The sequence below is a fragment of the Halichoerus grypus genome, chromosome 9, assembly GCF_964656455.1.
Source record: "Halichoerus grypus chromosome 9, mHalGry1.hap1.1, whole genome shotgun sequence".
NCBI lineage: Eukaryota > Metazoa > Chordata > Mammalia > Carnivora > Phocidae > Halichoerus > Halichoerus grypus.
Genome location: NC_135720.1, coordinates 96,718,407 through 96,862,585, shown reverse-complemented (window position 1 = coordinate 96,862,585; position 144,179 = coordinate 96,718,407). Strand labels below are relative to the sequence as shown.

At 43.6% G+C, this 144,179-nt stretch overlaps 1 protein-coding gene across 3 annotated transcripts; it reads right to left on the bottom strand.

Moving 5' to 3' along the window:
* Positions 1–42,362: 42,362 nt before the first annotated feature.
* ELOVL5 (ELOVL fatty acid elongase 5) lies at positions 42,363–126,648 on the bottom strand. Of its 3 annotated transcripts, XM_078055233.1 has the most exons (9): positions 126,495–126,648; positions 113,243–113,350; positions 76,065–76,130; positions 73,118–73,305; positions 51,302–51,379; positions 50,126–50,297; positions 48,292–48,416; positions 45,519–45,653; positions 42,363–44,223 (listed from the first exon to the last, which is right to left on the bottom strand). In XM_078055233.1, the coding sequence occupies exons 3-9, from the start codon at positions 76,120–76,122 to the stop codon at positions 44,080–44,082; spliced, it is 900 nt and encodes a 299-aa protein (XP_077911359.1). In that variant the 5' UTR covers positions 76,123–76,130; positions 113,243–113,350; positions 126,495–126,648; the 3' UTR covers positions 42,363–44,079. The 3 variants fall into 3 exon arrangements, with proteins under 3 accessions (XP_077911359.1, XP_077911358.1, XP_077911360.1); XM_078055232.1 differs by lacking the exon at positions 113,243–113,350 and having other exon boundaries at positions 126,495–126,647; XM_078055234.1 differs by lacking the exons at positions 76,065–76,130; positions 113,243–113,350 and having other exon boundaries at positions 126,495–126,633.
* Between the last annotated feature and the right edge of the window lie 17,531 nt (positions 126,649–144,179).

The window sequence follows — 144,179 nt, the reverse complement described above, 5'->3', positions numbered from 1 at the left end:
TATGATCTTTATATTACCGTAATTAAGCCCCCATAATGGGAGACCTGCCTTCAGCCCAGCTTCTCAGGCCTCATAAATATTCCAACATCACCCTCTGAGCTCCAAGACTCTGTCACAGTAGTGTGCCCTCTTTCTCTTTTATTGCAGTAAGAATAACTCAGCTTTGTCTTAGTAAGAGGTTGTTTCTCTGGTATTTTCTGGAAGCCACTGTTGGACAGCAGTAAATTGCAGTTTTTAAACTTTTATTTATTTATTTATTTTTAAATATTTTATTTATTTATTTGACAGAGAGAGAGAGACAGCGAGAGAAGGAACACAAGCAGGGGGAGTGGGAGAGGGAGAAACAGGCTTCCCGCCGAACAGGGAGCCCGATGCGGGGCTTGATTCCAGGACCCTGAGATCATGACCTGAGCCGAAGGCAGACGCTTAACCGATTGAGCCACCCAGGCGCCCCTAAATTGCAGTTTTTTTTTAAAAATTTTTTTATTTTTAAGTAATCTCTACACCAAACATGGGGTTTGAACTTACAACCCCAAGATCAAGAGTCACATTCTCTACTGACTGAGCCATCGAGGTGCCCCTTATAGGTGAAGTTCTTTTTTCTTTTAAAGATTTTTTTTTTTTTAAGTAATCTCTACACCTAACATGGGGCTTGAACTCACAACCCCGAGATCAAGAGTTGCACGCTCTATAGACTGAGCCACAATTTTAAATACAAATCACTACTTAGGCCTCATTAGAAACATGATATTTGAACAAAGATTCAAAAAAGGGGGTTCACCTTAGGGAATTGTGAGAGGAGAGTGTTTCAGGCAGTGAGGATAGCCAGAACAAAGGTTCCAATGGGGTTCAGGCCTGTTTTCACTATAGCAGAGTGAGCAAGGAAAGAGTAGTGAGAGATAAGGTCAGAGGTTATGTGTGACCATGAGTGAGGTGTGTGTGTATGTTTGTGCATGCACGTGTGTCTAAGGGGTAATAATATAATAAAGAGTCAGCTAGTTAGTCTACAAATATTTATTGAAGTCCTACTATGTGCTGTTCTAGGTACTAGGGACACTGTGATGAGATAAATCAATTTAATGAACATACATTCCAGTAAACAAACAAAAAGAAAATTTCAGATATTATGGGCTCTGAAGACAAAAACAGAATAGAAAGTGACTTCAAGGAAGAGGCTACTCTACTTGTGTGTTAGGCAAGTTTTCCTGAGAAATTGATGCTCAGCTGTGGTCCCCACAAAGAGGAGGCAGCTGCCTGATGAGTGTGAAAAGAGCATTCCAAGAAGTTACAACAATTCACAAAGCCCCTAGGGAGTGTGAGGGCTAGCGGGAGGTCAGTGTGGCTGGAGCATGGTGGATGAGCAGAAAAGAAGGGCTCCTACTACCCTGATGGTTGGGCAAGGAAGTCAGAGTCAAACCATAGATAATGCTAAGGGTTTGGATATCACCCAACACGTCATTGGAGGCCATCAGATGGATAGTGATGTGATTAAGCAAATGTTTATGAAACATCACTTGGATTGCCATCTGAGGAGGGGACTTTCAGGAGAGGGAAAAGGGAACCAGGGAGAGAGGACTCCAAGAGAGGAGTTTCACTGAAGCCTCAAGAAGAAAGAGTTTCCAGAAGGAGGGAGTGGTCTGTCTGGCCAAAGGCTGCTAGCCAGCCCTGTAAGATTAGGACAGAGAACCGGCCACTGACTCTGGCAAGACCTAGGTCATTGGTGGCCTCAGTTAAGAGCCATTGAGTAGAGGGGTGGGTGTGGGAAGCCTGACTGGAGTGGACTGAGAGAAAGTGGGAGTGAAGATGTGGACAAAGCAACCACAGTCAACTCTTCAGAGATAAGCGGAGCCCAGTTTGGTGCCTAGACTAGAATTCAAGTTCATGACATTTGATTCGTAACTAAGAGTTCTCTTCTATGGAGCACTGATGGAAATTAAACACTCCTCAAATTTAAAAAGATAGTTGCGTTACAATATCACCTGATTCTGAGATTGCCAGTAACTTGATTCAAAACAGTAATAGTTAGCACTTGGACTAGAAGATCAGAGCTACTGAGAGAATTGCCCCCAGACTCTGTCTGCTTCTGGGAGGTACCAGGGCCAGAGAAGAAAAGACCAAGTTCTGAGGGTGAGTTTGGGGAAGATATAAGAGGAAGAGGCTGCCCTACCCTTAGACCTCTTACCAGAGCTCCAGGGCAGGCTTGGAGAGTGACATGGCTGGGCCCTGAAGCTGGTGGCAAGGGGGCAATCTTAATCATACTGGGTGAGAGCCTCCCATGTGGAGAGAAAAGAGGGTAAAGCTATGCCTTTTTGACCAGAATTGCCTGAGAGAGCTAGAAAGGGACACTGAGAAATGAGAATATTTTTGTTCAGATTGTGGGCTTATGTGTACTTTGGAAAGTTTGAATTAATGAGTGGCGTGGTGGTTAAAAAACAATCAGGGTTTCAGACATAGGCAGAAGTGATAAGGCAGTGTTTTTCGGGGGCAGCCCTGCAGTATAGGCTGAGCCAGCTTCGTGGGCCTTCGCTCTTTGCAGCTGTCCAGGGCTACACACTTGTTTTAATGCATCGCTATCACTATCTTAAAGTTCTTTTTTTATTATTTTTATTTATTTTTATTTTTATTTTTTTTAAAGATTTTATTTATTTATTTGAGAGAGAGAGAGTGAGAGAGAACATGAGAGGAGAGAGGGTCAGAGGGAGAAGCAGACTCCCCACTGAGCAGGGAGCCCGATGCGGGACTCGATCCCAGGACTCCAGGACCATGACCTGAGCCGAAGGCAGTTGCTTAACCAACTGAGCCACCCAGGCGCCCCACTATCTTAAGATTCTTAATAATTTTTTGGCAGGGTCCCCTGTATTTTCATTTTGTGCTGAGCTCCACAAATTATTGCCTAGAGTGTAGGTTAGGGTTCATCTCTAAGGCAGGCATTTTTCTATCAAATATGGATCAATTCTTAATAGATTAAAGAAGGCTATATCAGTATGTTGTTGGCTGTGAGCAAGAATAAGACTTCCCAGCATGGATGCATAGATAAGTTTAGCATTTCTAGGCATTACTGTTCTCTTAGGTCTTCTTAGGACAGATGTCCTTAATTTTACAAATAAAAGGAAAAAATGTGTTAAAAATTATAGATATTTCTGAATATTATTCAGCCTTAATAAGAAAGGGAATTCTCACAAATGCTACAAAATGGATGAAGCTTGAGGACCTTGTGCTAACTGAAATAAGCCAGTCACAAAAAAACAGGTACTGTGTGATTCCACTTATATGAAGTATCTAGAGTAGTCAAATTCAGAGAGACTGACAATGAAATGGTGCTTTGCAGAGGCTGGGTGGATGGGGAAATGGGGAGTTGTTTAATGGGTATAGAGTTTCAGTTTTGCAAGATGAAAGAGTTCTGGAGATTTGTTGCCCAGCAATGTGAACATATTAAACACTACACTTAGAAATGGTTAAGATGGTAATTTTATGCTTGTGTATTTTACCACAGTTAATATATACATCTATATACATATATATGAGAGCCAGAGAGAGCATGTGCACAAGCAGGGGGAGAGGGAGAGAGAATCTTTTTTTTTTATTCAAGAGAGGGGGGAGAGAGCACGTGTGCTGGTGGAGGAAGGAGCAGAGGGAGAGGGACAAGTAGACTCCTTGCTGAGTGAAGAGCCCAATGTGGGGCTCTATGTGGGGCTGGACTCCGGGGCGATCCCAGGTCCCTGAGATCATGACTTGAGTTGAAGTCAGATGCTTAACTGACTGATCCACCCAGGCAGTCCAAGTGAGAGAGAATCTTCAGCAGACTCCACACTCAGCTCGGAGCCCCACGCAGGGCTCCATCTCACGACCCTGAGATCATGACAGGAGCCAAAATCAAGAGTTGGTTGCTTAATTGACTGAGCTACCTAGGTGCCCCCCAATTTTTTTAATTAAAAAATTTTATAGATAGTCCTGAAAACTCCCACAGAGAGGTGCTTGGGTTGAACATATCAGATGTTTTCTTCCATGGGGGAAGAGATAGGAAATATGAGATTTCTAGGTGGTTTTGATATCAAAACAGACAGATTTCAAAGGCTTGGTGCACTATTTCATCCTTTTGTCTCCAAAGAACTGTGTCATATGAACTATATTATGCTGTCTTGACTTTCCCTGTGTTTTTTTTCTATTATCCTGATAATGTTTTATCCAATTCTCTACAAAGAATTTTTTTAAGAGCCTACAATGTGTGAGGCACTGCCCGAGGCAATGGGTGTACAGTGGTGAACCTGAGAGATTCATCTCATTCTCTGTTCATAAGGCTTCTGTGAAGTAGACAGTTCATCCCACAACTAACTTGTGGTAAGTGTCATGAAAAGAAATTCAAGAGGCAGGGAGAGACTGTGACAGGGTCTGAGGCTGGAGGTCTAGAAGGCTACCCTGATTATAGCAGATTCAAGATGGCTGCCAATTCTTTGCCCTTCTCCCCATGGAGAGACCCTTCCTCTGAATCTAGACGGGTCCTGTGACTTGTGTTAACCAGTCGGGTGCAGTGGAAGGGAGGCTGTGTATCCCCTGAGGCTGGGCCCTAAGGGGCCCTTAGTTCCTGCCTTTGTTGCTTGAAATGTTTTCCCCTGGAAGCCAGCCATCATATAAGAAGTCTGACTACCCTAAGACCACCATGTTGTGAGGAAGTTCAAATTAGGCATGTGGACAGAGAGAGGCCACAAGGAGGAGCACCCAAGCACCAGCCTGGGAGTGAAGTCTTCTTGGACCTTCTAGTCCAGCCTTGCCAGCCACCAGATGAAGGCAAGCTGAGTAGATGACCCCAGCTGACCCCACATAAGCAGAAGGACCCAGCTGAACTCTGCCTGACACCTGTCTCATAGAATCACCAGCAAATAACATCATTGTTGTTTTGAGCCACTATGTTTTAGGTAGTTTGTTACACAGCTGTAGCTAACCAAAACATTGGGGGAAACAGTCTGTGACTGAAACAAAGGGATGTTTGGACTTGAGCACCTAGCTTTAGCACAAGATTCCCGACAAGGCACCATGGCAGTGGGGCAGGGCCTGACAGCTCACCAGAAGACAGGGTTGAGAGGCAATAGAAGGAGTAGTATTTACTAATGAACAGAGTCTTGCTCTCTCTAGGACTCATGGGTGCTGTGGCAGTGGGATGAATTTGTAGCGTCTGAAAGCAGAAAGATGTGAGAATTACTCATAGGGAATAAATAAACCTACCCAATGTGCCCTCTGATTTTGTGTCACCAGCCTATCTATACACTTGTCAACTTTTCATCCCTTTGGGTACCTTTCCTGACCTCTGGCATCATCCCTTCAACCCAAATTTCCTGGTGCTGCTTTGTGCCTATTACCCCCAGAAGCCTGGCGGCACATCGTTGTACACAAATGGAGGGATTTCGGGACACCTGGGTGGCTCAGATTGTTAAACATCTGCCTTCGGCTCAGGTCATGATCCCGGGATCCTGGGATCGAGCCCTGCATTGGGCTCCTGGCTCAGCAGGGAGCCAGCTTCTGCCTCTCCCTCTGCTCATGCTCTCTTTCTCTGTATCTCTCTGTCTCAAATGAATAAATAAAATCTTAAAAAAAAAATGGAGGAATTTCTTGGCGATGTTTCTGCACCACCAACCACAATACCTGCAGGGCCCCAGAAAACAGCACTCGCCCGCCAGGCCTTCTCTCCCTGTCTTCCTCAGGAAGGGGGCTTACAATAAGAGGAGAGGCCAGTGACAAGGATGTCCCCTTCCTGCACACTCCTGGTGTGCCAGTACGCCATGCTAAATATCACAACGACCCGTGAAGAGGGAGCAATGATCCCTCCGATGTAGATGTGGGACCTGAGGCTCAGACGATGGGAGAGCGGGTCCGCATTTGCACTGCTGGTGGGACAGGGCTGGGAGTGTGCCCTTTGAAGAGGGAGGGACCTCCCCACACGTGCTCCAAACTGTTCAGTACTCAAGGCCTGAGTTCTTTGGGCAGCTTCTCTGTTGATGGGACACTCATGTTCTTTCAGAGAAGGTCTTTGTTTACAGAGTGGGAGGAAGAAAAGTTAGTACTTGAAATTCTGCTCTCTTGACACAAATGGCCTTTTCTGGAATGATTTATCTATTTATTAATGGGATTCATCAATTTATAAATAGCACATGTTTTTTTTTTTTCTACTTAGTTTTTTTTCTTTTTAAAAAATTTTTTAAATTATGTTATGTTAATCACCATACATTACATCAGTAGTTTTTTTTTTTTTTTTAAAGATTTTATTTATTTATTTGACAGAGAGAGACACACACAGAGCAGGAACACAAGCATGGGGAGTGGGAGAGGGAGAAGCAGGCTTCCCGCGGAGCAGGGAGCCCGATGCGGGGCTCGATCCCAGGACCCTGGGATCATGACCTGAGCCGAAGGCAGACGCTTAACGACTGAGCCACCCAGGTGCCCCACATCAGTAGTTTTTGATGTAGTGTTCCATGATTCATTGTTTTCGTATAACACCCAGTGCTCCATGCAGTACGTGCCCTCTTTAATACCCATCACCGGGCTAACCCATCCCCCCACCCCCATCCCTCTAGAACCCTCAGTCTGTTTCTCAGAGTCCATAGTCTCCCATAGCACATGTTTTGTATGTGGCATTGAGCACAGAGGTCTTCATTGTAAGTCACAAGATACAAGTTCTACTTCCCATATGAGATGGAACTCTGTGACAAATTGTTTTACTATTCAGATTTTTCAGATCTCAGTTTCTTTTTTTAGGTTTATTATTTATTTATTTTGAGGGGGGAGGGGAAGAAGGAGAGGATCTCAAGCAGACTCTGCACTGAGCACAGAGCCTGACTCAGGGCTCCATCTCACGACCCTGAGATCATGACCTGAGCCAAAATCGAGTCAGTCACTTAACTAACTCCCAGGCACCCTTCAGATCTCAGTTTCTGTCTCCTCCACTGGACTGAGAATAATTTGAGGGCAGGGAATGTTCTGGTCTTCTTCTTATCTCTAACATCTAGTACAGGGCCCCCAGATGTTTGAGGGTAGAAAGAAATAGGAAGTGGTGCCTGGGTGGCTCAGTCATTAAGCGTCTGCCTTCAGCTCAGGTCATGATCCCAGGGTCCTGGGATCGAGCCCCGCATCGGGCTCTCTGCTCCACGGGAAGCCTGCTTCTCCCTCCCCCACTCCCCCTGCTTGTGTTCCCTCTCTCGCTGTGTCTCTCTCTGTCAAATCAATAAAATCTTTAAAAAAAAAAAAAAGAAAGAAAGAAATAGGAAGAGGGAGAAGAAAGAAGGAAGGGATTTATCATGTAATACTGGTCATTGGATCAGCTATATGATAAAAAGAAATGTGCAGTGTTTGTTGAAAGACAGGTGGACCTGGGTGGCAAGCTTTTTAGGAGGAGGGGAGATGTAGCAAGGGCCTCTTCTGCAGAAAGGGCACAGAAGATGGAGTTGACACGTACATACAGGCAAATGCCTTGGCAACCTTCCCTTTCCTGGTTCCTCCCAACACAACTGATACTGCAAGATGACAAGTGGCCCAACAAGAGGACGGAGGGCAGTCAGCGACAGCTCTGTCTGGCCACTTTCCTTTCCAGTTACGTCTCTAGGTGGCAACAAGAATGCAGAGGTCCAAGGAGCCCTTAACACACATGTGGAATGGCAATTGATTTTTTTGTGCCACCAAACTTTAGCTGATACGTGTTGTTTGGTGACCTCAATTCTTCTGACCTTTCCAGAGCAAACTCCCACTTTAGGATCGTGCCAGGATTTAAACAGGGAGCCTCAGCTGCAGAGGGCAAAGGAGTCATGCTAATAAGCTCTCCAATTCTGCTTCTTGCAGACAGCTTTGGTTTGGAAGGAGAAGGCATTATTTTTGGAATTCCTTCTTGCTTTCATCCTGTGCCTTGAATGATGAATTCCCTAGTGTTTCCTCTCCAGTTGCTCCTGGGGAAGCAAGTGCGCTTTCAACCCAGAGACTGGGTGCCTTTTTTTTTTTTTTTTTAAATCATTTTCAATCTGCCCACTCCAACCCTCCAACTCTCCATCTTCTGCCTCCATCCCCCCACCCCCCATTAAAATCACCTCCATCTGGTCTCCAGAACAGTGGCTTGTTTGAGAGGTGCTAATATGGTGAGCGAAACCGTTCACAATATTTATTTATTTATTTATTTGACAGAGAGAGACAGCGAGAGAGGGAACACAAGCAGGGGGAGTGGGAGAGGGAGAAGCAGGCTCCCCGCTGAGCAGGGAGCCCAATGTAGAGCTCAATCCCAGGACCCTGGGATCATGACCTGAGCCAAATGCAGACACTCAACGACTGAGCCACCCAGGCGCCCCCCGTTCACAATGTTTAAAGTCCAGTTTAACTCTTCTGGTGTCTAGAAAAAGTGACTTCATGGATCTTCAAACAGATGATAGCGTCACTTGACTTAGGGCATTAAAATACAGAGGTCGGGGTGAAGGGATAAGGGAAGGACACAGCTCTGCCTTTGTCGGAGGGGGTGATATTTAAAACTCCTATGGTCTTTCATGGAGTAGACAGATGCAGCCACTGTTTACTTACAAATCCACAAAATACTTTCAAAATGTAACTTCACTCTGTGGTTTGTTTTTGCTAAATTATCCTTTACTAATTTTATTTATTTATTTATTTATAAAGATTTTATTTATTTCTTTGACAGAGAGAGAGAGCGCACAAGAGAGCACAAGCTGGGAGAGGCAGAGGGAGAGTGAGAAGCAGACTCCCCAACTGAGCAAGAAGCCTGACATGGGGCTTGATCCGGAGACTTCCAGGATCATGACCTGAGCCGAAGGCAGAATGATGCTTAACCAACTGAGCCACCCAGGCGCCCCGATCCTTTACCAATTTTAAAAAAGAAGTCTCAGAGGGAAAACTACACTTTTCAAAGTTAGATGCAAATCAAAATCTATGAGCATCTTTCAGATAAATTTTCTAAAGAGGAAAATAGACGCAAATAGTAATTTGGGGGAATATTTGTGCCTAAAATAAAAGAACATGCCCTATGTGAGTAGGGAGTAGTTCCTAATACTGACTTATCTGACTAAATGTATTATTTCTTTTTTAAAACATGGGACTGTGGTGACCAGAAAAGGAGGCTTTTTGACTGTTACTTTTTAAAATATTTCTATTTTTTTAAAAGTAGGCTCCACACCTACTATGATCCCGAGATCAAGAGTCACATACTTTACTGACTGAGCCAGCCAGATGCCCCAAAGATGTTTGACTTTTTTTTTTAAGTAGGCTCTACACCCAGGGTGGAGCCCAAAGTGGGGCTTGAACTCATGACCCTGAGATCAACACCTGAGCCAAGATCAAGAGTTGGATACTTAGCTGACTGAGCCACCCAGGAGCCCCGATGTTTGACTTCAAATGCAAAAACTTGAAGTGAATTTGAACTTGCAGTGAAAAATGGATGGACTTGGTGACCCTGTCAAAAGCATGGGTGTGTGTTTCTCTGTGTGTGGGTGTAATGTGTTTAAAGTTGTATCGAGGGATGCCTGGGTGGCTTAGTCGGTTAAGCGTCAGCCTTCAACTCAGGTCATGATCTTGGGGTCCTGGGATCGAGTCCTGCATCAGACTCCCTGCTCAGTGGGGAATCTGCTTCTCCCTCTCCCTCTGCCTGCCCCTCCCCCTGCTTGTGCTCGCTCTAATAAATAAATAAAAATCTTTGAAAAAAAATAAAGTTGTATCGAGTCTAATATGGTGGCTCCTGAGATGTAACAATTAAAATTTTATTTTATGTATTTTTATTATTATTTTTTTAAGATTTTATTCATTTATTTGACACAGAGAGACACAGCAAGAGAAGGAACACAAGCAGGGGGAGTGGGGGAGGGAGAAACAGGCTTCCTGCCGAGCAGGGAGCCCGACACGGGGCTCCATCCCAGGACAGTGGGATCATGACCTGAGCCGAAGGCAGACGCTTAACGACTGAGCCACCCAGGTGCCCCAATGATTAAGATTTTAAATAAACTTAACTTGTCCTTTAATTCTCTAAAGTTGGTTTTAATTAATTAATTAATTAATTTGTTTATAAATTTATTTATGTATTTATTTATTTAAGTAATCTCTACACCCAACGTGGGGCTTGAGCTTATGACCCCAAGATCAAGAGTCGCATGCTCCACTGACTGAGCCAGCCAGGCGCCCCTAGAGCAGGTTTTAAATAAGCCTGAATCTGACAAGAAATCTTACTATTCATTCTTTACAAAATTTCAAGTAGTCAAGTCATAAAAGGAATTTCTCAGTTTCTCCGATGGCTCCTAGAAATAAAACCTGCGATCTCAAGAATACAGTGTTAAACTCTGAAATACGAAGGACTCAGGCATAAGCACGGATGGGCCAGGGGAGGGGAGACAAAGGGAGAGATTTCTTTCCCCTGAATACATTGTCCCACAAAGGTGCCTTGTGTACAGTTTTCAAGATCACATGTAGACACGATGGTTGTTAACATTTTAATGAAAAAAAGTTTGAGGAAGCCAGTGTGAAATTCTCAGATGAAACATCAGTGGTGAGATCCTGGGACATAAAAAAAGATCATCAAAACTGGGCGTCTCTTTTATTTGCCCTGTCTCCCACCAAACATCTCTCTGCCTGCCTGTTAAAGAAGGAAATATTTGTGGAGAACACATTCATCCTAATGTGCTAAGTAAATGAAGAGGATGTTGCAATAGTGAATGACACAGTGTATTAGTTCTTTTGACCTCAAGTACCTGGTATTGTCCTTTACTGAGCTTAAAGTTTGTCCAAACAAGCTTAATCTCTCTCTCTCTCTCTCTCTCACACACACACACATGCATGTGCACGCGTGCACAAATATCAACCTCCCCACTCCTCCACTAAACCCAAATGAGTCTGTTTTGCTTCAAAATAATTCCTTCAGTAACTCCCACTTCTCTCAGGATTTAGCAGCCACTCGGGAGCTGGTCCCCAGGCCTCTGCATCTATCCATCTCTTCTCTCCCTCCCAACACCTCTGCCATATTGACTCTGAGGTTCTTGAAAGCGCCACACTCCCTCCTCACACCTCCAAGCCTTTGTTTTACCATTTCTCTTTACCTCCATGTCTGCCCGATTCTGATAGGTCTTTCCACATTTAGCTCACTAGCACTAGTTATCCTAGTGCTGAGTAGGAGTTATCCTCACTAATGATAGTCCTGAAAACCTTCCAGGACTATCTATTTGCTCAAATCAGGATGGTACTTCCCCAGTGAGTTTTCATGCATCTGTCTGGGCCTCTATAACAGTATTACACCAAATGGAACCCTTTGTCTTTTCCTATTTACTGTTTCTTTTATAGTAGCACAAAAGCTGTCTCATGGCAAGTGTCCTTTGTACATTTGATGGATGAATTGTTTAATCAGAGTTAACGTACTCACCTGTGTGCCTAAGTGGATGAGGACAACTAAATTTTATATAGTTTGCTTGACTAAGAATATTTTCCTGAGAGTGATTTGGCAACCCAAAAATTAGTGGGGGAAGTAAACAATAGTTACTGAACAGGCTGCCTTTGATTATCTTCTGTGCATCATCTATTTAACCGATGAAGACTTTAAATTATTTTTGTGGGGATAACAATACTAACTAAAAATAATGAAGACCACATTTATTATGGATATATGCTAAACATCTTTTTTTGTTGTTCCAAGTGCTATAATTGCAACTCCAAAATTTATCTTTCTCCTCCAGCCAGCCAACCCCTAACACACACACCCAAAGACACACAGACACACAGACACACAGTCCCCTAGAGCCACCTCATCAGATTGCATCTTTAGTAGTGTCCTTTAAGAAAAATGTTGCCACATTTCCAAAGTCGGAATGGATCTCATAAAGGAAAATAGAAAATGATAAGAAGACCCATTCAGTTGGCATATGTGGCTCCCCTTTGACCTCTTCAAACGAACCAAGAATTCAAGAGTGAAAATCGTATCGGGAAGCAAAACTTGAAATCTTCTCCCAAAGCCCTTTGCACCCAGTCATGTGGACCTGTGCTGAGTACAAAGTCAGTTCTGCAAGTCAGCTGGTAGACAGAAGAGTTATTTTAGAAAGATCATCTCAGGAAGCTTATTTATATTCTCTTTGAAGTAATGAGTCCAGTGAACTCTTGAACTGGAGATTTGAAGTCCTTAATTTTTGCTGTCACTTGGAAAATAATTACTCTTGATAATTTTTAATGTAATTTATTAGAGAGCAACAAAAGTGGCTGACATTATTATTAGCTGGACTTTTGGCCTGTTTGGTAAACACCAGATAAAATGTTTTGAGGGTGGAGTTTGAAAGTCTAATTAGACAGCATTCAAAATAAATATCTTAATTTCAAGCATAGTTTGTATTTTTCAATGGACATGAAAGACTGTTAGAATATTCTGCCTTGCAACTCTGTATTCCAGAGAAATGAGGTTAGAGATCTGGCCTGGAATTTGGCGTAGAATCTTTTTCCATAAGTTGTAGTGAGAGGCGAGAGACTTAAGACTGAGTTTTAGTTCCAGTTTTGCTTCTGTGACCCTGGCCAACTCACTTCAACGTGAACTTGGATTTCCACAGCTACTGAGTAAAGGAGTTGGACTTTTAGTCTCCTTACATCTCTGATGATCTGTGTTGGATTATTCCATATCCAGATAAAGGAGGCCACATGTTTTTGGCTCTACCAACTACCATTTACACAAATAACCCTCCCTTGTCTCAATGAAGGGGGAAGTTATACACATGCCCTGCTGCCTTCCACCCTGGGAAATGCACATGGATTCCAATCAGGGGGCCCCAGCTGACCGATATGTCTACAACTGTTCCCACTCCACTGGGTGGGGGGCTTCTGGAGGCAGTTGGGTCACGCTCTCTGACCCAAATTGGCAAAGCGAGAGAGCAGTCTGATGTGCCAGCAGTTACATGACCCATCCTCGGGAGGGAGAATGGGGTGGGCGAGCCATGGTTCTGGGGAAAGCCTCATTCAGGTTATTTGCTCTGCGTGAGGGCCCAATCCCTTCAACTGGCCTCAGTACACTTGCTTTGCCTCTTTCTTTTCCCACACCTTCTCTGGATCTTGATTTCCCTTCTCATTAGTGCAGCTGGATTCTCGTTGGCTCATAGAGAAGATAACATACCTAAGCCATTCACCACCACCCTAACTCTTCCTTGGTGCCAGGACCCTGATTGGGGTCAAGGGTGCCCCGAGCCCATGTAGCTAAGGGCAGGACTCCAAAGACTCAGCTCTAGGGGAAAACCCTGATTGTTGTGAGCAAGGCACTGTGCTCCCATTTGCCTGTTATCCTCACTAGTGATTGGTTTGGGTATAGGCATGTCTTATAGTTCTGGCCAATGTTGGGGAGATCAGTTGAGAGACTTCGGGGAAAATTCATATTGTGATGTCTGCATGCGATGCCTTGAATGTCATGGCCATCTTCTGAAAATGAGAAAGATAAGCTGACAGGTTGAATGAATTTGGTTGAGTAGAGAAATGGGAAGAATTGTCTGGGTCCTTGGTGATTTGGTGAGTTGCTTAATCAACCCTGGAACCCAACTACCTCTTGAATTCTTGCTATATGAGATAACTTTTTTCTCACTGCTTGAGTCAGAAGCCACAAACATTTTAATACAGTTCATGCCGGCACACTGGCGAGGCAATGAGGAGACCCCTGGGCTTTAGAATTATGTGGACCCGGTTTCAAGTCTCAGTTCCTCCACTTATAGGTTGTTGCTGAGGACCAAATTACTTTATAACTTAGTGACTGGGACACCCGCGTGGCTCAGTCGGTTGGGCAACTGCTTTTGGCTCGGGTCATGATCTCAGGGTCCTGGGATTGAGTCCTACATCAGGCTCCTCGCTCAGCGGGGAGGCTGCTTCTCCCTCAGCCTGCTGCTCCCCCTGCTTGTGCACATGCTGTCTTTCTTGCTGACAAATAAATAAAATCTTTAAAAAAATAAATAAAAATAAAAAATAAAACTTAGTGACTTAAAAAAACACTAAGCATGTATCATCTCTCAGATTCCGTGTGTTGCTACTCTGGGGCGGCTTAGATTTTTCTTCTCTCATGAGATTGTAAACAGGTATCGGCTGGGGCTACAGTCATCTGATGGCTTAACTGGGGCTGGTGGGTCTGCTTCTCAGGGGGCTTACTCAGATGGCTGCTGGGAGGCCTCTGTTCCTCCCTATCTGGGCTTCCCCATAGGGCGGTTTGAGCACCCTCTGTTTTCAATAAAGGTCTTACTAGGTCTATAAAGTCCTTATTAAAGGACTGGATGGTGCAGTCGGTTAAGTGTCTGACTTGATTTCAGCTCAGGTCTTGATCTCAGGGTCGTAAGTTTGGACCCTGCATTGGGCTCCATGCCCAGCATGGAGCCTGCTTAAAAATAAATAAATAAATAAATGAGTGAGTAAATAAATAAATAAATAAATAGATGTCTTATTGTTATTTTGATGTGGCAAGGCCAACAGATCAGGAATGACTGCCAATGAAAAGATAGTTGGTTATACTCCCAGATCACAAGAGGAGGGCACATCCACATCCCTAGGAAAGCCCTGGGAAAGGTCTGGAAGCAGAGGCAGTAGGGAGAAGATGAGGCAAGAGCCACAATAAGTGGTTTCCATGTGAAGGAATGGGTAAAATAGGCTAAGTAGGCTTAGGATGGGCTAGTTTGAATTATTTCAGCAGGCTCTGGGGCATAATGGCTATTCCCTAGTTGTCTAGTACCTGGCCATGGAGTGATTAGGGCAAGTGGACAGTGGCCCAGAATGCGGGAGCTCGATAAAGGAGGGGATGTGGGCCCTGGACTGGTTGGCTTGCATTTGGAAAGTGTGCTCACAGACAAGGCGTTTGTTACCTCTAGGAATTGGCTAGCCCTTGGAGGGGCAGTCCCTCCAGGCCATTAAGGCCCTAGATGTCAAAGCATGAAAATACAAAAATAAAAGACATGATTAATGCATCCTCACAGCATGGTGGCTGGCTTTGCCCTGAGTAAGTAGTCCAAGAGAGCAAGGCAGAAGCTGCAATGCTCTTTGTGATCTAGACTCCGAAGTCACAAACCATCACCTTTGCCAGACTTGAGACAGACTAGTCCTGATTAAACGTGGGGGGAAACGACACCAGCATGTAAACACCTAAGAGGTGACGATCACTGGAGCTCATCTTAATGGCTGGTTACCACACATTTGAGAAATTACTTAACCTCCACGTCTCAGTTTCTTCATCTGAAAAAGATGGTAATAATATTATGGTAGTCATACCTCTTGGTAGCAAGCAACAGAAAATGATCCTGGCTTACTGAGACAAAAGGGGAATTTATTGGATATATTTAGGGCAACTCACACAATAGAAGGAGGCCTGGGAGCAGGAAATGCCATACAAGGCCAATGGTTTGCTGGAGAAATCTCCCCTCGACACTGGATATTTCTGCCAGAGCTGAATTCCCAGCACCATGGCTGTTGCTGTGGGTCACTCTCAGCTGCTTCTGCGTCCTGAAGGTTCCACTGCACTAGCAGAGTGGGGACAGGAGGGTCTGGCCCCTTCTGCTTCCAAAAATTCAACAAATGTCCATTGCAAATCCACGCCTCTTGGGATGCTCATGAAGACGGAACAATAAATGAGTCTTTGGAAAACTGAGAGTCATCAGTAATTGGTTGTCTGATAAACCTCAGGGTGGCATTGACATCAAGTGGGTGCAGAGACCTCAGGTGGAGAGGGATCTTGTCTTAGCCTCTGAAGCATTCTCATAGTGTGTCCAGACACACTGATCACTTCTAATCACACCCTCACCCAGCCCCCGCTCCTATACACACGTACACATTCTGTGTGTTTCCAGCTTTATTGAGATATAATTGTGTATGTTTAAGGTGTACAAAGTGATGACTTGATATATGTCTATACTGCAAAATTATTAGCCATGGTAGGGTTAGTTAGCACCACCATCTCCTCACATAATTATCTTTTTTTTTTTTTTTTGTAGTGAGCACATGTACACATTCTTAATTTGCTGAGTTTTATACAAATCCTATCTCCACTCTGATTTGGTTGTCCTGTGAGCAGAGTTGGAGGCAAGGGAACAGTATGTGACTAATTAAGAAAAGCAGGGGCGCCTGGGTGGCTCAGTCGTTAAGCGTCTGCCTTCAGCTCAGGTCATGATCCCAGGGTCCTGGGATCGAGCCCCGCATCGTGCTCCCCGTTCCGTGGGAAGCCTGCTTCTCCCTCTCCCACTCCGCCTGCTTCTGTTCCCTCTCTCGCTGTGTCTCTCTCTATCAAATAAATAAATAAAATCTTAAAAAAAAAAAAAAGAAAAGAAAAGAAAAGCAAAAGCCTCCTGTGAAAATTTCAACCCTGGCCTCTTGGTACCCTGATATGAACCACCATTAATCGCACTAACTGGTGGCAGATCCTATTAGTGTCTTTATTACCTTTACTTTTCTCTCAGTTTGAATTGTCAAGGCATGGCAAGACACCTCTTCCCCGAGAGCCTGTGCTTTGTTAGCTGTTGGCATGGGTCTTACTATTCAGACTCAATTATTTCATTCAAAGTGTTTCACCCATGTTGGGTTTGAACTCACTGAGGTTGATGCGTTTAACTTGTCAGTGGTTCTCAGATTTCAGTGTATGTGAGGATCACCAGGAAGGCTTGCTAAAACACAGATGGCCCAGATCCTCTGTTTTAGTAAGGCTGGGGTGGGGCCTGAGGATGAGCATTTCTAGTAAGATCGGGTGGTGCTGATGCTGTTGGTCCGACACTACACTGACCTGGTGACCTGGGGCGGTGCCGGACTGCTTTGTAAACGTATACTCTTCCCAATAATTGCCTTTCATAAAGAAAGCCAAGACAATACTCATAGAGCCAGATTCCATGGTACTCAGAAATAAATACTGAAACACGATTTCAGTCAGAAAGATATTTACGTGCATGGAATAGTGTTGGCTACCAGAACTTGACCAGATAGCAGTTAATTATTTTTCTCACGTTCTCAGGAAGACCAGAAGCTGTCCAGGGCTAGTGAGATGACATCACATGATCAGCGGCTCAGGCTCTTCCTTTCTTCTCTGCCACCCTTGGTGAATGGCGATGGACCTCATGGTCACGAGATGGTTGCTGCACCTCCGGTATTGCCTCTGCCACTGTGGGCAGGAAGAAGAGGGAAGATAACGAGGAAATGCAGGGGTGGCTTTCTGGGTGGCTCAGTTGGTCGAGCAACCAGCTCTTGGTTTTGGTTTAGGTCATGATCTCAGGGTCATGGGATCAAGCCCTGCGTCTGGTTTCGTGCTTAGCAGGAGGTCTGCTTGTCCCTCTCCCTCTGCTCCTCCCCTGCGCTCTCTCTCTTCCTCAAATAAATAAATAGGAAATACATGTGGGAGCTTTCCTGAAAGTCCCTTTATAGACTTACGTTCCATCCTCATTGGCCAGAACTATGTCCCATGGCCACACTCAGCCTCAAAGGAGCCTAAGAAATCAAATAGTTTTAGTTCAACACTTGTTTACCCAAATAAAATGAGCTTCTGTTAATGAGGAAGAAAGGGAGAATGGGTGGAAACGAGCAGGCTCTGTCTCAGCATTCACCTGCTTGATTCTCAAAGGATCCCACACAGTGTCCTCAGGCCAAGTCCATATATGGTCTAAAGCAACCACACAACAGGTCAAGGGCCAAAGGACATGGAGAGATTATCTCTACTGGCCTTTCTTGTTTCATGCCCATGCATATTATATGAAAAGGGTAAGGTCTGGTTAGAACTTGATTCTTTCTGGGCGCATGGGTGGTTCAGTTGGTTAAGCGACTGCCTTTGGCTTGGGTCATGGTCCCGGGGTCCTGGGATCGAGCCCCACATAGGGCTTCCCTTGCTCTGCGGGGAGCCTGCTTCTCTCTCTCCCTCTGCCTGCCACTCTCCCTGCTTGTGCTCACTCTGTCAAATAAATAAAATCTTAAAAGAAAAAAAAGAACTTGATTCTTTCTAACAGGACTTTTGAGGAGTCTTCTATGTTTAGGTACATGTAATGACTTTCCAAGACGGGGATAAACATGCTGCATTTCCCAAGCTTATTTGACCACAGAAGCTTTTTAAACATTTCCCCAGAGTATCTCTCTGAATTAAGTTCCACCAGACTTTTGCCAGGAAACTTTGATCTATTCAGCATCAACTATCAGGTCCCCCCAAAATGGAAAAAGCAAATAGGCTCTTCTTGAATCAGTGGGATAGTCCTCTCTTTTTTTAAGAGGAAGGAAATGAATATAGGAACAGCTGGTGAGGGGCGCCTGGGTGGCTCAGTTGGTTAAGCAACTGCCTTCGGCTCAGGTCATGATCCTGGAGTCCCGGGATCGAGTCCCACATCGGGCTCCCTGCTCAGTGGGGGGTCTGCTTCTCCCTCTGACCCTCTTCCCTCTCGTGCTGTCTCTCATTCTCTCTCTCTCAAATAAATAAATAAAATCTTAAAAAAAAATTGGTTAAGGAACAGCTGGTGAGGGGCACCTGGGTGGCTCAGTGGTTAAGCGTCTGCCTTCCCCTCAGGTCATGGTCCCAGGGTCCCGGGATCGAGCCCCACATCGGACTCCCTGCTCTGCGGGGAGCCTGCTTCTCCCTCTCCCACTCCCCCTGCTTGTGTTCCCTCTCTCGCCGTGTCTCTCTCTGTCAAATAAATAAATAAAATCTTAAAAAAAAAAAAAAAGGAACAGCTGGTGAGTCAGGACATGGGGTGTGGTGCCTGTCTGTTGTCTGGTAACTCCGTGAACTTGCCAAGCCCCTCGCCCTCTCAGAGGTGTCCTGTTCTTATTTGCAAAGTAAGATCTGTAGGATATCAGACTGCATCCCAACAAACTAAAATGTTTGCTACTTCACAGCTCCTAGAAATGTCCGGAAGGGATGTCTGAATAATCTTTGTTAATAGGAGACATGGGAAGTAAGAAGAATAGTTTAAGATAAGAAAAATTCTTTTAGAAGTCAAGAATAGTTTTTTTTTTAAGATTTTATATTTAAGCAATCTCTATACCCAACATGGGGCTTGAACTTACAACCCCTACATCAGGAGTTGCATGCTCTGCTGATGGAGCCAGCCAGGGGTCCCTAGAAGCCAAGAGTAGTTTTATGAGGAGCGGGGGCACCTGGGTGGCTCAGTCGGTTAAGCGTCTGCCTTCGGCTCAGGTCATGATCCCAGGGTCCTGGGATGAAGCCCCACGTCGGGCTCCCTGCTCAGCCAGGAGCCTGTTTCTCCCTCTCCCCTGCTTCAACTCCCCCTGCTTGTGTCTCTCTGTCAAATAAATAAATGAAATCTTAAAAAAATAGAATAGTTTTATGGGGAAAAAAATACCTTAATGAATACGAGGGATGGAGAATGTAGGATTGCATTAATTTCCTATGATTTCTCTAACCAGTTACCACAAACTTGATGGCTTCAAAAGAACAAATTTTTATCAGTTTTGGAGGTCAGAGGTCTCATCGGACTCAACCAAGGTGTCAGCAAGATTGCATTCTTCTCTGGATGTCCTAGGAGAGAATCCACCTCCATGCATATTCTGGTTTCTTTTTTTTTTTTTTTTAAGATTTTTTATTTATTTGACGGAGAGAGACACAGCGAGAGCAGGAACACAAGCAGGGGGAGTGGGAGAGGGAGAAGCAGGCTTCCCGCGGAGTGGGGAGCCCGATGCGGGGCTCGATCCCAGGATCCTGGGATCGTGGCCTGAGCCGAAGGCAGACGCTTAACGACTGAGCCACCCAGGTGCCCCGCATATTCTGATTTCTGAAGGCTGAGCACATTCGTTGGCTCATGGCTCCCTCCCACCATCATGAAAACCAGCAACACTGCACTGACCGTTCTCCCTTGTCACATCTGCCTCTCTGACAACAGCTGGGAAAGGTTCACCCCTTTTAAGGAACCCTGTGATTAGGTTGAACTCACCCAGATAGTTCAGGATTACTCCCCTCTGAATTTAACATCTGTAGAGTCCCCTTTGCCACGTAAGGTGACGTATTTACAAGTTTTGGGGATTAGGATGCTCTTTGGGGGCTAGGGGGACATTATTCTGCCTTCTACATGGATGAAATGTTTTGTCTAATGAAGTGTAGGTATTTTTTTTTAAAAGAAGTGTTTTTTTTTTTTTTTAAGATTTTATTCATTTATTTGACAGAGAGAGACACAGCGAGAGAGGGAACACAAGCAGGGGGAGTGGGAGAGGGAGAAGCAGGCTTCCCGCAGAGCAGGGAGCCCGATGTGGGACTCGATCCCAGGACCCTGGGATCATGACCTGAGTCCAAGGCAGACGCTTAACGACTGAGCCACCCAGGCACCCCAGAAGTGTAGGTGTTGAGAAGACTCACTCTCCTTCCTTTCTGAGTCTCCCTGAAGTTCTGTCCGTATCTACACTTCTCTATATCTTTAATAAACTGTTCTTACTTCCAAAAAATAAAAAATAAAAAAAATAAAGAAGTGTAGGTGTTGAGAAACTAAAGCATGTTCCTGAAAAATTGAAATTAGGCTTCATAATTTATGGGGTAAAAAGGAGTAGACAGGATTGATACAGAAAAAAAAAAAAATCCAAGGAAGCTGATAAGTTACAACATGAACAAAAATAGTTAACTGTGTTAGATACACATTAATCCTTTGTGAAAAAGCCAGAGCAAAGAGTCGAGGCTTAGCATGAGATTGCTTTTCGCTGTTATATAGCATACCTTCACAAAACAGAACTAAAAACCTAGAACTTACACCATTTAAAAAGCAAAACTTCATTAACATTAACGAAGTTGGTCCTGCATGGCTTTGCTTGACTTTCAGGGGTGGAAGATGGTGGAATAGTCATCACAGAGCCCCAGATAGTGTTTGAAAGAATTGATAGGAACTGGTGAGGGGAGGACAGCCTTGTCTTTGTTTAGTGGCTGCAAGAAACATGGCGTTTACATTCAAGGTGACAGTGGGCTTGGGGCCAAGGGTGGCTAAAGCATCATGCAAGGGTCAATAAGATGGTAAGAACCAAATTCAAGTAAAAGTATCCAAGTGAAGGGTGTACACTATGGCTTTCTCAACCTCGGCACAACTGGCATTTTGGACCAGATCATTCTTTGATGTGGGTGACTATCCTGTGCATTGTAGGAAGGTTAGCAGCATCTCCAGATTCTACCCATCTGATGCCAGGAGAGCCCCTTCCTCAGGTTGCAACAGCCAAAAGTGTCCCTTAAGGCGGCAAAATGGCCCCACCTGAGAACTGCTGGTATAGACTGAGAACAGGTGAGGGGAAGCAGTGAGCCAGTGGGTGGAACCTAGGGCCTGGAGAGATTTTTCAGGACATGAACCAAGGGAACATTCTCCAGATCCTTTTGCCGGATCTTGGGGGACTGGCAGGGAGCCACCAGGAACATCCAGTTTGTTTGCACATTGGTCTCTAACTTGGCTGTGGCAGCCTCCAGGTCAGAAAAGCTCAAGCATAATTTATTTAGGTATTGCACTCTGGCTATTGTCTATTTGTTATGCAAGCACAGACTTTAAAAGGTAATTCACCTGGGCAGGTGATATGCTTGTTTGTAATATAAACAACCTGGGATCTATTATCTTGTTTCACTCATCTAGAGTAATTGCCAGTCCTCTAGGACCTCTGATTTGTAGAAGAGGGAGAAAAGAAGGACTGTGGACTCTGGATTGCAAGCTGGGCCACCTCAAACCTATACAAATGATCTTATGCAATTTAGAAAAGGTGGACCCCTGGTGGATGAATTAAAAAAAAAAAGGTGTCCCTCTGGGCGGGTTAGGAGCAGGGCTAGGAGAACAGGTGCACCTAATCTGCAGCCTTGGCCTCCCTCAGCATGGCACCCTGCACAGTGAGCACCTGCCGAGCTCCTGGGCTGCAAGGTCAAGCTCTGTGTCGCATGCTGCATTTTACGTATCATAGGAGACACACGTTAGCCTTGGAATCAGACAGGACATTGGGATCCCCTAGCTATGACAGGTCCTAAACTTTCTTACCATCAGAATTAGAATTTTCCTACAACTCATTGTCAGAAACAGAGGCAATAGATTATGAAGCAGTGAGCGGGAGGTGGTTTAGGAATGTTCTAAGGGAGAAAAAAACAGAATGGATAGCTAGAAGCTGTGCCTGTTGGCCTTTTTGTGTCTGGACTATTCATTTATAAATTTAGGTCCTAAGTGATGAGGTGGATACAGAGACAAATAAGGGAGATGTACTTTTTGAGTGAGGGCAGACCTCTGAAAGCGCTCCTAACTATTAAACACTGGTGGCCCAAGGCCTCTAGTTTAGGAGATGCCATCCCGCAAAGCAAATCGTGATCTACTACCTGCATTCTGGTGAACTTCCTTCAAGGACCTGGGAAGACCAGCAGTGTTAACCCTCTTCCTGGATGGGCTAGGTGTCATTCTGCCAAGGGACAGAGAAATTCTTTTTTTTTTTTTTATTTGAGAGAGGGCAGGTAGGGTGGGGTGGGGCAGAGGGAGGGGGAGGGAGAATCTCAAGCAGACTCCCCATTGAGCCGGACACAGGGTTCCATCTCATGACCCTGAGATCAGGACCTGAGCTGAAACCAAGAGTTGGATGCTTAATCGACTGTGCCACCCAGGTGCCCCAGGACAGAGAGATTCTAAATCAAGAAAACCTTCATTAAATGCAGATGTTCCCCTGTTGTAGACGAAGACCCTGAAACACAGAGTCAGGCCAGCTGTTACCATTTGCAGGGACGGGGCTGGAGCACACATGGAGGCGCAGAGCTCAGGTCTGATATTTAAATAAAATTTGTTCCATCCTTGCCCCTGGGCAAATATATCTTCATAGCAACAAAATTGGGGGAAAAAAGTGACATCTATGGGTTTTATATGACTGAAAGTTTGCAAAAATTTTAAAAATGACAATTTTGTGATTATTGCACACTTGTGGGCATTCTGTTATGACACGTTTAAATGAGCATTAAAGGGGCGCCTGGGTGGCTCAGTCGGTTAAGCGTCTGCCTTCGGCTCAGGTCATGATCCCAGGGTCCTGGGATGGAGCCCCGCATGGGCTCCCTGCTCAGTGGGGAGTCTGCTTCTCCCTCTCCCTCTGCCATCCTGGCCTCCACGCCCCGCTTGTGCTCTCTGGCTCTCTCTGTCAAATAAATAAATTAAATTAATGAGCATTAAAGGCATACACAATTCATGTATGATTACGTTTATCCATAAAATTAATATTTTTTGCTTTAATCTCAACAAAATCATTATATTCTTATAATCAATATTTTCACATAATTTGTGTGCTGTTGACAGTAAAACCCAACTAGATTTACTTTCTTGAATCTTAGGTTTTTTAAAAATTTCACTTTGGGTAAGTTTTACTCGGCAGAGGCAGCGGCAATTGAAATTGTCAATAAAATTCTTTTTTTATTTTAAAGATTTATTTATTTGAGAGAGAGAGAGAGCGCGTGGTGGGGAGGGGCAGAGGGAGAGGGAGAGAGAATCTTGAGCAGGCTCCACGCGGAGCACGTAGCCAACGCAGAGCTTGATCTTCCCGAGACTACCGCCCGGGCCAAAATCCAGAGTCGCTCGCTTAACCAACTGAGCCACCCAGGCGCCCCTGAAATTGTCAATAAAACTTACTTACTAATCACAGCGTTCCTTAAAAGGGGAGAACCTTTCCCAGCTTTCCAAGACGGGGATAAACATGCTGCATTTCCCAAGCTTATTTGACCACAGAAGCTTTTTAAACATTTCCCCGGAGTATCTCTCTGAATTAAGTTCCACCAGACTTTTGCCAGGAAACTTTGATCTATTCAGCATCAACTATCAGATTCCCCCAAAATGGAAAGATTTATTCCCATCTTACTTTTTTAAAAAATTTTTTTATTGTTATGTTAATCCCCATACATTACATCATTAGTTTTAGATATAGTGTTCCATGATTCATTGTTTGTGCATAACACCCAGTGCTCCATGCAGAACGTGCCCTCCTCAATACCCATCACCAGGCTAACCCATCCTCCCACCCCCCTCCCCTCTAGAACCCTCAGTTTGTTTTTCAGAGTCCATCGTCTCTCATGGTTCTTCTCCCATCTTACTTTTAAATATCAAGCATTGTAATGGGGTCACGCGATACATTGCCATTATCACAGACATGAATATCTAAATTTCATCCTATAAATTAATTTGTCATGATTTGAAAAATCCTTTAGAACAATATCTTTTAAAAAATCTAGATTCCTATAATATTGTAAAGGGTTGATGTCATGTCTCATGCACATTATGTGTGCACCTACGTGCACACACATTTGAGAGTAACATGAGCCGTTTGTGAATATTGTGCTAATTCACGAGAAACCGTAGAACCATACACTGGAACAAGAAGAACAAGAATCCATGGGCGACAAAGGTCTGGAGAGCTAAGTTATCTTTCCTCCCCCCCACCCGCCCCAGGAGCTTCTGCTGCCCCGATCCTCCTCCCTCTCCGAGGCGTCTCCCTCTACAGACGTCTGCAGCTTTGGGTGTGCTTACCTGTAGTTTGGAGAACACAGGGCAAACGATGGAGGTTTGCAGGGAGCGGAATGGTGTTAGCCAACTGCCGACGTTCAGGGTTACAGGTGGGACTGAGCCAGTGCTCAGAGCCACGTGACAGAGAGCCTTTTAAAGGGCCAGGCCCTGGAACCCCCAGCATGGGTCTGTGGCCAGCACTGTGTTACTTGCTAAGTCACCATATAGATATTACTGGAGTGGGTTGAATGGTTGCCCCCAACAGATATGCTCATATCCTCATCCCTAGAACCTGTGAATGTGGCTTTATTTGGAAAAAGGGTCTCAACAGATGTGTTAAATTAGGGATCTCAAGATAAATCATTCTGGATGATCCAGGTGGGCCCTTTGTACCATGCCAAGTGTCCTTGGAGGGGACAAATAGAGGAAAGTCAGAAGGAGAAGAGAAGGTCATGTGAACACGGAGGCGGAGAGGGGAGTGCTGTGGCCACAAGCCAAGGAGAGCTGACAGCCACCAGAAGCTGGGGGAGGCAGGGAAGATTTCTCCCCTAGAGCCTTCAGAGGGAGCACTGCCCTGCCGAAAACTTGATTTCAGACTTCTGGCCCCTAGAGTTCTGAGAGGATCATTTCTCTTGTTTTCAGCCACCAAATTTATGGTGATTAGTTATGGTAGCCTTAGGAATTTAGGCTAATTACAACAATTACTAATAATGTTGAACATTTATTAGGACTGATTACATGCCAGGCCCTTTACTAAACCCCTTTCACAAGCATTATCTCACTTAAACCTCACAACAGTCTCAAGAGATAGGTGCTATTATCATCCCCATTTTATAGATGAGCAAACTGAGGTTCAAAGGGGTCAAGTAGCTTGCACAAGGCCACACGGCTGGTAAGTTGGGATTTGAACCCAGGTCTCTCTGATTCCAAAGACCTCTTTTAAGCACACACAGAAACCTCCCTGCTGTGTCATGGACCCAGCTGTAAAGGAGACACACCCTACACTTGGTGGTTTTGTCTGTGCAATGTGGTCTTTGTCCCCCTTCTTAAAAAGGGACCTGATTGGGATGCCTGGGTGGCTCAGTCAGTTAAGCGTTTTCTTTCAGCTCAGGTCATGATCCCAGGGTCCTGGGATCGAGTCCCGCATCAGGCTCCTTGCTCAGAGGAGAGCCTCCTTCTCCCTCTGCCTGCCACTCCCCCTGCTTGTTCTCTCTCTCTGACAAATAAATAAACAAAATCTTAAAAAGAACCTTAAAAAGATTCTTTGAGCACCCTCTCCCCAACCCTGGGCTCTTTACCACCGCCTCAGAAATGAGATATAAATTACAATGGGCCACTCTTCTAACTCAGTGGATCATGGGAACACTGTTTCTGTGTCATAAAGAAACATTTTAGGCATACACAATCACTCATAGTTCTTTGCATCTATTTAGCCTCTGGGTCATTCGGGTTTATTTGTAGATGTTGCCAAGATGAATCAAAAATCTGGGGAAACTCTTTGTCCTTGGAGAAGGACAGCAGTAGGGATGGATTCTTGTTACTTTCTTTTTGCTGATTTTGAACTTGTGTTAAGACTATCTCACTGTCCCAGGAAAAACAGAAAGAAAAGTTTGTGTTCTTGAGACTTAAAATATATTCTCTGAGCTCATGTAAGCTAGCTATCAGAACTTCAACACTGGACTCTGGTGATGGTGTGATTTTGGAAACAAGCATTTCTTTCCTTCTCTACTTTTGTCCTGTCTTTTGGGGATTAGAAGGGACTGTTCTTTGTCTGCTGACAAACCCAAATACTGTGTGTGTGTGTGTGTGTGTGTGTGTGTGTGTGTGTGTGGTGATGGTGGTGGTTGGGGGAAGAAGGTCCGGTTGAGGTGGTTACTTTTATTTTGTTACCCTTTATTTCTTTTCTTTTAAACAAAATCTACCCCATTTTACAGGTGGAAACATTGAGTCTTGGTGCCTCGAAAGGATTTTCTCCAAGATAATTCAACCAGATAGACTTAATTACAAATGCTCTGCTTGTCTTCTCAAGAAGCCCTTCCATTTAGTGAACACCAGAGCTGTTATACAATGAGTTCTGAGGCTAATTTTAAAGCAAGTCATGTGTCTCTCCCGTTGCTCTGACCCAAATATGAGACAGAGATTCAAAGTTACGCACAAAGAAAACCAAAATCAATAAGGAGGCCCTACATGAGCACTTTGGTTGATTCAGGAAATGTGCGCCTCATCTTTCAGCCACTGCAATGCTTCTTCACTTGGGCATCACTCGCTGTTTCACTTAGGACCCTGCCCCCCGCCCCCCCGAGACTGTGCGGAGGGGGACCTGAGTCCAGAGCCAGGCCCGGGGACGACTTGGGGTCACTGTTCTCTCCAAACAGCAAGAGATGCTCATCTAACCTCGCTCCCAGAGATGGCTTTGCACTGGGCTAAGCCACAATAGCTAAGAGGTTAGAAACCCTTGTTCTCTCGAGGGGCTGGCGGTGGAAGGACAGGGGAGCCGGGCAGCTGACAGGCTGGTGCTAGGAGGCACTAGTGCGGACAGAAGGTGCTGGCCTCATCCAACGGAAGGTCACTCCCGGTCTCACTTTTCTGAGTCCCTGCCTTCTGTCCAGGTGTCCTGCACACAGTCTCCCCCGGAGCTTCTCTCCTTTCTCCTTTCTCTAAACCAAAACGTGCTCCCAGGGAAGGATCTGATCAATTCTTTCGCATCAGGAGAAGGGACAAACTCTTATCTTCCCAGGAGCATATGCATTTTGAGGACCTAAAGCAAAACTAATGAGTCTCTGTGCAATTTCTGAGGTCAGGGAAGTCAGGTAAGAGGGGCGCGGCCCGCTCTGGGGGGCAGGCAATGGGGCAGATGTGCAGGAAGGTCCGGGTGCGAGCAGGACAGGCATTTCCAGAGACGAAGTCTTTCATCCTACCGTAAGACAGGGCTCCGGGGGCAGGTGGAGGCGGCCATGCGAGCTAAGGAGGCAAAGAGCAGAAAACCTTGAGCTCAAAACTCTGTGCTGGAAGTTATCTGCTTTTTCCTACAGAAAATAGAGGTAAAACTCACTCATTTATTTATACTTTCATTCATTCATTCATTCATTCGTTCGTTCGTTCATTCAAATGAAATGGTATTTGCTATCAGAGAGGCAGTAGAGAGAGCCATGAATGAGATACAGAAGGCCTCTCTCTACCTGGAACAATGGAACTTTCTCTCCAACGAGCAAGGTGAGGCTAATATATAATTTCACGTGGTTCGAAGTGCTTTGAAAAGACAAAACAGGGTAAGGAGATAAGAGAGCAGCAAGGAGGGTGCATGGGGCGGGGGTGTTTAGATGAGGAGGCAGGTCAGGCTTCCTAGGGTTTCCAGATTTCGCAAATAAAAATACAGGACACCCAGGGCACCTGGGTGGCTCGGTTGAGCGACTGCCTTCGGCTCAGGTCATGCATGATCCTGGAATCCCAGGATCGAGTCCCACATAGGACTCCCTGCTCGGTGGGGAGCCTGCTTCTCCCTCTGACACTTCCCCCTCTCATGCTCTCTCTCTCTTTCCCACTCCCTCTCAAATAAAATAAAATCTTTTAAAAAAAATACAGGACACCCAATTGCATTTGAGTTTGAGAGAAGCAATGACAACTTTTTCAGCCTAAGTGTGTCCCATGCAATATCTGGGACATACAAGTACTAAAAAATTATGCATCATTTATCTGGAGTTCACATTTAACTGGGTGTCCTGCATTTTGTCTTGTAACTCTAGCCCATGAGACCCCCATGAATGAGGTGAGGGAGAGTTCCAGGAGAGAAAACAAGAAGGGCAAAGATTTCCAGGCAGAAATGAGCTTGCTTTGTTCAGGGAGGCCCATGTGGTTGGAATAGGGGGGACCCCAGGGAGGTGGGCAGGGGCCAGATCATGTGGAGCCACAGGCACATGTGAAAAGTTTGCATTTTATTCTCACCTGTGGGATTTTTAAAAAGATTTATTTATTTATTTGAGAGAGAGAGAGAGCATGCGCGCACGTGTGGGAGAGGGAGCGCAGACTCCCCGCTGAGCACCCGACCTGGGGCTCCATCCCAGGACCCTGAGATCAGGACCTGAGCCGAAACCAAGAGTTGGATGCTTAACCAACTGAGCCACCCAGGAGCTCCTCATCTGTGGAATTTCAAGGAAAGCCCTCAGCACCGCAATTACTCGTTTCCATGAATATTTCAGTTGAGTATTGTGTTTCCCAAAGCAGACACCACTGGCATTGCTTTAAGACCAGACTAGGAGAGTAGGAGAGTAGGTGAACAGGAGAGTCGGTGCTTCTGCCCTGGGGGAAAGTGAGCAATGTTTCCCCTAAATCTGCTTGACCTCACCCTTCTTCCTCATTCACTACTGCCTTCAGTTTTCCTAGCACAGGACAAAGTCTTTCATCCTCCCATAAGGAATGAGCTGACAACACTACCGAGGGAAGGGATTTAGGGACTCAAATTCTGACTAGTCTGTAAATGACTACCAGGAAGTGTTTGGAAAGTGACGAACGGGAGAGCGTGTAGCAGGAGTCAGGGGAGGACGGCAAGAATATGAACAGGGGGAATGTGAGGGTGCTCATGTCAAGCACCGGCAGGGTGACTAGCTTGCCTAGCTCTGACCCTGAGTGCCGGCCGAGTAGCATTGGAACCAAACTGTCACCCCTTCTCTGTATCTAGATGGCCAAGAATCTCTCATGGAAGAGATATTCAGAGCCAGGCTGGCGGCAAACCAATACTGCCAGATGGCAGAGCAGTCAAAATATTGTGCTGTGACGCCCACACTGTGTTTGGGTAAAGGCTGAACTTACATTCCTGCAGCAGACCTCGGTGGGCTCCGGTCTGAGAACGTTTCCTGCCGCCTCTGCCATTTTCCTCAGCGACTCACTGAGTGACTCATGGCTCATCTCCAGCAGTTTGTTCCTTGCAGAGATTTCTCTCTCCCAACCAGCCCCTTCTCTGGCCTTCTAGTAAAAGAGGCCCTATGCTGAAGAAGGAGGTTTGACTGTGTTTCTGTGAGAACAGAAGAGCCCTACCTAACTTTCCATGGAATGCGGGGTTTGGGGACCCAAAAATAATCTTGTGAGGTAAACAGAAAAGCAGCCTCAGGTCCAAGTGACAGAGTGTGGACTTCTGTCTTGTATCTTTTCTCATGTATGACGGACCGTCAATTCATTTGAAAATGATTTAATGACTTGTGCAAGATCTCATAGCTGCTTGCTGCCCTCTAAAACAAAAATGTTAGGGGTGCCTGGCTCAGTTGGAAGAGTGTGTGGCTCTTGATCTCGAAGTCATGAGTTCGAGCCCCATGTTGGGCGTCGAGATTACTTAAATAAATAAAACTTTAAAATAAACATGTTCTTTTTTCTAGAAAACCATGGTTTAGAAAACAAGACAGTATCGGGGCGCCTGGGTGGCTCAGTCGGTTAAGCGTCTGCCTTTGGCTCAGGTCATGATCTCAGGGTCCTGGGATCGAGCCCCGCATCGGGCTCCCTGCTCCGTGGGAAGCCTGCTTCTCCCTCTCCCACTCCCCCTGCTTGTGTTCCCTCTCTCGCTGTGTCTCTCTGTCAAATAAATAAATAAAATCTTTAAAAAAAAAAAAAAAAAGAAAACAAGACAGTATCTTCAAGAGGGAAGGGGGTTTCTCCCATTGTTGCAAAGGCATTTCTTTCAGACAGGTTGAATCACTTGCTGGTGGACTGGTCGATTCTTCCCCAAAAATGTAATGACTCCCCCATTATACAAATGATAAATGTTTACTGCAGAAACTTTGGAAAAGTTAGAAAAACACAAAGGGGACCATAAATATCACCTGTAATCCTCCCATTGAGATATAATTGCTGTTGACATTTTGATGTTTCCTTCCTGTCCTTTTCCGTATACAGATGACTGTATTTTAACAAATTGGAAGAAAATGTGGTATAAGCTGATTGATAACTTGTTTTTTTTAAACTTGTTTTTTTATTTAATACTATTTCCGTGATTATTTTCTCACATCATAAAATGTTTTCATCATCCTAGGGGTCCCTCAATCTACTCATTTGGACTTTTAGGTTGTCACCTTTTTTTAAAATTATAAACACCATCACAATGGGTATGCTTGGTCTTATCAAAATACAGTGATGTTTCCACCCTGTGGTCTGTCTGGGCCTTGGTTTGAGAAAAGATTGAAAACAGGGAAAGAAACAGAGGACGTTGATAGGCTTTAGCTTGATTTGCCTCCGTCTGCCGGAGAAGGGAAAGAAGTGAAGCCAGGATTTCCAGAGTCCCACCGTAAAGGCTGTTTCCCTTCCCTGCGCTCTTAATTCTGTTCCTCCAGCTTATCACCTCCCCGTCTCTGCAGCTCCTCGGCCTTCTCTCTGCCCTGCCCTGCCGCCCCTCATGGCCACCCCAGAACTGGACTCAAAAGACCCTCCCTGGTCCCTCTGGCTGCAGCTGAGTGTTTGCTGCGTCTTGACTCAGTGTCTGAAAAGTTCTTTCTAGGAGCAGCGAATGAAGGATCAGCGTTCGAATATCTGAAGTCGTGCCTATAAAACTCTTCGGTTTGCACCTGCCTTGCCTGTGGGTGCACCCCACCGCGCGGCTCTGCCTGACCGGGGAAGTGGTAAGAAGCTCAAAGAAAATTAACGATAGTGTGACCTCTGGATTTCTTTAATTTCTTTGCTGGACAAACCCACCATCCCTCCATTCCTTTCTCATCAGGCACTAAGTGTGCGTGAGTTCTAATAACTAGAAAAATCGGGATGATCATAATTCCCAAGCTAGAATTTGAGAAGCAGATGAGAAAGCTCATAAAATCAAATCATGCTCAACTGAGTGCTTTAAAAAAAAACCAAAACACCTTTGTTGCAGGATTCCAAAAATAGTTCCCAGTGCTGCCCTTCACCTTCACAATTATTTTAGTCTTCTGTTCTAAATCTGAATGGCACAGAGCAGCAGAATTTGTACATTAAGTTCATAAGGGAACAGTCAGCTCATTAATTCTTAACATTGGTGGTATTTGACTGTTCGCTGTCATATGCTCCGTTCCAAAATCTATCTGGCCCGCTTTTCTGAGATGATTAAGATGTTGTATTGATAACCTGAGGGCTATCAACAACACAGTGGCCTTCCTGTGTGAGACAAGGTTATAGCCCCCCCATGGGAGGGTGTGGGTGACAACGACACTAATCATCTCAGGTTCATTCGTTCACAAGTTCATTTATTCAAATATGTGAGACTTTCCTAGGTGCCCGGCAAGAGAAAAAGTGTTTGCCTTCCAGGAGGGAGACAAATAAATATTTAATATAAATGAAAATGTTACAAAGCAAAATAAACCCAAGTAAGAGAATGGAGTATGTGTGTCAGAGGGGAGGAGTGGGGGGCAGTGATATTTTAGACCTGGTAGTTAGAGAAGGCCTCTTTGGGGAGGTGGTATTTAAGTGCAGGAACCAGTCATGGAAAGAACTATGTGGGGATGAGCAGCAAGGACAAAGACCTCAAGATGGGAGAGGATCCATTAGAGAGCTAGCAAAGACTCGAGGGCGGCTGAATGCATTGTTGGAGGGTGGGGGCAGATCCGAGGAGGCTGGGGGCCAGCTCAGGGAGGGCCTATAGGTCATTGGGAAGACTTAGCATTTTATTCACTGTGAAGCTATTGTCCAGAGGTGGCCCGAAGGCAGGGGGAAGTTAGTGACCCTTAGTCTGCTCTTCTGTGCTCTTTCCCACGTGCTGATTCACTTCAGACTCTCCTGGTCCCTGAGCCCAGCAGACTACTTCAGGTCCCAGCAGGCTGGAAGCATTGAGGGATTCTGGGGAGAGTCTCTGTGTCCTGGTCACTACGGCTGTCAGGTCCACTGTCTTGGTGGTTTTATAATTCAGATGAGCTGCTCTGGCATCCTGGGTCTATGGGAAACAGATTCGGGACTCCTGGGTGGCTCAGTTGGTTAAACGTCTGCCTTGGGCTCAGGTCATGGTCCCAGGGTCCTGGGATCAAGCCCTACTGTGCTCCCCTTGCTTAGCGGGGAACCTGTTTCTTCCTCTCCCTCTGCCTGCCGCTCCCCCGGCTTGTGCTCTCTCTCTGACAAACAAATCAATAAAATCTTTAAAAAAAAAATAAATTCAATCAATTAACGTATAATGTATTATTAGTTTCAGAGGTAGGTCAGTGATTCACCAGTCTTATGTAACACCCAGTGCTCATTACATCATGTGACTTCCTTAATGTCCATCACCCAGTTCCCCATCCCCCCACTTACCTCCTCTCCAGCAACCCTCAGTTTGTTTCCTATGATTAAGAGTCTCGGGGCGCCTGGGTGGCTCAGTGGTTAAGCGTCTGCCTTCGGCTCAGGTCATGATTCCAGGGTCCTGGGATCGAGTCCCGCATGGGGGTCCCTGCTCGGTGGGAAGCCTGCTTCTCCCTCTCCCACTCCCCCTGCTTGTGTTCCTGCTCTCGCTATCTCTCTTTCTGTCAAATAAATAAATAAAATCTTTAAAAAAAAAAAGAGTCTCTTATGCAGGCGCCTGGGTGGCTCAGTCGTTAAGCGTCTGCCTTCATCTCAGGTCATGATCCCAGGGTCCTGGGATCGAGTCCCACATTGGGGTCCCTGCTCGGTGGGAAGCCTGCTTCTCCCTCCCCCACTTCCCCTGCTTGCGTTCCCTCTCTCACTGTCTCTCTCTCTGTGTCGAAAAAAAAAAAGAGTCTCTTATGGTTTGTCTCCCTCCCTGATTTCATCTTGTTTTATTTTTTCCTCTCTTCCCCTATGATCCTCTGTTTTGTTTCTTAAATTCCACGTATGAGTGAGATCATATGATAATTGTCTTTCTCTGATTGACTTATTTCGCTTAGCATTATACCCTCTAGTTCCATCCACGTTGTTGTAAATGGCAAGATTTCATTTTTTTGATGGCTGAGTAATATTCCATTGTGTATATATGTATATATATATATATATGTTTATATATACCACATCTTCTTTATCCATTCATCTGACGATAGACATCTGGGCTCTTTCCATAGTTTGGCTATTGTGGACATAGCTGCTATGAACATCGGGGTGCAGGTGCCCCTTTGGATCACTACATTTGCATCTTTGGGGTAAATACCCAGTAGTGCAATTGCTGAGTCATAGGGTAGCTCTATTTTCAACTTTTTGAGGAAGCTCCATACTGTTTTCCAGAGTGGCTGCACCAGCTTGCATTCCCACCAACAGTGTAGGAGGGTTCCCCTTTCTCCGCATCCCCGCCAACATCTGTTGTTTCCTGACTTGTTAATTTTAGCCATTCTGACTGGTGTGAGGTGGTATCTCATTGAGGTTTTGATTTGGATTTCCCTGATGCCGAGTGACGTGGAACATCTTTTCATGTGTCTGTTGGCCATTTGGATGTCTTCTTTGGAGAAATGTTTGTTCATGTCTTCTGCCCATTTCTTGATTGGATAATTTGGGTGTTGACTTTGAAAAGTTCTTTATAGATTTTGGGTACTAGCTCTTTATCTGAGAAGACATTTGCAAATATCTTCTCCCATTCCGTCGGTTGCCTTTTGGCTTTGTAGACTGTGGAAACAGATGAGATTTTTAAGGAAACCAGACTTTATTTCTGCTACAATGCCACTCACATAACCATCAACTATTATGTGGGGATAATTCCTTCTGAGTCCCCCCTATAGACCATGTGAACAATATGTATTTTCTCCAACCCCAGAGAACCATGCTGAGTTTTAGAGGAGGTTAGATAATTTGACAAGGTCACATTGTGTCTTAATTCAGGCTGTTGTACCAAGGTACCATACACTAGGTGGCTTACAGACAGCCATTTCTTTCTTATAGTTCTGGAGGCTGGAAGTCTGGGACCAGAGTGCCAGCATGGTCAGCTTCTCGTTGCGGACCCTCTTCTGGGTTGCACAACTTCTTGGTGTATCCTCATGTGGCAGACAGCAGAGAGACATGACTCTTCTAAGGACACTAATCCCATTCATGAGGGCTCCACCCGTGACCTCCTCTACTCCTAATTACCTCCCAAAGCCCATCTCTTAATACCATCATATTGGGGGGCAGGGTTTCAACATGACTTTGGGGGGCCCCAAACATTCAATCCATGACACATGATTATTGAGTGGTGGTGGGATTAAATTCAGATCCAGCTGGCTGGAAAGCCTGTTTTTACTATCTATCACACTGGCTAATCCTTCCTGAGTACTTTCATTCATCACAACATTTATCAAACATCTCCTGTGTTTGGAGCCGTCCTGGGGATGTAGACACAGATAAGAGGCAGTCCTGCCCTCAAGTGTCTTAGAAACGAGTGGGCTGTCTGGAATCTATACTGCGTCTCCCAGAATGGAGATCACACAGGCACCCCCACTGCAAATACACACACCGTTCTGGACTTTCTGACATGGAGATTTGTCTTATTCTTCTCATTAAAGAAACCTGCCAGTGGCCAAGCAGGTTGTGCCGTGCACGAATAGCACCTGTTGACCCATTTATCATTGGCTCACATTGGCACTACCTGTTCACATTGGATTTCACTTTAATTTGGATCCTAAACTGTCACTTTATTATTATTATCATTTTAAAGATTTTATTTATTTATTTGACAGAGAGAGACACAGTGAGAGAAGGAACACAAGCAGGGGGAGTGGGAGAGGGAGAAGCAGGCTTCCCGCAGAGCAGAGAGCCCAATGCGGGGCTCAATCCCAGGACCCTGGGATCACGACCTGAGCCGAAGGCAGACGCTTAATGACTGAGCCACCCAGGCGCCCACCTAAATTGTCACTTTAAAAAGTCTTCAGGGGGAGGGCGACTGGGTGGCTCAGTCGGATAAGCATCTGGCTCTTGGTTTCAGCTCAGGTCATGATCTCAGAGTTGTGCGATCAAGCCCCGCATTGGGCTCTGCACTTAGCCAGCAGTCTGCTTGAGATTCTCTCTCCCTCTCCCTCTGCTTCTCCCCGCCACTGAAATAAAGAAATAAATCTTAAAAAAAAAACATCTTCAGAGAGATCAGCCTGTGATGCAGGGCTAAAATGACACGTTGTCAATGTAGAAGCCCACCTGTCACTCAGCGGCAACGCAACTGAGGGCAGCAGGAATTGGCCAGTCTTGGAGTGAGTGCTTACAGAATCATCAGAGCCCGGCATCAGACTCACGCATGTGCGGGGAAGGACTACCGCTCAGGGGAACACATAGTGCTATCAGAAGCTTCCAGATGACTTTCTAGAGAAGGCGTGAAACTTCCAGTGATAGCTTATTCAGCTCAGGAAAATACGAGTCACCGATTTAAACACATAGGTAAATATGCCAATATTCTTCCATATGCCTCAAAATGATCTCAGTTATAACAGAGATTATTCTCAACGACAGTACCTTGGTTGTTTCCTTCAGAAGAGTCACCACAATTTGTAATTATTTTCTCTTTGTCTTTCTTCCAGAATGAGGCGATCTTTTCATTGTTGTTTCCCCAGCAACGGGCAAAATGCCTAGAGCAGAGTGGGCACGTGCAGAGGAAGAATCTGGAGGGGTTGGAGGAAGCAGGAGTCCATGGCCAAGATGCTGTACACCTACCTGTGGCCAGAATGATTTGGAGATGTCTTTCTTCAGTGTCCGGGAGAAGCTTAGACTCAAAAGTTTTACTGTGATGCTGAAAAAGATAAATGCTATGTAGTTGCCTAAGGAAATATATGTTACTGTTAGTTTTTTAAAAGAGGTTTTATGAACAGGGCACGCCTAGGTGCTGCAGTCGGTTAAGCAGCTGACTCTTGATTTCAGCTCAGGTCATGATCTCAGGGTTGTGGGATCGAGCCCCACATCGGGCTCCACGCTCAGGGAGGAGTCAACTTGTCCCTCTCCCTCCCCTTTCCCCTCCCCCCTGCTCTCTCTCTCTCTCAAATAAATAAATAAAATCTTAAAAAAGGTTTTATGAACATATTTTTTTTGGAAAAAAATTTATTAAATTTACAGATGTTACTTGGTGTTAACTTTTATGACTTGGTGGTTTCTTTTATTCAATGGCATCCCAGAATGAAGGAAATGGTATAAATAAGTAAAAGCCCTTTAACTATTCCAAAGCTTTAAATGAGACATTTTAATATTTGGGGATCTTTCTGAGTGACTCTCCCAACGTTCTAATCCATTAACTAAAAACCCTCACTAGACAATGGGTATTTTCCAAATAATATAAACCACATGGGTATAACTTGTGGGCAAATTCTCACCTGGTTGGAAAGGAAGTAGCCAGCACGATTTGAATACATGCAGCCGTTAATCGCGGCTGAGAAGAGCTGGTCCGAGGGGCTGCTGTCGGGCAGGGGCCTCTCCCTGCATAGTGAGCTCTAAGGGCCAGCATCCGCTTGGGAACGGGAGAGCCCATTCCTACGGAGGGAAGTCGGGCCTATCCTCTCTGGGACTCTGCTTCATCTGGAGAATGATGGCTGTCAATACCTCGACAGAGGGAGGAAAGCGCCTCTGGCCTCACTCAGTCACTGCTTGGTGCTCGGCACGTGACCTAGGTCGTTCAGGCTGGGGTTAACAGAACACAGCAGACTGGGTGGCTTTTAAACAATAAACATGTATTGCTCACAGTTCTGGAGGCTGGGGAGTCCACAACCAAGGCACCAGCAGATGTGGTGTCCGGGGAGGGTCTACTTCCTCACGGATGGTCATTTTCTCGCTGTCCACGTGGCGGAAGGGAGATGCTAGCTCCCCGGGGTCTCTTGCACAAGGCAGTCATCCCAATCCCAGGAGCTGTCCCTCCTGACAATGTCACCTCCAAAAGGCCCGACCTCCTGGTACCATCACATTGGGCATTAGGCTTCAACGTAGGAATTTGGCAGGGACGGGGGTAGGGGCAGGGAGAGGGGAACGCACATTCAGACCATGGCCCTGTCCCCACCTGACTCCCTTCCAGGACACCTGAACCAGCAGGGAATGCCCTCAGGGATTTGGAAGGCTGGTGACAGCACCACTTCTACTTCACTCTGATCAGAAGAAAAACTGCTGTCTCCAGAACAGTGCTCCTTCTCTGGTGCTTTCCTTGTACCCATGGTTCACTTTATTTATTTACTTGTTTGTTTGTTTGTTTGTTTTAAAGATTTTTAAAAATTTTTTATTGTTATGTTAATCACCATACATTACATCATTAGTTTTTGATGAAGTGTTCCATGATTCATTGCTTGCGTATAACACCCAGTGCTCCATTCAGTACGTGCCCTCTTTAATACCCATCACCAGGCTAACCCATCCCCCCACCCCCCTATTTTAAAGATTTTATTTATTTGACAGAGATAGACAGAGCAAGAGAGGGAACACAAGCGGGGGAGAGGGAGAGGGAGAAGCAGGCTTCCTGCTGAGCAGGGAGCCCGATGCGGGGCTCAATCCCAGGACCCCAAGCCCGATGCGGGGCTCGATCCCAGGACCCCGAGATCATGACCTGAGCCGAAGATAGCCGCTTAACGACAGCCACGCAGGCGCCCCCATGGTTCACTTTTAATCCTTTTATCTGAACTTTGTGCTTTCTCCTAATCTTTCCCTGCCTCTGCTTCTTCAGAAACCTCACTGCAAATCCCACCGCAGGTCCAGGGACACAGTCGGCGCCCACTTGGGTCTGGGGCCAGAGAGTTTGCCAAATTCCTTGATCTCATTTCATAAAAAGCCACATTTAAATCATGAATTACTTTCAGTATTGTGGTAAATTTAAAACATGCTGTAAAAGACAATTTTCCTATTTAATATCGTTTTGTGACGCCACTAAATTTAAATGTCCAATTCATCTACTTTTTTAAGAAATTTGAGTTCCCTTACCAAAAGCTATTATTAACTGAGCTTCAACCAAGGATAACTTAGTGCAAATAATGTGTGTTGAATAGATTTAAAATCTGATACAAAATTGATCGGCATGCACCTTCTTCTGGTTTACTTACCTGTGTGGTCTTTCATCCTTGATAATAAGTGACTATTACTGTAAAGCTCTGTGCTAGAACCTCATATTTCATCTCTGCATTTCACCTCAGCCATCTGTGCTAAGCATCTCTCTCTCTCTTTACAGTGCAGGAAACGGAAGTTCAGGAGAGTGAGGTCACTTGCTTACAATCCCACACTAAATGGCAAAGCCTGGATTCCCACACATCCGCCGTGCCGCTTCCAAAGACACACGGACCCCTTCCAGCACAGGCAAGAGCGCCTTCTGTGCTCTAAGACATGTGTCCTACTGCACCCAGTTCTAAAATAAGGGTGGGATTTAGGGTGTAGCTTGGGGCCACCACAATTCCCTCTTCCCAATCCCTTAGGAAAGCTGAAGATTTGGATCTAACTGCTCTCTTGTAAGGGCATCACATGACTTCTGGCCTTGGTCTTCTCATCCGTTTTACCCAGCGCCCCGAGAGCAGAGGCGCTGGGCAGGCAGGAGGGGCTCTGACATGCCTAGTCACATAGGCTTACAAAGGACCACCAGCCGGAGCACTTCATGAGGGGGTGCAGGGGGGCATGAGGTTGTGGGAACCTGGTTTTGATGGTTTGTTCCCAATAGGTACCTGTCTCACTGGGAACACTGTCAAGGGGAGGGCATACAAATTGCTGGAAAGTGCTAGCTTGGCTGAAACATCGTCACATTCATCAGTCACAGGAAACCCTCATCTATGCTTGTTATTTGAACATAGAATGCCATTCGTAATATGTGCTGACATAATCACTTAAGAATTTGTTTCCAAGCCAACATGGAATCCCGCCTGTGGTCCATTCCTTTAGGTATCCCAAGTTTTCAGACTTCAAATGCCAGTTCTTTGGCTAGAAGGACTTTTCACAAGGGCGGAGGCCCCCTTTGAATCTGCTCGACAGACTCCCATAGGTTTCTAACTAACAGGTGAGTCCCCAGGCTCCTTACAAGCACTTCGGGCTCCTCCTCAGTGCTGGTAAGGGAGAGCAGGAGGGCACGTGGGCAGGAGGCATAGCGAGGGATAATCCTTAGAAGGCCTAGTTACTACCTCCCCCTGGGAGCTCTTAGCCACATTCTACACATTTCATCCATGGGAACACCCAAATTCCACCCTCTTCGCCCTTGACCTCACTGGAAGAATAAGCACTTTCTCTCACACAGCCAATGGTTCCTTCAGCAGTGCCATTTAGCCGCGTCAACCACGGACTCCTGTACTTTCCTACAGACGCAACGCTGTCTCCCAGACGACCCTGTCACCACCTCCTGAAATCTCGAGGGTCCGCGAAGGCTCAGATGGAGCCCCCACCCTCCCAGAGCGCTTCTTGGTCACCCTGCTAGAAGAGTTCTCTCTCCGTGGACTATCACAGTAGTTGGGTACATCCACCTCACGGAACTCACCACAGGGCCCCCCGTGAAATCATCTGTGCGGGTGTTTGATCCCAAGCTAACAAAGGCTCCTTTAGGAACGGAAGCCTTATCTCACAGATCCCTGCGTACCAAGCACTCTCCCGGTGAGCCAGGTAACATTCTTCAGAGGTCTGGTCAACACGAGAACACGAACGGGCAACAGAGGGGGCAGTAAGCACCATTCATGAGAGTCCGGACGATCCGAAAAAGGGGACAACCCCTGACGACCGTGTGATTGGTTCTCTGCCATCACTACCTCATCAGGCACAGGGCTCCACCCTGCTTGTCCCTACAACGTCCACCGCAGAGCCTGAGCCATCTGCCACAACCTTAGACCACAGGCCGGGGCCAGCCATCATTCGAAAACGACAGCAAAAATCAGTCCTGGGGAAATTTCTCCCTTTGGGTGAGTGCCATCCCTATGCTGGAAAAGAGGAAATGAAGCTCATAAAAATGTCGAAGATGACAAAAAGTGCGCTTTAAGTTGGTGCCTAGAATGAGAACGAGTGCTATGAAAGCAGAGAGCAGACGACTAAGGTAACCACTGTCTTGGTCCTGTTTTCTCCAATGAGGGCAGGATCTTCCAAATTGAGAGTGCAGAGAAACATCCGCTTCGTACCTGAAGTCTAAGACTGATGTGGGGAGAGTGGGAGACACCTGTTTCAAAGGAGATCACATGGCAGGACTGCTGTCAGGGCTCGGGCGAAACCATGAACAGAGGACCAGATCCTGAGAAGCACTGCCCTACCTTCCCAGGGGGGAAAGGGGGGAATAAGGAGCTCCTAGAAACTCCAGAATGGTGAACTTTACGTAGAACGCTGGCAAAATCTGGAATGATACAGACGATAAACATTCTGACTCCTAACAATTGCTGGTTTCTTTCCAGCTCTTGATTCAACGTAGTGTCACACCAAAGTAACCTCCTTTTTTGTTTTTCTTGATAGGATTACCACAACAGCCAACCCAGGAAATCACAAAACAGTAGCTGAGAGTTTTAAGAGACCAGTGGGGTGGACTGAACAGAACACAGTCTTGAAGGCAATAGCTAACACTGAGACTTTACTCTGTGCTTGATGTGGCTCCAAGGGCTTCTGTACTGTATTTGCCCGCAAGTTACACAGGTAGAAGTCCAACCAGGCAACCAGGCCCCCAGGCTGTGCTTTTCACATTAGGCTACAGTGCCTTTCCGCATGCATGGCAAGGCTGCTAAAAAGAGGGGAGATGTGAATCCTGCCCTTCCCATACCGATGGGCAAACCTGCCCTTCCGCTTCCCTGTAAGAGAGAAGGATGGGAACGCATCCGGCCTTGCTCTGCCCTCTGACCCATTTACTTCTCTGAGGGGAGGAGGGCGACCTTCTGGTTGCCAAGATGGGGAGATACAGTGAGTATATTTTCTTGGCACGGCAACGTCATCAGGACAGAATACGACACTGCAAGGGGACCTTGTAGTTTATGGTGGGTCCATTACTGGGCTGATAATCAAAATATTTTAATAACCAGTTCATCACCAGACCAACAAACGCCACAAACCACTGGTGTGCGAGGGCCAGCCCTGGTCAGTTTGCATCAATAGGGTTATTGGCCAGGGTAATAAACCCCGTTGTGGTATTAGCATCACCAATCCAGTCTTTCCAGTAAGAGATGAACTATTTTGATTTTCATTTATCTGATTTCTAGGTCCTGTTTTTTCTTTCTTTTTTTTAGGTCCTGTTTTTTCAATATGTGCTGGACTTAGAGGGGAAGGGCAAGGATATGACTATCACCACCAAAACCCCAGGAGTCCTCTGTACTTTTCAGACAGTATCCCCAAAATTAAATGCAGTTTCACATGACATTTTTAAGGTGATACTGACAAATTAGAAGGCACTCAAAAGGTAAGATCCAGCCTACACTGCGGACCATGTGTTATGCAGGAGATGGAAAGACGGGGGCCATTCAGGTCATGGCTCATGCATACGTGGTTGGACCTGTAAGTCGGACTGTGGCAGGCTGAGGGGTGGGGGGAGGGGCAGAAAACAATCTTTGGCAAAGAAAGTGGTAGAGCTTTGGGAATAAGGTGGGCTCCCGTTACTCTAGCGAAGGGTCAGCAAATTATGGCTACAGCCCTTCTGTTTCGCGAGTAAAGCTTTACTGGAACCCAGCCATGCCCATCCATACACATATGGTCTATGGCTGATTTGCACTCGACAATGGCCCAGTCGAAAGTGGGGTAGGGACTGCAGGGACTGCAAAGCCTAAAACACGTACTCTCTGGCTTTTTACAGACCTCTGGTCTAGACCTAGGAAAGGAAAGCAACTAACAGCCTGAAGGTGTGTGTGTGTGGGGGGGGCGGGGGGAAGAAAAGAGGAAGAAGGGGTATGTTTGGAAAGCTGGGACCTTTGGTTGGGGCACCAGAAAAAGGCAGAGAGGAAACAATTAGGGTGGAACCACCACCATGTTTTACTATGTGGGGGTCCCTCCTCATGTGAGCTGAGCTACAGAATACCCTTTCCAACTGAATTACCTACATCTGTTGGGGTGAGTTCCAATTTTAGTATATGTGCTGCCGAAGCGAGCACTGGGGGGAGTTCCTAGAAGGTGGAAAGAGTGGATTTTTCTCCTGCCTGTCCGAATTGGCAGCATATAAACAGTAACATATAAACACACGAGCACAGGTAATCAAAAACGTTTTAATGATTAATGTTTAGACATTATTTAACAGTGTGGGTATATTCAGATGAGCTAAAGCACACTTTGACAGCACACTACTGAATGTTATAGTTTCTGTATTGAAATATGTAAGGACATTTGCAAACTAGTACCTAAGAAGACATACATTTACAAATATACACATTCTAGATTTGATAAGGTAAATGTAAACAGATGCTGTGACTCCCTCCAAACAGAAAACCCACAAAACTAGTAAGAGAACCAATCAGCTCCCTGTAATGTGAATGTGCAAAATTAAAGCATGGTAAACTGATATTTACATAAATATCAAACCAACAATTAGTTTATACATTGTCAATGACCTTCTAAGATGTGTCACGAGTGGTTCAATGACTGTTTTTTCTCCCAGTGGAGAAGGTATTCAGAGACTAAATTCCAACACTTTAAAATGACACACACAATAGTCCTTATCTGTTTGACCACTGCCTCCACGGTGAGAGACATGATTTTATGATAAGCAGTCTCATTTTTAAATAAGCAGTTCTACACAGGTCTTTAGATCCTAAGCAGAAAAAGAAAATTACAGGTACTATTAGATTTACACTAAACAAATTATCTCTATGCAATTTCCCAGTTCTCTTACATTGTAGCTATCTGTTTAATTTTACCTTAAATTTTTTTTAAGGTCCCTTTTTCCCCCTTCATTCATTTTTATAAGCTAGGCACATTTTAAAAGAAGTTTGTGTCAAAACAGAGAGCAGTACAGAAACCAATCCAAATTTGGACCCATTGCTCATCTATGGAATTCTGTCAAATGGTAAATATTCAATTATCTCTTTTGAAAAGTATACATCCTCTCTTTCACGAGTGGAAAGCAAAGTGGGCATTGTTTCCTGTATAAAAACACTTAGCACTTCAGAAATTTTAAATGTCCTATTCATCCTACATACTTTCCAAAATCTTGAAGACAAAGAATATATATCTAGGTTTCATCAAGACTGCTTTAGAGCCCCCCCCTTTACATTATCAATAGTGGCACTCAAAATAAAAAAATAAGATCTGTTAAAAAGTTAAACTGACCTTCCACTAGATTTGAGCCTGCCTGATTTAAAGCCAGTATTATAAAACTGAAGGTGCCGTTTCTGATTTCACATGTACAAGTCACTTGAAATTATGTGTCACACACTAGTTTCATAAATCATGGTCTTTGATTTTTTTCTAAACAGAGCTATTAAAAACGAATAAAAACTTGAAACATACCTAATTTAAATTAATAAGCTTTGGGCCCTGCTTTTTAAATTTTAAGGCATGTGTGTTTGTCTACCGTAACAACATTGTACAAATTTACAATCACATGCATGATCTACAGTAAAAAAAAAAAAAGGTGTGGATTACAGTGTTTTTAAATTGTGAATCACAATTCAGCACCTATCATGTTATAACTAATAAGGCAACAGCAGTGTTGTATACTACAATAATACGCCCTCCACAGTTTAGCGCAGTGGTCGGTGAGAGCCCAGAAATGTTAAAAATCTTATGCCTACGTGTCTAATCTGTATACATTTTCTAGGGGTTTTGAACTGATGAAAGAGGTCCTACATGAATCGCGCTATTGTAGGCCGGACTAGTTACAGCAGCTGTTAACGAGCATCGGGCACAACTCATACTGTGCTTACAATCAGACGATGGGTTTTGGAGGTTTTTCAACTCTTCGGCGTCAATCCTTCCGTTGCTTCCTCGGCTTCACGTTGTTTTCCAGGGAAGAAAAGCTGTTGCTGTGTCCGTTCACGGCAGCCACGGACCCGTTCTGGTGGTCCTTCAGGTGCTCTTTCCTCCGAGAGGCCCCCTTCTTGTTGTAAGTCTGAAATGCATCAGGGCAGATGGGCCGTGTGACTGGGTGCTCTGCTGGGGGTTGGGGGGCACCCCGCTTCCCTAGCTCTAAGCCTAGATTCCTGCCACTGAGATGTAAGGTCTGCCATCAAGCAACCCTGGGAACGTTTTTTGCCACTGGTTTCAATCACTTCTTTTTTGAGGCGTAGCCTGAGGTAAGTTCACAGGGGAATGGGCTGCAATGTAAGGGCTATTCTACAAACGAAGTAGAAAATTCAAATTATACTTCACTTGGCTGTGCCCTCTCTGTATGTGGATGGCAGAGGATCGGGGCTACACGGCCACACCAGTTTCCCCCGCTCTGTGGGACCTCTCCCCATCACTCACATCTCTCACCTTCAGAATTTGCTCGTGAGTTCAGCAACTGCTTTGGCCCGTATGTACAAAGTGCTACGCTGCCAAAGCAGTTAAAATAGTATGATTTCAGTTTTGTCGGGTCCCATCCCTTATCCTCCCTCACGCCTGATGAATGTCCCAAAGTAGGGCATACACCGCCCGTGCGGCAGTCCGGGAGCTCCCTCGACCGTGCCACCACACCCAGGGGTGTGGGGCCTAAGGTGCAGGTGGGCACAAGGATGGCAATGTGGTGACGCCCCCAGGTGGCTGCTCAACCAACTGGACTTCACTGCCGCCACGTCCCTGGCCTCTGCCTGGGCTCCTGACCTCTGGTGCCTGCCCAGAACCAGGCGCTGCCCACGGGAGCAGGAACACACCTCATCCAGGGGTAATGGGGAACTGCAAAGTGACCCATGGAAATAATCTGCCCACTTGGACCCTTCTGTGAGTAAAACTGACCTTACATCATGCACTTGGGAATGAACGGAGCCCCCAAACCTGAGCAGTGGAGGTGTGACGGAACTACAGCTGAGGGCTGTGACGGACATGTCTTTGGACATTGAATGTAGCCCCAGAGTTCAGGGCAGCAGGGCTGTGGGCCTGCTGGCGGAACTCACCCATCACATGTCTGCACTAGGCTGGGAGCAAAGCGCCACGGAGCTTGCCGAACAGCTCTGCTTTCCCACATGAATCCCAAGCTCCCCTGCCAAAGATCTAGAACCCCGGAAGTTTGGGACAGACTTCAGCATCTCCTATGTTGGCAGTAGTCCCCCTCCCAAAGGTAGGGGCTGACCTGTCACTGTGACTAAATTAGAGCCCGCTGTCCGGCACGCAGCAGGGGTTCTACAGGTCGTCCGCCTTAAACGAACAGAGGAGGGCCTTTGCTGGAAAGGCCACGAGTCCCAACTGCCACGGAAGAGTGAGACTTACCTGAACGTAGAAGTTTGTGAAGAGAGTGATCAGAGAGATCATGTATCCGATCTGGAAGTAGAGCCACCCAAGAGGGAACGTGCACGGCCAGAGGACCCCGCAGCTGGTCTGGATGATTGTCAGCACAAACTGCAGCTGGTGGGAGAGAGGGCCACAGCTGAGCAGCACGGCCACAGCCCATGGACAGGGCGCCACGCCAGATGGGCTCTCCATCTAGCACGACGAGTCCGTGAATGAACACTCACGGGCCCTTCTGGAGGCGAAGTCCCTTCACAAACACTAAGCAGACATTTATGCATAAAGTTCTCCTAAACTATATATGTGCCTTTGTCATATACATTCTTCTCCGCTTCCTACTACTTAAACCACCTTCTCTAAAATTCCAAGAATAGTTAACAATACTACATGGTATACATGAAAGTTGCAAAGAGTAGATCTTAAAAGTTCTCATTGTAAGAAAAAACCCTATAGCTAGGTAGAGAGACTGTGGCTGTGACCTGAGCTTACTGTCACAATCCCTACACATGCCTGATCAGTACGCCATACACTTCACAGAATGTTACAGGGCTAGTACAGCTCAGGGAAGCTGGGGAACAAAGGAAAACTTATCTAACCCCCCCCAAACACACAAACTTTAGGGACCCTGTATAGAGATGCAAAGTATTTTTTTGTATGCTTTATATTTTTAAGGGAGAAAGGAAGGGTGTGGAGTGTATGTTTATTTTATTTTTTTTAAAAAAATTTTATTCATTTATTTGACAGAGAGAGACACAGCGAGAGAGGGAACACAAGCAAGGGGAGCGGGAGAGGGAGAAGCAGGCTTCCTGCCAAGCAGGGAGCCCGATGCAGGGCTCGATCCCAGGACCCTGGGATCATGACCTGAGCCGAAGGCAGACGCTTAACGACTGAGCCACCCAGGGGTCCCTGGAGTATATGTTTAAAAAGAGAACCAGTGATGTCGCTGTGGGATGCGCAATTCCTATTTCTCCCTTTTTTTTTTTTTGAAAGATTTATTTATTTGAGAGAGAGTGTGTGCAGGGAGAGGGGCGCAGAGGAAGCGGGAGAGAGTTCTCAAACAGAACCCCCGCTGAGCACGGAGCCCAACGCAGGGCTGGACCCCACAACCCTGAGATCATGACCTGAGCTGAAACCAAGAGCCGTACGCTTAACTGACTGAGCCACCCAGGTGCCCCAACTTTTCCTATTTCTTATCCATATACCCTTTTGGTTTGAAGAAGGCTGGTCAACAGATTTAAACTTCTATCAAGATATAATGCTAAGTCCAGATTATTTCTGATGAATAAATCTTTTTTTTTTGGATGACAGATCACAGAACAACTGCTTGGAGAAACAGGGGAAAAGTGTTAAAATGAGGTGTGGCTACTGAAGGGTGAGTCTTCAAGAGGAATAATAATACTAGGGGGGAAGGGTTCTGCCCACTGGATTTCTGGCCCAGCCCCCAGGGTTTCTCCGTAGAACTGTTTTTTTCCCCCCTTCTTCTCTTTTTTAAGGTAAGTATTCTAAGCTAAGGAATAACTAGGAGTGGTGCTTAAAATAAATCTAGGCAAACTGGGTGCAATCTTCTACCTCAAAGGGCAGAGCTTAATGGGAAACCAACTTCCCCAGTCTGTTCTTGTAAATTCTGCTTTTGCAGGGCCACAGCCGTGTGGTATAAATCAATCTCCACATCACTTCTCAAGTGTAACAAGAAGGTTAGAGAACAATTTTCCTGCCTCACAGGTGGGTGGAAAAAAATTAACAAGGACTAGAGAGCAGCTGGCAAAGAGGTGATAATGAAATGTCAAACACGTAAGTAGCTCAGAGGATCTTCTCAGATTTTTTTTTCCCAGACTGTTATTTTTAAATATTGAAAAATCACAGTTGACTTGGAAAGACTGGAATCAGCTTGGTTTCTTTAGAGAAATACGCTGATAAAGCAAGGCTAGGGCTAAGGCTTTACTGCCTAAACCCCTCAGTCAGCTGGCTTTGGACTACTGCCTCAGTGTCCTCATCCATAGAGTGGGGATAACAACATGAGATGCGGCTACTGGAATAGTCCACGTAAACCTGCTTTCTTAGCATGAGTGCTTGACACAGAGTACACTCAACCAAGGTCAGTGTTTCACATCCGTAGTAATAGTAATTAGTTCACGAAAGAATTCACAAGGGGAGAGAAACAGGCGTCCGTCATATCCTGACAACTCAGGGAAGCTTCCGGAAGGACGGTAGGACATGATCACCGGGTGCCAACAGCTGCTGGGTGGCCCTGGCACGGCCAACCTCGGGAAGCACAGCAGGTGCCATCCTAGCCAACAGGTGCTTCGCTGCACGGGGGCTGAGAGGTTGCCGGGCACCTATCTTACTGACATCCTCGCTGCCTAATGGCTACAAGCATCCGGGACTCCTGCTACCCCACAGCTCCTTCTAAAACTCCCGGGAACACGGGTCACAGTGGTCACTCTGGATTCTGGATTATAATTAGGAAACACACAGGCAACACATACTTTGTGCACAAACTAAGCACGAAGGACTGAACTTGAAGTCAGGAAATCAGCTTCTTGTCCTCATTCTACAGCCCAACTAGCTGTGTGCTCACAGGCATAGTTTCCTCCTCAATTGAAAGAAAATCCTCTGCTCAGCCTGTTGCAAGTAGTTTAATTGGATCGAAAGAGAAAGGGTGGGAAAGGCACATATCAGATACTATTAAAGAACAAAGCCAGGAAGAGGGGTCTGCCAGGCAGCAAGTCCTGGACAAAGAGGCTGAGTCACTTACCAGTTGCCCCTGAGTGATATACTTCTTCCACCAGAGGTATGGGCGCACGGAAGGGATGGACGACAGACCGTAGTACGAGTACATGAGGACATGGATGAAGCTGTTCAGTGTGGCACCGAAGTAAGCTGAAGAACAGAGGGGATTTGGGAAGGAGAATGCATCAGTGTTTTACACATAACAAGATTCTGTTCAAATCCGAAAAACAGATGCATTCAAACAGGGGCTGGCAAGCACTGTGTGAACCAGTACTCGGAATTCCGTTTCCACTGGGGCAGGCAGACTGGGATGCTTTAAGGCCAGGGTCAGCTGGAGCTGCCAGGCAGGCATCTAACATAAGAGTCAGGAGACCACCTCACAGCTTTGTTGCCAGACCCCCCATCAACTCCCAGCGCAAGGTGCTTTTCTTTACATGCCGAGTGCGTCAGGCCTGGGGAAGATAGCTGATGGGCAGGAAGTTCAAAGCTGGCTGGCTAACACACCTGCTGAAGTTGGAAGAGGTCTTGGAGGCCTCGGCCTCCTTATTATTCCCCAGGACTGCAGGGCTGAGACCACATATTTTTTCAATAATACAATCCTGAGTCCAGTTCCTTGGAGATAAAAGACTCCTCTTTTATCGCATGCTTCTAATTTCCAGTAGAACTACCAGTTCTTTTTTTAGCCTCTCTGTCCTCCTCCCCCACAGCAGGCAACCCAACAGAGCTCGCCAGTTCTCCCACACACAGTCGGAGGTGCATACGGCTGGGGTCAGGGAGGGAGGTTCTACCTCTGGCTATCACAGTAACTGACTGTGTGACCTTGGACAAGTCACATCCAGGTCCTGGTTGTTTCTCTTGGGCCCAGTGCGGCTAGTTAAAATCTGCCATCCTGTGAGTTCTTTGAAAATGTAAAGAGACACTGTTTCTATTAGAAAGTTAAGTCAGATAATCCAGAGCCATGAGGTGTGATGGTGGGAAGAAAACATGAGAGGGCCGGGGCCTGGAACCTGAGCTCTACCAAACCTTTTACTATCTCAAGTTTCCTCCCAAACCACAGGGAGCTGGGTTTGGTGAGTCACCTTTCTGGTTCTAAAATTCTATGACTGTGTGAATCTTGGTGGGCCGGGTTAATCCAGGGCAGTGCCATCCTAGGAAAAAAACCCACATGAGCAGACCCAAAGGTTCTCACATTCGTCAGTGCTAGATGGCAGAAATTTTGATCAGGACATTTGTTAGAACTCCCAAGCTAAAGCTAGAGGAGACAACTTAATCTCTGAAAATTATGAGAGACCTCAGACCATAAGCTTTCTAAAAACGACACACATCCGTCTTTGGGAATTTACTTCAAATTTCGGTCTTGCCATTGAGATGCCCTGCTAACTGTGCTTCATGGAACACGGCAGGCTCATATGTGCAGACTGCCTCCTGTGCTCTTCAGCTAAAGCTGTGTTTCCTCATTAGTCTTGTTCCCTGGGACTCCCTCAGTGGTGTGGTTCTATCTATCTGGCCTGCCCCTCTCAGTCAAATATCTTCCAAATTGTAGAGAAACAAGGACTAGAAATAACCCAGAACACCTACCCTCTATGACAGAGGACACTGTCCCTATTTCCCTATAAGCCCCAGGCTGGGGATTTGGTATCTCCCTCACCTTGCCAAGTCAGCCAGAAATAGGTTTTGTCAGCTTACTGAGTGCACAGGCCACACAAATGATCATTAAAGCAACTCGGACACAAAGTTCCAGTGTTTGACCTAGAAATCCACAGAAAGAGCACCTCCTCTAAAAGCCTTGGTTTCAATTCAGCCTCTCTGCTCACACCTGTCCCCAGCAAACCCCCCCCCCCCCACCATGTAAGACTTACAGTGGCCGCAGGGGACCCAGTTCATCACAAACCACCATATGTTCAGCATGGAGGCGTGGTGGTAGACGTGCAGGACTGTGATCTGGTGGTTGTTCTTCCGTAAGATGAAGAAGAAGGTGTCCATGAATTCAATGAGCTTGGAGAAATAGTACCACCAGAGGACACGGATAATCTAAGAGGAAGAGATCATCAATGTTTCTCTGGACCATCACCCCGGACGTGTTTTACTACCATCCCAGAATCCCAGGTTCACTTGAAGCCTGAGCACCCCACTGGCTCCTAAAGTCCTTCAGCAGCTGGGAGCTCTGGTCATTCTGAGAGTGTCTCTAACCAAAGAATACTGGGGGGGAGGGGGAGGTGTGGAATGATGACAGGGAAAATTTTAAAAGCAGCACGGCCATCTTTCAAGACTAACAAAAACAGGAGGATCAAAGTTCAAAAAACCCCTGAAGCCTGCCTAGTCCCTTTGGAAGGACCTGTGAAGCCATCGGTATAAAAAACCCTCCCGAGAGGCGCTTCTGATTTCAGGGGCTGGCGTGGGGGCAGGTGCCAGGATACAAGGCGAAGAAGAAAAGGAATCAGAACTTTGTGTCAGGTCCCTGCCCAGTTAAATACGTCACACAGTTCTAAGGAAACAACTGCCCATCTGAACTTAAAGCAGCAGCTTTTTATTTAGAACAAAACACTCAGAGTGGAAGTCAGAATCTAAAGACCACCCTTTAGATTTCAGCACTTTAAGGAATGATTACAGCATTTAAGACGTTATTCTTATGATCCTGTTTATATGAATGCTGACAAATGCATGTAGTTTTTTTTTTTCTGGAAACCTAAAAAAAATTTTTTTTTCAAGATTTTATTTTTAAGTAATCTCTACACCCGATGTGGGGCTCCAACTCACAATCCTGAGATTATGAGTTGCATGCTCCACCGACTGAGCCAGCCAGGTGCCTTTTCCTAGAAACTGTTAACAGGACTTACTGTTACTAAATGAAACTTTAGTTTTCATCTTATATCTCTCATGTTGTTCAACTTTTCATACCATGTGGACATAGGTTTTTAAAAATTTTTTTTTAAAATGTCAACAGGAATTATCTTGGGCAGTGAGGATATGAACCATTTTGTCTTTTGTACAATTTATTAAAAAAAAAAAACCTACTTAAAAAAGAGAGACCATACCTTCATATCTGCTTCTCCCGCGCTGCGAGTGCCTTGACAGAAGAAGTTGTACCTGCCTTCCCATACTCCTTTCACTAACTAAAAAAAAAGGATAAAAAAGGAAAAAGCCCATCACCAACAAGATCAGAAATATGGAAAGCCCTATTCAATTAAACTTCATCTGTTTCAGAATCTATGACAATTGACCTTGGGCTGGCTGAGGCAAGTCTGGTCTTTGCTCCTCAGCAAAAAGCACGACGATGGGGAGTGTGAACACCGGGAAGTCTCCATTTCACGAGGGGTGGCCTGGAAGTCAGTCACTCCAGGGTGCCGCCTTACCAAGCTGGCGGTCTCCACAGTTCTCCATTCCCTAGGCTGTCCCAAGACCCAGACCAACCTGATGGCAGGCTCCGGTCCCACATGCAGTCTCCAGGGAGATCACACCTTCACAAATTCAGCCCTTCCCTAAACCAGCACTTCTCAAACTTTGAGCATGGTGTACCACCAGAATCCCCTCAGGGGCATGTAAAAACAGGATCACCGGGGAGTGTTTCTGATCCAGTAGGCCCGGGGTGGGGTCCAAGAATTCATATTTTTAACAAGTTTCCAGATGATCCTGATGCTGCTGGTCCAGAGACCACACTCCAAGAATCACTGCTGTAAAACCTAGGATGATTTAGTCAGCCTCGCCTTCGTTATCTCCTGTTGCCGTGTCATCCACTGGGCCCAGGGAGCAGAACTCTGCAGTGTCACAGAAAGGACCCCAGAATCAGGGGGTATGCAAGCTCTAGGTTACAGGCCTGCAGTATCAGCAGTTCTCTATGGTTTCCTCATTTATCCATAGCAAGGACAACTGGCCTAGATGAGATTTAAGGACCCATTGTAACAGTCCAGAGGGAAGGTTTACTTTGAACACCTGTGCACATCCATACTATTTTCTAAACAAACACCTAGGACAAGGTGCTATTCCTTGTTCATGTGAACTGTAGCTTCCTGCTTCCCAAAGCCTATGGTGATCTTGATTTTTCCTGTTGACCTTCTCTCTGGGGGCCAATTGGCACTCTATAAATGGGGAGAATTCTGAGGTGGCCTGACTTGTGCCTGATCTCATCTGGTATCCAACATAAAAAACTGGCCCTGGGTCTCAAAGTGTGTTCCCCAGTCCAGCTCCATTAACACCACATAGGAACTTCTAAGACATGGAAATTCTTGAGCCCACCCCAGAATCAAAACTCTAGGGGTAGACCATCAAGGTAGGGCCTTAGAGTCACGATCACAGAGCTTTTGAAAACTGAATACTGTGGTTTACAAAGTGTGGTTCCCAACCCAGCAGCATCAGAATCACCCAAGAATTTGTCAGAAACACAAAATCTCAAGCCCTACCCTAGACCTTCTGAATCAGAAATTTCTGAGTGCGAAGCCCAGAGGCGTGGCAACAGGCTGTTTCACAGGGGACTTTGACGCAGCTAAAGTTTGCAAACCACCGGCTGAAAGCCTTGGTTCCCACTCTAGTTACATAACAGAACCACCTGGGAGCTTCTAAAACCTGCTAACGCCTGGCCTCGCCCCAGATCATGAAACCAGAATCTTGAGGGGCCTTCACAAAGCTCTTAAGGTACTTCCAACCTGCAACTAGGAATGGGAACCACGGGTTTCATGCTGGGTAAGCAGCAAAGGGATTACAAGGGCCTGAAGACAAACGGTTAAACTTGAACCCAGTTTGACCTCAGAAATGCCAGAGCGGGCGTGGCCATTGCACTCTGAACGCCCTTCTTAGAAACTGCTTTTTCTTCTACTAACTTCCTTTCTGTGGTTTGCCTTCTGGCTTTGTCATCTTCTATACATAAAAAAGTATTAAGCGTTAACATGGTTTTCAAGGCCAAAGACCAACACAGGCGTTTGGAGTACACATGGGGGAGGCATTGTTTTTCGATGAAGAGTTCGCATTAGGAAGCAGAAGACCAGGGAGCCGGGACGAGTTAGGCTGCCGTCCACCGAGGCCCAAGATCTGAAGCGAGCCCGCTAAGTTCCTCGGGCCCTGGGTGTTTTTATGTAAAAAGGTGAGGTTGGACTAAATGATCTCTAAAGGTTCTAATTTTCTACAATTCCTATGTTAGGACTTTTAAAAAACAGACCACACACAAACTATGCTATACTTCACTATCTTTGAAAGACCAACATCCGCAGGGTAATTTACTAGAAGGTATGTCGTCCTTTTGGACAATATTGTGCTCTCAAGTCACGGCAGGTTAAGCACCCCACATGCAGACCCATCCCGAGTTCCAAGGATCGAGATAAAAAGCCTGAACCTCAAGTGGGATTGGGAGTTGGGGGTGCAGGCTTGTGCGCCCTCAGAAGACCTGAGGTGGGGAGAAGAGACTGGAGTCTCCCCGCCCTTCCTTCTACCCCATGAGGGAACCAGTGAATTATCTTCTGTGGCTGGAGGTTATGGAAAGGGAACGAACGGTTCTTGAGAAAATTTTCACACGACTACTGCAAATGATAAAAAGGATAACACAGCAAAGTGCTCCATGAAGATAAATTTATGCAATTTAAAAGATGCCTTTATTTAAAACGATAGCCTTACTTGGCAAAATTAAAAACTTATTAACCATGATTGTCCTCACTAGACATGCTTTTTGAAATGTTAACAATTGTCAATTTAAAATTCTAGAACCTACCATCACTGCTTTCCAGCTATTTTGGTCTTTCGTGTCCTGAGACACTCTGGGTTGGTTTGCTTTTGCCAATTTTAGAACAGGATGGCTGGTTGTGTGTGCAGAGTACAGATCACTGCATTCATGAATGCCTACCTTGGTGGGGGAGGGGACAGGCAAGGGAGCTGAGGAAGAATAGAGCTAATCCTTCCTTGTATTCCTGTAGGCACCTTGACCTCAAGGGTAGGCACACCTGAGGAAGGACCTGTTAACTCTAGCAGAGGGGACGAACACATCCCTTTCTTCTAAAATGTCTTTCAGAAGGCATCCAGGTTGGATTGCTTTGCTCCTTAAGCTAATTACTTTAAAATTCCATTTGTCCCTCTTCCTATAATAGGAAAAAAAAAAGACATGTGTATCTAAAACACCCAGCATCTCTGGAGACTAAAGAACTCCAGGTCTTGGGGGGTGAACTTCCCCCAAACTGAAGCATTAAAACAGGTACACAAACCAGAAGCTTTCAGCCGGCTTCAGGGCCCTGAACCCACCGTCCCCTTCTCCCAGGGGGGGCTCACTACAGCCCCCAGGGCAGCTCGCCCTCCCTCACCACTGCCACTCAGCACTTCCACTGGGGCCAACCACTGAATTCTGTGTTTAAGACCCTTCAGTGATTCCCAGTGCCTTTAGAACCAAATCCCAAACCCTAGGTGCAGCATTCAGTCTTCCACTGCTCTTGGACCTACAGTCAGACGGGCCCCCTTTCGTTCCTTGCCCACTGTACAGTGGCCAAGGGCAAAGTGCACAGGTTTGGGCACTAGTCAGGAGGACTTTAATTCCTAGCATCCCACATTTAGCTAGGTGACCTTAGACAAAGGTCTGTACACCTCTCTATACACCTCAGTTTCTTTACTCCCCAAATAGGATAAAAATAGCAACCCCGCCTCTTCAGGCTGCCATGAAAAGTAAATGAGATGGATGGAGTGTACAAATGCTTACCCTACCCAACCTGGTACATAGGATAAACACAACAAATGTTAGCAGTGACCATTCGCTTATTCTTTTCAACTGGAATGCTGTCTACACCCAGGTACTTCCATCTCTAGCTCTTAAAATCCTAACTATCCTTCGAAGTTTGCTTAAAGTTATTTTTTGTTTTTTAAATATTTACTTATTTATTTTAGATAGATAAGAGAGTGGGAAGAGGGAGAGAGAATCCTCAAGCAGACTCCTGGATGAGCACAGAGCCTGACATGGGGCGTGATCTCACAACCCTGAGATCATGACTTGGGCCAAAATCAAGAGTCAGATGCTTCACCAAATGGACAACCCAAGAGCCCCTAAAATCCTCTTTTCTTCATGATTGCTCACTTGGGCCTCCAGTCTGAAGTCTGTCCTTCCTCTAAGCTCACCCTGCCATGGCTTATAGTTATCTGCTCATATGCTCCCTTTCAACCCTTGTTAAAGGGTCTGTTTTAAGCTCTTTGGGAAGCTCACACGGGTGGGGACTGTGGCTCCTGCATCCACAGAACCCAGCACGGGGACCTGCACACAAGACGTGCTGAATAGTTGCTAAACTGATGACAAAGTTTGAGGCCCTACTTTTCGCCTCCCCCCCCAAAATCAAGGCCGAATATATTATTCATAGCCAAAAAAACAGCCCCAAACCAAAAAGATGTCATTTCTGCTTTGCAAATGGAGAAACCGAAACACAAGAAAGTATTTTAGTGAAACCTGGACTTGACAATATTCATCTGAATTCTGTTCACAAGACGGAAGAACCCGTCCCCATCAAATGTCATAATGAGGGAATATGGAAAGTTGAATTCTCAAATATCCTCGGCTTCAGAAGGGATAGAATAATTTAACACACGAGGACCAAGCCCCTGAGTTAAAGTTCATTCATCTAAGACTCTCATCAATTCTCTATAAAATGGGCCTCTATCAGAAGTTCTACTCCCTCTATCCCCCATAAGAGGGAAACAGCATGGGCCCTGCTGTTCCAGCGCCCCTCTAGGAACACATCAGTGGACACAATGCTCTAGTCAAAGTCACCTTGGCTACCGTTTCCCTTCAGGGCTTGGGCCTGGCTTCCTTTCAGAGAGCTGCTCTGGTCAGTTCCCCAGAAATTCAACACACTGCTGCAGACACTGCAAAGCCAGAGGGCCCAGGAGGCTGGACAAAGGTGAGGAACTGAGAGTAGGGATAGGTCTCTCTACCTGGGGCTCCTGGGAATCCGCTCAAGAGCACACAGGACTATACCTCAATGAAAACGGGGGCCACGACGAACAGCTTGCCACCATCTGCACAGTTCCGTACGCCCCCAGCTACTCCAAGAGCAACCAAGTGTGCATTATTTACTCTACCTGGCTTTTCCCAAGTAATCAAAATACAAACAGCACCACTGCAAACCATATGTGCTTTCTCCTTCCTGGAGTAAAGCAAACTTTAATTAGGCAAGGAGCATGGAAAGAGCTAGAATTAAAGCCGAGCTAGAAGCTTTCTCTTCTTATGGGACAAATTCAATAACCAAAGGTTGTTTCATGCATCTTTTCATTTAAAGAAGAGAAGTTAGGCGAGTATCACAGCTAGGTCTGGATGATGCAGATCATGGAGTGAATAATTTTTTTTTTTAATTTTATTTTATCTTATGTTAGTCACCATACATCAGTTTTGATGTAGTGTTCCACCAGTCGTTGTTTTTGTATAACACCCAGTGCTCCATGCAGTACATGCCCTCCTTAATACCCATCCCCTACCCCCCCCCTCTAGAACCCTCAGTTTGTTTCTCAGAGTCCATAGTCTCTCATGGTTCATCTCTCCCTCCGATCCCCCCCCTTCATTTTTCCCTTCCTTCTCCTAATGTCCTCCATGCTATTCTTTATGTTCCACAAATAAGTGAAACCATATGATAATTGACTTTCTCTGCTTGACTTATTTCACTTAGCATAATCTCCTCCAGTCCCACCCATGTTGATGTAAAAGTTGGGTATTCATCCTTTCTGATGGCTGAGTAATATTCCATTGTAGATATGGACCACATCTTCTTTATCCATTCATCTGTTGAAGGGCATATCGGCTCTTTCCACAGTTTGGCTATTGCGGACATTGCTGCTATGAACATTGGGGTGCATATGGCCTTTCTTTTCACTACATCTGTGTCTTTGGGGTAAATACCCAGGAGTGCAATTGCTGGGTCATAGGGTAGCTCTATTTGTAATTTTTTGAGGCACCTCCACACTGTTTTCCAAAGTGGCTGTACCAACTTGCATTCCCACCAACAGTGTAAGAGGGTTCCCCTTTCTCCACAACCTCTCCAATGTTTGTGGTTTCTTGCCTTGTCCATTTTTGCCATTCTAACTTGTGTAAGGTGGTATCTCAATGCAGTTTTGGTTTGAATTTCCCTGATCTAATGATGATGAACATTTTTTCATGTGTCTGTTAGCCATTTGTATGTCTTCTTTGGAGAAGTGTCTGTTCATGTCTTCTGCCCTTTTTTTGACTTATTTGTTTTTTGGGTGTTGAGTTTGAGAAGTTCTTTATAGATCTTGGATACCTGCCCTTTATCTGGTGTCATTTGCAAATATCTTCTCCCATTCTCTGGGTTGTCTCTTTGTTTTGTTGACTGTTTCCTTTGCTGTGCAGAGAAGCTTTTTATCTTGATGAAGTCCCAAAAGTTCATTTTTGCTTTTGTTTCACTAGCCTTTGGAGATGTATCTTGGAAGAAGTTGCTGTGGCCAATGTCAAAGAGGTTACTGCCTATGTTCTCCTCTAGGATTTTGGTGGATTCCTGTCTCACATGGAGGTTTTCATCCATTTTGAGTTTATATTTGTGTATGGTGTTAGAGAATGGTTGAGTTTCATTCTTCTGTATATGGCTGTTCAATTTTCCCAACACATTTATTGAAGAGACTGTCTTTTTTTCATTGCATATTTTTCCCAGCTTTGTCGAAGATTATTTGACCATAGAGTTGAGGGTCCATATCTGGGCTCTCTTTTCTGTTCCATTGGTCTATATGTCTGTCTTTGTGTCAGTACCATGCTGTCTTGGTGATCACTGCTCTGTAATATAGCTTGAAATCGGCAATGTGATGCCCCCAGCTTTGTTTTTTCTTTTTCAACATTTCCTTGGGAATTCGGGGTCTTTTCTGATTCCATACAAATTTTAGGATTGTTTGTTCCAGCACTTCGAAAAATGTCATTGGAATTTTGATCGGGATGGCACTGAAGGTATAGATTACTCTGGGTAGCATAGACATTTTAACAGTGTTTATCGTTCTGATCCATGAGCATGGAATGTTTTTTCATCTTTTTGTGTCTTCTTCAATTTCTTTCATGAGTGTTCTGTAGTTCCTAGGGTATAGATCCTTTACCTCTTTGGTTAGGTTTATTCTGAGGTATCTTATGGTTTTTGGTGCTATTGTAAATGGAACCATTTCTCTAATTTCTCTTCTACAGTTGCATTGTTAGTGTATAAGAAAGCAACAGATTTCTGTGTGTTGATTTTGTATCCTGCCACATTACTGAATTGCTGTAGAAGTTCTAGTAATTTGGGGGTGGAGTCTTTTGGGTTTTCCTCATAAAGTATCATGTCGTCTGTGAAAAGAGAGTTTGACTTCTTCTTTGCCAATTTGAACACCGTTTATTTCTTTTTGTTGTCTGATTCCTGTGGCTAGGATTTCTAGTACTATGTTGAACAATAGTGGTGAGAGTGGGCATCCTTGACATGTTCCTGATCTTAAGGGAAAGGCTCTCAGCTTTTCCCCATTGAGGATGATATTCGCTGTGGGTTTTTCATAGATGGATTTTATGAACTTGAGGTTCATAACATATACGTTCCCTCTATCCCTATACTCTGAAGGGTTTTAATCAGGAAAGGATGCTGTGTTTTGTCAAATGCTTTTTCTGCATCTATTGAGAGGACCATATGGTTCTTCTCTCTCCTCTTATTATTGTGTTCTATCACATTGATTGATTTGCGAATGTTGAACCACCCTTGCATCCTGGCGATAAATCCCACTTGGTCATGGTGGATGATCCTTTTTTTTTTTTAAAGATTTTATTTATTTGACAGAGAGAGACACAGCGAGAGAGGGAACACAAGCAGGGGGAGTGGGAGAGGGAGAAGCAGGCTTCCCGCAGAGCGGGGAGCCCCATGCAGGGCTCGGTCGAAGGCAGACGCTTAACAACTGAGCCTCCCAGGCACCCCGTGGATGATCCTTTTAATGTACTGCTGGATCCTATTAGCTAGGATTTTGTTGAGGATTTTGAAATCCATATTCATCAGGGATATTGGTCTGAAATTCTCCTTTTTGATGGGGTCTTTGCCTGGTTTGGGGATTAAGGTAATGCTGGCCTCACAGAATGAGTCTGGAAGCTTTCCTTCTGTTTCTATTTTTTGAAACAGCTTTAGGAGAATAGGTATTATTTCTTCTTTGAATGTTTGGTAGAATTCCCCAGGGAATCCATCAGGCCCTGGACTCTTGTTTTTTGGGAGGTTTTTGATCACTGCTTCAATCTCGTTACTGGTTATTGGCCTATTCAGGTTGTCAATTTCTTCCTGTTTCAATCTGGGCAGCTTATAGGTTTCCAGGAAGGCCTCCATTTCATCCAGATTGCTCAGTTTCTTGGCATATAGTTGTTGATAATAATTTCTAATAATTGTTTCTATTTCCTTGGTGTTAGTCATGATCTCTCCCCTTTCATTCATAATTTTATTAATTTGGGTCCTTTCTCTTTTCTTTTGGATAAGTCTGGCCAGTGGTTTATTGATCTTATTAATTTTTCAAAGAACCAACTTCTAGTTTCATTGATCTGATCTACTATGTTTCTGGTTTCTAATTCATTGATCTCTGCTCTAATCTTTATTTCTCTTCTAATGCGTGGCTTAGGCATCATTTGTTGCTTTTTCTCTAGTTCTTTAAGGTGTAGAGTTAGTTGGTGCATTTAGGATTTTTCTATTTTTTTGAGTGAGGCTTGGATGGCTATGTATTTCCCCCTTAGGACCGCCTTTGCAGTACCCCATAGGTTTTGTACTGATGTGTTTTTGTTCTCATTGGTTTCCATGAATTGTTTAAGTTCTTCTTTGATTTCCTGGTTGACCCAAACATTCTTGAGCAGAGTGGTCTTTTCCTTCCAAGTGTTTGAATTTCTGCCAATATTTTTCTCGTGATTGAGTTCCAGTTTTAACACACTATGGTCTGAGAATATGCAGGGAATAATCTCAGTCTTTTGGTATCGGTTGAAACCTGATTTGTGACCCAGTATGTGGTCTATTCTGGAGAAAGTTCCATGTGCACTCGAGAAGAATGAGTATCCTGTTTTAGGGTGGAATGTTCTGTATGTATCTATGAGGTTCATCTGGTCCAGTGTGTCATTCAAAGCTCGTTTCTTTGTTGATTTTGGGCTTAGATGATCTGTCTATTGCTGAGAGTGGAGTACTGAAGTTTCCTACAATTAACGTAGTTATAAATATGACTCTTTATTTTGGTTAACAGTTGGCTTATGTAGATGGCTGCTCCCATGTTGGGGGCATAGATATTTACAATTGTTAGATCTTCTTGTTGGATAGATCCTTTAAGAATGATATAGTGTCCTTCTGTGTCTCTAACTACAGTCTTTAGTTTAAAATCTAATTTGTCTGATATAAGAATTGTTACCCCAGCTTTCTTTTGAGGCCCGCTGGCATGGAAGATGGATCTCCATCCCTTCACTTTCAGTCTAGATGTATCTTTAGGTTCAAAATGAGTCTCTTATAGACAGCATATAGATGGGTCCTGTCTTTTTATTCAATCTGCAACCCTGTGCCGTTTTATGGGAGCATTTAGGCCATTCACAGTGAGAGTGATTATTGAAAGATATGAATTAATTGTCATCGTGTTGCCTGTGAAGACCTTGTTTTATAGATTGTCCCTATAAATTTCTGTTGTCTATCAGTCTTGGGGTCTTTCTCCTTTTATAGAAGCCCCCTTAATATTTCTTGCAGGGCCGGCTTAGTGGTCACATATTCTTTCAGTTTCTGCCGGTCGTGGAAGCTCTGCATCTCTCCATCCATTCTAAATGAAAGCCTTGCTGGATAAAGTATTTTTGGATGCATGTTCTTCTCATTTAGTACCCTGAATATGTCTTGCCAGCCCTTTCTGGCTTGCCAGGTCTCTGTGGATAGGTCTGACGTTATTCTGATGTTCCTCCCTCTGTATGTAAGGAATCTCTTCCCCCTAACCTCCTTAAGATGGTTTCCTTGGTTCTAAGATTTGCGAGTTTTACTATTATATGCCGGGGTGTTGGCCTGTTTTCCTTGATCTTGGGAGGGGTCCTCTCTGCCTCTGGGACACGAATGTTTGTTTCATTCCCCAGATTGGGGGAATCTCAGCTACGATGTGCTCCAACATATCTTCTAGTCCTCTCTCTCTCCACCCACTCAGGGATTCCAATAATTCTGACATTGGAACGTTTCATGGTGTCACTTATTTCTCTGATTCTATTTTCATGGATTCTGAATTGTTTTTCCCTGGCCTCCTCTTTTCCCTTTTTATCTATTAAATCGTCTTCCAGGTCACTAATTTGTTCTTCTGCCTCGCTTACCCTAGCTGTTACATTATCTAGATTAGACTGGATCTCACTGATAGCATTTTTAAGTTCTGCCAATTCAGCTTTCATTTCTGCCCTTAGAGACTCTATGTTGCCATTAATCGATTTCTCCATTCTAGCTACTGTCTTCACAATTGCTAGCCTGAATTCCATCTCCGACATCTTTGTTATATCTGAATCCATTTGTAAATCTGTGGCATAAGTCATAATCTCTGAGTCTTTCCTATTTTGGGGGGTTCCTCCTCCCAGTCATTCTGTTGAGGGGTGGTTGAGGGAGCATAGGTCCAAATTACTGACCACCACCCAAGCAAGATGCACCTGTTTTCTTGGGACCTTAGGGTTGCTGGCCTCTTGTTTTCCCAGCCTATCTTCTGGGGGAGGGGCCTGCCGTGTTGTTACTCAGGAAACCCTGTTTGGGCAGAGTTGCCCTGCCCCCTGTGGTGGGGGATGGCCTCAGTGGAAACCAGTTTTTGGGGGCTTTTGTTCTCTGGCAGCTTTCCCTGGTGGCTTTCCGCATCTTTTCCGAGAGTCAGAGCAGAAGAGACCGTTTCCAACCCTCTGACTCAGAGCAGAGAGATCACAGTCTGTTCTTCAGTGAGCTCTCCAGGCCACACTGTCTCTGTTTTTGTCTGTGCTGCTACAAACTGCAGCATCCTGGGCTGTGCGCCCCTCAGCAGCGCTCCCAGTCCTGCCTCCAGGTTGGGGCACGTGTCTGCCCTTTGTGCTTCTAAAACCGCCAGCTGCCCCCAGTTCGCACGCGTGGCTCCGCTGCTCCGGGTTTCCATCCGGGGGGCTGCCCTAAAGTCCTTTCCCTGCCACTACCAGTCTGTGAGCCTGTGCCCGGTCCCCAGCATGGCAGGCTATCACTCACCGGCAGTGTAGGATCTCCATGGCCAGGCTCCCTCCCGCTGCCATTTATCGTCCAATATCTGCCCGTGGAATCACAGCTCCCCGCTTTGTACCTTGAAACCAACCGCCTGCAATATTCTGTTTGTAGAGATCCAGATCTTCTTACATCTCAGGCTAATTTCGTGGGTGTTCAGAGTGCTCTGGTAGATATCCAGCTCAATTCTGGGGACCGGTTGGAATAGGGTCCCCTACTCCTCCGCCATCTTTTCCCAGGACTCTGAAGTGAATCATTTCTAATGGTGAGAGGTGACTTCTCATCTAACACCACATTTAGCCACAAATGTGGTATAACCTTTAGCATGACAACCATTTCCAGGGCACTTTCTGGAATTCTACCAAAGCATCTCAAGAAACAAGGTCATTTAGCATTTAAAGAATAAGCAGAAGAATGTCATCTTGGGTGGCCATTATTAGCTTTTCACCCCAATATCTCAAGATGTCAGAGCCACAAAATAACCCTTTTTGAAAAGGACTGGCTGCTTTTAGTGATAAGGGCCTGGTGAGCTATGTGGTTAGTACCCCCAAGCAGACATCCATCCAATAAAAGATGAGAAGAGACTCTATACTGGAATTCAAACTATATCTAGAAGAGGACCCAGGGACATTTCCACATAACACCAAGTGTGTGGGGGTTGACATTTGCACAGCCCTTATTGTTTCTATGTGGATGCTCAAGTGTGTATTTTTTAGACTTGGTACAAGCCACGTTTTTAATAAGGAAACAGAGATGAGAAATGATACAGATGCCCCAGAGTCACATAGCTTTTTGGTGGAACCACTGGGACCAGCAACCAGGAATTCTGGCTCTCAGTTTAACTGCAATCTCAAACAGGAGTTCCATGTTCCTCTGACCTTCCTTGCTTGTTTTTGAATCCTTAATAATTCAAGAGCACAATGGGGGTACTCTACCAACGAAGCAATCTGAGGAAAAGTAGACTTTTACCTGCATCTTTACTTCAGCAGATGTTTGGTTTAAAATTAACCACCAGCTGCTCCAAAACTGAAAGTATCTAGTTCTTCCAGGGTTTAGCTAGCCGCTCTTGGCTGTGCTATTATGGAACAGGGTCAGGTCAAAGCACGCGGCTTTGCATTTCAAATCTTTCATGTCTAGACCATAAGGATGCCCATTAAAATAACTGCACACTCATAACCTCCAAAAGTGTTTTGCTTTGTTTTCCTTATGACCAGGAACATCCTTGGGTTACTGCTGAATGGGATACTTTCAGTTAAGTCATAAGGACAGGCTCTGTACACTAGAGAAGTCTTTAGAACAAAGCACAAAGGACCAGCTTGTCCTCAGCCCAAGCTGAAACAGGGATGTCTGGCATTTTCCCCTGAACCCTAGACCCTGTCCTCTTATGCTGGCAGTCCTATTCTCTCATCTCTCAGGCCTCCTGAGGAGTGGCTTCTGCTAAGTAGCTGCCATGCATCCAGCAAGAAATGCTCATTTTGCAGTTCATGGGGTGTTAGTGGTTAAGGAGAGGAAAACCTCAAGCCAAGACTCAGCATCTCGAGATAGTACGGTACAATGGTTTGAGGCACAGACCCGAATTCCTGGCCTACCCGGGAACTCTCCCTCAGCAGAAAGGGCAGTGACAGTCCAAGAAACAGTAAAGGAGTTAGCCCAGTATCTGGCATAGGAGGCACTATGTAAGTCTTTGCTATGATTTTAGCCAGATGTTTGCTATTTCTGCTGCCCACTAATGAAGGCCCATGACTAGGTCTGAAGTGGTGTTGCTCCTATTGTGTACTGAGGCCCCAGCCAGAGCATCCTTTGCATAATTTAAAGAGACTTCTCCAGCCCACCTACTGATTCTTGTTTTGCAGATTAAGTCTGCTTTGTTTGAGGATTTGTCCGGTGACATGTTCCTTGTTACAACCGCTGCCAGTGGCCCAGTTACCAAAGGTTTGCAGAGTCAGTTTAGAGAAGTCAGGCCTGGCTTTGGACCAACTCCGAAGCTTGCACTCTAATGGAAGGTAATCCTCCCTCTTCTGCTGGGTGTGAGGAGTGCGGGGATGGCTGTCTGGGTTGTACCCTTTCTCCATTTGCCCAATATAAGGCATTCTCTCAGGGCAGTGCCAGATAAACTGAGACGAACATAACTGAATGGGTGCTTCCACTCCCTGACAAAAGTTTCCTTCTGAGCAAGGAATTTCAGTGGCAAGGGAACGAAGAGCAAGAAGTATTTTAAGGCAATGATCAGGCCTTTCTGAGAAGTATTAATCTCACCAGATGTTTCAATTTCTCTATACCTCTGTTAAATGAGAAAAAGCAGAATAGTAAATATTTTTTTTTGGAAGTACTTTGGTAAACATAATTTTTTTTTTTTTTTTTAATAAAATTCAATATTCAACTACCAGGTCTTTTAAGTGTTTTTCCAAATCCTATTTCCCCACAATAACATTTCTATTTTAGGAAAGCCTGAAGGGAAAGAAAAACAACAAGACAGTTTAGAATATAATGTTTCCAAAGCAACTGCTCTGTGGTTCTATCAGGACCTTCAAAGCCAGAGCCCAGGGAGGAACAGACTGTCAGGTGCCTGGGGAGATGCTTCAACTGTATTAACCCCACAGTTACAGAGGAGGGTTAGAAGGCACAAGCAAAACACCCACGCCAGCAAATGTCTTTCATCTTTCCAATAAAGCAGCATCAGAAATCTTCAAAAGAAGACTCAAAGAAAAAAAGTACTGATGTCTGGTTCTGGCAATGCAGCAAACTGACCAAAAGCAGAACCAACTCCCCCACTATAAAGACACACAGAAATGCTACATGAAACATACCAAGTCCATCATCACTGATGCCTAACTATACGGTGAGGCCCCCTCCCCAAAACATTATGCAGAAAGGAGGACGTTAGCTTACATTTAAGTCCTTTTAGAATCTTTCTTTTATTTGAGGAAGACACCTTACCTGAGATGACCCCACCCAGCAATACTACCTCGGGATGCTTATCCAGGACACCAGACAAACCATTTTGTTTTTAAAGAAGAGATTTAGTGTAGATTTAATAATTATTCCCAGAGGAATAATGTGGCTGAAAGCAAATGGTTAAGTTTGGAGATAACTGTCATATCTAGATCACAGAAGGGAAAAAAAAAAACACAAAAAAACCCCATGATGTTCCTATGTTATGTAATGAGGAAAAAAAAGAAAAGAAAAGAAGTAAACCTTCAGAAATAAATGACATATAGTCATTCACAGTAAAAACTCAATAGATGGATGGAACAGCAGAGGAGACACAAATGAAAGTGTGAGTGAATCAGATGAATGCAGAGGAGAGAGATAAAGGGGCACATATATGAAAGAGAGGCTATGTGGAGTCAGGGACTGTCTAACACGGGTCTAATAGTAGAGGGGGGAGGAGAGGCCAGAGTTGAGCAGAGGATGGCCGAGTACTTTCCTGAACTAATGAAGTCTGTTAGACCAAAGGCTCGAAAGTCCTGAAGGAGATCAATAAAAATAGATGGCTACCCAGGCACACAACTGTTTTATTTTCAAACGCAACTTAAAAATTATCCGGAACAAAAATGATTGCCTACGAATGAACAAAAACAGGACTGCAGTGGACTTCTCTGGAATGAATCTTCAAAGTGCTGAAGAAAAATAATCTAGAATTCTTTGCCCCACTTAAATACTATTCAAGCTTAAAGACCAACAAAATGATGCTCAAGAGTTGAGCCTTCACAGCGAAGAACTACTCCAAGAGAAGGAAACGGAGCCTCAAAGGGAAAAATGGATTTCACAGATCAAGAGTGAGCACAGCAAAGAGCAAGGCCTGAATAAAGATGATGACAGTGTAGGATGTTAGCAAACGCTGGGATGACGGAACATGATGGAGACATACAGGAAAGGGGGATCAGCACTCAAACTTCCAAGGTCCTGTGTGACTCAGGAGGGTGGAAATAAGAATTCACTGTAGACTTTATGAAGTTGAGGAGGCATATTAAAAACTTACGGTCAACACTATAATACAGAATTAGAATGAATGACTATTCAATCAGTAAAATGAAAAAATAAATATAAAAATTCAACAGAAAAGAGGAGCGAAAAAAGAAGAAAACACACATACACACCAAAAAAAGGTGATAGAAATTATTCCAAAATAATCACTATGCTAAATGAAAATGGGTTACATTTCCCCACTAAAAGACAAGAGACTATGAGATTCAGTCGTTAGAGTCCTAGATGTATATCTAGTTTAAAAAAGAGAAATCACATTTGCACAAGGAGACCAAGAGTACTCCATACAACACTATGAACGGGAAACCTGTACGTCATGCAAAGAAAGCTGCATAAAATGGTATAATAAATTCTAACACTGAAGTAATACAGAAATTAAATTAACTAAATCTCTATGATTCAACATGGATTCATCTCAAAATATAATACTGACTAAAAGAAAGCTATTGAAAGAGTATAAACAGTAAACCATTAACATAAATTTAAAAAATTTCTCAGAATATACTATATATTGTCATGTATACATACACATGTTTTGAAAGTATAAAAACATATCCAGAGAAGAAACACATGAACTTCAGAAGAAAGTTGTATCTGGGAAGGGGCTGTACTTCAGATGCATTTTTATATTTTTTTCAATTAAATTCAATTAGCCAACATATAGTACATCATTAATTTCTGATTTAGTGTTCAATAATTTACCAGTTGCATATAACACCCAGTACTCATCACACGCATTTTTATAATATTTCCTTTTTTAAAGATTTTATTTATTTATGAGAGAGAGAGAAAGCGTGGGGAGAGAGGCAGAGGGAGAAGCAGACTCCCCACTGAGCAGGGGGCCTGATGTGGGGGTTTAACAGATTGAACCACCTGGGCACCCCTAGTATTTTCTTTTTTAAACAAATAATTCAGACCAATAATAAAAGGTCATTATTTGTGAGGTACATAGATATCATTTATGTGATTTTACTTTCCATATTTTGAAGTAGTTCTGAAATTACAATTTAAAATAAGAAATGCAAAGGGGAAGAAAGAGGGAGTTTTGGATCTATGCCAATCCAGATCCATCTATCCAGTCAAATAGCAATCACGGTTTTAAAATTGCATTTTAAATGTTCTGAATGAGACTGTTCTCTCACTCTATTCACAAAAGACAGTTCTAACTGCAACGTAATAAACATAAACAAGTACTCAAAAAAACAATCTTATTTGTAATCTGTGATTTTGTTCAAAGTAAAACCGTGGGCCAGGCATTTGCTTTCTCTTTTTCTTTTGGCATTTGCTTTTTTCTACCCTAGTGCTCACGATACATGTGGTGGAGCCATATTAACAGAGGGAAGAAACACTGAGATCACAGCCGTCTTCTATGTCAGTGATGTGTGTGCAAGGGACAGGATGCTGAGGCCACACCCAGCGGAACACCTGAGTGGAAAGCAATGTGTCATGTTCCTTGGGAATAGTGGGAAGGCAAAAGAGGCTTAAGAATCACTGCTCCGGGGCGCCTGGGTGGCTCAGTTGGTTAAGCAACTGCCTTCGGCTCAGGTCTTGATCCTGGAGTCCTGGGATCGAGTCCTGCATCGGGCTCCCTGCTCAGCGGGGAGTCTGCTTCTCCCTCTGACCCTCCCCCCTCTCATGCTCTCTCTATCTCATTCTCTCTCTCAAATAAATAAATAAAATCTTTAAAAAAGAAAAAAAAAAAAAGAATCACTGCTCCGTAGGGGCGCCTGGGTGGCTCAGTCATTAAGCGTCTGCCTTCGTCTTGGGTCATGATCTCAGGGTCCTGGGATCAAGCCCCGCATCGGGCTCCCTGCTCTGCAGGAGGCCTGCTTCTCCCTCTCCCACTCCCCCTGCTTGTGTTCCTGCTCTCACTGTGTCTCTCTCTGTCAATAAATAAAACTTTTTTAAATTTTATTTTATTATGTCAGTCACCATACATCATTAGTTTTTGATGTAGTGATCCACGCTTCATTGTTTTTAAGAAATCATCACTGCTCCGTAGAGCTTGGGTCCTGACTCTCTGTGCTTCTGGCTTCACAGGAGAATTGATTCTTGTGTAGAGTCCTTAAGAAGGAGATGGAGACTGTCAAACGGAGGTGGCCTTAGGTCTAAAAGAAGAGGGAGTTTCTTGGGGGTAGAGACCAGAGGAACGAAATAAACTGGTGTCGGGGGGTTTGAGTAGAACTATGCATAACACGCAGGCTGACAGCTCAAAGTGCCTCCTCCTGAGGAAAGGGGCCAGCAGTTCTTAAAGTTCAAAGCCTCGTGTCCTGTACAATACTGACCCTGCTTCCCCCGCAGCTACCACTGAGATCAGTGCACAACACCCAGGCCGATCAACAGGGATGCTCCCTTTTGGACTGTAACAAACCAAGCAATTTGATCCTCTCAGCTGAGGGGGGCACAAGAAGCCAGAAGCAGGAGGAGAGCAGACACACCAAAACGGTTACACATCGGGAGACAGCAGGTGCCTGCGTGGGACTCCCACGTCTGACATGTTAACAAAGGAGTTAGAAGTGTCTCAGACAGCTTGCTGGGGGGGGGGGGGGCAGCAGTGGGAACGAGTCCAGCTTGGACATCTACCGCATCATGAGGAAAAGCCACATCTGGCATTGTGTGGTTGGGGATTCTCAAGCTGGAGCTCAGGGACTTAAGGTAGCTTGGGGAAACGGGAGCTTCAATAAAGACGAAATATGCCCTCCATCTCAGAGGGTAGAAAGGCACCCAAGAATTTTACATTTGCTACAAAGGGCACAGATTTACAATGCTGAGTAACTAACACAAACTAAGCTTTTTTTTAAAAAATTTTTTAAATCTTTTTTATTTTTATTTTTAAAGAATTTATTTATTTGACAGAGAGAAACACAGCAAAAGAGGGAACACGAGCAGGGGGAGTAGGAGAGGGAGAAGCAGACTCCCTGCCAAGCAGGGAGCCTGATGCGGGAGTCAGTCTCAGGACCCTGGGATCATGACCTGAGCCAAAGGCAGACACTTAATGACTGAGCCATCCAGACGCCCCAAAGCTGTTTCTCTTCTACTAACTGAAATTTTATTTGAGCCTTCACCATTGATTGTGATTTTATTTTTTTTAAAGATTGCATTTATTTATTTGACAGAGAGAGCGAGAGCACAGGCAGGGGGAGCGGCAGGCAGAAGGAGAAGCAGACACCCTTTTGAGCAAGGAGCCTGATGCCGGCCTCGATCCCAGGACCCTGGGATCATGACCTGAGCCGAAGGCAGACGCTTAACCGACTGAGCCACCCAGGCGTCCCCCTGACTGTGATTTTAGATAACACCTCATTTACTAAGTAAAAGCCAAAAGGCTTGCCATAAAGTCCTGTACTTTTTTTTTTTTTTTTAAAGATTTCATTTTTATTTATTTGACAGAGAGAGACACAGCGAAGAGGGAACACAAGCTGGGGCAGTGGGAGAGGGAGAAGCAGGCTTCCCGCAGAGCAGGGAGCCCGATGTGGGGTTCGATCCCAGGACCCTGGGATCATAACCTGAGCCGAAGGCAGACGCCTAACGACTGAGCCACCCAGGTGTCCCAAAGTCCTGTACTTTCAATCTAAAACACACCACTGTTCAAAGACACTTCTAATCAGGGATCTACAATCATTTTCCCGAAAATAAACACTAAGTTTTTTTTGAGATAACTACAAGTAATGCCAAGTCTCTCCTTGGGGAATTAAAGCCACAATAAAAGGTTACAAATCTAAATGGGAGTGCTTGCAAATGTTTATACATGGCTTAATTCTCCACCCAGAGATTTAACAATAGTTTAGTGCTGTGAGACATTTGTACTGTAAGCCTGAAAGGTGGTCCCTCACCTAAAAACGTATACAAACTGTGCTTACCCTTGGAGGGCAGCTTTCCTCCCCTGTTTAGCTTTAAAGCCTATATTATGTAACAGCAAAAAACAGGGAGGATGTAAGTTTTGATTTCCATTTCTTTCATTTTTATTTCAGCTACAAATGTAATAACTATGAACAAGTCTAAACTTTTTCTAGATTTTAAACTCTGTTTCACAGTTTTCAAACCGTCATTTATTTATTTTCCTTCTTCTGGTAATTTTAAAGTTATAGTGACTCTCCCCCTTTCACTTCCTTGTTATCTCCCTTCTTTCAAGACTTCTCTTTGTCTCCTTTAAGTGACAGTTAATTTTATTTGTATTAGCCTAGAACTTGCCAAGGCAGCTGTGAATTCACACAGGATAAAATAAACACACCTTATCCATGACTACCTATTTATTTTTTAAATTCCTTACAGACCCAAATACGTAGATAAGCAGAAGGGTAAATAAAGACTAATAATCAAGACTCTGCCAACTGTGTGACCAAAGGCAAACAGCTCCAGGTCTTGGGACATTTGGCTGAAATGAGAGGCCCAACTGGGATCCATGACCTCCTCAGTTTGTTCTGTCACAAAACTCCATGATTGCCGTCCTAGGTTTTACTCGTCAATGGAATATAAATGCTAATTTAAAGAAAAAAACAGGAGCTAAGATGAAATGAAAAGCTTGACAAAGGATAGGTTATAATGGTATTACTGACGGGTTTACGTAAATACAGGAAAAAAAGTCACACAAAAATCTAATGTAAATACCACGTAACAAGTAGGGCTTATTTTCAACTCTGGAACACCTGATCTGGGCATATTTTTAGAAAGTGGATTTAATTTAAGGAATTACTGCTGTATGTACTCTAAATCATCAGTTAAAAATGTTTTCCTCCACTGTATATTTCTTGAGTCTCTTCATCCAGTGCTCAGATGGCTCAACCTCACCTCTAGTTCTCACTAAGCTGTCAGAGGAAAATCTGTATTTCCTACTACAGTGCTTCTGGAACCCTCCCAATTCAGTCCTATGTACACAGCAGCAATTTATACAGCACTGTTCTTCCCCTCTTTACCCAAGAATGACCTGTTTGAGAGAGGTTAAATTCTGACGTTCTAGCTCTATCTCCAGGGCTTGAGAAACCTGTAAGGCAGATCCTTAAGTTCTAGAAGACTTAATAATTTAAATATTTTTTCTCTAGAATAGTGCTATGCATAACAATAAACTCTATAAAAGCTTTCTTTCCTTTTTTTTTTTTTTAAGATTTTATTTATTTATTTGACAGAGAGATAGAGAGAGAGCACGAGTAGGCAGAGCGGCAGGTGGAGGGAGAGGGAGAAGCAGGCTCTCTGCGGAGCAGGGAACCCGACGTGGGGCTCAATCCCAGGACCCTGGGATCATGACCTGAGCCGAAGGCAGACGCTTAACGACTGAGCCACCCAGGCACCCCTATAAAAGCTTTCTTCAGGAAAGGGCTGTAGCATCTATCAATTATGGGAAAATAAACCGTTCACTCTGAAAAACCTGACACCTTGCTGCAGTTTGTCCCTTGAACACAGAGATGTGCACAGTGCTGGGCCCAGGAGTCACTCCTGTGCTCTGCCCCTGCCTCCAGTCCTGCAATATCCATCTGGGAGGCTAATTAAACTGCCTTCATTCTAGAATAGGACAGAAAAAAGCGAAAAAAGGGGTTGTAAGCATTTCACAGAGTATCAAGCATAAAAATCTACTACTCTAATCATAAACTCTTTAGCTGGCTTATGCAACATACACGCAGAACAAGCCACTGAGCTCCCACAGGTGCAGTCAATACCTCCCACCATCAAACAGAGTGTTTTGCACCGGTGTGAGCACCCAGACACCCTCTTGCACACAACCACACGCAGACAGGGAGGCAGGATGGAGAGGCCTGAGGCTGACGGAGAATTCATTCTTTCCTCTAAACACCAATTGTAAGATTCATTTTGATTTCTCCCCTCCTCCCCTTATCTTCTTCTTTACTACTCCTTGGGGAATTAAAGCCACAATAAAAGGTTACAAATCTAAATGGGAGTGCTTGCAAATGTTTATACATGGCTTAATTCTCCACCCAGAGATTTAACAATAGTTTAGTGCTGTGAGACATTTGTACTGTAAGCCTGAAAGGTGGTCCCTCCCCTAAAAACATATACAAACTGTGCTTACCCTTGGAGGGCAGCTTTCCTCCCCTGTTTAGCTTTAAAGCCTATATTATGTAACAGCAAAAAATAGGGAGGATGTAAGTTTTGATTTCCATTTCTTTCATTTTTATTTCAGCTACAACGTTTGCTTTTGAGATCATCAAATATGGTTTCCAACCTCCCAGTTATACAGATAAAATAATTTGGCCCAAACTTACAGACCATTCAGATCTTAAACACAGATCTCACCATCCACTCTTCTTAGCTTTTAAAAATGAACTTGTCAAATCTCAAAGCTATTTACAGTTATCAGATCAGGTGAGAGGCTTGCCAGAAAACACACCCAAACACAACTGCTACCCACTTCCTTCCTCCCCCACCTCCAAACCAGGATCCTGCATTTATTAAATGCTTAATAATAAAATGTTCACAGATCTGTTTTTCACATTTTGTTCATTTTCCACCCTGTGTTCTGCTTGCATAAAAGTATTTCTAGAAAATGATATGAAACATCACAAACCAATAGCAAAGGCTTCTATTTTAGATATTCTAGAAGGCATATTTATACAAACAACTCTGGCATTTTGGCAAATCAATTTTAAAACATACTCAAAATGGATTAATGTATTTGCTCTCCCAGTCCCCCCATCCCACCCTGCAATGCAGCTGCCCTTATTTAGGAACACCACTGAGGACGGTGATCAGAGCACATTTAAGGGACAGACCTACCTCACAGAACATATAGAGAGACAGCAATGCGAGGCCAAGGTTATACACCACTAAAATTCCCCGGCAAGAGAACGGCTGCCTATTCTTCATGTATTTTGGTCCCAGCCATACAATTAGTAAGTATATGACAGAGCAGATAAAAGTAGGTATATAATTGTCCAGAAGAAACCATCCTTTTACTCTGGTATCTGGAAAATAATAAAAGAAAAATATTTAGTGATTAATAAGGCTGATAAAAAAACAACCACAACTTTTTTTTTTTCAAACACTAAAAATCTTCCCTCCCCATAATTTTTTAACAGTCATCTAATACTTAAGTTCCTAATGCCAACAAGGCCAACTGGAAGAGGAAGCAGGAGTTTTCAATACTTGTCATACAAGGTGAAGCTCCTTGTTACATGTTCTGAATAACATGTATATCATACGTGGTTTTTGCTAAGTAAAAATAAATATATATATATATATTTTCCAAAGAATCTTAAAGAAAAGAGAAAGCTAAATTTTCCACTAACTGTATTTACTGACCAGATGTGCTGAATGCTGCACAGGATAATGAAACTCCAGAAATGACAGGCTTTTTGAACTCCAGAGTCCTCACCTGATGTCAAGTGCCTGCCAGCCTGCCCGGCATGTGCAGACTCAGAGAAAATGGGCTATTCATCCAGCTTAACGACAGTCACTGATGAGAGAGGAGGCATCTGCTCTGAGTGCAATGGTCAACATTGTCCGAGGGGACAAATAAGAAGGGGTGAGGTAGTAATGACCAGGGAAGTGATTATTTAAGAACCACGGGAGCAGCAGCGGCTTGAGAGAGTAGACCTGCACAGATTCAAGGGAGCTACAGAGGGAGGAGAGCTCTCCCCTGTGCTCCCATCCTCTTTCCCCTGCAGGGATGAGGAGAATTAGCTCCAAGTAGCTGCTGGGAGCAACCTGCCAGCCTCTCCTTGGATGGGGGTAAACGCCCTGGCAGCCAACCCCCCTAGGTGTTAACCTGTCCCCTGCAAGTCAACTTCATCCTGTGGCCGACTCCCAGGAAGCCACCTCTGCAGCATGTTCCCCTCAGCATGCTGCTTTGATGAACCCCCAAAACCTATCGCTCCTCAATCTTCTCTACCGTCCAAGGTCACCTACTCTGGAGCTCAGAGGCGCATGCAGGTTTTGCCTCCGCCATCTTCAGAGAGGCAGGAGCGAGCAGGGACAGGCTCTGTCCCCTCTTCAACCTCCCGACTGGGCCACGCTGCTACTTTCTCCAATGCTTTTTCTCTTGATCTTGCAGGAAAAGCACCCATCCACTTGGGGAACAGGTTGTCCGTCTCCTTTCTTGCAGACATTCTAAATTCTCCTGGTGTTTCTCTGTAGTGCTCCTGCCCTGGCTTCAGAGGGAGATGCCCTCCACCCTCTCCCCACTACTTATGCTAAGGTGGCTCCAGTGGACTTAAGGGGGAGGTTCTTAATGCCTTGTGTTCTCAACTCTGGGCCCTGGCTATCAACTGTGAGAAAACAAGTTCCCATTTAGCAACTAACATTAGGCGGTTACATACGTTTGTGTGCACACATAGATCACAAACACAGTAACTGCACACACAGAAACCTCCCATTTCCTTTCACTTAATGAAACAACTGTGGCCGTGGAGCTCTGAGGAAATGACAGTGGGGCAAAAGGCGCTGGGGAAGAGTTTCCTTGTTCTTAAATCCATGCAAATGAACAGATTTTTTTCCTCCTCTTCCGCAGGTGATGTCTGGAGCTTCTGCAGTCATGAAAGGTGGAGGGACTTTTCTGAGGACAGAACTGCTGATATACTGAGAATACAAAGTAGAAAATGACAAGAACAAGTGTCCTTGGTCCCTGAAATAACTCAGGGGTTGCTCAATCTTGGCAATGTAAACTGATCATTATTGTTTCAGCCATTCAAAATTGGATTCTTTTGTCCCATAAGGTTGAAATAAGGCATCATCTCAACACAAGTAAATACAAGATGATCTAACTTGTTTTTCTCATTTGGCTGTACGTTAATTTACTTAACCTTTCGCCTCTTGATGGGCACCTAAATTATTCCCAGTCTTGACAAGCAATGCTGTAGGGAACACCCTTATTCCTATCTTTGCATAAATGATCAAGATAAGCTCTAGGATAAAGCCTCAGGAGTCAAACAGCCGAATCAAAGGGCATGTGCTTTTTGATTTCAATGGAAGACACAATTACTCTCCAAAGAGGTCATACCAACTACTCTTTCCCCACATCATCACTGTTCTCAAACACATTTCATTTCTACCACACTAAGAGATGAATTCCTTTTGCTATTTTCTTTTGTACTTTAAAAATCATAAGTGAAACTGAAAATCTTTTCATCTGCCTAAAAGCTTCTTGCAATTTTTTAATGACTCTGTGAACCTATAAAGTTCCTTTTTTATAGATACATCGGGAGACATTACAGACGATATTCAAAGAGAGCAATATGGAGCTGATTTACTTCCTACAAGGAAACAAATGATGAAGTATAAAAAAGTGAGGTCAGGTGTATATATTTACCCATTGATGTGACACAACACGAAAGGCCATTAACAAGCCGTTAAAACTGTAAGAGGGGAAAAGTTTTAAACTACTCCAGCAGTGCATTTTGGAAACTGGTCTGAGCTGCAGACTCGCAACAACTGAGGAAAACATACCACCAGGTGAAAGGTGCAGCATTCTCAGGCTGCAAGCTTTCCAGCATAATCTGAACCCCAGCTACAGCCAGCAGAGGGTCACAGCAGTTGTATCTCTGTGCCGATAGCCAGGGACACTGCACCACCTCAAGACCATTGTCACAGGACTTCTCCAAGCCCCTTGTTATCCAGGACAAAGTGCTAGTCTTATCATAGAAGACGCTAATGTCTTCTGGAATCTCTTCATGCAATATTTATAAGTGTCTATAAGGGGAGGGGAGCAAAACCAAAACCACCTTACCTCGGGGGCCTAGCAATGCCTTGAAATAGGTACTAAGTGATGCATCAAAATTTTCCATTTTAAAACCTATTAAGAAAAACAGACATTGATTAATCTCTACTCAAAATGCTTTTATACAGTGCTTTTTCATAAAAGAACAAGAACAAATCCTTTTCAAAGAATATGCTACGGACAAGGTTATGAAACTTTTAATTCCCAAAGTAACTTGTGTGCTAGGTCTAATTTGAAAATCAAAAGGAAAGACAGAATCCCGTGAATTCACTTTATAAATGAAGTGCCAGTTTTCTGAACTTCTTTTCGCAGTTCCATAAAAATGCTTTCTGTGAAGCTGGAATCTCAGTGGGGAGAAGAGTGGAACTGGATGGAAAAAGGTGGCAGACGGGAGAAGATTCCATCTGGGCAAGAACCAAAGCTTGAGGTAAGCCTGCAGCCAAGATAGGAAGCGCCATGTTGGAGAAAGGAAGGCCCCGGTGAATAGATGGTTTCCTCTGCTTGCTATTTTAATTATTATTTAAAAATATTTCATGTCCGTGGTAAAAAAAATATTTAAATATTAAAAATGAAAAGAGGTGCCCCCCCCAAAATAATCTCATCACTTCACTCCAACCACAATCCTAAAGCCTCACTGTCAGAAGGAGCCTATGGTAACATTTCTTGGACATACCTCGAGACTTTTCTGAGCACAAAAGGGGTCATGCCAATGGGTGTTTTTTATAATTGTGGATTTCAACCCATTAATAGATGATTAGGTCAACTTAGCATTAAAAAGTAGTTACAATAATATTAATCAGAGTGCTTTGCCCCTAGTGAGAATGAATATTTTCATAAATCTTTAGTGTTACTGTATCACATAAGTATGATGATAATATATACCTAAGTACCATGTGCTGTGCTGTGATATATAATATATTCTTACTGTGGAGGTTACAGTGAACAAACAGAAAACAATGTTATATCAAGAAGAGTACGTATTACTTGCTTTCACTTAAAACATCTTGGAAATATAGTCTCCTATCAGTAGTTACAGATTTACCTTCATCTTCTAAGATTTTATAGCTCCCCACAACTCCCCCCCATTTAAGATTTACATTTACAGTATAGCTAAGCATCTTTTCATATGCAATATCAACTAGATTTTCTATATTAAAGTTAGAAGGCATACATTTACTCTTCACAGAAATAACCACAAATATTTTACTTTCCCAGGGCAAAGGCAAAATTGGTTTTATTAACTAAGTAAGCTGTTAATCATTTAATGATACTTTTCTTCCTTGGCTTACCACACTGAAGTATTATGTATTCTTTGGCTAATTTCATGGATAAACTTTCCTTCATCCATGGACTAGTTACATCTGTGTCAATCCAGCCGGCAGTGAGACAGAGACAGGCGGAGCCACCAAGAACACTTAGAAAGAAGTAGTTACCAGGGTTCTGTTCTGACATCTGCCCCGGCCCTCCGGGGCGGGGAGTGGAGTGCGCAGGGAAGGTCCTGACTCCCTCAACCCATGGCTGGAAACCAGGAAGCCACCAACTTCCACACATCCAAGTGCCAACAATTATACACAATCACAGTACTAGGTCACCTCTGAAATTCTGAAATTAAACAGTTTTTTTTTAACATACTGTACTCCTAAGACCATTCTGGTCCTGATCCATTTTCCTGCCCCAGACTGAACCTCTTCAGGGGACAGAAATTCTAGAAAATCTTGAGAATTGGTTAAGCTTTACATTTCCTAAGCAGAATTCCTCTTAAAAAGAATGCCATCCATTTCAGGATGCTTTATCTATTCAAAGTCCTGCAGTTGGGAAATAATTTTATTGTATCTATTTTTTCGTCATCTACTGAAAATCATCTAGAACACGTAAGTTTTAGAAGACAAACATCATGTTTTTGTGAAATCGAAATCATTCTAATACAATTTAACTTTATCTGTGATGGATGGTAGGCCATGTATATGGAGGTCACGGGGTTCCCTTCACCCCCAATCAAAAGCAAACAGGCACCAGGAGGAACAAGGTTGTGAACACCTGTTGACTATTGGGCTGAATTACTGATGGACAAGCTGCCCACCAGGGACAAATCCACCTTCTTCCAAAACATTTTAAATCTAAATCCTGCTTTTACTTAATGAATATAGAGCTTACTAATGGATCATATTACACATACAAAAATCAGGCATTAAGCACAAAGGGGCTGAGAGCAGGTACACAGGCCTAACAGGCTGGCAGGTGATTGGGTGGCTAAGTGCTGGGCTCTTTATCAGACCACTTGGGTTTTTATTTTTTTTAAAGATTTTATTTATTTATTTGAGAGAGAGAGGGAGTACATGCTCATGCATGAGCCGGGGGAGTGGCCGAGGGAGAGAGAAGTAGACTCCCTGCTGAGCAGAAAGCCAGACACTGGGCTCAATCCCAGGACCCCGGGATCATGAGCTGAGCTGAAGGCAGATGCTTACCCGACTGAGCCACCCAGGCGCCGCAAGACCACCTGGGTTTGAAATCCTTTTTGTCCACTAGTAGCAATGTGACTTTGGACAACTTATTTAACCTCTTATCTGTAATATGGTGGCAAATGTAAAGTAATTGACTCAGAGGTTAAGAAGATCAAATGATTTAATACACATAAGATCCCTAGAGCAGTGCCAGGCATGCAGTAAGCCCTCGATAAAGGTTTCCTACTGTATGTCTGCAACAGGTTCAACTCCATGAGGAATACTGCCAACCATCAGTGGCCACTCGTGCTTCTCAGCAGGGGCACTGCTGGCCTTCTGTCCCCGGCCCCTATGTACTCAACGCCATCAGTGAGCCCCCAGTCATCATGACAACCCACCCACAATGTCCCCTTCAAGTGCTAACACCCCCAGGGGGACAGCAATGAAAGGTGGGTGAGTTGATAGCATCACATGAGAGAGGAGCGGTTAATATGAGGCATTAAACATGGAAGATAAGGCTAAAATGAACACAGTGATTAGATACACAAATATCAAGCACCTACTGTGTACAAAGGATGGCTGAGCAGGGATAAACACAAAGGAACATATCTAGACACCTAGAACAAACTAGACATTCATAGCGCGGAAAGAAGCCAGAGGTTATAAACCAAAAACAAAACGAAACTCATCCCGCGAATGAGTAGATGTTAGAATGATGCATACTACAACAAGCTGCATACTTAATACTAAGCTGTCAAGATACCCTTCAAATAACAGTATTCTGGGATCATTAGGAAAATACCTGACAAAGCAATAAGGCAATCATTCTAAATTTTAACCAAGAGGCCTCCCAGAGGGGCTGTAACCAGTTGTGCTGTGTTTTGTAAATGTAAGGAGGATACAGAAAAGGTGGACACAAGTAAAAAAAAAAAAAGTCAACTATGACAGGGAACAGACCTGTGGGAGAGAGTTGGGACGTGGGGAGAACATGAGTGGTCTTGGAAAAAATGAGGCCCAGGAACTGGTATAACGACCTATCAGTGTAAGAACAATGCCTAGGACATCGTTCAATTTGGGAATCTAGGCTAACATCATAGCAACAGAAGAGCAGCTTGATTAAACGTAAGGTAAAATTTCAGTCCAAGCATCCTGAAGTCAGCAGCAGGTTACCAGAAGCAACTGTGAAATTTAGTATTTGGAGATATTAAAGAACTCTGTTACAAGCCATCTGTCCGGCGCAATCCCCGCCTAACCCCATCTTGGACAGAGGCCCCGAGCAAGCCGGCAGGCGAGAGTACCCCTGTGACTCTAAGATGGGACGGCTCTACAAAAGCGCACACAACACGTGATTTTCTCAGTCACAGCACTTCTCTTCTTGGACTGCATTTCTTCACGCGAGAATTCTTAGCTTGGGTTGGTAGAACTTCTCACAGTCAAACTTAGGAACACATGAAACAGCGAGCAAAACATTCTCTGCAAGAACATACGTGGAGAATAACAAGAGAGAGGCGGCTTACTCCTGAAAGGTCCACGGGGATGGGGGAGAAAGGATGGGCAGAGGTGGCCCCTGGCACGCAGGTCCTTACTCAGTGGAGTCCTGTCTGTGAACCACAAGGCCTGCTTCTGGGCTGGACTCGGCCTTGTGCAATGATTCCCCCAAACTCTCCCTCTCCCACGCTCACAGCTGGACGTGGACGGTAACCCTGTCAGACGCGGGTGTTTGTTTTTACACAGGTTACCAAGGGACTGTCGCCAAAGGTTTACTTTCATCGTTTACTCAGCATCAGCTCACATTTCTGTCTGACCAGCCATGTATCCGGCATCCCTCCGTACCATGTATTCACTTTCTCATTCGTGCCGTACGCTTACCAAGTGCCTACTACGTGCCAGGCACATGGGCCCTGACGGATGCCGCAGGGAACAAGACGAAGTTCCAGGCTGGCAGAGAAACACACACGTATAGAATCTGTTATGTAAAGGGACTGTTAGCAAGAAAGTAATACAGCAGGGGAAAGGGGGTGGGATCATGGAGCAGGATCTACTTCGGAAGATGTACTTAGAGAAGGCCGCCCCGAGGAGGTGACAAGACAGCAGACGCCTGAATGGACGGAGCACCAAGGCAAAGGGCATTCCAGTTAGAGGGACAGGTGAATGCAAGCGCCCCAAGGCCAGGGTGTGTGTGGCATGTTCAAAGACCACAGGCTAGTGGATGGCAGCAATGCAGGAGGCCTCCTGTCCTCCACTCCCTGCCTGGCACCCAGAGCTCGCTCAGTGGCGGTCCACAGACAGCAACCACATGGCACAGCTTGCGAGAGCACGTGGCCAAAAAGGCTGGGAACAGAAGATGCCAAACCTTAATTGCTCTCACCACCACCGTCCCCTCATCCTCCTGGCTGCAGGCTGCTTGCCAGCACCATGCCCTTTTCCTCCTCATCTCCCTTGCTGAGCCACAGGAACAGTACAAAAGGTCTCAGCAAATGAATTCTCCATGGCCAGGCAGGGCAGGCCGCCCTGCTGGGTGAACTGGGCACTTGCCGAGTGGCCGGTGGGCCCAACTCTACTCTTTGGTATTTTTCTCAAGGAATAGGAGAGACAAAGGGCCCTGGACAAACCCCTGACGCTCTGCAGAAGACACTCAACTATGCTGCCAGGTCTGCGCACTGCCTGACGGTTGCAGTCCCCCTTCTCCCAGGCTGCCCAGGGGCCAGAGACATCCCTCCTCGGTAATCCGAGTCACCCTACGGGCAGCTTGGGCAAGCTGGGCCAAGTGGGAACACAGCTGCTCCGTACAATTGTACTAGCAGGGACCAAGCCCAGGCACAGGGCCCATGGTAGAGGAGCTTTGGTCCGAAATGAAGCAAAAGAATAAGCCATTCTTTGATCTGGCTGGTTCCCCACACAGACAGGAAAAGGGGTGGTCAGCACCTCCCAGGAATCAGGCCACACTGACATCAGGCCAAGCATCGCTTCCCCATCCTCTGTAACCCCAAATCTGTGATGCCCACTCAACCTACAGGGTTTCTCAGAATTACAGGTCATGATGGAAAGCAACAGGGTCTGTTAAAAAAAAATTCTAACCGTAACAGTATTCAAAGTATTCACTAGTTCATTCATAGGCCACACAGAAAAAATAATGACAATAAAAATGGGATAAGGGTAGAAATCAGAGGCAAGTCAATTAGAATAGATTTTATAGGGGCACCTGGATGGCTCAGTCGGTTCAGTGCCCTGCTCTTGATTTCTGCTCAGGTCACGATCTCAGGGTTGCGACATCGAACCCTATGTTGGGCTCCGCGCTGAGCGTGGAGTCTGCTTAAGATTCTCTCTCTCCCTCTGCCCCTCCATCCCCCCCCAAAAAGAAAAAGAATAGATTTTAAAGAATTCCTCTTTTATGCACATTTTCCAAAAGATCCTCTTAGTTGCAAGCCACTCCCCACTATCAAGTTCTGGGGTGTTTGTGGTAACCATGCGACTGTATTATAATTGTGCCTCACTGTAAGTATCTCACTAAAAAAATTAATTAATGGGGGCTGGGCACTCTCTATAAATTACCCTAGATTATAAGAAGGTGTGAGACAGTTCAGCATACCTGTACCTGAATCAATTATTTTATTTTATTATGTTGTGTTAATCACCATACATTACATCATTAGTTTTTGATGTAGTGTTCCATGATTCATTGTTTGTGTATAACACCCGGTGCTCCATTCAATACATGCCCTCTTTAATACCCATCACCGGGCTAATCCATCCCCCCACCCCCCTCCCCTATCAATTATTTTTTTAAAAGATTTTATTTACTCACTTTGAAAGAGAGAGAGAGAGAGCACACACACAAGCGGAGGGAAGGGCAGATGGAGAGGGAGAAGCAGACTCTCCACTGAGCAGAGAGCCCTGATGATGCGGGACTCGATCCCGGGACCCTGAGATCATGACCGAGCTGAAGGCACACGCTTAACCGACTGAGCTACCCAGGCGCCCCTGAATCAAGTATTAATTCTGTGTCCTGGAGCAAGTTCCTGCCACACATACTAATAGTTATAGGAGTGAGGTGCACCTCAGGCCTGAACGCAAGAAAACATACGGCACTACCACAGCACGAAATGCAGAAACCTGAACATACTGATGCAAGCAGAACACAAAAGGGCAAAAACAGCATCCTCCAAAGAGAGCCCTGCTCATGTGGAAAACCCATCTGTCAGCTCCCTCCAGGAGCAGTATGCCCAGGTGAATCATCTGCGTGAGGTTAAATAAGCATTAGTGTGCTCTTTGATCTATTACAAAAAGAGTTTACTGGAGGCTTGTCTGAAAAAAGATACCACACTAAGCTTTAAGCAAATCAGTTGCATGCCCCTCCTTTCCATTTGGCTCCCAAGAGGGACCACAAAATGTGAGAGAATGGCGGGGTGGGGGTGGTGACAACAGAAGGGTGCTGGGGTTAATGAGAGATGGCGTCGACAGTTCTTCCATCATAGCTCTCAAGATGAGTTTTCGGTCTCACTAAGAATGCAAACACCATCATCTTGGCTGTTTATATCTGCAGCAGGAGAAAGCTGGAAGGCTGCTCAGCAACTGAAAAGTATTAAGATCTTAGGGCAAATCTGTTTTAAAAGACATCAAGATTTTTAAAAATTTACTATAGTAAAGAATGTTAATTTCCTAAACTCACAGGTAAGTAGTAAAGATCTCTAGGGTCAAGTCTTGGCTCTTCTTGCTGCTAAGGTGATGGTAGTAGGCAGCAGTCAGTTTGCTGTGAAAACTCCCTTTCCTACAAAATCAGTTGAGTCAGACATGGCTTTTGGCTTACAGATGTGTTTACTGCAGACATTTAACTACTGTTCAGCACAACTTCCTCATCATATCCGGTTTTATTTATTCTTTGAATTGTCACAGTTCACCTAAAACTGAGCCAATTGAGCTGACGAGCTACAAGGGGTCAGGATGAAATCTCCCTTCACTTTCTCTTCTACCCATTCATCTCTTTAACAGTCAACTTGTGTTAGGCAGGCATGGGAACTTTCTTCAAGCTGACTGCCAATAACACGAAAAATTAAATAGTGCTTTAATTTGGTAGTCACAACACTCTTTCCTGCATTTAGAAAGGTTTTTCTAAGGTTGGAAAAAAATCAGCCCCACAATGAGAGAAGGAACATAAACCATACCTTGCTCAGAAATGTTAAAATATAAAATATAAAAACACTGTCATAAAGACCATAAGGGGAAGAACGTCTAAGTACTAGCAAGCTTCCAGATATGAAAGTAAACTGACAAGAGAATTCCTTTAGAATTCTCGAATTTAAATAAATGATAACTCCGGATTAAATCTTGGCTCAAGAGAACTTATCTGCCACCTCAACAGCGGTATTGTCACTCTGCCAACCCACGAATCTATGCTTATTCTTTTTTCCTGTAGAATTCCCATACTTTCTAACTTCCATTCTAAGGGCATAACAAACTCTTGTTAATATCTGACACAATCATGTTGCTTACCATACACCACACATGTAGAGAGAGAACGCAGTCCTATTCAGGGCTTTGGATAAGTGACTGCAAAATTAGGGCACTAATATGCCCTACAAAGGATAGCTTCAGGTTAAAGAAAGCTCAACAGCCTCACTCTGGTATAGTGTCCAATGTGGGGGTGGGGCGGATTTTAAATGTTGCAATAATCAATTTTCCTTACTACAAAGATTAGATAGGTTAAAAGAGAAGTGCCTATCTTCCACTCCTTGGTTGCCACCAGTTAATTAAGAAGTACTATTTTAACCACTGCTGGAGGACAGTCTTCTAAACCAGTGGAGTCACCCCCTGTGGCTTTGTTTTCAAGTGAATTATCTGTGGGTCTTTCCTCCATGCTCTCCCTTAGTCTTCACTTCCAACCCCTTCTCCCAGGCCCAGATTAGGTGTTACAAAGACTCCCCGTTGGCCTCTTGTAGCTTTGCAGGTCTTGACAACTCATTTAGCATATATCAACTTCAACTTCGATAGGGCTTGGATACTTATGTTTTCTGGTATTATGGCAACACACTCCGTACCTCCTTAGGTAAGCCCAAATCCCTTGAAGGGCAAGTACTCCAATTTGTTCTATGCATGCAACAATTATCTATTGGTGATACTATAAATGAGGACATACACCTATTATGAAATAAAAGAGGGAAAACAGCATCATGCAGTGATACACAGGAGCCCCCAATGGCAGCTTCCTAAAACATAGACTAAGTCCTACTTACAGAAGGTGTTCCCCAGAGAAGAGCTCTAAAGGAGTTGTTCTCCTCATAAGGTGTGAAAGAAACTATAACAAAACACCAAAAATGATTAACACACATGCTCCCCTCTTAAATAGTCGAGGGAATTTCTTCCCCACTCGGGAGAGATGTATTTTTCTAATTTTGGAAGGCAATACACAAATATACTCAATCTGAGAAATTCAGGTGTAGATGATTTTTTTCAGCAGTGGGAAGAGGGACAGTAACAAAACCTTCAAACTTTTTTCTAGGGGAATTCTTATTCACAGCTAAAGAACAGCAGGTGCCATCAAATTCAAAGCTCTTCCCGCAGTTCCAGGAGGGGGAGAAAAGGGCCCCACACACCATCCCACTTACCCAACAAACATTTGGAGAGGGGTTCACTGAACAAAGTTACTCTTGTAGGACAACTTGGTCACAGAAGAACAAGAAGGGGTAATGACTTCTGCTTAGGTAAAGCACACTGTCATGTGGAAAAAGACAATGCTAATCTACACACACAACTCTCCTTGCCGGTGGATGAAGGCCAGATTGCTGCAGATGGACTTGGAACTCTGCTCTCACAGAGTTCTGCTGACAAGAACTAGTTAATCACCACAAGGCTGCAGTGCAAAACAAGGCAAAGGATCAAGCCCTGGGACTGGGTCATCCCTGGGACTGGTTTTATTTCTGTGCTCCCAATAATTCTCAGAGAATGACTGCCCTTCTCTCTACCAGTCATCTGAAAGGTGGCTGACTCACTGAATTAACAAATACTTAACAAGTGCCTACCATAATGCCAACCAGCATACTGCTTGATTGGGAGATCAACAGATACAGACACAGACACTACAGATCTACTACTGACCCCTCCCCTTCTTGAAAGGTGTAGCAGTATACAGTGTGCAAAGACACCTGTTGAGTCTGTCACTTCTGGGTAGCAGTGGTTAGGAGCACACACGCTGGAGCCGTACAGCTTGCGCTCAAATCCCTGCTCCACCACTTACTACATGTCATCTTGGGCAAGTGACTCACCCTTTTATGCCCTGGTTTTTTCATAAAATAAATGTAATCACAGGGGCATCTGGCTGGCTCAGTCAGTAGAGCATATGACTTTTGATCTTGGGATTGTGAGTTCGAGCCCCATGCTGGGGGTAGAGGTTACTTAAAAAAAAATTTTTTTTTTAAAGTAATTACAGTACCTTCCCTCATGTTATTAAATAAATACATACCAAATACTCAGAATGGTGAATGCCTGGCACACAATATAGGTTGCAAACATGTTTGTATTATTATCATCTTACAAAGACCTTTGCCATTACCAAATTCACATTCAATAGCTACGAAAAAGTTTTGCTAAGCCACGAATCAGAGTTCCCTGGAAAGGCCATGGGCAATGAAATGTGCCCACATCCACCACTCACAGCTCTGATATTCTCTATTTTGGATGAATCACATGCCATAATGATTCCTGTGAATATGGAGATTTTTGAGTCTCTAGATAAATTCCTCTGGAATGTTAAGGGGATGTTGTCATTGACTCCTCTGTGGATGGAAGAGAAAATCAGTATGGTTCATACCATCTTTAGCACAGTGGAAGGAGGTCTGTACCTGAGATGCTTTTTTTGTCCTCCTAGCAACTAACACGTAGAAGATGCCCAATAAATTTATTCATTTACTACAACTGGGGAGGTGGCTGAGTTGACGAAGGTCACAGGGCTTGGGTGGAGACAAAATGTGAGGCCAGGTCTCCTACCCTATGATCTACTGCTCTTAAAACAGCCCATGTAGGGGCACCTGTGTGGCTGAGACAGTTAAGCATCCAACTCTTGCTTTCAGCTCAGGTAATGATCTCATGGGTCGTGAGATCGAGCCTCACGTCAGGCTCAACGCTCAGTGGGGAGTCTGCTGGAAGATTCTCTCCTTCTGTCCCTCCACCTACTCGTGTGAGTGCTCTCTCTCTAAAATAAATAAATCTTTAAAACAAAAACAAAACAGCCCATGTAAACTTTCACAGAAGCATCTTCATATGCTTATTAAAAGGATGGTGACAATATGTATCAACATCCATGAGAATAAGATAATTAATTTTATGTTAAATAACATTATCAAAAAATAACATTATCAAGTTAAAAAACCAAAAACCAGTTGTATCCACCTATGCTGCTCAGTAACAGAAGCCAAAGAAATCTTCCCTAGAGGGGAAGATGATGGAAAAAGGGGCAGCAAAATCCTCCTTGCCTCCTTTTCATATGCCTGTCACCACTTACACTGTATCTCAATCAGTGATTAAAATTACAGGCTTATTGTTTAAATGATGTGATTATCAGTTATACTATAATTATCTGTTCATTTGTTCACAATCCCAATTAAGCTCTAAGCTCTTCAAGGGCAAACCTCTGATGTTCCCATTTGCAGCTCCAGAGAGCCTGGACCGATGCCTGACAGGTGGCTGATTACTGGTTGAAACTACGAATGAATGAGGGAATGAATGCATGCCTCCATGCCTTTTAGAGTTTCCTATCAAAGAGTTCTCAATTTTGTCTGCATCGAGAATCACCTAGAAGCTTTAAAAAACAGACACTGTGATCCCACCCCTAGAAATTCCGATTCAATAGTCTAGAGGCTGAGAAATTCATCTTTTTGAAACGTTACTTGGTTAATTTAGATGAACAGCCTTCTCTGGGAACCACTGCTATATATATATGTGTGTATATATGTATATATGTGGTATATATGTATATATGTGTGTGTGTATGTACATATAGATTAATAAATTGGGCTTTTGGATGCTAATAAATCCCCTGCAGTTCTTGAAGTTCTGTTGCCCAGACGGTATCCATATATTGCATTACACTGACAGAGTCTAGACAAGGACTATGGTCTCAAGGACAAACTATTTTTCCTTCTAACAAATTTTGTTACAATTCCCTGTTTGCTCTAACTCCACCATGACTGCTCTCTGAAGCTGTTAAATCTTGCAGTAATTTGTTCCTCAGCAACAGAGGCAAGGCTTAGAAACTCACAGGTCAGTGACGCTGAGAGGGGAGGTTCTTCAAAGTCAACTCTCCCTTCTCTTGTTGGCTTTCCATTTGGTTCCGACACATGACCAAGGCACCAAGTGGAGCTCGGCCCTAGAGCATAAATGCTCCTTCTACCCCGATTAAATTGGAACTGGGAAGGAAATGAAAAGGTCTGTTTTGGTTATGAAATTGGTTATGAAATTTGGTTATGAAAAAAATATGACACTTTTATTACCAGAGTGAGGCTTAATGAACAAGGAAGCTAAAACTTATTGATTACTGCAAATCCAGCTTTTCAAAGACTCAATAAGGAATTATCCTCATTTTTAGATGAGGAAACAAAAGTTCGGAGAGTTCAGATAACTTGGTCAAACAACAAAAAGGGCCATTTACTTATTCCGCAGGTTACAGACTTGGGGTGGTCAACTGTCCTGGTTTATTGGAACTTAAGGGTTTCCCAGGTTACAAAATAAGTGGGGGGGGGGGGGCGGACAAAAACAAAGCAACCCCAGGAAAACCCCAGGCACACTGAGAAGAGCTGCTTACTCTACTCTGTCCACATCTTGGGCTCTTTGCAATTCACCATGCAGCTGATTTTTTTAAAGTACATCTTCAGGCTATTGTTTTGTCAGTTTATGTATTTCAAAATGCCACCTATGAAAATGAAAACCACAAACCTTTCTATATCTCACAGTACCCAAGACTGTTTTTTTTCTGTAAAAAAAGTAAAACTGCTTTTATGATACAATATAGCATGGAAATTTTTCCACATAAGAATTTCTGCAAACTTTTGTTTCAAAATAGCAATCGAGTCCAGGATGGGTAGGTCCTGACCCCTGGGCCTCTCTGCACGCCAGCTGGGATGGGCTCCTCCCAGAGCTGCACACCAGGTCAAGTGCTCTGGCCGGAAGGGAAGGCAGTTTCACAATTTCACAACTTCCTCCTTTTGTATAGAAGCCCAGAGACAGCCAGTTGGCACCACTGAGAAGTAGTGCGCAAAGGGTTTTCATACGTCAGGAGGACCACCTAGCAGCAAGTCAGCATTGCTCAAATAGCTCTGGCCCTGCCTCTTGACAAGATCCACGTAACACTCACCAGGATGGCTATAAACATAGACAATTGCAAATGTTGGTGAGAATAGGGAGAAACTGGAACACGCAGACATTGCTGGTAGGACTGTCACCTGATTCCTCAAAAAGTGAAACAACAGAGCTACCTTAACATCAGCAATTCTACCTCTAGGTAGATACCCAAGAGAAATGAAAATATATGTCCACATAAAAACCTGCACACAAATATTCACAGTGGCATCATTTATAATAGCCAAAAAATGGAAACAATCCAAAAATCCATCCACTGATGAAGAAAACACATCCACACAATGGAATGTTCTTCAGCCATTAAAGGAAGGAAGTATTGATACACACATGCTACAACCTGAATGAACCTTGAAAACATTATGCTAAGTAAAAGAATCCAGACACAAAAGGTCACATATTGTATGACTCCATTTACATGAAATGTCCACAATGGGCAAATCCATACAAAGAACACTAGTTAGTGGTTGCCTGGAGCTGGGGGAAGGATGGGGGTGGGGGGAGTGTAAAGTGCTGACCTATATGGTGTTTTTGAGGTAATAAAAATGCTTTGGAATTAGATGCACTTAAAATAAAAACTTTAAAAAAGTAGAACTACTTTTAAAAAAAAGCTTAAAAATTTTGCATACTCAAGCCTACTTCTAGAAACCCTTATACTAAGGAAATAAAAGCTGAAGTGCATTACTATTTACCTATAGGACTGTCACCAGTGACATATGTAACAGAAGAAAAATGAGGGGTGGGGGTGGTTTAAATATCCATCTAGAAGTACCAGCTAAATAAACTGTGGTACAAATATGTAATATTAAGCTACTATTAAAACAAAATTATTGGTTATTTAGAGAAATGAAAACCTTTGTTTACACAAAAACCTGTACCTGGTTCACAGCAGCTTTATCTGTAATAGCCAAAAACTGGAAACAATCATACCATGAAACATTACTCAGCAATAAAAAAGAGCACTCTATTGATAGACATTAACAACCTGGAAGTTTCAGAGAATTATGCTGAGTGAAAAAACCCAATCCATTTATATAGCAATTTTGAAATGACAAACTTACAGAGGTGAAGAAGAGAGGAGTGGCTGCCTGCGGTTAGAGATGGTGCGAAGGCAGGAGGGAAGAGATGTGGCTAGAAAAGTCTGTAGCTTGACGGTAACAATGTAAGTATCCTGCTTGTGACATAGAACTACAGTTCTGCAGGGGGAAACTGGGAAAAAGGTACTTGGGATCTCTATTTATTAATCTCAAAATAAAAAGTTTAATTAAAAAAAAGATCCATATGGGGCGCCTGGGTAGCTCAGTTGGTTAAGCGTCTGCCTTCAGCTCAGGTCATGATCCCAGGGTCCTGGGATTGAGCCCCGTGTTGGGTTCCCTGTTCAGAGGGGTGTCTACTTCTCCCTCTGCTCCTCCCCCACCCCGCTACTCATGCTCACTCTCTCAAATAAATAAAATCTTTTTTAAAAAATCCACAAAAGTGAGGAAAACAAACCAATAAGAAAGATTAAGCATTTGATCTTTTTTAAACATTTGATTTTTTTTCAATTAACAAATAATGTATTATTTGTTTCAGGGGTACCGGTCTGTGATTCATCAGTCTTACACAGTTCACAGCACTCACCATAGTACATACCCTTCCCAATGTCCATCACCCAGCCACCCCATCCATCCCTCCCCCTCCACTCCAGCAACTCTCAGTTTGTTTCCTGAGATTAAGAGTCTCTTATGGTTTGTCTCCCTCTCTGGTTTTGTCTTGTTTCATTTTTCCTCCCTTCCCCTATGATTCTCTGTCTTGTTTCTCAAATTCCTCTATCAGTGAGATCATTTGATACTTGTCTTTCTCTGATGGACTTATTTCGCTTAGCATAATACCCTCTAGTTCCATCCACGTTGTTGCAAATGGCAAGATTTCAAATTTTTGATAGCTGCATAATATTCCATTGTGTATATATATATATACACACCACATCTACATCTTCTTTATCCATTCATCTGTTGATGGATATCTAGGCTCTTTCCATAGTTTGGCTATTGTGGACATTGCTGCTATAAACATTGGGGTGCAGGTGCCCCTTCGGATCACTACATTTGCATCTTTGGAGTAAATACCCAGTAGTGCAATTGCTGGGTCGTAGAGTAGCTCTATTTTCAACTTTTTGAGGAACCTCCATACAGTTTTCCAGAGTGGCTGCACCAGCTTGCATTCCCACCAACAGTGTAGAAGGGTTCCCCTTTCTCCGCATCCTCACCAACATCTGTCGTTTCCTGACTTGTTAATTTTAGCCATTCTGACTGGTGTGAGGTGGTATCTCATTGAGGTTTTGATTTGGATTTCCCTGATGCCGAGGGATGTTGAGCACTTTTTCATGTGTCTGTTGGCCATTTGGATGTCTTCTTTGGAAAAATGTCTGTTCATGTCTTCTGCCCATTTCTTGATTGGATTATTTGTTCTTTGGATGTTGAGTTTGAAAAGTTCTTTTTTTTTTTTTTTATTAAAGATTTTATTTATTTATTTGAGAGAGAATGAGAGAGAGCACATGAGAGAGGGGAGGGTCAGAGGGAGAAGCAGGCTCCCTGCCGAGCAGGGAGCCCGATGCGGGACTCGATCCAGGGACTCCAGGATCATGACCTGAGCCGAAGGCAGTCGCTTAACCAACTGAGCCACCCAGGTGCCCGAGTTTGAAAAGTTCTTTACAGATTTTGGATACTAGCCCTTTATCTGATATGTCATTTGCAATTATCTTCTCCCATTCTGCCGGTTGTCTTTTGGTTTTGTTGACTGTTTCCTTTGCTGTTAAGCATTTGACTTTTAAAAAATTCAAATACCATCCCCTACACCCCCACCCCAATCCAATGACACATGGCTGTGACTTTCTGGCATGTGTAACCGTAAAGGAAGGTTTGTGCTGGAAAGGAACTCTCTGAACTAGGACTCCATTCGTGAAAGCTTAACCCCTGACCAAAGTGCTGGTATTTTAACTAAGTTTAATTTTCAGTCTAATGTAGCTTCTTGGTAAATGCTTATTTATATCCAGACTACTCAGGCTATGGGGAATACTGTTTTGATTAGTGTCATGTTCTGATTCACTTCAAGGGATCACAGAGCTCACATGGACCAGTTTTCATAGAATAAGAAAATCACTAAATATATCAAATAAAATCTTCCTTGGGGCACCTGGCTGGCTGAGTCGGTAGGGCATGTGACTCTTGATCTCAGGGTTGTGAGTTCAAGCCCCACACTGGGTATGGAGCTTACTTAAAAACAACAACAAAAAAACCCAAACACTAATAAAATCTTCCTATATAACACTTATGATTTTATGATTTTATTTAATAAAATTTATGATGATTCAGAGGCATTCTGTGATGTTTGAGTGTTTCAGAGTCAGAATTATGAATGCCAAATCCCATTTTTCAGGCCTGCAGATGAGAAGGCATAGATAATTTGGATAAATCTGTAAATACACTATGCCTCTATGGTTTAAATAAGTTCCTGCAATCAGTCATTTCCTTGCCACTTTCCATTCTCATAAATGGAATGTAGAAAACTTTAGATAGCAATCGTTGAGAGATGTCAGATTCTAGATGTTAGATATTAAGAAAAGCTTACTGCACTATGAAAAATAAAAACTGTGCTTTCTTCTATTTTTTGGATCATTTTCTTGTCAATCCACTGAGAAACAAGGTGGTTCAGAAGCACTTGTATAATGTGGACGAGTCCCATCATTGTGCTTTTGCGGTTCACTGGGGTGAGCGCTGTGCATCCGTCACACGTGTGCTCAGAGTGGCCCTTCTTGCTGCTGACAGGAGGGAGGTGTTCAACTCCCACAGCGCTCCAGAGGACATGGGCACTCCAGAAAAGGCTGAGATGACTTCTCCTGCAACCCTCTCTGGAAATTCCCCGGCAAGATTAGATCTCTTCCTAGCAATGCTTTTCTTCTTTTTACGAAGCGCTACTTTCAACAAATGCACCACTGTGTTTAAAACCCCCTCGACAACCATTAAACGTGAAATGCTGAGAATCAGGCCCTACAGTGATTACACTTTAGTGGAACTACAAGTAATTTAGCAAGTCATATTAATGTAACAATATTCTGACTGACTAATAACAAGATTTCCCCCTTCATTTCAATTCTCCCCAAGTACCAATATTCAACTCTGAGCTGTCATAAAAGCCATGTTGCTGTAACAAAATGAAAAAAGGGAAGCCAGCGATCAAATTAACATGAAGTCAATTAGGTGCCCACCTACAGCCAGAACACCAAGGGACAAATGCTAACAAGTCCCAAAATGAAAATTAAGAACATAGTTAATGAGGAAAAAACAAACACCTACTTGTGTATAGAACTTGTAAAAATTCTTTCCTGGAGAAGCCTGTCAGGTGAAAATTTTAGGAAAAGAATTTAGGTTGCAAAATGCCTTGTATCATTGTTTAACAACATGCCTTTACAGAGCACCAAATGTGTTTATGGCCTTGTGGTAGCTGGTAGAGAGAACATGGTCCTTTCCCTGAAGTTCAGAGATCTAGCTGTCATCCAGTTGGAATCCACATCTTTTAGTTCATTTCAAAACACAAATTTAGCACAAATCAACAACAACTCAACACCCTCCCCCCTCCCCCCGCCACCTCTGAAAGGCAAGAATATTTAATTGGTGGGGAGGGGAACACATATAAAATGATATAAAATATCCCACTTTGATCTGGAAAAGCTATCACATTTTCCTACAAGGAACCAAATGAAAACAACTAGAAGAAAATGTGATTACAGAAGCAGTGACATGTTTAAAATGTACTACGGTTTTTTCCACTGATTTTTTTCACAGACATGAACAATTTAATATATGCCACCAGGGAGGAGAAGGGAAGGGAGAGGGTCCCAGGCCAGGCTGCTATAACAAAATACCATAGGCAGGTGGTTTAAATAACAGACATTTATTTCTCACAGTTCTGGAGGCTGAGACATCCAAAATGAGATGCCGGCAGATTAAGTTCCTGGTGAGTGCACTCATTCTAGCTTGCCGACAGCCTCCTTCGACCTGTATCCTCACAAGATAGTCCAGTGCTCCTTGGTCTCTTCTCTTCTCACAACGGTACTAATCCCATAATGGGCATACTCATGACCTCATCTAGACCTAATTACCTCCCAAAGGCGGGTGGGCGGGCGTGTGTGTGTGTGTGTGTGTGTGTGTGTGTGTTTGTGTTAGAACTTCAATATATGAATTTGTTGGTGGGGGGCATACACAAACACTCAGTCTATAACAATTTGTTGGTGGGGGGCATACACAAACACTCAGTCTATAACAAAGAGGCAATTTTCCATTTAAGACCTAACAAGAATGATTTTGTTACAGTGTCTAAAGAAAACTGCTACTTTTTAAAAACCTGGTCTCTAAGGTGAATCTTTTTCATTCATTCAAATTATCAAAACACATAATCTCTACTTGACAAAAGGGCTGTGTTCCAAATGTTAATTTATAAACTCATCTTCTGGTCTTCGGAAAATCTATTTTCTATAGAAATAACATTATATTAGTAGTTATTAACCTTTTGTAGATCCCATAACAACTGTAAAAATCTGATTAAAGCAAAAGAGACCTTTTCTCTATCCACAAATGATAAAACAGACATTTAGAGTCTTCCAAATCCTCGAGATCCCAGTCCCCAAATTAGGAACGCTACATGTAAGTGGTTGATAGATCTCCAGATGGGCCCTATGCCACTTAACTCATAATGAAGTGGCCCCTATAGGACTCTAGATTCTCACTATTTCTAGGAGAATATAAAATCTGTAATATGTATAATTTGAGTTACAATCCTGTGCTCTGACACAACACTGTAACACATGATGCTTGAAAAGCTGCTCACCTGTACAGACCTCAGTTTCCCGATCTGTAAACATTGTGCAAAGTAATGCCCAATACTCATGGGGTTGTTGTGAGGATTAAGTGAGGTTATGAGGTGCATCAGCACCTTCATTCCTGGCAGCTATTTTTACGATCAGCAGCAAACATCCAGCAAACATACATTTAATGCATTGTGACAAAGAAATCCACAAGACAATAAACCTGCCTCCAGAGATGTCAGAGTCTAGCAAAGGGAGAGAGAAGTGATAAATCACTGTAATAGTGATAGAGGTGCCTGACAAAGGATGTATGGGGGAAATGGGAGGATAAAAAAAGAACAGTCAATTTTACATAGGGACAAGTGGGTCAGGTGAGGCTTCAGTGTCATGTCTGGGTTAAGGCTTGCCAGTGGAGGATGGGATCGAGGGGAGGGGAGAGAAAAATGAAAGATGATGCTGGAGAAGCAGAGAAGGGCTCTAGTGTTTATTTTAAACTGGGGAGGTGGAGTGAGAGTGGGGGTGTGCAGGAGGCTGGAAAGGTGGTGAGGTGAAGGTCACGTCACTTTAGAAGACCACTGCCGTAGCCCACATCAGAGGCGGAGGACGTCGTCGGGCCAAGTTGGAGAGGGAATGCAGGGGCCAGAGAGAAGAGATGTCCAGAGGTGGGCCTGGTGAGGAGAGGCAGGAGTCCAAGCTTCTGGCTTCCCACTCTGCACCCTGGACTACTCAAGGAGTCAGGGAGCACAGGGGCAAGCAGGCCATGAGAAAGGAACAGGGAAAGTTCTGACCATCTAGAAATGTACTGGTCCACTAATCTTATTAATCACAGATCGATTATACAGTTTCATATGTGCCTGCTGAGTTAGGAGGCTCACCATACAATCTGAATGCCTGGAGTGCAAATTAGTGAAAATTCACTAAACTGATATGTTCTCTTATAAGGGAACCATTTGGAAGGTGAGCTGTGCATCGAGTTCATGATGTTAAGCATAAGAAGGTTGACGCTTACGCTGAGACCTATGCCACACATTTGTTTAGGGATTTACATACTCGTGTCCTAAAAAAAAAAAAGCCAGTTATGCTCTAAGATGAATTACAACACACTTCTTGAGGCTGATTTATTTAGCAAACTGCTAGTTCCCTTTACTAAATGGTTTGCTAACCACTGCTCCAAGGGAGCTTCTCAAGTCACTTTCCCATCACATCAACATCCAAGAGAAGCTAACAACCATGGAGAACCTAACCAGCCCACCATTTCAAATGATTTTTTTCTTATTTTCAAGGCCACTTTTTTGAAGATCATAATGATTATAACAATAGCAACTAACACTCAGTCCCTACAATGTGCCAGTAGTTTTTCTGCTATAAATTTACAAGGATAAACTCAATTCTATCATTTTTCACACATCCCCTCTGCACAGAGTACACTGAGGCAGAGGGCAGTTGAGTCATTTATCCAAGCTCACACCAATAGCAGACAGAGGGACTCCAGAGCCTGCTCTTTTAAGAACCACACCTACTCCCTCCCCAGTGTTACAGGAAAAATAAAAAGGATGTTTACTACAGGAAATCTGTAAGGTTTTTCTGTATCATTTTAAAGTAAAAACATAAAGCAACCAAGAATGTGGCAGAATCCATGTTACCCTTGTACCATTTATTAGCAGAGTGATGGTGGGCAAGTTGACCTCTGACAGCCTCAGTCTCCTCACCTGGCATATTCCCTTCAAATGGGACTAAAAATAATACCTTCAGATGAGATGGTTCATGTAGAGCATTTAGCATGGAGCTATGCTAAAATTCTATAATAAACATACAAATATTTAAAATATGAATCTATGGGGCGCCTGGGTGGCTCAGTTGTTAAGCGTCTGCCTTTGGCTCAGGTCATGATCCCAGGATCCTGGGATCGAGCCCCGCATAGGGCTCCCTGCTCAGCGGGAAGCCTGCTTCTCCCTCTCCCACTCCCCCTGCTTGTGTTCCCTCTCTTACTGTGTCTCTCTCTGTCAAATAAATAAAATCTTAAAAAAAAATAAAGTAAAATAAAATATGAATCTATTTCTTTTTTCTATGCTTTAAAAAAGCACATCTTGCAATCCTGCATTTTTACACTTTAGCAATAATTTCCATCAGAAATCTGAGTTCTCCAATATTTATATAAATGCTTTAATTATTCCCCCTATTTTTTTTTTTTTAAAGATTTTATTCATTTATTTGACAGAGAGAGACAGCGAGAACAGGAACACAAGCAGGGGGAGTGGGAGAGGGAGAAGCAGGCTTCCCGCTGAGCAGGGAGCCCGATGTGGGACTCGATCCCAGGACCCTGGGATCATGACCTGAGCCGAAGGCAGATGCTTAACGACTGAGCCACCCAGGCGCCCCTTATTCCCCCTATTATCAGTCATTTAATCTGTTTCCAATTTTTACTATTCTTAAATAATATTGCAATGAACATCTTTGCACATAAAACTTTAGCTGTATGTTATTTCCTTGGATGAGATCCCCAGAAATTGGTCAATATATTGCAAAATTTCTTTCCAAAACATTTTTACCTATAACGTTCCCACCAGCATTGTCTACAGGAGCAGCCTACATAACTGAATCCTGACCAGGACTAGGTAATCAATCTCAAGGAAAAAAGATTTTTTCCCCTAATTTAGTCTAATATAAAATGTTCTGTGTATATATCAAAAATATAAATCCTACAGAAATCCCAATGGTTGAATAAATACTGAATTATACACTGAAAATATGGATAAATAAAGAGCCATTTCTGGGTAATGCTCAAAACAGAAAAAGGAATAATAAATACTATGTATCCTCCACTTTCTGAAGGATTAATCTGTGAATATAATAAGCTGGTATTTGTTAAGTGGTCACTTATGTAACGAATCTTTATTTCTCTCAGGTTATTAGTAAGTGGAATTGTCTGCATTCCACAAAAACTCCCCCTCAAACCAAGGAACTAAGTCTAATTACCAATTTGTAAAACCTCTAGGAGAAGCATTACATCTTACATAAACAACAGCGATCCTCAAGAACAAGAGTGGATTTTAAAAAGCATAGTTAAAGCATTTGTTAAGTGTCTATTTTGTCTAGGGACATGGACCCTTTTTTTATTTTATTATATTATTTTTTATTTTATTTTATTATGTTATGTTAATCACTATACATTACATCATTAGTTTTTGATGTAGTGTTCCATGATTCATTGTTTGTGTATAACACCCAGTCCTCCATTCAGTATGTGCCCTCTTTAATACCCATCACCAAACTAACCCATCCCCCAAGCCCCCTCCCCTCTAGAACCCTGTTTGTTTCTCAGAGTCCATAGTCTCTCATGGTTCGTCTCCCCCTCCGATTTCCAACCCCTTTATTTTTCCCTTCCTACTATCTTCTTCTTCTTCTTCTTTTTTTTTTTTTTAACATATAATGTATTATTTGTTTCAGAGGTACAGGTCTGTGATTCAACAGTCTTACACAATTCACAGCGCTCACCATAGCACATACTCTCCCCATTGTCTATCACCCAGCCAACCCCATCCCTCTCACCCCCCACCACTCCAGCAACCCTCAGTTTGTTTCCTGAGATTAAGAATTCCTCAAATCAGTGAGATCATATGATACATGTCTTTCTCTGATTGAGTTATTTCGCTTAGCATAATACCCTCTAGTTCCATCACGTCGTTGCAAATGGCAAGATTTCAATTTTTTGATGGCTGCATAATATTCCATTGTATATATATACCACATCTCCTTTATCCATTCATCTGTCGATGGACATCTTGGCTCTTTACACAGTTTGGCTATTGTGGACATCGCTGCTATAAACACTGGGGTGCAGGTGCCCCTTCGGGTCACTACATTTGCATCTTTGGGGTAAATACCCAGTAGTGCAATTGCTGGGTCGTAGGGTAGCTCTATTTTCAACTTTTTGAGGAACCTCCATACAGTTTTCCAGAGTGGCTGCACCAGCTTGCATTCCCACCAAAAGTGTAGGAGGGTTCCCCTTTCTCTGTATCCCTGCCAAAATCTGTCGTTTCCTCACTTGTTAATTTTAGCCATTCTGACTGGTGTGAGGTGGTATCTCACTGAGGTTTTGATTTGGATTTCCCTGATGCCGAGGGATGTTGAGCACCTTTTCATGTGTCCGTTGGCCATTTGGATGTCTTCTTTGGAAAAATGTCTGTTCATGTCTTCTGCCCATTTCTTGATGGATCATTTGTTCTTTGGGTGTTGAGTTTGATACGTTCTTTATAGATTTTGGATACTAGCCCTTTATCTGATATGTCATTTGCAAATATCTTCTCCCATTCTGTCAGGTGTCTTTTGGTTTCGCTGACTGTTTCTTTTGCTGTGCAAAAGCTTTTTATCTTGATGAAGTCCCATCTTTGCCCTTGCTTCCCTTGCCTTTGGTGATGTTTCTAGGAAGAAGTTGCTGCAGCTGAGGTCGAAGAGGTTGCTGCCTGTGTTCTCCTTTAGGATTTTGATGGACTCCTGCCTCACATTTAGGTCTTTCAACCATTTTGAGTCTGTTTTTGTGTGTGGTAAGGAAATGGTCCAGTTTCATTCTTCTGCATGTGGCTGTCCAATATTCCCAACACCATTTGTTGAAGAGACTCTCTTTTTTCCATTGGACATTCTTTCCTGCTTTGTTGAAGATTAGTTGACCATAGAGTTGAGGGTCCATTTCTGGGCTCTCTATTCTGTTCCATTCATCTGTGTCTGTTTTTGTACCAGTACCAGACTGTCTTGATGATGACAGCTTTGTAGTAGAGCCTGAAGCCCTGAATTGTGATGCCACCAGGTTTGCTTTTCTTTTTCAACATTCCTCTGGCTATTCGGGGTCTTTTCTGGTTCCATACAAATTTTAGGATTATTTGTTCCATTTCTTTGAAAAAAGTGGATGGTATTTTGATAGGGATTGCATTAAATGTGTAGATTGCTCTAGGTAGCATTGACATCTTCACAATATTTGTTCTTCCAATCCATGAGCATGGAACGTTTTTCCATTTCTTTGTGTCTTTCTCAATTTCTTTTATGAGTATTTTATAGTTTTCTGAGTACAGATTCTTTACCTCTTTGGTTAGATTTATTCCTAGGTATCTTATGGTTTTGCGTGCAATTGTAAATGGGATTGACTCCTTAATTTCTCTTTCTTCTGTCTTCTTGTTGGTGTATAGGAATGTCACTGATTTCTGTGCACAGATTTCATATCCTGCCACTTTACTGAATTCCTGTATGAGTTCTAGCAGTTTTGGGGTGGAGTCTTTTGGGTTTTCCACATAAAGTATCATATCATCTGCAAAGAGTGAGAGTTTGACTTCTTCTTTGCCGATTTGGATGCCTTTTATTTCTTTTTGTTGTCTGATTGCTGTGGCTAGGACTTCTAATACTATGTTGAATAGCAGTGGTGATAGTGGACATCCCTGCCACGTTCCTGACCTTAGGGGGAAAGCTCTCAGTTTTTCCCCATTGAGAATGATATTTGCTGTGGGTTTTTCATACATGGCTTTTATGATATTGAGGCATGTACCTCTATGCCTATACTCTGAAGAGTTTTGATCAAGAAAGGATGCTGTACTTTGTCAAATGCTTTTTCTGCATCTATTGAGAGGATGATATGGTTCTTGTTCTTTTATTAATGTATTGTATCACATTGATTGATTTGTGGATGTTGAACTAATCTTGCAGCCCAGGAATAAATCCCACTTGGTCGTGGTGAATAATCCTTTTAATATACTGTTGGATCCTATTGGCTAGTATTTTGGTGAGAATTTTTGCATCCATGTTCATCAGGGATATTGGTCTGTAATTCTCCTTTTTGATGGGGTCTTTCTCTGGTTTGGGGATCAAGGTAATGGTGGCCTCATAAAACGAGCCTGGAAGTTTTCCTTCCATTTCTATTTTTTGGAACAGTTTCAGAAGAATAGGTATTAATTCCTCTTTAAATGTTTGATAGAATTCCCCTGGGAAGCCATCTGGCCCTGGGCTTTTGTTTCTTGGGAGATTTTTGATTACTGCTTCAATTTTCCTTAGTGGTTATTGGTCTGTTCAGGTTTTCTATTTCTTCCTGGTTCAGTTTTGGTAGTTGATACATCTCTAGGAATGCATCCATTTCTTCCAGGTTATCTAATTTGCTGGCATAGAGTTGCTCATAATATGTTCTTATAATTGTTTGTATTTCTTTGGTGTTGGCTGTGATTTCTCCTCTTTCATTCATGATTTTATTTATTTGAGTCCTTTCTCTTTTCCTTTTGATAAGTCTGGCCAGGGGTTTATCAATCTTACTAATTCTTTCAAAAAACCAGCTCCTAGTTTTGTTGATCTGTTTTACTGTTCTTTTGGTTTCTATTTCATTGATTTCTGCTCTGATCTTCTCCTGCTGGGTTTAGGCTTTATTTGCTGTTCTTTCTCCAGCTCCTTTAGGTGTAGGGTTAGCTTGTGTATTTGAGACCTTGTTTCTTGAGAAAGGCTGGTATTGCTATATACTTTCCTCTTAGGACTGCCTTTGCTGCATCCCAAAGATTTTGAACAGTTGTGTTTTCATTTTCATTTGTTTCCATGAATTTTTTAAATTCTTCTTTAACTTCCTGGTTGACCCATTCATTCTTTACTAGGATGCTCTTTAGCCTCCAGGTATTTGAGTTCTTTCCAACTTTCCTCTTGTGACTGAGTTCTAGTTTCAAAGCATTGTGGTCTGAAAATATGCAGGGAATGATCCCAATCTTTTGGTACTGGTTGAGACCTGATTTGTGACCTAGGATGTGATCTATTCTGGAGAATGTTCCATGGGCACTAGAGAAGAATGTGTATTCTGTTGCTTTGGGATGGAATGTTCTAAATATATCTGTGAAGTCCATTCGGTCCAGTGTGTCATTTAAAGTCTTTATTTCCTTGTTGATCTTTTGCTTAGATGATCTGTCCATTTCAGTGAGGGAGGTGTTAAAGTCCCCTACTATTATTGTATTGTTGTCGATGTGTTTGCTTTTGTTATTAATTGGCTTATATAATTGGCTGCTCCCATGTTAGGGGCATAGATATTTACAATTGTTAGATCTTCTTGTTGGACAGATCCTTTAAGTATGATATAGTGTCCTTCCTCATCTCTTATCACAGTCTTTGGTTTAAAATCTAATTTGTCTGATTTAAGGATTGCCACCCCAGCTTTCTTTTGGTGTTCATTAGCATGGTAAATGGTTCTCCACCCCCTCACTTTCAATCTGGAGGTGTCTTTGGGTCTAAAATGAGTCTCTTGCAGACAGCATATCGATGGGTCTTGTTTTTTTATCCAATCTGATACCCTGCGTCTTTTGATTGGGGCATTTAGCCTATTTACATTCAGGGTAACTACTGAAAGATAGGAATTTAGTGCCACTGTATTGCCTGTAAGGTGACTGTTACTGTATATTGTCTGTGTTCCTTTCTGGCCTATGTTACTTTTAAGCTCTCTCTTTGCTTAGAGGACCCCTGTCAATATTTCTTGTAGGGCTGGTTTCGTGTTTGCAAATTCCTTTACTTTTTGTTTGTCCTGGAAGCTTTTTATCTCTTCTTCTATTTTCAATGACAGCCTAGCTGGAGATGGTATTCCTGGCTGCATATTTTTCTCATTTAGTGCTCTGAATATATCATGCCAGTCCTTTCTGGCCTGCCAGGTCTCTGTGGACAGGTCTGCTGCCAATCTAATGTTTCTACCATTGTAGGTTACAGATCTCTTGTCCCAAGCTGCTTTCAGGATTTTCTCTTTGTCTCTGAGACTCGTAAGTTTTACTATTAGATGTTGGGGTGTTGACCTATTTTTATTGATTTTGAGAGGGGTTCTCTGTGTCTCCTGGATTTTGATGCCTGTTTTCTTCCCCAAATTAGGGAAGTCCTCTGCTATAATTTGCTCCAATATACCTTCTGCCCCTCTTTCTCTTTCTTCTTCTGGGATCCCAATTATTCTAATATTGTTTCATCTTATGGTATCACTTACCTCTCGAATTCTGCCTTTGTGATCCAGTAGTTGTTTATCTCTCTTTTTCGCAGCTTCTTTATTTTCCATCATTTGGTCTTCTATATCATTAATTCTCTCTTCTGCCTCATTTATCCTAGCAGTTAGAGCCTCCATTTTTGATTGCACCTCACTAATAGCCTTTTTTGATTTCGACTTGGTTAGATTTTAGTTCTTTTATTTCTCCAGAAAGGGTTTCTCTAATATCTTCCATGCTTTTTTCAAGCCCAGCTAGTATCTTTAAAATCGTCATTCTGAACTCTAGTTTCGACGTCTTACTAATGTCCATATTGATTAGGTCCCTGGCAGTCGGTACTGCCTCTTGTTCTTTTTTTTTTTTAAAGATTTTATTTATTTATTTGACAGAGAGAGAGAGATACCGAGAGCAGGAACACAAGCAGTGGGAGTGGGAGAGGGAGAAGCAGGCTTCCCGCCAAGCAGGGAGCCCGATGCGGGGCTCGATCCCAGGACCCTGGGATCACGACCCGAGCCGAAGGCAGACGTTCAACGACTGAGCCACCCAGGCGCCCTCTTGGTCTTTTTTTTGAGGTTGATTTTTTCCATCTTGTCATTTTTGGACCGTTTTTTTTTAAGAAACTCAATCTCCTAACCCAACCACAAGGGAACCCTTGTAAAATAGTAAATTTGATTCTAGTAAGATAGGCTCATAAAACTAGCTTTAAAATAACTAAATGTTTAAAAAAAACCCAAGCCCCAAAACGCCCCAAATGTTTATGTATTTAACAACTTGAAGTACGAAGACTCCCAGTTGGGTTTTTTTTACCTGTGTACACATTTTGCAGAAGATAGGCCATTTTTGCTAATCAGTAGCAAAGTCAGCCAAATTCAGTTTATATCATTACTAGTTTTGTTAATAAAGTATCATAAAACAGCCTGATTTTTCTAATCCCATGTGGAGGCACTGAGTGAGCACTCAGAAAAATATTTTGACTTGCTCACAGAGAAATTTCATATGCATTTCATGGGACACAAATGAGAAACCCCAAAGAGTCTTCTTACTTGCACTTTTCAGCTCAATCACCACATCCAGAATAAATAAGTGGCATAGGACCCAACAGCTTCAATTTAGAATGAATCAACTCCTACTTGGGTCACAAAAATCCTCATGATGACAAGTGGCACACTATCCAAGAATTAAGTCACAATGAAAGGAAAACTTGATCAGCAAAATGTTGGGCAGGCACTAGGATAAGCTATCCAAGGTCTAATAGGATGAAATGGCATTAACTCTGGCCTAATTTTTCCCAGCATCAAACAAATCTCCCATCATTATATATTTTAATGCCTCAGTAATGAGTTAAGAGGATTTCATTATGAAACCATAGTATTCTTCCTTTAGAGAGTCCCTGGTTTCAGGATGGTAACATTAAAAACAGAAAACACGACAATGATAATCATAATTGTAACTAACACTGAACACTTAGTACTGCTAAGCAGGATACCATGCACTTCACATGCACCATTTAATCTTCTCATTAACCTTGTAAAGAGTTATTTTTCTCACTTCACAGGAAAGGAAATGGAGGCTCACATACCAGACGTGCTCTGCACGCTATCCCTGAGCCTGTGCCAGCTTTAGGGCCGTCAAACCGTGGCCCTCTGTTTCCACAACTTGAGCTCTTAACTGCCTCTTGTAAGTGACAAAGTTTAACTTTGCTAGGAAATTAAGCAAGTGCATTAAAATAGCAACCCACAAATACCTGTAACACACTGCTGGGTCCTAAGTAATAATGTATTGTGAGGAACAATTTATACCTAAGGCAACCTAACACCAAGACAATGGTGTACAATAATGTCAGTGAGCACATGGTTATTACTGATGGCAATGCTTCTGTGACACACATTTGATTTGGGTTTTCTTTCCCATGTAAATGAATCATCATAAAGACTTTGGTGTCCTGTAGACAGCATAAATGATGTCATATTAACCTCAGGTAGCAGGCCTGCTTAGAAATGACATAAAAGCAAATAATAATGAAGTGAATAAAGTGAAAACTTCTGGTAAGGGTGTTCTGGAGGATAACATGATAGGGAATGAGGAATGTGTCCATCATGTTTAGCACTTGTCAGTTTCTAGAGCCAGGATGAATAATGAGCTTTTCCCATATCCCTTAAAAATATGGATGTGCAGGCATATAAAAAGATTATAGATATATCTCATCTCTAGATATCAATTACATAAATTTATGTTATTAAAATACACATTAAAAAACATGGATATAAAAAAAAACCATGGATATGTACAGTTAAAAGATTTAAAAAAAAAAAAAGAAAAGAAAAACCAGGCCTATGGCAGTGAGTTTGAAATAACTAGGTTTTGGCAAGACGAAAAGTTGAGGGATGAGCTATCATAAAAACAAACAAAACATCAAAATTTATCTCCAAAGAAAATAAAAAAGAAGTATTAGCTTGGGTGCCTGGGTGGCTCAGCTGGTTAAGCGACTGCCTTCGGCTCAGGTCATGATCCTGGAGTCCTGGGATCGGGTCCCACATCGGGCTCCCTGTTTGACGGGGAGTCTGCTTCTCCCTCTGACCCTCCCCCTCTCGTGCTCTCTCAAATAAATAAATAAAATCTTTAAAAAAAAAAAGAAGTATCAGCTTGAGGTTTGACATATGGAAGAACTTCCAGATATGTGCAAACATTAGAAAAGGCCTACATGAATAAACCCCCACCTCCCTGGGGGTACAAATTAACCTGCATAAATAACCCCCACCCCTCTGGGGGTACAAATTAACCTGAGGCCAAGGACTTTTTTCAGACACCGATAACCCAACTCCACACAGACTGAGAAAAGGTAGGAAAACACTGTGCTAAAGATCACCTAAGTCTCCCGACTTTGCCCCACCCTACAGGCCTACTTTGTAACATGAAAATCCCATCCCACGGTTAAGTTCTTTCAGGAAGGTCAGTGTACAACTTCTCTTCCAAAATGCCATTTGTTTCCCACTCAATTTACTACTGCCCAACTTTTCACATGTTTAGATGTCCTACCCAAGCACAAAACAATTGATGGAAAGATACAGCAAAGTAGAATCATCTGGGCATTATTCTTCAATCTGAAACAAATTCTAGGCTGCTACCCCTTACACTGTCATAGCCAAATGTATGATATTTATATCCAAATGCTGGTTTTTTTCCTTTTTAAAGTGCCCATACCTTATCTATGACTCGTGGAAATTTACAAAGATTATAAGCCACGTGTAGATACTTATGCATGCCATCTATTTCCAGGCACTCTCTTGGATGGAGTGGACCTTAAGAGTCTATAATTGTCTAATGTAACTGGAATCACATACACGTGGAAAGTTAACACCACAAAAGCACCAGGTAAGAGGAGAGCCAAAGGGGTGAGGGCTACGGTGAGGAAGCAGAGATCTGGGGCTGGGAGGCTTCCCCAGAGCAGTGGCTTGGCCTGACATAAGATTAGTAGGTGTGCATAGGCCAAGGAATGAGGGAAGGGTATTCCAAATATGAAGGCACAGAGAAGTGGGGTGCCATACTCTGGAAGAACTACGATACTGGGTGAGCCTGAGGAACATCTCTAATTTTACCTCTACTACATCAGGCAGCCCCATAGCTGACCTGCAGGTGATAACACCACCTTCACTAGAAAATCACGTCAGCAATGAGTTAAAGCACTTTAAAACATGTGAGAGCCCCACAAATATTTGTTAAGTGGATTGCTTCTGAACAGGATGCCGGGGAAGCCTTCACACAAGTGGCATATGACCAGGTTATTAAGGATTTTTCAAGGCGGTAGGTAGGTCCAGGAGGTGGAGTGTGGATGGGTATTTCACGCTGAAGGCAAAGCACAGAACGAGGCACGGAGGCATGAAAGGACAGACTAGGAAGAAGGCTCAGGGTACCAGAGCACTTCAGTCACCTCCTCACCTGTTGATACCATCCCCCGCGTTCCTTATCAACATCCTCTTCCCATCTGTACGACAAATCCAGACCGAGGACTTCCAGGCATCCACTCCTGTCCCCTCCCATCCATCCCCACACTGCACCAGAGTATTTGTAAGCCACCAAATTTGATCAGGCCACTCCTGCCTGAAGCATCTCAACTGTGTCCTTTGATCTTGGATACAATCTACAGTCCCTCACTTTGCTTAGTGCCCTCTTCATGCACTAGCTCATACCAGCTTCTAGCTCAGCTTCTGCCTTCCCCTCCAGTGCTCCACCCCCCAACCACACCCGCTTCCTTCCCCCTTCCCCACTGCAACCTTTACTCTGGCAGATCCTATGCATGGAAGCACCCTCGTCCACCTGTCCCACTTCCTGCTTCTCTTTATTTATGCCGCAACCCTCCTAGAACAGATTGGTCACTCCAGAGAAATCTCCCCTCAAAGCCCAAGTCTAGGTTAGGACTTTCAGTTTACTTTCCAATCACACCCCAAATACCATTTAACAGTTAGTATGTAAGTCCCTGAGGGCTGTGCCTAGTCTGGTACACCAGGTACCATCAGCTCAGTGCGCGGCACACAGGTGTGTGTGGAACAGGTGGTGTGCTGGGTTGTGAGGCTGGCCAGCAGACTGGGGACAAAATGGGGAAAACTTTGGAAGCCAGTAAGTCCTCAGAACTTTATTCTGGAGACAGTCAGGAGAAAACAGCTGGGCCCTGCGGTGGCCTTGCTTGTCAACACCGCTGGACTCCATCACTAATCTCAGCACCAACCAGAATGGCTGACTCAACTTCAAAGAAGCAGAAAGAAACTCCACATCTGCTTCCCACCTCCCCCTGCTTCCACCTGAGTGAGCAGTCCTCAGAGCAGCAGTGCTGCATCATTACCCAGCAGGCCACAATTACAGAGCCTTCCACCTCACTTGCCTCCTTAGAAACTTGGGTCTGCCCACCTGCTCACTGCAGCGAGCAGTTCTGGGTGACACTGACTTATGACCACAAGAGATTACCCCCACTTTAGATGGGCTCCTGTTTCCACATCTATTCTCTAACTTGGGACCTCAAATTTACCCCACTTTGAAAGAGGACATTCCTCCCCCTCTTTAAAGCAAGTTCCTTCCCATCCACTCCCCCTCCCCATTCCCCCCATGGTAGTCATTTTGCTCCTAGTGATGACCACCACCAGATTCAGACCTCTGATCCGCCCCCCCGCCCCCAGCTCTGGCCCCTGGCAGTGCACTTCCCTGCTCAGAATGGACGTCACAGTCAGCCATTCGATAAATACTCTGGATGCTGTGTCCACCTCTGTGGAACCTTAATCCTAGGGAACTCCAACTGGAGGAACTGTTGACTTTGCTGAGACTTGAAATGTCAAGATGAATTCCTAAAAACTCCCTCTCCTTAAGTCAGGTCACTTTTTACATGCTACTACCTGGATGAACCTCGAAAATATTATGCTAAATGAAACAGGCCAGATACAAAAGGTTACATATGTTGTATAATTCTACTTATATGAAATATGCAGAACAGGCAAATGCATCACGATAGAAAGATTAGTGGTGGCCTAGAGGCTGTGGGGGCAGGGAGAAAAGAGTGACCGCTAATGGGCCCAGGGTCTCCTTAGGGGGCGACAACAATGTTCTGGAGTTAGAAGTGATGGGAGCACAACATTGTGGTTGAACTGAACGCCACCGAATTGTCCGCTTTAAAATGGGTAATACGGGCGCCTGGGTGGCTCAGTTGGTTAAGCAACTGCCTTCGGCTCAGGTCATGATCCTGGAGTCCCGGGATCGAGTCCCACATCAGGCTCCCTGCTCAGCGGGGAGTCTGCTTCTCCCTCTGACCCTCCCCCCTCTCATGCTCTCTGTATCTCATTCTCTCTCTCAAATAAATAAATAAAATCTTTAAAAAAAAAATTAAAAAAAATAAAAAAATAAAATGGGTAATACTATGTGATTTTCACTTCAAAAAAAATTCAAATGCTTAAAAAAAAAAATCATTCTTTTCCCTTCAAATTCATAAAAAGTGGCTTTCCACCTTCCCACCTGCACTCTGGATCCTTTCCTGCCTCTTTCAAGAATTTATTTAACTCCGATTTCCTTTTACCTTCAATTTCCTCTGTCTACAAGATTCTTTTTTCTGCTGACAAATCTGTTCAAGTCTCCCCAACTTAAAAATCCTTCCCGTAACCTTGTTTTCCCCTTAAATCTCATCTAGAAGCATCTCAAAATCTCGTAAAAAGCAGCCAGTATCAACAGCCTCCATTTCTTCAGCTCCAACATTCCCTCTAGTTCCCTCCCCAGTGATAAGGCAGTTACAGACAGTGAAATCTACCTGCTACAACACTTCTAAAACTGACAAAATACACCAAAAAACTCTTCTAAAAATGAATGGAAGAGACTGCAAGAAACTGAGGTCAAGAAAGAGCCAGGCATGAGTCATTAAAAAGAAGCTGCCAGACACCCTTGGAGCTGCACTGCCCAATAAGAGGGACATGAGCCCCATGTAGCTATTTAAAAGTAAATTAATTAAAATTAAACTAAAAACTCAGCTCCTCAGTTGCACTAGTGGTATTTCAAGTGCTGAATAACTGCCTGTGACTACTACTGACTATTGGACAGTGCAAAATATACCTCCTGGAAAAATCTTGGTATGTAGAAATAGTGCTGTTCACTATGTACCTGATGTAGAGATCACAGAACCAGAGATTATGAACATTTTGAAAGAATCCTCTAGAGTAAAATCAAGGAGAGGTGTATGCAGTGCTTACTAAACCCCAACTAGAGTTCTATGTCATCAGACATTACAAGAAAAAGGTCAGAAGAACCTTTCTTTAACACATGAAATTACAAAGGTTAAATGGAGTGAACAGAACAAGATGGAGAAGTGGGACAGGATGCAACAAATTTTTATTAAAGCAAAAGCATTGTCCAAAATCAACAGTTAAAGAAAAAGTCAAATAGGCAAATAATATCAAATAGGCATGAACAAAAAAATCAGCTATTTTAAAAACTATTCCAAAAAACAGTCAATTTAAAGGCCCAAATATTAATGTATAAATAGCAAACAGAATGGGACAAATAAAAAAATAAAATGAACATCTAAAAAGCTATTTATGCTATTGAGACCTTAGTCTCTTAATTTAGTCCTTTCTGCTTTGGATTTTAAAAAAACTGACCACTACAGTCTTCCATGAGCATCCACACAAGCAACCAGTATTGTTAGAGGGCATGGATTTACTTTTAAATATTATCCTAAATAGGGTACCCCACATATTTATTTGATAAAATGACCCAAACCAGCCTACCTAATGATGTTCAAATATGAAGGGGACATTCAGGAGGTAATAGCTGCTGAAATAAGAAAAAAAAAAAGGTGTTTTCGTAGCTAAGTAGAAAGGCAGTCCTTATTTTAAAATTAAATAAATAGGATCTGATTAGAACAGGTTTCTCAAAGTATAGCCCAGACACCCCTGAGGGTCCTTGGGCCCTTTTTCAGGGGTTCCACAGGACCCAAACTATTTGTGCTATATTATTAAGAGATTATGTGTTTAATCTCATCTCTCTCATCATTGTAAAGTGTCTTAGAGACTGCATGACGTGTGATATACCAAAACACTGAATGCAGAAGTAGATTAAAGAACCCAGCTGTCTTTCATTAAGCCAGATGCATAATATGTTGGTAAAAATGTCAAAACAATGCCTACTTGCACTAATTTTTTTGTTTTGGAAAATACAGGTTATTTATGTTATCATGTAATGGACTCATTATTATTTTTAGATGTATTACCATTTAAATTGTTATTTAAAAATAATTTAAAAATAATTTCTAATAGAGTAAATACCAAGATATAACCCACATAAATGAAAGCTCTCTGAAGTTCTTAATTTTTGAAAGTTGTAGGTCCTAAGACCAAAAGTTTTGAGAGCTGATGTATTAACAATTGTGTATAGAATCTTTCCCTCTCTACAAGGTTTTACTACTAAAAAGATATTATAAATTTAGCTTCCCAATTTAACAGCGAATATCCCAAATATACTTCAAAAAGAATGTCTTTATACTTTAGTGGGAGTTAAATTTCACTTGGAGTACAGAGTTTAAAAACTGCACCCTCAAATACTTGAAGCTCGTTTAAATGTAGTCATTCTGAAAGCAAGCTAACGATAATGAATGAAACATAATAAATATATTTTAAAGTACCCCATGAGATTAGAGGCTCTTAACTATAGGAAACAAACTAAGGGTTGCTGGAGGGGAGGTGGAGGGGGGGGTTGGGTAACTGGGAGATGGACATTAAGGAGGGCACATCATGTAGTGAGCACTGGGTGTTATATAAGGCTGATGAATCACTGACCTCTACCTCTGAAACCAATAATACGCTATATGTTAATTAATTAAATTTAAATTAAAAAAAATAAAGTACCCCATGAGATAATTAAGTTCTTACTGATTCCTCACCAGCTCAAGTTATATATAGTATGGTATGATGAGAAACTCAACACCAACCAGACAGGATGAGCTGATTTTCGCATTACTATGTGGGCATAAAAACTCTGAAAGTTTCTTTAGTCAAAGAATGATACTGACGCCCCCTCCAAATGAGGCTACTCCTCGTGGACACTCTAACTCACCAAAAACTAAAATTTAAAGTCATAAATAACAAGAGCTGCAAGTTTCCTGTGGCTCAATCACATTAGGCAGCTCTGCAAGGAGAATATGTCCATTCATCAACCACAACACAAAAGCTGAAGTACTTATATATTCTTTTTATAGAAAGAGAAAAGGCTAGCTTAGAATGAAAGTCAAAAATTCATTTTCCTGACTTCAATTTGCCACAACAAAACACCTTGTAAAAAACCACACTTTCCATTTGTCTCCTGTCACTTCAGTTGTCAATTTTCACCAGGTCCTCGTTAGACTCATTCTGCAATTCAGTTCAAGCTAGCATCATGCAGGTTTTTCAAAACTTCAAAATGCAGCCTCCTCAGACAGAAAGCTTCCCCCCGACAGGCTGCAGCATGGTCACTATCTACTTCCAGCATCACCAGCTGGGCTGTGTGCTCACCTCCTTTCTTCCTCTAAATGAGGTGTCAGGTGCACGTATGGCCCTGACATTGTACAGAAATATTCTAATTACCAGAAGGAAAGCAGAGTCCCAGCTGAAGGAAGAAAAAGCAGGTCAGCAGAGAGACAAAGAATGGATACGAACAAAAGAGGGAGAAAACTGCATGACACTCCCTTCTCCTCCAAAATAAGAATCTAAGAGTGACATTTCACCTCTCCTAGCATGACTCCTTTCACTGTTTGAAGTGTATTTGTTTGGAACAGAGCAGTGTCAATGAGAGAACAAATCTTGTGTGAAGCTTAACACTTACTTGCTCAAAGGTACATTACCTACTCCCATCTGTTAGGAAGAAACTCCATACTTTTCATCCAGAGCTCAGAGCATTCACCTTTAGGTCATAGCCACAGAGCAGGTATTTTTGTAAGTTTCTCTCCACAAAATGTTTCCTCTATTTGCTTTCTTAGTTTGGACAATGTTACAAAGATGCCTATAAGCCAAGTAGACTGTTTCACTAGGGGAAACAAGAATTCAGTTCAAAGAAAAAGTTGACTTGTTAATGGGCACCGAACGAGACCAACACTTTCTCCTTCCTCTCCTTTTCAACAGGGCTTCAAACCATCTTGCACTCCGTTTCCGCTTTCTGGATGTTTGGGGGGGCTTTGTCTTATAGGGATACCGATTAATGTAAATGACAACCTACAATTTAGGACACATAAATCTTAATCAAAGGGCAAAGGGAAGGGAGAACAGAAAGTTTAGTTGGTCTAGCCAGAATGAATGAGATTTGTTTCACTCTTACGTCCTTTTTTGAAACTTTTTTTTCTTTTTTAGATTTTATCTATTTATTTGACACAGAGAGAGAGAGAGCACAAGCAGGGGGAGCAACTGAGGCAGAGGGAGAAGCGGACTCCCTGCTGAGCAGGGAGCCCAACACAGGGCCCATCCCAGGACCCCTGGATCATGACCTGAGCCGAAGGCAGACCCCTAACCGACTGGCAACCGAGGCACCCCGTATTTCCTTTTTTGAAGAATTAAATATAAGTAACTCAATGAAATCAAAGTGATTTCATGTGTGGTTTACGGAAGTCATTACTTTATTAGCCATACCTCCTATCTTCAGAGGCTTTAAAAAAATTTAATTATATTTAGTACAGTCTTTACTGAAACATCTTCCTTTTCTTCTTTTAAGCTCCAATTACATGGTGCAAATGCCACCAAGTAAAGGGCAGTGATCAAACAAATAAAACAGCATCAACAGGCAGTTGATGGGAAGGCAATGTGGTGCACAGAAAAAAAATCTGTCATCTCAATACGTTCTACACAGTTGCCCTGAAATGGTTTCTCTCCCATTTCTCAGGAAACAGGCTGTAATTTCAATCACTACAACCAAGCTCATTATGAAGAACAAAGGAATTTGGAAACCAAGAACTTTCAGGATGTAACCACGCCTAAAATAGGTGTATACATAGTTCCAACAGCAAATTGATACTTCTAAAACAGCTATGGAAGTGATATAGCAAGAAGCATCCACGTCTCTTTTTCCAGCACAAGCCAAGCTTTGTTTAGGGCTCCATCCTACCTGACTCAGTAAGGGAGATCTCACAGTTTCAGGACCTGGAAATAGGACCCCAAGTGACCAGCACGGTGACAGACCAACCTGAACCAGAGAGGCTTCTGGGAAGGTGACCTGCAGCACAGAACATAAAATATGCAAGACAGGGTCACAGAAGTATGTTATTTTTATTTTACTTAAATGTATTGGTTATTTATTTAGTATTAATTGTATTTATTAAAAAGTTTAAGGGTATATAGAATCCGAATGGCAGCAGAAATAATTTTGGTAAAGCACTAGGAAAAACTTCTTAATTTTAAGGAATATAACATAACTGGATTTTTTACAAGGTTGCTGAGTCTCTACGCTGGAGAAATTTAAAGAAACAGTACAGATAAAAATCATGACCAGTGACACCCAATCCTGCATCCCAATCCTAGACATCGAGGGCCAGTTTGCATCTGCTCTCTCTCCACCTCCACACATGTGAAGCTCCTGAACCTCAAACTCAGTAAGCCAGAAACTGAATTCATCATACTTCTCTTACAATCTTCTCTTCCTTCTGATCCCCATATTTCTGTTACCGGCTCTATAACCTTCCCTGGAGTCCAGCCCCGAGAAAGTACACTCCATCCCTCACCCGCCCTGGATACCTGGCCACCACCCAGGCTTCTGGTCTTGTAGAAGTTCTGCAATTTCAGCCTCCCCTCCCCCAACCCCCCCCTCCAGGCTCACCCCATCACTTCTCTACCTGCAGAACTTCCTCCTAGCCAATCCCTGTAACAAATGGATCTGTCCCACTGATCCCTCTTAAAGCACAGCTCTCCTTCACTAGGCAAACAAATACCATTGTTTTAGTTTTCCATGGCTACTGTAACAAACAGCCACAAACTAAAGAGCTTAAAACAAAACAAACTTCTCTTACATTTCAGGAAATCAGAAGTCTCAAATGAGTCTCAGACTAAAATCAAAGATGGCAGCAGGGCTGCGCTCCTTTCTGGAGGCTCGACAGGAGAATCCTCCTTCCTGCTTGCATTTCTTGTTTCAAGGTCCCTTCATCCATCTTCAAAGCAAGCAACACTGGACCAAGTCTCCTTGTACCACCACTGTTCTAGTTCTCTTCTGCCTCGCTCTTCCACAATTTAGGACACCTGTAATTACACTGATTTCACCTGGATAATTTGGGATAATCTCCTATTTCAGTTAGCTGATCAACAACCTTAATTCCATCTGCAACCTTAATTCCCCTTTCCCTGTAACCTAACATCTTCACAGGTGCTAGGAATTAGGACACAGCCATCTTTGGGGTGCTGCTATTCTGCTGACCACAACCACCTGATACAATGCACCAAGACAGGCAAAAGTTAAAAAAAGAAATGCAGAATTTGCTGTCAAGAAAATCACACTAAGTCCTTTGATACCAAGTGTTAATTGGCTCCCTGTTGTTTAAAGAATTAAGTCTAATCCACTTAGTCTTACATTAAAGGGTTCCATGATTTCAAAATACTTCTGCACCATTATCTTCTACTACTTCCTTGTAGTACCCTACACTGGACTCAAACTGCAGAACTCAGGAGCACCAAACACACCTGGGATTCTCCACAGTCTCATGTAATTTGCTCTATCCAGAGGCCCTCTCCATTCTCCTGTGCAAATTATTCTCATTTCTTAAGACCCAGCCAGATCCAAAGCCTCTTAGCTTCTCCTTCTCTCTGCCTTCTCAGAAGCCCACAATGCCCTGTTCTGCCAAATTGGCAGATCCATCAGTGACAAAGGAGAACAACTTTAGGCAGAGGTAGTTTTGGGTGCTGTTCTACAGCTAGCTGGGTGACTGGGCAAGCTATTTCAACTTTCAACCTCGCTTTCAACATTTGTCAAGTGAAAAGGCAGGCCAAGTTATTTCTAAATTCTTTCCCTTTTTTTTTTTTTTAAAGATTTATTTATTTAGAGAGGGGGAGAGAGAGAGAGAGAATGTGTGGGGAGGGACAGAATCTTTTGAGCAGACTCCGGCTAAGCTTGGAGCCTGCCCCGGGGCTCGATCCCATGACTCATGAGATCATGACCTGAACTGAAACTGAGAGCCGGACGCTCATCCAAATGAGCCACTCAGGTGCCCCTCTTTCCCAGTTCTTAAGCTCCATGAAATTGACAGGACTTGTACCCACTTCTCTCCATCCCCAAAGCCACTGTTCTGGTCATCTAGACTGGATTAATGCACTCCCTCCCGATGGATCATCTCTGCCTCCAGTCTGGTACTGCTCCTCAACCCCCAAAAGCATCTTTCTGGTTACTCACCTCCTCACAACCAGTTAAAAGCTTGCAGGAAAATGTCCAAACTCCTCAGTGGCCCCCCCAGGGCCCACGTGATCAGGCCTCTGCTTCCTCATCTGGTTTTCCTCACTGACTTTTTCAGTTCCTCACATGCTCCTCCATCCCCCAACCCCTCTCTCAGAGCCTCTGCTAGAATACTCCGCCTATTTCCTCTTTCCACCAGATTCCTGCTTATTCTCCAGGCAACCTTTCCTGATCCTCCCCATACGAATGAGGTGTCCTTCCTGTTTGTTCTCCTGGCACCCTGCACTCAACTCATAATTCCCATCACTGTAGTATTGACACCTGTTCACTTGTCAGTATCCTCCCCCTGAATCTAAATTCCACATGGGCAGGACTGTCAAACTCATCTACCACCTGTGGTATAGATTAGGGGTTATTGCCTAACTTCTGTATAGAGTAGCAGGACTTCTAGCTGCTTATGGCCAGAATCAACTGAGACTTTTCCAGCTTCTCTTGCAGCTAATGTAGTCACATGTTTAAGTTCTGGCCAAGGAGACAAGCAAAATTATCTAGGGGCAGTTTCTGGGAACCTACCCTAAGAGAAGGCATGGATGACCCTTCTGCCCCTTCTTTGTCTCTTCAGCCTGCTGGCTGGAAGATGGGGCTATCACACTCTAAGCCTGCTGCACAGTGAGCTAGCAGTGAGCCTGTGGATGGTTAAACCAGTCCTGGACCACCTCTGCAACCTTTTATGGGAGATATAAACTTCTACTTTATTTTGAGATTCCCCTGCTGAAGCCACTATTGTTTTAAAATCTCCATCACTTACAGCCAAACCTTACTGTAAAAGACATGGCCATTTCCACAGTACCAATAATTATGTTGACTCAAGTACGTACCTCACCTCTTCCGCTGGATTATAATCTCTTTGCCAGTGGGTGTACGGTCATGTGTCACGGCAGGATCTATACTCCTTAGCAGAGGGTAGCACACAAGATTCCTCAATGGTGAGTGAGTGTGAATGATCAATGAATTAATGATCGTGTGGCTACTGACACAGACAGGCTTTGTCCAACCTATACAGTCTACTTCAACCTGGAATCAATGTTGTGGCCAACCAAAATAAGGTTAAAAAAGTGTGTCAGCTTCCATCACTATTTCATCACGAAATAGCTGTATGTCAAGATACCAGAGTTTACTCTCTTCCTTCCCTGGGCACAGTGCCACAGGTGTGGTCTCTCACTGGCATACTCTACATGAACGCTTTACAAGGTAATATGCAAATAAGCAAGGTCCTCTAAAATAACAGCACGTGTCACCTTTGCTCCTGGCTAAGTGGGAGGTCTGGCAATTTGTATGATCTGAGGGTTACTGCTGCTCTTCTCCCTCAGCTGGGAGTAGGAAATGGTAACCCTACAGGCAGGGAAGCCAGCTCTCCACAGTCCCCTGCTAGGTGGGCTCCTCATTCCTGAAATATTACGCATTCTCAGGCTATCAAGGTACACTCATCTCCACACAGCCATTAGCACAGATTACTGAACTGATACTTGAAAGCTACATCTTGGAGACACAGTCATGCAAATAATTGCTAGACAGCTACCACCTGCCTGATGGTTTATACGTACCGAGGACACAGAGATAAACATGCCAGACACTGAGCAAAGAGAAAAGGAAAAGCCATTCTTACATTAAGAATGAGGAAACTGAGGCACACAAAGGTTAGGTATTAGAACTAAGGTTAAACAAGCAGAAAGGGGTGGGAACATCTGATTCAATCAAAAGGATCACAGGCTCTAGGGTGTGAGGATTTGACTCACGAAGAACAGGGCTTTTTCTGCTACTGAATTCACTTTACTTTTGTGTTTATTGTTTTTGCTGGGGAGCACCTGATGAGGAGGCATTCAAATACAGCCTGTGCAGAGTAGAGATGGGGACAGACAGGCACATTTGGAGAAATGGAAGTCTGTGGTGTGTTGAGAGTGAGGAGTGCATGCAGGAAAGTGGCAGGAAATGAAGCTGGATCAAGAACGGCCCCGGAGAGAGAGAAAATGAAGCTTTTAGGATGGAGTGAAAGATCCTGTTAACATGTCAGGATAACACTGTGACAAGAGAGTAGGGACCAGACCATAGGGGAGACAGGAAGGAGACAGGGAGAAACTACAGTTGTCCAGTTAGGAACCGAAGTGCTGCAAGGTTTGGACGATGGGAGGGGAAGGGGCCTCAGAGAGGGACAGAGAGGAGCCTGAAAGGACAATACTTGGTGACTGACAGCTAGAGTGGGGGGAGGAAGGACATGGCTGATGAGAGAGAAGGACCCAGACACCACTGCCAGCTCGAAGGCTTGGGCAAACTGGTGGATGGTGGTGCTCCTGACCAAGCTGGCTAACAGGGCGGAGAGGTTTGGAGGGCATCCAGGTGAACCTAGCTGATGAGAAGTGGAGTCTGAAGCTCAGAAGAGGTGGATTAGAAAGAAATGAGATGGAAATTGGGTGGACAGTCAAACCTATGGCCACGTATATCACCCACTGAGATTGGTCTTCCAACAATACTTTGCAATTACTCACCTAAATCTTGAATTTTGGGAAGCCCTTTAAAATATGCCAGTCCCGTTTCTCAAAATGATGATAAACTCAAGCATGAAGCTCTGTACCAAGGCTCAGTGAAAAGCACCCCTCCCACTGTATACGGCATTCATAGCCGTTATCCTTTGGGGTCACTGAGCCTATTGCAAACCTACCACTCCTTGCCAAGTAAACAAAGAGGAGCTGCTCTGAAGAGGAAGCGAGCATAGTATTTATAGCATTCTCCTTGGGACATGGAAGTCCTGAGATACTGTGTTTAAGGGGCTCTTTGGAGAAGCTCTGACCTGTTTCACAGGGCAACCACTGTCTCCTCTGTAAGCATGCTTCAAGAAAATCAATGGCCAAAGTCCATCATGGACATCCAGATCTTTTGCATGCCTCCAATGGCTGTCTTAAAGACTAAGCTTAAAGCGTCTACGAAATGCTTCATATTCCTAAACATCTAAGTCAGACTGCCAATTGCAAATAGCTGGGAGACAAACATTTAAGGGGCTTTTAAGCTTTTCTGCTACAGGCAGCTACTTATAATTCTTATCTGATTGCAGTCTCTTAACTGATGTGATTACTTGAATATTCAAAGTAAATTATCATGTTCTTCAAGCTAATTCATATGAATACACAAAAGCAGCATCATAGCCTCGGTTGAAATTAAAAGAGGGTGGAAAAATATAATTTACAAAGATAGGTTATGCAACCCCCAGGAGAAGTCTTGAAGGATTTAAATTCGAGCCTGTGTAACATAAGTAAGGCACATGACATGAAAACACATTTCTTTGTTTAAACTGAATCCAAACACCCACATTTTACAAATGTTACTTGGGTATGGAGGTGAATGAGAGGGAGAGGCAGAGCTCAAATGTGTTAAAACACACACACACACACACACACACACACACAGTTTGGGGCGCCTGGGTGGCTCAGTGGGTTAAGCGTCTGCCTTCGGCTCAGGTCATGATCTCAGGATTCTGAGATCGAGCCCCGTGTGAGCTCCCTGCTCAATGAAGAGTTGGCTTGTCCCTCTCCCTCTGCCCCTCCCCCTGCTTGTGCTCACTCTCTCTAATTAAAAAAAAAAAAAAAAAATCTAAAAAAAAGAAAAGTTTGTCACAATGTGGCACTTTTAAAAGCAAACACAATGTAGTAATCATTTATTCATCTCTTCTACAGAGTGTGTCCAAAGCCAAGAGTTACCACCTGGTCACAGTCCATGTTAATATGTAGGCCACTCTGAATTTTGTGATTCTCTTATTTTAGGAATTGTGGTACCCATAACCATCATAATGTTGTTAGATCTACTGACCCACACCCAGAAAGAAAATGAAAAGTTCTGAGAGTCTAATAATCCCAAGAGAACTAAGGGTGGTGATAAACGTGTCTATCTTGAGCCTAAACAGGTGGCCCTTAACGGGGCCTGTGTCAGAATGACCTACTAGATGTTCTCAAACTGCACATGACTTACACCTCAGTCCAAGGGAAATCAGACAAGCTGGAGACAGAGGCTCCCTAGAGGATTTGGGTGCCCTTCCCTCCCAGCCCACACCTCTCAGGTCTTATACACCTTGTAAATCAAACCAGCTGCAGCTGAGGCCAGGTAAGGAAACTGATGCTGGATGCCCATGGCCAGTCACACCAGTCCAGCCTACTGGCACCTGAGCTTTTGAGCACGGATTTTTTACACCAATGATTCTAGAGCTCTTCCAGAGCTACACAGTACCTGTGCTTCTGATTACCTGATTGCAGAATTCTGAAAAAAGGACTCAGAAGAAACAAAAGGTCACCCTTTCAAGACTGATGATAAATGTTAAGAATTAGCTTTGTCTAAACCTTTGTTTAGTTATTGTCAAAAGTTCTATATTGGTTATACTGTCAACCTCTCAGAATGTAATGATGAATAAGAAACTCAACTTTGTTTCCTCTAGTTCTCTGTCTAGAGCTGCAAATGCAAAGATGCCTGCCTGGTCTCAGAGGCTTCCTGTGGCAGGATGGCTGAGAGCGGACTATAGCCAGACTGTCTGGATTCGAAACCTGGTTCTGCCAGCTAGTGGCTGTGCAGCCTTGCACAGGTCACTTCACCTTTCTTAGTTTCCACATCTGTAAAATTGGGGTACCTACCTTCTGGGGTTTTGTGAGGCCAAAATAAGTATCGGTAGAGCACTTTAGAAAAGTGCCTAGCATGTGCTATTGAACAGCTATATTCAGCACCCACAGAATAGGCTCATTCTTTTTATAAGTTGCAAAGTATTGCATTGCCCAGCTGTAATTTATTCTTCTGAAGGACATTTGTATCTTACAATTGTATCTTACAATCTTTTGTTATTGCATCTTACAATTGTATCTTACAGTCTTTTGTTATTATAAACAATGCTTCAATGGACATCCTATACAATAGAGATCTTTTTACCATGATCATCAAATGCAGTCCCCTACTTAACTTTCATGTTTAATACTGACGGTTTGAACACCCTTCCAAAGTAGGCACAGGTATTACCACCTCCAAGTTCTACCCAGTCATAAGGGGCAGAGTTGGAACCCCATCCAGATGTGTGGCTGCTAACCTGAAAGGCAGCTGCTTTAATTCACTTCCCACAACTTTGCTTACTTAAAACAAAACAAAACATACTAGACGCTCTTATAAATGTACCTCAGATCCACAGTAAATATTTAGAAGTTCTGTAAGAAGGAAAACTCAAATTTTCACAGAGGTTCATATCTGCTCACAAAAATGGCAGATGGAGGTAACAACTTCTGTAAATATGAAAGTAATTTATTTCTTCTGCCAAAGACTGAAGCAGAAGTACCCTGAACACTACCCCCTGGGGCCATACACCATACACCACACTGCCAAACTCCCAGAGAAGTAAATGAATAATTATCGAATTTGGTATCATGAGAACTATTCTTTGGGGAAAGAGAAATTCATAACAATTACTCTGTAGTAGCATTTGCTATGCCAAGACAAGAGGAGAACAGGTACTCTGGGGTTCAGCATAACAGATACAATAAAGACCTGAATGGCCAATTCTCCAGCATGGCTTTAATTAGGTCTTTTTTTTTTTTTTAAGATTTTATTTATTTACTTGACAGAGAGAGACACAGCAAGAGAGGGAACACAAGCAGGGGGAGTGGGAGAGGGAGAAGCAGGCTTCCCGCCAAGCAGGGAGCCCGGTGCGGGGTTCGATCCTAGGACCCTGAGATCATGACCCGAGCCGAAGGCTGACGCTTAATGGCTGAGCCACCCAGGCGTCCTAATTAGGTCTTTTTAGTATGGGCTTATAAAGATTGTCCTGACAGGGTGAAATTGTTGACAATGGGGACAGGAAAGGGCAACTTCATAGAGATGGAAACTGTAACCAGCATGTGCTAGCAGGAGGGTGCTAACGTAGTAGAAGGATTATACTTAGAAATTGCAGGTGTTTCAAGAAAATGGTTATTCTCCTAACGAGAGAAAGCATGACAGTACCAGCACTAAAAACATTTTTTAAAAAGAAATGATTTCCTAAATCCCTGTCAGCAAAGACATCAAACAAAAGTACAAATGTCTAATTTAAGAAAGATGGTTACACATCACTGTACTTCAAACACAAATGGCAGGGGTCTGGGGAGGAGGAAGGGTGGGAATTTAGTCTTTCTGAACACTCACCAAGGACCAATACTTTATATCCAGGGACCACACAAATCTAAAAGGAAATACACACGAGTCAAAAAAAAAAAAAGAAAAATTCCCATTGAGGAAATATGCCAGCAGGAGCCCAGTGGGAACCAAACAGTTTGCTAATGATAACATTTATGGGTTCAAAGGGGGATCATCGGGGATATGTGTGGGTGAGTGGGGGGGAGATTCTATTACAAATACTCAAAATTAGGTCAGGTTACCTTCCTAAACAATTTACTTTGCTAGGCCAGAACACGTCCAGCAGTTAAACTTAACCTCTTAAAGAGAAAATTGTAACTTCCATCACTGATTTTGACGTTGCTTTTCTAAGACCTAAATGCTTTCAACTTCCACTCTCTACCCCCAGTCAAACAGAAACAAGGGATTTGCTTTTGGCAAAAGTGAAAATAAAAAATTTTAGTTCTTGGAAGTCACCTTAATCTTTTAAAGAAAAAAAGACCAATACCCAGAGTTGATTTTCTCTTGGTTGGTGGCAAGTTAGGATAGGAAGCCATGGCAGCCAGGTTCCATACAAGGGTGAGGCCCCCCTACTTAAACAACTATGCCTTCCCATTTTCTCAAATTACCTCAGTTGTAATAAAGAATTATGTATGTGCTTTACTATAATCCTGTATCATGAGGCATCACTGATTTTCCTATCTGTTACGCAAGCTGGGTAAGTCAGCTGATGGATAGAGCCCAGAAGCCTTGGTTCTTACTTCTGGCTCCAGCTGCATGAGCTTTATCAATACTGGATTTTCCTACTCTCACCAATGATACTTCATTAAAAGTTGAGAAGCATCCCGATTTCAGTAATATTAATATGTGAAGTGCCTGCAGTGATTTTAAGAGGCCACGGATTATAACCTGCATCTCTACCAAGATATGTTAAAATATGAACAACTCTGAAAATGGATAAAATGGGGAAACACGTAGTTGTAGAAGGGCGACAGAAAGTGGCCAACAGAGGGGTGTGTGTGTGTGTGTGTGTGTGTGGGAAGCAGCTTGTCCAGATATGTATCTGGGCTGTTTGCATATTCCACCTGATTGCAAAGCTTCCTTTTTCTTCTTCTATAACACCACGTTTCTTTGACCACTCGGTCTTATGAGTGCTCTTCATCTTGTTGGCCCTCAAATCCATTGGTCTCCAGGTCTCATAGATCTTATCCTAGAAATAATCTAATACAATTAATTAGCTCTCTCCAGCCTGTGCTCATGGCTGTAGCTCCACCTGGGGCATTCTCACTGCCCTGGCCACCTCTAACAGCCTCCCAAACCATCTCCACAGTCCTAGCATCTGTCCAAGCCAATCCATCCTACACATTCTGGTAGGAGTCATACTCCTGGAGCACTGCATTCATAATGTACTCCTAGTTCAAAAGCTTCAGTGCTACTCTGTAACCTCAGGAGAGAGGGCAGGCTAGGGGCTCAAGATGACCTGGGCTCGAATGTTCTGTGACGCTGGCCAAGTGTCTAAACTTCGCTAAGCCTCCAATTCTTCATCTGTAAAGTGGGAAGGCTCACGGTACCAATTAATAGCAATTGGAATAGCAATTGGGTTTGACACATAATAAGAGCCCAGTAATAAACAGCCATTATTATCATCAACAACTTGCCTTTCTAACCTTTTCTTCCACTTCTGTACTATCAGCTTCAGCCAACTGGGCTACTTGCTTTTTGCCCAGTGATTCCACAGATGTTTGCTCTCCAAACTCCTTCTCTCCTGGAATGCCTGTCCTATCTCTTCAAATCAGTAAGATTCCTCTATGACATTTAAGGCTACATTCAAATGTAGACTCAATTCTACCTACTTTAATCCAATCATCTCTGTAGTACTGACATCTTGGAGGCCCTTACAGCTCACAATGTGGCTGACTGGCCCTCACTGAAGGTATGGTAGCAGCCCAATAGGTGAGGTGAGATTTAAATCCACTTCCTCAGTTCTGGGATGGGTCTCCCAGGTTATCAGATTTCCATTGTTTTAGTTATTACTTCAAGTAACCAGGTTTAACTTAATCACCTCAAAGCCAAGGACCCTCTTTGAAAGGTGGTGGGAAGTGAAGTGCCTACATGAGAGTATGTTAATGGGGGTCCAGATCGTTGCTGGCAGTCATCTTGCAAAACCAGCCTATGGACTATGGATAGAAAGTTTTGCCCTGAGGATTTTTCAAGTCAGGTGGTCATTTAAGCCCATTTGAGTCAGGTTTCTGTTTCCTGTACTGAAAGCATCCTAACCAATCTTACAGTGGTAAGCACTGATGTGCCTAACATAGATAGCTCTGCCACATAAAGCTTTCCCAGACATCCTCACCAAAGTCCTCCAGAAATCTGTGTTTGACCCCTTTTTAGTCCAAGGCATAGATTTAGTATGGGTATGAAAGGATTAACACATCAACTAACTCAGATCAACTAATTCAGGAAGACGTTTGGAGTCAGAACTGTGTCATTCAACTTTGTATATAACCTCTCCTAACATACACAAAGTACACATAACTGACAAGTCAATGAATAAAAAAGGCATCTAGAAAAAAAGGGAAGGGCATAGATTTTAGGTGGATCTGAAAGATGACAAGCTGTTAGGTTGACTAGGTTAGATTTTTAAGTTAAAGTGTAACAGAGTTACAAAGATGGCACATGGCCGACTGAACAAATCCTAGTGACTTCATAGGGATCCCGGAATTTGTACCTGTGAAAACCTAAAGTTTTGAATATTTTCCCAGTTACTCGAGATTCTTGAGATTTATTCTTGGCTACATCCTCTAAATCTCACTGCCCCTTCCCCAGGAAGAAAAATAAGGAAGCATTTATTAAACCACTATTTGGTGGACCCCAAGCCGAGCTTTCATTTGTAGCTCCTGAAATCTGTAAAAATTCTGCAACAGAAAACACCCATTTATACATAAGAAAATTGGGTTAAGGGAATGAGGACAGTATTTGAAGTCATAAGGCACTTTTCTTGAAAAATCTGACACATTTTAATATGCTTTCTACTTTCACTTTTCAGCGAAGTTCCATATTCTGTAAAATTAGCCATCTGTAGCCATCAATAACATTTTCCTTTTTGTCTTCAGTTAGAAATGGAAGAGAAATGAAAATGCAAAAAGAGAAACGGTACAAGAAAAGCTCCTGGCAATGAGAAGTTATAATCTGGGGTAAGAACCTAAAAGGGCCATGAGCGACATTTCTCCTTCAAGTGCGGAGCTTTCCGGGAGAATCCCAGGCAGCATCTGAGCTGACTACAAAAGTGATTCACTCGTGTCCTAACCGAAGATGTAAAGTTAGTGTTCGTCCACAGCCATCGAATGCAAAACCGCCTACGTCGGTATCTGTAGATTCTGCACCAAATGGTGTTGGCTGAGATGTGCAAGCAAAACAAGTGCAAACCAACAGGTTATCTACCAAGCAGTTAGGGGAACAAGTTACCAAATCTAACAAGCAACATTAGCTCTTCCGTACAACCCTAAAAAGCACTTCCTGCCACGGGTCCGTTATTTGATAATTAAGGTTGCTTCCTGGCCACAATCCCCCCGCCCACCGCTGGCACCTCTCGGTTCCCCAGCCCAGCTAATAAGTCAGGCACCGGATTCTTCCATACCGGATCCCCAGGTATGGAAGAATCGTATTCCCGGAGCACCAAAGTTGGCATAATGCATTCTACAAATTTGCAATCAAGAAACGGGGAGATGAGCTTAACTATAGTCGTGAGAAGGGGAAACCATCACCCTCAAAGTGCAAGAGCACGGAACGGTTTCAAGAGACGGTTTAAAAAGAACAACTCTTCCTCCAGGCACGACTCCCCCCGCCCCCACACCCGGACGCGGGGACAGACGCGGCAGAGAGGAGGGAATCTTACAAGCGTGGAAACTGTAAAAGGGCACTTTTCCTTACAAGTCTTAACAACCACAACCCTAGGGCTTCGCCGCCCCAGAGCCGCTCCCGCGCCGCGCGCCTCCCTCCCGGCCAGCCGCTCCCGCGCTGGGACTCCCCAAAGGGCCGCCCAGGTCGCCCTCGGGTCCCCTCCCCCCCGCTTCCCTGCCGGCCTCATCCCTCTCCGAGTACCGCCAGGCTGCTGTTCTCTGGTTTTAATAAAACCCGAGTGGCCCTGACCTGGCGAGCTTCCCTCCGGCAGGCAGACGCGAGAAGAGGAAGGGGAAAAAGGAAAGGCCGAGAGTCCCCTCACCGCCGGCTCCTCGAGCTCCGCGCGGGGCGAGGGAGGGCGCGCCCTGGCTCTCGGTGCCGAACCGACCCGCGACCCGACAGAGGTTCTCCGAACTCAGTGAGGTTTCGTTCTGCCCCGAGAGCGCACTCGCTCTTCCGGAGGGCGCTTCCCTGGACTTCCCATCCGCGAGTTCATCCCGACAGGGAGGGCGGACTCGAGCTCTGAGAGCCATCCCTCCCGCCTGCGGTCTGGGCACAGCGTGGGTCCCCGCGGCGCCTGTCAGCGTGCAAACATGCCCGCCGGATGCTTCCCCTCGCCGAACAGGTGAGACTGCAGCACGGTGGGAACTCCCGAGGCGCCCAGCCTCACCCTGGCGGCGGGCACCGCGCTCCCGCGCCCGCCGTCGGTGCCCGGGGAGCCGGGCTGGGGCCCGCCGGAGCCGCCAGGCTTCTCCTCCACGCGGATCGAGCGCGGGGCCGCGCCGGCAGCCGTAACTCTGCCCTGGGTCCGGTCCTAACCGCGGTTCGCAGCCCTCGCGTCCGGGCCGCGCGCTAGCGCGGGTGTCATGGCCGAGCGGCGGCCCCCGACAGAAGTTTCCAGGAGCTGACGGCTTACCTCGTAGTCCGAGGGGCAGCAGCAGCTTTGAGAAGCAGCGCGGCGGCTGCAGGAGCGCCCGTGGCCAGCGGAGCCGAGGAGGATGTTAGAGGGAGGCACCGGTAGCGAGGAACCGCCGCGATGGAAAGAGGAAGGCGCCGGGTATCTACAATCAGAACGTGGGCTGACCGTGACGTCACAATGGCGCGGCCAGCCAATCGGGGCCCGAAGGCTGAATCAAGCGCTATGATGTCATGCGGCCCTGGAGCCAATAGCGAGACAATAGAACTTTCGTGATTGTAAATTCCAGAATCCGAAGCAGTGGGGAGCCAAAGCCCGGGTTGGTGCCCTCGGGTTCACGTGTCTCCGGGCAATTTTTTCCCCCCTTTCTTCCTAATAAGCCTGCGTGGAACGCAGAGCCTGCGCAATAGCAGCGGTGAAGTTCCTGATGCCCTGAACTCTGAATCTCTGAAAGCCAGGCTGGGCAAGGTTGTGTGGCAGAATTTGGACGACAAGAAGCCCACTTTCGGAGCCATCTCCTTTTTGATTCTGAAAGGGATCCAGTTTTCCTTGGTTTTAGCCGAAAGGGTTAAATACCTACGGAGACCACCGGAGCGAAGGTCTGCAGTTGAACCAGGCAACAGGGAAAAGCGCTCAAAATTGATGTTATAGCTTAGCTCCCTTGTGGTAGGTTTACTGTGATTTTTCTTACGGATTCTTATTTTTCCTCAGAGGTCACTACCAACTTCATTTCTACTCTAGAAATTATTCCTGAGGCTTTTAAAAGGAGGAGAGGTGGTGAAGTAAGTGACGCCTTTTCAGCTAGACATTTGTAAGCACTTAAGGCAGAGTGCTTTGTGCTCAAGGCACAAATAGATCCTCGCTGTTTTTCACTGGTGTTGAGTAACTTCAGGCCTTTGTCATCCTAGTATTCCACACTTTCCCTATATCAAACCCCAGAAATTAAGCCTTTCTCCTTGCGCCCTCTTACTACATGTCCATTGACCCAGCATGGTCAACCATTTAATGTAAGCAAATTCTTTTACATAATCACAATTTAGTGTTTATCAGGTACCAGCTGCGGTCCAGGCACTGGGCCATTGCAGTGAGAACATAGGTGTACAAACTGTATACAAATTAGGTTATTTAAACATACACAAATAATTGAGACTTTTGATAGTCAATTGTCATTCAATTCCACAAACACTGAGTGGCTTCAGTTTGTCAAATAAGATGCTAGGTGTTAGGAATAAAAAAACTTGAAGGAACCGCTCTGCCTGTAAAGTGATACAGTCAGGAAACAACCACCATGCAGTGGTAAATGCTACAAGGGAAACCGAGATACACAGATTAACTAAGATTTCTGATAAGGGACATGTGAAAAGCATGTGCTAGAAGCATAGAAGAGTTTGGCAAAGATATTTTATTTATTCTTCACTCTTCTGCTAGCAACCCAAGGCCAGAGTTGGTTCAGCTCTCTGTTACCCTATCCAAGTTCTTTCCTAGTTTTAAAAGTTTCAAATTTAACTTGGTATTCCAAAAATCTCAAGTTTTACACTCAATTGTTTTTATTGTGCTCATGTATCAGTAAAATGTTTTAAGCCTGTACTGCCAAAATATTTGTGTTTATTTTTAATTATGGACTTATATAACCGTCAAATCATACATTTAATATTTTTTCTTATGTTAAGGCAAAAGGAACTACCAAGTTCTAATATTTTATGCATGTTGTTTCCCGACTGTACCATCTGGCTCAAGCTTGTACCCCCACTTTAAAGACCACCGCTTCAGGTTTAAACTCCATTTGAAGGGGAAACATGTTGAATTTTGCTCACTGTTTATCCACAGATCTTAGTACAGTCCCTGATATATAATAAGAGCCTAGTAAATATGTTTTGAGTGAGTGAATGAGTGAATTCTTACTCACTATCACCATCATCCCTCTGGTGCTTCCATTTTCTGTTCTAAATTTCCAACCCTCTGTCAGATAGTGTCCCAGGACTATTGATTCTTCTTAAACCTAAGGTAGTAAAGTCATGTTCTCTTTCTTCCTCCAGCTGGAGAATTAAGTTTCTGAATACATATATGATTTAGGGAGAATTCCCCCCCTCCCCCCAGCCTGCAGCTCATCTTACACCCTACAGTGTAAACTACCACGACCACAGTATGAATTATTGTAGATCGCAGCGCTATCACATTCATGGATAAAGGTTTAAGGAAAGCAATAGAACTGAAATGACTCCCTGACTTGAATGTGGGTTTTTTTTTCCAAAATAAATCAAAAGAATGCCTAAAATTCAATATCAGTGTTCAAGAAAAGTATTTTAATTAGTGTCAGAATCAGATTCTTGGCCAACCAGGTTCTAGACACTGTGCTGGAGCCATCCCAGTCCTTATAACCAACCTATCAAGAGTAAACCCAGGTAGGGTGCAGTAAAAAACCCTGTAACTCTTGCCTTTTTCTTTACGACAACCATACGATAGTCCCCAAGAAGTGATTGTTGAATTGTTTTCATTAAATAGTTAACTATTTTATTCCTTTTTGTCTTCCTCCTCCTACTTTTCTTTATTTTTAAATTCTGGTAGCATTTTTCCTTCTGCTCTTAGTTTTCATCAATGGTTTGAAATCTCCTCCAACCACACACTTCCAAGCATATTGGAAAGTTACTTCAGGGGCGCCTGGGTGGCTCAGTTGTTAAGCATCTGCCTTCGGCTCAGGTCATGATCCCAGGGTCCTGGGATCGAGCCCTGCATCGAGCCCCGCATCAAGACCCACATCGGGCTCCCTGCTCCGCAGGAAGCCTGCCTCTCCCTCTCCCACTCCCCCTGCTTGTGTTCCCTCTCTTGCAATATCAATATTGCTCTTGAGAAAGAAAGTATTTAACATCCTGGGAAATATGTTCCATTTTTATAGCATCTGTAGTTGAATTAAGAAATATAATTGAGGGGTGCCTGGCTGGCTCAGTCAGTAGAGCATGCGACTCTTGATCTCAGGGTTGTGAGTTTGAACCAACCACATGTTGGGTGTGGAGGTTACTTAAAAATAAAATCTTAAAAAAAAAGAAATACAATTGAAAGTTTCATTAGAATACAATTCTTATTAATGAGACTTGTTTCATTTCAGGATGAAATACTTTATGTGCTTAGGAGGTATTTGTGTAACATAATGAAACCTGTCTTTTAAGACAAGGCAAAAGTCTATGTTTGCCTCTGGACATTCGAAAGTTGACTAAAATATAGGACAAGCATAAGCTAGTTTATGCTAAGGATGTCACTATGAAGTCTTTGTTGGCTCCTACTCCCCCCCCCCCCCTTCTCGATGATCTTACTTTTTTCTTACCTGCTAATTTGTATTTTCTGTTACCTTGTTGCCAGGGGTTCCCATTGGCCTGACTTGTCTTTGTTAGAGGCAGATAGATTAAAGGCAGTTTCCTTTCCTCCCCAGAACAAGGAATCTTTTCTACACTTCCATTGTTACTCTGCTGCTACTCCTCTTCATTGTACTGGGATTTATCTCTATTCTTGTCCTTGAGTGTTCATCCTGATGGGTGTGAACTACTTGAAGGCACTGCCCATGCCTGGTCTACCATGTTTTCCCAATGGCTGGTAGAACCTCTGGCAAATAGCAGATGCTCATAAATATCTGTTGAATGAATGAACAATTTGAACTATTTCTGGATTCTCTAGTTTTTCTTCTCCACTTCCTTTTATATACTCTTTAGTACTCTATCCAGGAGCAACTGGACAATGAAAGGGGTCTGTGTCCTCAATCCTCTCTATATACATTTACTTCCTAGGCATTATTATCATCCTCTTTCATGACTTTGGGTTCTATCTCTACTGACTCCCAAATGTATTTCTCCCAAATGTATATTCTCCTGAAGTCTAGACTTATATACGTAACTGCCTATTAATGACTTTTCTTAGATGTCTAAAAGGCATCTCAAACTGAAAATAATAAAAAATGAACTCTTGATTCTCCCTCAAATCCATAGTTTTCCCCAGCTTTGTAAATGACAACTCTATTGATTCAGTTTCTCAAGCCAAACACCTTAGAGTTATGTTTAGCTTCTGTCTTCCTCTGACATCCTACATGCATGCATCAGGTAAATTCTGTCTACTCGATCTTCAAAATTTATCCAGAATCTTATTACTTTTCACCAAGTTTACCACAACCACTGGTTTAAGTTACCATAAACTGTTGCCCAGAATTTTCCAATAGCCTGGACCTCTACTGCTTTTGCCTCCTGCAGTCTATTCTCAACCCAGCAGCCTGAGTGATCCTCTTAAAACCAAAGCCAGATGGTGTCACTTGTGTACTTAAACCATCGATCAACCTCTCATCTCAGTTAAGAGTAAAAATCAAAACTCTTACAATAGCTTATAAGGTGCTTCATGACTTAGCACCTGTGCCATTTCTCTGACCTTCTAAAGCTACTTTGTCTTCTACCCGCAATTACCTCCTTAGCACTAGACTTGCCTCAGGGCCTTTATCCTTACTCTTCCACCATGCCTAGTATAATCTCACCCCAAAATCTCCAAGACTTACACTCTTGCTCCATTCTGATCTCTCTAAATGTCATCTTCCTAGAGAGTTCTCCTTAAACTCTCTAAATTTGCAACATCTCCCTCCCTGCCTCCCATATTCTGGAAACTTTTTACACTGCTTAATTTTTCTCCTTAGCACTTATCACTGTCTGACATACTATATATTTACTTTTAATATTAAGATGGAATTCAAATCTCATTTCTCAACTTCTTCAAATGCTTAGCTATGTTAAAGATAAGATTTTAACAGATTCTCAATGTGTCTTTTACTTTGCTGGTTATTTCATAACGTTCATAACTTGATTTTTTAAAATTCTTTAACACATGAAAGAGTTAAAGATTTCTAGGGAGTAGACAAAAGCAGACAATAACCAAACTTCTAGCCAAAAATCATGTGCAACTGGCCAAGAGCAGCCATGTGGTGTCTATTGTTGAGGAATATGTTCTGGTTAAGCGATGTGTTCTGCAAGTGCTCCTTATGATTTTGGCACTGGTGATATACTATAGAATATGCTTTGCCCTTATTCTGTCATTCACAAAACAGGTTCTCCATATCAGAAGGTTATCATATCATATATGATTTAGTCATGCTAAAGATCATGTGATATTTTAGTTATATGTATTACAAAAGGCCTTGCTTTTGTGCACTTGCAATATCAGACATGCCCTTATATGTCAAAAACTGGTGATAAAATTTCTTTTCACAATCTCAAGTTCACTGTTTGCCGGGAGTGAATGAATCATGAGACTCACCTGAAAATCTACAAGTGTGTGTGGCAGTTCAATTATTTTTGCAAACTATTTCTTGGCATCTGACTGTGAAGCACATTTTTTTTTTTTTCAAATTTAAGTGTATTCCCTAAGGTTAGTTTCACTAAGTCAATTCTCTTTCAACTAAAGAGCATTACAAGATTGTCTTCTAATTGGAATGATTAAATGACACACTGCACTCTGTCAGATGTATCTCAATAAAATGAACTCAGGTATAAAATTTAAAAAGCTGTTAGATACCCTAGATGCATAAAACTGAGGCAATTTTAGGCTATTTAAGGTCTAGAAATAAAAGGTATAATAGTATGTCATTACTTTTGCATTTTGCTGATCAATAAGATTAACTTCTACATAGTCTTAAACTATAGTCTTTTCTTGATTTTTTTGTCTCTACCCCTCCTACCCTTTTTGCTTCCTTGAATGTGACCTAGAACAGAATGTTTCTTTCCTATTCTCCCCATAATCGGAGCACTCTGTTCAGGTCTTTTTTTTTTTTTTTTTTATCACTTATAATATTAATATTATAATTATTTGCTTATATCTCTCTGCCCCAACTCAAGGCCAGAAAATGTGTCATGTATCATCTTTGTTCCTCTAGCTTTGTGCTATGCCAGATATTTAGTAGACATAAAAGTTTACTGAACTAGACTCTCAAAAGACCATTTACTTTCTTCATGATAAAGACAGCAAATAAGACATAGGAAGCTGTTTCGGGCGCCTGGGTGGCTCAGTTGGTTAAGCGACTGCCTTCGGCTCAGGTCATGATCCCAGGATCCTGGGATCGAGTCCCACATCGGGCTCCCGGCTCAGCGGGGAGCCTGCTTCTCCCTCTGACCCTCTCCTCTCTCATGCTGTTTCTCTCTCGCTCGCTATCTAATAAATAAATAAATAAAATCTTAAAAAAAAAAAAAAAGACATAGGAAGCTGTTTCATGGTATGCAAGGAACACTTTTAGAGTCCCAAATTCATTTCATCAGCTTAATGTGCTCTGATAATATGATTGGAACTTCTTTTTTTTTTTTTTTAAAGATTTTATTTATTTGTCAGAGAGAGAGAGAGATCACAAGCAGGGGGAGCTGCAGGTAGAGAGAGAAGCAGGCTCCCAGCTGAGCAAGGAGCCCAATGCAGGACTCGATCCCAGGACCCTGGGATTATGACCTGAGTCAAAGGCAGACGCTTAACCTACTGAGCCACCCAGGTGTCCTGTGATTGGCAACTTCTGAAAGTGCTTCCAGTGATCTCTGGCATCTGATCTTCATGCCCAAGGGCTGGACCTAGTAACTTGCTCCTAACAGATGGAAAGAACATGGCAAAAATAATGGAATGGCTTTCAAAGATTAGGTTAGGAAAAAACTGACTGCTATCTTACTGGCACTCTTTGTCCAGCTTTTTGGATTGCATACTTTGATGAAGTAAATGTGCCATGTTGGACGTGCTCACAAAACAAGAAACTAAGTATGGCCTCTGGGAGCTGAGGTCCTCAGTATGATAGCCCACAAGGAACTGAATCTTGCCAATGACCACATGAGTGAACTTGGAAATGCCTCCTTCCTTAGCAAAGCCTTAAGATGACTCCAGGTCCAGTCAATATCTTGTAGACTGTGAAAAACCCTGAAACATAAAACCCAGTTAAGTGAGCAATGCCCCAATTCTTCACCTATAGAAACTTTGACAGAAAAAAATGTCATTTGAAGCCACTGTTTTGGGATCATTTGTTACAAAGCAATAGACAACTAATACAGATAAATCAATAGTTTTACTTTTTAAAACAGAATCAGAGAATAATCGAAATAAAGTTTATTTACTTGTCGGAACAATCAATGTATGGCTAGTATTTTGATAACTATGTCAATATTTTAATTATAAGAAGTTGCCTTTCCCAATGTGCTTTTCTCATATCACAGGAAAACATTTACATATGTGGGAGTAGGTTGCCAAATTTCAAAAGGAGGAGGTAGAGATCAAGGCAGGCCACTGTAAACAAAGCAAGGTACTGCTCTATGGAATGAGAGCTTACTTAGAAGGGACCAACATTCTCAGCCCAACATCAATAAATATTTTTCAACTCAGAGGGCTAGTCAAGTCCTTCAAATTTTCATTTCATTTATTGCTTTGAATTAAGGCATTGCAGGTTAGTAACTAATAAAACACAAGCAGAAAAACAGACACAAACATTATATAAGAAGAATAACACACTGTACTTTCATTTACTAATAGGTAGGCCCAATTAGTTTATTGGATCGATTAAGCTCTGAAAGCATGAAAGCCTGGAAAGTTTCCTTGTGGTCAAGAAAAATTCCCAAAGACCAGGGATAAATGGTGCCACAGTGGATGTACAGGACAAACATAAAAATACAAAATTCATATTCAGGAAACACTCATGAATGCTCAATTCACTTTTTAAATTATCCTGGGCACCTAGTAGCATATCTGGAAATCAGTGGATGCTAAGTATATATTTACTGAATATTCTTTGGGGACCTGGTATGTGCCAGGAATTGAGATAATAAAACTACAATACTTGGTAAAAAGTGACATGCCTTAAGAAATGCAAAAAAAGTGCTATGAAAATTCAGATGTTGCAGAGGATGAGAAAAGGGGATTGAAGCATCAGGGCCTTTGCAAAGGCTATACTCTCTCCTTAAAACTGCTCACCTCCCCCTTTTCCAGGTTTCAACTAGGAAGTCACCCTTTCAGATAGGTCTTTCCTATTATCCTGGGTAAAATCAGTCTCTCTTTGCATTTCCCCTTCCTCAGTCACTAGTTAATACTTAGTTCACAGCACTTTGCACAATCTGTAATTGTTTTGGTTGCTTATTTTTATTTCTACATGCCTAATTAGCCTTTTTTATTCCTACCTGCCTAATTAGCCTTTAAACTTTAAAATTTGTTAGAAACAAATCTGCCTTGCCCACTGGGGTGTGTCAGGCATAAAGTAGGCACACAATAGATATTTGTTGAATGACCGAACGTGAAATATGAAGTTTTAAAAGGGTACTGGTGTAGGAATGGAAAAAAGCTGCGTGTCCACACAGGGATGTCCAGACAAGAATTCCAGTAACAGCTCTTACTCGGAAGAGCAAGACCCTGTTTGCACCAAACGCTCAGAGCACCTAGAAGGGGTTCTCAGGAGGTGGGGACGCCCTTTGCCGGTGGCCTGAGGGGCAGGCGCAGCTTCTCCCTGCCCCACCCCCATCCCCCTCGTCTGGATCGCAGCCCTCTGGGGCCCCTATCACTTCCAGGCCCCCACACGCGCTCCCCTCCCGGGGAACCAGAGCCCGCCCACCGGGCCCCCCTCCTCCACCCTCTGGGCGTGGGGACCGTTGGCCGCCCGCCGCACAGGGCGGTGCCGCCGCCGCCCAGCGTCCCTCTGCCGCTCTCCCCCCGCCAGGCGCCCTCGGCGTCCCCGCCCAGCTCCCCCGCCCCGGTCACCCCATTCATCCCGCGGCCGCACCCGCCAATCACCGCGCACCAACAGCGCCGCATCTGGCGATGGGGCGGGGCCTCGCGAGGCGCGCGCTCGCTCCTTCCCCGCCCCGAGCTCGCGCCCAGGCGGGGTCATTCCCGGGCATTGACCGTTCTCTTCCCGGTGCAGACCAGGCCGGGGACTTGGGGTGGGGGAAGCGCTGAACCAGGGAGCGGACGGTTGTGCCGTCCGGACTGCGGAGTCTTGGGATCGGAGGATGACCGGGGGCCTTGGGGGAAGAACGGAAAGTGGCCTTGACGCCGGGGGTCCCCACGTCCCTCACATCCAGCCCCTCACATCCAGATGGGCGTGTGTTACGTTCCCCGTCCCGAGACGCGCGACTGGGTGCAACTGTGTGGGGTGGGAGAAGAGGGGGAGATGAGGCAGCAAGAAAATGTAGTCTGTGAGCACCTCAGCCCAAGTCTGGTGCTGGGGAAAAGCCTCTGGAGAGAAGCTTTAAATCGTTACTCACATTTTAGTCATTTTTTTTTTTTAATAATCCGTGAATTCGGCTTGTTGTGTAGACTTTGTTAACGTGTGTCCACTGCCTAGAGTGAGGTATAACAAAAGGCTGCTCCTGTTGAGGTTAAAATTATATTTACTTGTATCCTCATAAATTGTGAAATTGAAAATATTTCTTTTGGAATATTTCATAAATGGGCTCCCCCCCCCCCGTCTGATTTATCTTTCATAATATCTTATTCACCAGGAAAGATAAGAGGATACCTAGTGGCTTTTCTAGCGGTGGCAAAAGTCTCCCTCATCCCCTCACCCCGCCCCCAAAACACTTACAGGCACAGAAAGCAATTTGATTACAAACCGCTGCTAGATGTTTTCACTTCTCATTTAATTCTCCTAACCAGTCTGTAGGAATAGGTATTATCACTTCTTTCAGATGTCAAAACAGGCTCCAGATTAATTTGGCCAAGGTCACAGGTTTGTAAGTTATAAAGTTTGGGCCCTTTCCACATTTCTTTCCCTGAGATCATGAAATTTCAATCCACAGTACGTGGAAGGTGGAAAGAAATCTAACGCTTTTGGAGTCCTTAGCTAAAGACATAGCCAAGTGCAAGCACCTCTTGGAGATGGGTTTGTGTTTCTTGAGAACTCTGTTAAGTGCATACTTTTCATGCCAAAACTTTGAAGGGTTCTGGAAGGAGAGTTCCTTGAAGTTCTGAAATGCGGGGTCACGTGTCGGCTGATGCCTTTTGCAACCCTTACTTGACCTGAAACAAAACCCCTTTTCGTAATTAAGTGTTGCCAGGAGGGACGCTGGAAGGCTGCCCAGGTCTTGTTCAGGGACTTTAGTCTTTGTGGCAAACAGAGTACAGAAAAGTTGGATTAAAGACAGAGTAAATTAGGTCACAGAACGCTTTTTGCGGGTAGAAAGTAGCAAGCTATGATCAGACTTTTAACTCAATCCGATTTAACAGATTGGCTGAGTATATCTGCTCCATGCTCCATGCTGTGGGTATACAAAGATGAGCGAGAAGCTTTTCCTGCCTGCTGGAAAAGATCACAATTGGGTTAAGGCGCATTAGTGAGTTAGTGTATGAATAACAGTAAAGGAAGACAGCGCATAAAGTGACAATAGGTAAATACAAGGCAAGAATTATGGATGAGCTCTCACCAAGCAATGTAGGTCAAATGCAGAAGAAGGAAAGGAAGGCCCCTTTAGGCCCAAGCTGAAGACTCAGGACTTTTCTTCACCATGCAGCCAGACTGGCCTTAAAAAAAAAAAAATCCAACCCAATATCCCTCAACATCCTTTAACATCCCATTGCACTTGGTCCTAAATCCCAAATCCTTCCTATGATGTGAAGCCCTGCATGAAGCATGTCCTGCTTACCTGCCCATCCTCCCGGGGCACCACTGTCTGTACTTGCACTGTATTCTTCATCTCTTTGTTTCTCAGAGATGAAAATTTTTCTCATCCCAGGCCGTCCCCTCTGCCTGGTCACTTCACTACCCTGTCCCCTTTTTGTACCCCTTTTCCTAGCTCATCTGTTCTTCTATCTCAGCTTTGAGTTGTTTCCTTTGAGCAGCTCCCCTTCTAAATAAAACCAACTGTTATAACTCTCATCAGATCCTTTTGTTTCCCCGTGCACTTTTCAAAATTTTCTAAGATATTGTTATTTGTGTGATTATCTCTTTCATATCTGCCTGTGCCGGCGTTGTACCATTTTTTCTCATAGGGCTTATAACAATTTATAAGATATAGTTATTTCTGAAATTACTTGTTTTTATGTCTGCTGGCCCCATCTGTTTTAGGCTCCGTGCAAACATGGTTTTGATTCCTATCATATTCAGCAGTTAGCAATGGTTGGCCCATTGTCAGTGCTCAATAAATATTTCTTGAATTAATGCTCCGAATCTGTCCCTCTAGAATCCATGTTGGGGAATAGTGGGAGGCGGGCTGAGAAGGTAGGCAGCTCAGATGCAGGGGGCAGAGAGAAGCATTTCTACCCTGTCGGTTAGATCCTCACTGTTCAGTATGGAAGCCACTGGCCACATAGGGGGATTGAGCATTTGCAATATGACTGAGGAACTGAATTTTAAATTCTGTTTAATTTTAATTAATTTACATGTCCTAAAGTATATGTGGGACAACGTGGCTATATGATTCTACTTTTTTATAAATTTTGTGAAATCCGAATACAGATGAATTTTGGTGACAATTTATCATCTCAACTGGATTTTGACCTCATACAAAAGAAGATTATAAAAGATCTCATTTTTCTCTAAGGATTACGTGTTGAAGTGGTACTATTTTGGATATATTGGGTCAAGTAAAAATACTTTTAGAATAATTCTAGGTATATACCCAAAGAATTGAAAGCAGGGACTCAGAGGCTTACTTGTACACCAATGTTCATAGCAGCAAATAACCAAAAGATGGTCACACCCGAATGTCCACCAACAGATGAGTTCATAAGCAAAATGGGATATATATTTGAATATTATTCAGCCTTACAAAGGAATGAAAATTTGATACATGCTACAACATAGATGAACCTCAAAAGTGAAATAAATGAAAAAAGCCAGTGGCAAAAGGACAAACATTGTTTGAGTCCATTTATATGAGGTACCTAGAATAGGCAAATTCATAGAGACAGAAAGAAGAATAAAGGTTACCTGGGGCCAGAGGAATTGGGGAGTTACTATTTAATGGTTATAGAATTTCTGTTTGGGATAATGAAAATGTTCTGGAAATGGATAGTGGTGATGTTTGCACAGCATCGTGAATACACTAAATGCCTCTGAATTGTACACTTAAAAATGGTTAAAATGTGAATTTTATGTACGTTTTAACCACATTAAAAATTAATTTCACTTATTCCTTTTTACTCGTAAAAAAATGTGGCTACTAGAAACTTTTAAATTACAAACGTGGCTTCCTCATTTATGTTCTGTCGGATAGCACTGGGTTAGACAATGGAGGACCCTGGGAGAGGATGAATAAATTTCTGTGGTGAAGGGTTCACTAATGTCTGTGGCACCAGGAAGGCTGCTTGCAAGGAGGGCAAGAGCATAGCACATTATGATGAATCCAAGAATTTAAGATTGGCCGAATAGGTTATGTATAAAAAGATGCATATGGAAAAGCCTGGATGCGCAGGGAGAGGGGATGCACAATAGGACTTAATCCAGAAAGGGCTTTCTTTGTGGCTAAAGTGGGAACCTTCTAGAGATAGTGTTTTCTCTGCAGTAACAGGATAACTTGGCATTTATCCCAGCATGATGTTTCTTAATTGTCATGGGATCAAATGAATACCATGTGTGAAAGAGCTTTTTAATCTGAGGTGAGAGGTACAGGTGAGGTGAGAGACGGGGTGAAGTGCAGGTGAGGTTAATCACAACAATGGGATTTCTTCAGTGTGTTTATGGTGATGCTTTTCATCTGCTCCGGCTTCTGTAAAGAAGTGCTGGCTTGGGAGGTTTTCTCCTAGTGCCCCAGGATCTTTCGTATATAACTGTGAGAAGGATCATCCATCTTGACTCCCTCGGTGATAGAAACCCACTCCTCCAAAATTGCACCATCACTATTTTCAGAATATTGCTCTTGGAGAATGATCATCTTCACATGTTTGACATTGTCCTGTTACTGGTGAAGTTTTCAGTCACCCAGAAGCCAGGTAAGTGCTGACCCCAACTCAGGAATGTGTCCTGGGCTCAAGGACTAGTCGTATAGGAGAAGGTGAGAGGACAACAATGGGAGACAAATTTGTTCAACTTGGTCTGAGGCTCAGGGAAGCCAGGGGGAGATAGAAGATCCAGAACTGCTTGAGCGCTGATCTTGTGGGTTCTCAGGAGTTTGAGCTACACTGGTCCCCTGGACCTGACTCCAGCACATCCTTACAGCCCTCCACCTGTTTAGGAAACAGTCCAGTTCTTTGGGCTTGCCCCAGATTAAGAATGGCCATGGCTGGGGCCACACCACCAGGTCCACCCAGGTCAGAAGGATGTGGGCCTCTCTAGAATTAAAATTTCACCTGAGTTGAGCTGAAAATGGCTCTGACACTGGGACTATATGGGGGAGAAAGCCTTGTTCCCGGAAGAAAATTCCGTATACTCAGAATATGAGTTTAATACTCTACAAAACAATGCAGGGGCATTCTCTGCCCAAAAGAAACCAGAAGCATGGTAGAGCTGCTAAAAAGTTTGCACCAAATAAGCTTTTTATCTCTCTGTGTATTTATATTTATTGCTGTTTTTAGGTTTAGTGTGGCTTCGTTCTTTTAAAAGATCCCTATAAGGCCTAGGGTTATGTCCTGGTCTAACCAGTCCAATATTGCTCAAAAGTCAGTTCCTGGACCAACTGTGTATAGCATTGTGCTGGTATGGGATGAGGGAGTAGGTTTTTAATATCATCCAAATTCCTACAGCCTAGCTCTGGTGTAAATAGTGCTTTCGGTGGGAGTTTACCCTTAGCCCTGATTGTGTTGGCCAGATCATGGCTAAGAGTTTGCATTATGTTTCTAGATATCACAAGTCATTGAGTTACTAGAGTAAATTATTTCTTTTTGTCAGTTCTGAAAAGAAAACTATTTCTGTGCTCCGTATTTCATGGCTAGGTTTACTCTCCACAAAGTAGGAACTAGAGGTAGTTCTCTGAAAACAGAGAAGATCTACTTTGGCTTGAATCTTTAAGTCACAGCTGGTTTAACTCAACCTGGTAACGATTCTAGCATTCACCGCTTCCCACTTCAATGGGACATAGGAGTGTTACACAGATTCCCAGGAAAAAGGAGAGGCACGGGGAAAAGGTACTCATCTATTAAATGCTTGAATTATCCGAGATTAACTATTAAGATTGGGCTCCAAACAGGAGACTACTAAAAAATCACTATTTTATAAATTAGCAAACTTCTTGGGGTGCCTGGGTGGCTCAGTTGGTTAGGCGTCCGACTCTTGGTTTCAGCTCAGGTCACGATCTCAGGGTTGTGAGATCGAGCCCCATGTCGGGCTCATGCTGGGCGTGGAGTCTGCTTGAGATTCTCTCTCTCCCTCTGCTCCTCCCTGCTCTGAGATTTTTTTTTTTTTAAATTAGCAAACTTCTTGATTCATCTTATCTGTAGTGCCAGAGAATGTAGTTCAGCTAAAGGTGCTTAGGGATTAAAAAGGATACCTAAACCTTTTAATCTAGCAACACCAATGAACGGTAAAGTCAAAGTTCTTTAATTTTTTTGATGGTTCTGGGAGAGCCACATGGTCTTATATGTGTGTGACTATAATATCTGCACACTAAATTGTCATGATGCCAACATTTCTGCATTCTCGATTTCTGGTAGTAGTTGCTGTCGTCTCTGTGTTTTTATGAGAGATTAATGGCATGGTTCTGTATTGTGTCTTGTCCTCTTGTCTCCTGACAAATTAAGCTATTTTGCTAAAATCCAGTAACTACTCCACTAATTAGAAGCCTTTACGGGAAGGGCAGAAACCACTGCTATCAGCTGTTTGTTTTTTCTGAAGAATTCATAAAATCTCAAACCCACGTATTGCTTGGTTCTGAATGAACATAGATTTTTACAACCTTTAAGCAATTACAATGTTTTTCCATGTTGCTACATTATCTTTTTTTTTTTTAAAGATTTTATTTATTTATTTGAGAGAGAGCATGGAGTGGAGGATGGGGCAGAGGGAGAGCGAGAGGAACAAGCAGACTCCTGGCTGAGTGCAGAGCCCGCCCCGATGCAGGGCTCCATCCCAGGACCCTGAGATCATGATCTGAGCCAAAATCAAGAGTCAGTCGCTTAACCAACTGAGCCACCCAGCTGCCCCTATGTTATCTTTTTTGAAATGTCCATTTAATAATAGCACCATAGCCATTGTTTAAATCATTGCTTAAATCCATTGCTTAAACCACTGCAAATTTGTAGGTGTTGGACCAAATCTACTGAATCCAAAAAACTGGGGGTGAACTCAAGAATCTGTTACATAAATTCTGCTTTACTAGAGCTGGGCAAAAGCCATGATTCTCTATAGTTGTAAATAATTTTGCAGTAAATGTCTTTGTGAACTTTTGTTTTCCTTCTTTGAATAATTTCCTTATTTTTTGGTATGTCATTTTTTTTTCTAAATGCGATGAACCAAAAGTATATATAATGTTTAATCTATTTTCCTAACTTTCTTATATTTTTTCCCCATGTTAATCAACAAATATTTCCAACAATAATAGACTCGATTTTTACCTACATTTTAAATTCTACATGTGAGACAGGCAATAGTTTAAATCTAGGGAAGTTATGAGACAAAAGGCAAAATCTTTCTACACTCTTACTTGGTGGACTAGGTTAGGAAAGAAGGTGGTGGAGGTGCAAAGTGGGTTTGTAACCACACATATGGAAATAGTCTTAACTAATGGTAGTGAATGTTCTTCATACTTAGGGAGTAATTTCACATACTTTTTTTTAAAGATTTTGTTTATTTGAGAGAGAACATGAACGGGGGTGAGGGGCAGAGGGAGAAGCAGACTCCCGCTGAGCTGGGAGCCCCGTGTGGGACTTGGTCCCAGGACCCTGAGATCCCAACCTGAGCCAAAGGCAGACGCTTAACCAGTTGAGCCACGAAAGTGCCCCGTAATTTCACATTCATTATCTGATTAAATTGTCTTGATCTTGTAAGGTAGGTATGATTATTCATACAGTATGTATATAAGGAAGCCAAGGCTTAAGGTTGTTAAGAAATTGCCCAAAGCAGGGCGCCTGGGTGGCTCAGTTGTTGGGCGTCTGCCTTCGGCTCAGGTCATGATCCCAGAGTCCTGGGATCGAGTCCCACATCGGGCTCCCTGCTCGGCGGGAAGCCTGCTTCTCCCTCTCCCACTCCCCCTGCTTGTGTTCCTGCTCTCGCTCTCTCTCTGTCAAATAAATAAATAAAATCTTTAAAAAAAAAAAAAAAAAAAAGAAATTGCCCAAAGCATAGTCATTGTCTGAATGTGTGGAAACCTTCCTGCCTGTTCTTCTCTGTGTTGCCTCACATCATAGAATTTATTTATTGGGGGTATCCTTTTCTTAATAGAATGTTTGGAGAACTTTTCTTCTTTACCTCTACTTTTATTTCTGTTTTAAAAATTAGACAATCGAAGCCCAGTCAGTTTGATGACAAAAGTAAGTACTAGTAACAATGAGTTGCAAGGTACTGTACCAGGCACTATGGGGGGTACAAGGATGAGAGGGCACAGCCCAGGCCTCTAGGGGCTTTCGTCTGGAAAATATACACAGCATGTTTAAGACAAGAAGGGGGCAGGGACCATAGAAGACTTAGCTGATTTCTTCCTTGACAGTTGAGGAATCAGAGGCCTAACAGCAAAGATTCCCCACTTGAATTATTCCAAATAACCCCTCGATGCTGGTCTCCTTTCATGAGCTCTAAGCTCCTCAAGAGTGGGCCATGGTTTCCTAATGCCTATTGTGTCCCCAGGGTTCATGCGCTGTCAGGTACCGAGCGGGCACACATGAAAAGCATCTTGACTCCAATTTCTCCCATATACAATATGCCTGATGATGCTTTCCCCCCATTTAATGGGTATTTATTTAGTTTATGCCATGTGATAGGCACTGTTCTAAGAACTTGGGAAATCAGGGAACAAAACAGACAAAAATCCCTGCCCTTGCAGAGTCAAAATGTACATTCATTGTTTTGCTCTCGAGGAGTTTGATCCCCGCATGGTATATAGCATAGGAGAGATGTTGAGTACCTCCAGCTTTAGTTCTTCTGTAGTCTTACAGCTAAAGAAATGCATGACTGCTGATAGCTGAAGAAGTTCCAGGTACCTCCCTGTCACTCTTTCTGTTAAACTCAACACTACATAAATCTGAATTTCAATAGAAATTTTAGGGAACTGTCTGGGCGAAGACCTAGAATGGCAAAGGGCCTGCTTGAGGGTGGGGCTGGTGAACTGATGAGCTGGAAATTAGGCCTGGTTGAGATAGGAGTAGAGGGCCTTGGAGAAGCCATTTAGGTTTTGGGTAACTGAGAATGTTTTGAAGTTTTTGCAGAAGAAAAATAAAGAGTTATCTGTATGAGTGAGGTTTCCCTGGTGGCGGTGAGAAGGGTTCACCAGGGAGGACCAAGACAAATTAGTAGGGTCTTCCACAGAGCCTGTTAGGAAATACTAGACCTATAGCAGGACAGAAGAAATGAGAAGAGGGAAGAGAAGCTGCACAAGGAGAAACAATACAACTAAGTGGCTGCTGGAGAGAATCGGTGAGGGTGATAGACAGGTATCTGAGAGGATGTTAGTGACATTAGCCATTAAAAATGCAGGGCAAAGAACAGGCTTTTGATGGCTAGATGTGAATGATATAATGAATGCAGTTTTGGATATTTTGTACCAATTACGTAGGACAGTATCACTCATATGGTTGATGCCAAATTATTATATTTAATTCATCTCAACACATATTTCCAGAGTTTCTACC

Coding starts and splice junctions, on each gene's coding strand:
- ELOVL5 (XM_078055233.1), bottom strand. CDS start 76,122: ATGGAAAATTTTGATGCATCACTTAGTACCTATTTCAAGGCATTGCTA. Junction 50,298..51,301: donor CGGGAGAAGCAGATATGAAG/GTATGGTCTCTC, acceptor TCTTCCTCTTAG/ATTATCCGTGTCCTCTGGTG. Junction 48,417..50,125: donor CTGGGTCCCCTGCGGCCACT/GTAAGTCTTACA, acceptor TCTGTTCTTCAG/CTTACTTCGGTGCCACACTG.